This window comes from Apteryx mantelli, chromosome 2, assembly GCF_036417845.1.
Source record: "Apteryx mantelli isolate bAptMan1 chromosome 2, bAptMan1.hap1, whole genome shotgun sequence".
In the NCBI taxonomy this organism is placed as follows: domain Eukaryota; kingdom Metazoa; phylum Chordata; class Aves; order Apterygiformes; family Apterygidae; genus Apteryx; species Apteryx mantelli.
In genome coordinates, this window is record NC_089979.1 from 123,861,544 (window position 1) to 123,985,468 (window position 123,925).

Sequence of the window (123,925 nt, forward strand, 5' to 3'; positions counted from 1 at the left end):
CCTACTCACCTACAAAATGGTTGCTGGGTGGCAGGCTGACCACGCTCTGAGACTCTCGGTATCCCTGGGTACGAGTGCGAGAATACAAATCAGTATATTGTGTGAGCGTGAGATTGATGTGTATCAGGCACCCTTCAGCTTGCAGTCTGTATTTTTCCTAAGCCTGAACTCGTGTCGGTCCTTGTGTAGGTTTAAAGAATGATATGGTGGCACAACAGCTCAGAGGTTGGGACCAGCATGGAGAGACACTGGGGCCCAGTGTTCTGTTCTGCCTGGTGGGATTTAACTCACCTTTCTTAACGAAACTGCCCTGATCTGGGATGGGGAGAAGAGAAGGTACATTTTTCACACCCTCTCTGTCTGGTTTGTGTAGAATAATTAAAGATTTGAGGGGTGAAGATATGCTTTGTATTCATTGACTCCCCTGTGCGAGTCCTGGGACACTGTCCCTTCATCAATGTTGATTTCACTGTTTACTGTAACTCTTTATTGCAAAATGTGTAGTCACTTCTATATGACCTGGGAAAGAGACCTCCCTAGGGAGAATCCTTATGACTAGGGGCCAGAGTCAAGCTTCTCTCTCTCTCCTTCACCCAATAAGCTTTTAATTTTCTATGCACAGTGAATCAGGTTCAGCCAGAGAGGTGGAGAGGACTCCTGCTCCAATTTTCTGGAGCAATGTTCTGGAGAGGCAAGTTTGAACATGGTCAGGCAGAAGATGAATTTTAATGTGTGTTTTCTACACCTCATTTGTTAATTTTACCACTAGAATGTTGTACAAAAGGGTTAGCAGTAGTTTGTCTGTTATGTATGCTTCAAAAGGCAGGAGAGGTAACACCCTTCCTTTAGGTATGCTGATAGAGCATCACCTGGATCACCCGCCAACAGGAACACCAATTCATGGGACCCAGAAGGGCTTGGCATTTGGTTGCCAAGTGCTGTTAAGATTTATGTATCTGTGTGCATGTCCAGAAGTGCTTTAGATACTTGGGGAACACTGATGTTGACACTTGAGTCCATAAAGATTTACATGCTTACTGGAGATGGTGGCAGCCAGCAGAGATTTTATGTACCTCAGCTTCAGGGTTGGGTGGTAAATACAGAGACAAATGAAATGTAGATGCCTTAGCCTTTTTGTGCATCTGGTCCTTAGTAGCTTTATCACTCGAACAGCATGGTCTACTGTCATTGCAATCTCATGCCAAGAAAACCACAGCAGTGTATGTCTTGTGCCAGCTATAAAAGTTTCAGGAAGAAAACTAGTTGGGGGAAAGTTTAGAAGATCTGAACGATTTCTGCAGGGATTTTTTTTTTCATCTGCAAGACTTAATTAGTAGGACTCCAGATTGTAATAAGGCAGTGGATGAAAATGTGTTGGATTGCACTGAGAAATTTGCTTTATATGGGATGCTTTCATAAGCAAGTTTTGATGATACATGAGGCTGTTGAAAAATCCAGCAGTGCTTACTTAGACAGCCCCAGCACATTGCTTTGGATATTAGAACCCATTTTGTTGGGGGTCAGAGAATTCCACATTTGACTTATTTTTCTTTGTATAGTCCTTGCAATAGTTTTATTTTAGTATTTGCCACTACAGACGTCTACATGACCTTTTGTGTAATGTATATTCAAATGTACAAGGTACGTGAGAATATCACATGCAGTACAGAACATCTGTGTGCTTTACCTGGGGAGTTCTGAGCATACCATGCAAAAGAAAGCAGAACAGAGCCCAGTGCTCTTCACAGTGTATAGGGCTAGCTGAGTACTTGGTAATATTTTTCATTTTATATCAACACACCATAAAGCAAAAATGTTAGTATACATATTTCTAGGCAACAGTGCATTTTGCACATTGCTAAATACCATAATTCTCTTCTATTTGTCAAGATGTCCTCATAGGAGCATGGAGCTTCAAAGGAGGCCATGTGAAAACACAATTTATCAAAATGGATTGGCACTTACATGCCTCCCTAAAAACGAGTCATCGAAACTGTAATTCTGAAACCCTGCTAAAAAAAGGCAGTATCTCTCTCCTGACCTACCTGTGCACTTACTGCTGGAAACCAGTTAACCCAAGAGAATATTTATAGCACCAGTGAGAGAATAAACTTGGTCCCTTAACTGTGACAGAGCCCATTTCAGTCCTATCAACTGTCTCCTTTTTCAGTTGGACATCAGAAAGCAAGTTCCATTCAGTGGTGGCTTCACGCTGCTCTCTGCTGCTAGCTGAAGCTTCAGCAAATGTCACTTTGAGTTGGTTATTAGGCCCTTCCTCTGTCCGTACTGGTTCCAGCTCCTGCTCTTGATCCCTGATTCCTTATCTCTTGCGTCATACACCTGTTTGCCCTCTTGATTGTGTAATACTTCACAAAAGTTTTCTAGTCCATCAGCGTGTAAGAGATTTTAAGTACATGCTAATTTTATTGTAAATTATTGACAGGATGAATATGGAAAGTCCTGTTTGTATAATGCTTTTGATACTGGAGAAATCTGATCAGATGTTTTCCATTAAGGAAGCTTCTTGTCCTATTTTTTCCTCTTCGTATGCCTAAGTCTGAGTGTCTCCTGCTTGGCAAGTGGTCTGAGAAACTAAGAACTAATCCCCACAGTATTCATATCCGCAAACACATGAGGGGTACAATCAAGGCAGCTCAGGCTGTTTATATTGTTGTCTGCACAATTGGCTCTGTGGTGACTATCACCAATTTCCTCCCTGCAGGTTAGGATGGGGAGGTACAATGAACACTTTCTGAGATATGCTCAAGAAAGCCCAAAGTGTTTCAGGGAGTTGGATGTCATTAATTAAAACCCTAAATGAGCTTCCATAGCTAAACCTGGTAATAATTCTTTGACCTTCCAGTTTTTGTGTGTGGTTACTATGACTATTTTTAGGATGTTATTAGGATTATTGTTATTAGGATTAAGGGCCCCAATCTCTTTTCCTCCTAAAAGGATAACATGTTCCTTTTATTTGAGATTAAGGAAATCACAGACCTGCTAAATCTCATGATTGATCATGAGGTTTGTACCATGGAGTCCCATCTCATTCTACTCACCTGCCTGTCCTTTGTCTTAGCCATTCACAGTGTAACATCCTGCCCATTCTCCTGCTTTGTGAAACCTGATGATGGGTGCTCATGACCAACCTGATCTGCAATCTGTCAGTAGTCATGCCTGGTGCATGGGTTTGTGGAGGGGAGAGGCCATGGTGCTGCTATGAAGCACAGGTTATGACTGCTCATGAAATCCAGTATTTGAAAGAACTTCCAAAAGTTCTTCAGCAGGAGTCTTTTGCCAAGATTCCTCCTTGTCATAGGTTTACCAGATCCACTATCACACACTGAAGGTGTGGGGACTTGCATACTAGGAGAGAAGAAACTTGCAAAGACTCATATTAGGAAAAAAAAAAACAAAACCCACCAAACCAATCTCCTTCAGTGAAGGTACGTGAATACATTCTTTACTAGGCAGATGTTAAGGAGTCTGAAGGCACATTACACAGAAAACAAGTGCTTCAGCTGCAAAAAATCACAGAATTGAGAATATTGCCAATATCCCTGTGCATATCGCTGTTATTTATCTGTGCTGTAGAGAATATAACTTTTATTTCCCTCCAGCAAATTGATTTTGTACACACTTGTCTGACATATGAACTTTCAAAAAAATTTTTTTGATTCATTTTTTTTTGGGTCCAGAGGTTGTAGCTACGTTTGCTGACACCCTGAGTTCCTCCAGTTAGCTGCCAGAACTTAAATCCAGGCTCTTTGATTCATGACCCTGTCTCTTTTCCTTTATGCCTGAGCACTGATACCCTAAACTGAACTCTGGGAATTTGATTCTGAACTTCACAGGCTTGGCGTCTCCATTTAGGTGCACATAGCAGATGAGTACTATGTCCTTATATGCCCTCAACTGGTATCTCTGTTTAGGGATATTGCTTAGTATTGCTTGCTCTCCTGCTTGGTACTTCTGGAACTTGGAATTTGCTCTTTTGGATTCTCTTGGCAGACAGACCTCAACTTGGTCTTCTGCCTGTTTCTTTTGGCCTTTAGCCTTTACAGAGATATGTTCTTCTTTCCTGAGACCTGTCTTCAGCTCAACTGTCTGGGAGAACTGGCTGTGACTTTTCTCATCCTTTGCCCTTTGGTTTTGCAAAGACCCTGACCTGCACAGGTCACTGATATTGCAGAAAATGTGATTTCTGTGAAACCTTGCTCTTGATGTTCATTTTTTTCCATTTCCTTTTCCAAATATCCCTCTTAGCACCTTTGCTTCACTTGGCTTTGTTTTAATATTTCATGCAACTTTAAACTTTGCCCACTTCACAGCACTGCATTTACCTGGTGATGTTAAACCAATATAAAATGCTTTGCAGATCCCTGATTCAGTTATAACATTATGAAATCAATACAGGGAACAGTTCCTGAAGAATATTTTTGAGGAATCAAAACAAAAGTGTAGATGCTGTCTCATACTGTTTAAACAAAACAAAATGTTCACATACATTGCACTTGGTCATAGACTGCTAGAGCAGAAAATGTCCATGTTAGAGTAAACAATGTGGAAAAAATTGACCTGAGGTCACTGATGACTTCAAAATCACAACAGTTAATCTTCTTTACCTTCCTCTCCAAAAAAATGTCATTTTGGTGATCTGAACAGTGATATTATGAACTCTTTCAGCAGAACTTTTATAGATTTCCTGAGTAGTGTAGGATGACTTCCATCATAGGAAAAAAATCTGGTTCTATCACTCCTAAACATATGTCTATTCTCTTTCAGAGAACTTTTTAAAAATAACTCTTCTTGACCAATTTTAAATTACTAAAATTACTTGAGTTTCAAGGAGGTGGGACAGAGCATCAGAGCTCTTTGTCTGGTAGATAAATACACTTGTAAGTGTACTGTGAAGCCTGAGATGCATCCAAGGTTTGCTTCCCTCTCTGACTACCAATGGATTCAACACAACCCATTTTGAGGGCCTTCCAGCTGGTAATTAGTGTGGATGGGTGAATTTGTCCTTAAGTCAGGCTTTGATGTCTCTGCTGCACAGCACAGGAATGACTCTGTAGAGGCAGTGGCTACCTTTTTACTACTAAATAAAATGGGCCAGGCAGCATTCTCTGCCCTTTGGGCAAGTGATGTAGCCTAGCTCACATTCACATGTCTAAATTCTCTTTTCCTCTTAAAACATTATGGCTGTGCCCAAATGGGCTAGTAAGCAACTGCCAGGATTGTTCCATCCCCCAAACTGAGCCCAGGTAGCATCTAGGAGAGTGGGAGTTAGCGTGGGTGAGAACTGTATTGGGAGCATGCTAACACCTAAATGGCATTGATGATTGCAGTCCAGAACTCAGGTCAGTATCCTGGCCTTTTTTAGGTTACAGGACAGATATACTCATTAATTTCCACTATTACACATTATAGTGATCACTGTGATGGCAGAGTTATAGCGATGACAATTACCAACAATACTGAACAGCAAGGAAAAGAACTTTTGCTATTAATACCTAACAATTTCCAGCAATGGAAAAAGCGTAGCAAACAAATGGTGGGAATACACTCCCTCTCCACTTACTCCAGTGGCTTTTGGTTGGTTTCATATTCTGTGACTATGAATGTGTAAGTGGGGTAAGCTTGGAAAACCCTTGCTTCCTCAAGGAAAAATAATGGTGACCACATGGTGCCTTTGCCCCAGTTCCAATCCACAGTAATTTCTGTTTGGACCAAAATAGTTTTTTTCTGCATTTGCATGTTGCTGCTCTGAGTGAAGTACTTTTAGGCTATTGCCTTGAGGTACTCTGTCCTGTACAATTCTGATCATGTGGCAATAATCTGTGCTTTGGCACAAGGCTTCCTTTTCATTTCTAAAAATGCATGTTTTCCAGCTCAGTTATAAGATGACCTAAAAAATGCATCTCTTGTAACCCCATCCATTTGTTTAGTGGTCAGTGCAGCCCAACAACAAATGTCAGAGAAACTTCATTTTTTCAATTAGAAAGGAAAGAAGTGGAAGCTTAACACATGGCATGTCAGGGATGGACAGAGAAGTATAGGCCTAATTAGCATTCCCTAGGTGATTTTCATCCAGGTCATTTTTTATATCTTGACAGGACAGTACTGTTTTGATAGGTCTCTGAACTGCAAGTCATAAATGTCAAAGTGGATCAGCGTTCTCTTTCTCTGGGTAGTGACTGTTATTTTAATTTTTTCCCCTATTTTCAGGAGAATAATAATAATAATAATCTTCTCACTTATGTTAATAGATGAAGGCATCTGGGAATTCCAGGTTGTACTTTTTCCTGGAAAATTCCATGTAAGATTTTTTCTGATAAACAATGAAGTTGATAATATCCTTGAAGTCTAGTGGGTTTATTTTTAGTAATATTTGATCATTCCCAGGTAACTTGTATTTATCCAGAAAGGAGGAGACAATAGCTCACTGTGGATGTAGTTTTGTATATGAATGTCTTTTACCCTAATCCTGCAATGTGATCTTTGCAGAAGGACATCTCTGAATGCTGTACAGAGGTATTTGAGGTCATGGAGGATATATCTATATTATGTAATGAAACTCAACACACAGACCCCTGGAGTGTTATTGTCCTGAACTCATACATCCAGATGGTGCAGAGGTGCTAGCCCTGTGCTCTACAGAGTCCTCTGTTAACAATACTGCCTAAAAGCTACAGGTTATGATGAGCTGCAGAAGGCTTCTTGGTTGATTGAAGTGAGGCCTAGACTAAAGAGGCTGGGAATCAGTGGTCTACAATGTGCCAAGATAAAGACTTTTGTAACACTTTCAGTTCTCACCTGAGTTGTTCACAGGGATGGCCAAAGAGGGTTGTCAAATGCATGAGGAGAGTGCTGAAATTCATTTCTGGTTTTGCTTTGACCTGGGCCTCCTCAGCCAGATAACAAACGTCCCCTGTCTACTCTCCATCCATACACAGAGCCTATATAGCTTAGAAATAAGTCCTTCTGACAGGGGAGGGGGCTCCACAACAGCTGTGTTCAGAGACAAAAGTATCTGTCTACTTCGGCTGCCCCTGAAGAGAGAAGATGAAAGGAGGGTGCCCCAATGGGAAACCACAGCTGCAGTCCTGGCCAGAGACCTGGGCTGGGTGCTGTGGGCAGTACAGGCCAGGGAGTAAAGAGAGGCAGCCTTGCTTGTGTGTCGTCTTAATCTGGAGCTAGGCTGCTAATTTCCCTTCATCACTGGTAGCTTTACTTAGAGGATGGCCAGGCAAGAGAGTGTGACAAGTATTAAGAAGCTGTCACAAATCTGTTGAAGCTGATAAAACTATGTGTTTGTGATTAAGGCCAAGTAAGTCACTAAGAAAACAGCTGCACAGGTTTAATTCATTGTTGTTTGCTACCCTCCCTCTGCCAGCAATTATTTATTCCTGTAGGATACCCAGCAGAAAGAAATATGTACCCATGCCTCGGCCATTCCCATTCCCAGTCTGGCATCTTAGTGGAAACCCTCCTTCTTTGGTATTGCAAGCTATCAGGTGCATTGGGAGGTAAAGTGATTTTGTTTTAAACTCGGTGAGCAGGGTTTAAACTAACACACATTGTGTTTAAATTAATTTAAATTAACTTAAATTCTAAATGATTCTAAGTGAAATGAAAATCATGCTTTTACTTAAATGAATGTAACTTCATTGTGAAGCTAAATCCTCAGATTCATATCTGAATACTCAGAAAGGTGGGCTGTTGTGTGGAATTTTTCTTTAGCATGGAATTATGATTTTGTTTCAGACAGAAGTAACAGTTTTTGGTACTGCACTGTCATAAATGTATGTTACTTGAATCTTTAGCACCAGATCAAATGCTTCTATGCAAACTGTGAAAATGAAATTCAAGAAAATTGCCTTCATTAAAGTATAAATGAAACCATTTGCTGAACTTACAAAGACATTCCCAACCTGCTTTTGGCATAAAATGTATCTTTTACAGCCTATCTTGGCACACACGTCTCTTGCTTCCCAATTATGAATGCCTTGGGGTGACCAAGTAAGCAATAATTCCAGCTGCTCCTGACAGAAGAAGACGCTGCTGCACTGCATTATTTTTCTGATGAATGTATATTTCCACTAAGCCGAAATAGGCTCTGCATCAGCAACATCTATAACAACAGGGATTTAAAAAGTGGGTCAGGTATATTGATGGATTGGAGAAAGAGAATGGGTGAAGGAGAGTGTGTGTGAGTATGCGCATAGATGTGGATGTACTTATGTCTTCATATTTTCCTTCAAATACCGCACTAATTGATTCAGGTCCTCTAATGTCAGTCGTAGAAAGAGCCTTCAGTATAAAGTGCTTTACTCAGAGCTTTAGACACCATGGCTGAGAATCACACTCTGTTACAGTTAATAGCAGTTCATCCTCTTGACTTGTATGAGGACAGCATTTTACCTTGTAACTTCTAAACTAGTTCAGGGCAGGATCTAGATAACACAGTTATTAAACCATTTGTTCTCACTACCACTCTTTACTACTGTTACTGAAATTGCATAGCTGCCAATGACAAGAGGTTGTTTGTGATTAAAAAATGTCTAAAATGGGATGACAAATTTCAGGAGGCACAGACTAAAATCAGCAGACCAATGATTACAATCAGCAAGAGAAGTAGATGGAAAAACTTTTTTGTCTGGTGTTAATACATCAGGCATCTAGAGGGGAGGATGTATTGTGAAAACATCTGCAGTGCAAAGTTTGATTCCCTGGGGTGAGAAAGGAGATGGAGGAAACAGCAGCATCTGCACTTAGACTGAGAAATCTCTGCTTTTGTTGTTTATTTTAACAGCAATAGTGAGCTTTATGCTGTGCTGATGGCTCTGGAGGTTTTCCACTTTTCTTTTCACTGGCTGTCCAGGGGAGAGCCCTGTCAGAGCATGCTTCCTGGGAGCTGCCCATTGGCTAATGCATCAACTGGAAGGGAACAGAGATCTGGAAAGAAGCACCTAAGCCATCAAATTTAGTCCTTTGCAGTAGCAGGCAGCCCTGTGATAAATGTTTAGCACACACAAGTCAACAGATCTGCTACTCTGTGTACATTCCAGGAGCCACAGAATACTTTCCAAAAACTTGTAATAACTTAAAAGTCTGTAGTACAAAGGCCAGAACCACAAAAGCCCACCACACCACAAGAAGAGAGCAGAAGAGATCAGGGGCATTACCAGTGTGTTCGGACTCTAAGGTATCAGGAGAATTTGTCCCCTAAAGAAGTCTAGAAGACCCTACAAAGTAAACAATCCTTCAGTCTATTGATGGAGACCAAAACTTTCCAGTCAGTCCCTGCCAGTCTGCTCTGAAAAAATTTTCTGGCTCCAACCCTGGAGACCACCTTAACCCTCTATGTCTGAGCAAGACACACCATGATTTGGACAGCTGTTCATCCACCATACCCATTCAGTTCATCTCTATCTTCTGAGAGAGCAAATTAGGTTCTCCATTAATATTAAATACGGACATTGAAATAATGAGATGCATACTAGAAACTAACTGGACACAGAACATCAGATCCATTTTATGTTGACAATTCACCCACCATTACAAAAATCTTGTTAAAAAAAAAAAAAAGGATCATGAAAATAAGCTAACTTTATGTTTGTTTGCTTTCCAGTTAGTCCTTGCTGCAGCGGGAAGGAGAAAGGGCTCTTTACAGACTAGCACAGGAATCTTGGCTGTTGCTGTCCTGTGTTGGCACTATATTTGTCTATCTTCTTTTTCACTGTTGTTCTATACAGTAGCAAGGATCGGGTGGAAAATCTGTCCTTTCTTATGTATGTTTATAAATCATACCCCTCCAGGTGGGACTGCTATCAAACTAGGTTATCTTTCAGACTCTGTATCATAGACAATGTCTCTTAAAACTATCTCATGGGGTTTCCAGGCCTCTGTGGTCCATATGCTTCTAGCCTTTAAAGAACACAGAAGAAAGCAGATGGGCAGACATTGCAAAAGAGAAAACAAGTGAAAGCTTCAGTCCATTCCTTATACCAGGAGGTCATATGTAATATTCCAGAGCAGTGCACAGCGAAGAGGAGCCTGTGAAAGAGACCATTATTAGTTACATTGTCCTTGGGCAGAAACTATGGCATTTCAGCATACAAATCACCAAGTACTTTCTAAACAGAAGAACTGAACTCTGTGTTGCAAAACTTTGAAAATTTTGTCTATAAATAGATCACTTGTTCCAAATGGGTGGGAATGTATGAGTTTATAACTCCTTAAGGTAAAAATAGCTTTATATTTTTTGTAGTGCTGAGCAGATTCTTGAAAAACCCTGAATGCAGCCCTGTTATTTACCATTTTGTGGTAACCTTCATATTGAATTGTTTTTCGGGGGGGACTGGTAAGGCAGAAAATACTAATTAGCTCTCTCCTTTTTTGATAGCCTGTCTTATTACAAAACTAATTAGTATCTGACTTTTATTGTTGTGAGAATTAGAATACTGAAAAAAGCCTCAGAGTAACAGAATTAAAAATGTGAGATTTTCCTAATGATTCTGTGCTGGGTGAGAAACTTATTCATTTCTTCCAACAAACTTCCATTTTCTTTGAAAAAGAAAAGAGAGTACCATTTTGGATACCTGAAGTTCCATTACTGCACTGGATTCTTAAAACTAGCCTCTGAGAAAATGGGAGCAGTAAAGCGTGGAAGGTATTCAGGGCTAGACTTGTTAAGTAAAAAAATTGTGTTTGATATCAGTAAAGGTTTCTGCTTGAAAACTAGTGGCACAATATTTATGACTTTCAGTCTAGAACTGAGAATACTCAGGAATTTGTTTGCTTGGCATCTGAAAGGAAAACAAAGCATCCAGAAAGGAGAGAAAGCCTTATTGCCACCCTGTCACTGTAAATAAACTGAGTAACAAGGGACTAGGATTAAAAATATATTAATGGATTTATGGAGAAGGGTCAAAAATAACAGCAGTGATGTCTTTTGCTGTTGAAACACTTTAATAAAAGGCATCTGGCCTAAAAGCATGACCTTGAAAAATCAGAAGTAATCCAAGATACCTAATTTTCTGAAGTGGGTTGGTTTATGTTAGGGGACTTCATTAATTGAAAAGCTCTGAACTACAGTGTTTGACCTTTGAGGATGAATCAAATAGCTACATGATTGAGAAGAATTATCTGTATCAATATAAGTAGCCTCATTTTAAAAGGGAATAAAGCACACTGATTTGAGCTACTGATCTGAGCACTTTAAATACAGTGGGAACAGAATCTATTTCAGTGATTGTATTAGTTTTTCTATGTCTGAACTGGTAGACTGGCACTAATACTGTGTGTAGGCAAACCTGTAGAAATAGGTGACTTATGTGCAGGATGCAACACAGATGATGTAAACTTGCATATTTTGGTTTTATGTTGCTCCTGACGTTAATTGCTTTAAGTCAGTTATGATTCAGATGGAATGTAACTGGTCTTAATGGACCACAGCTGGTTGTGAAGTGTATAATTTTATGACATCTTATGTCTAAATTTGTTACATACCACTATGTATTGTTTTACATAAGTAGGTGCTAAAAGAACATGTTAAAATGATGCATTTGCGCTTTGTTTAATTTTTACCAGTGTGCATATTTATACATTTTAGTATTATATACCTGTCAGATCTTCTCTATACTTCAGTTTACTTGTAAAATGGTACTGGCATCTTTTCTAAAACAAGGGTGGAAGTTCATTTTGATTTATATCAGTTGCATTACTGGCCAGCCTTTTATTTAGTGAATTATTTGGCTCCTTTCTTCCTGATATGACTGTAGAATGAGCCTTTGTGTCTGTACTCTTCTGTACTCCCTTCCCCTCTCCGCCATGCAGCACTGTCATCTCTACTATTTTGAATATAGCTGGTTGAATGAGCAAACCCAGTCTGCATTTCTCTACCTGTGAAATCCAAAGAGACCTCAAGAGAAAGGATTTCTTGGCAAAGAATGTCTTAAAGGTCTGAATGGAGGGCATCCCAGGAGAAAATCCATCCTAAATGTTGAAGTAGAAACATATTCTTGGAAATAATGAATCTTTTTTCCTGCTTGGGCAGCCTGATTCTAGTACACCTTATCAAAAAGAATCTACATAACTGAAAGATGCAGGACTTTGAACCATTTCTTTCAGGCTGTAATTGTTAGTTTTCAACTGACTATAAGCTGTTCTCTGATGTTCTTTCTAAGAATTCTTAAAAATACTGTGTGAATTGCTGTTTGCCAAAGACCAATTCACATGGTCTAATATCTAATATAGCTTTTCCCAAACTGTTTGATGGGGAAAGGGAATAGCAGCATATAGGCTCCAGTTCAGCTATTCAGTTATGAATATCTTTGCCAAAGTAAAAATGTGGCTGAAAACAGGTGAAGACTCTGTTGTTTGAAAGTTCTCCCATTCTGTCATTTGTCTACACCCTGCCATGCCTACACCGGAAACTCTAATTTCTTTTTTCATTAATATACCAGTCATATTGCAGAAGTTCTGCAGGTATACATGTCAAAACTCTGCTTCAGAATAAAGGTTTTGCTATACTCATTAAGTACCACATCCTCTGAGAGCCTTTCGCAAGTAGTCCTGTCCTAGTGTTTCCTCAGCCCTACCAGCAGAAGTGACTGGTGCTTTTAATGTGTGTCTTCCTTGGAGGAAGCAGTCTTTCTAGTCCTTAAGAAGCAGAGGTTACAATGTTTCAGCAAGAAAGATGGACTTTTCTCCTTGCAAAAGGCTGGGACTTCCACTTGTTTTTCTGGTGTAACAATTTTCAATCATTGGCTTGTTCTCAATCTCAAAACATGAAATATGCTCCATGTGCATTGGATGTGAGAGACAGGAGTTCAGATCCTGGCTCTCTCATTAGTGTTCTAGGTAACTTTCAACAACACATTGGCAGTGACTTGACCTCTGCATACATTATATTGTCTAGATGCAAACTGTTTTGTTTAATCTAACAAGAAGGACTTTTGAAAGCTATGTAAAAGCTGAATATGCCAAGAGAAGTGAGCTACTTAGCATAATTCTTGCCTGAAGGTGCTTATATTTGTTTATCACCTTTGATCTCAAAAAAGATGCTTTGTCACAAACTAAACTTTTTCCTACTAGAAGTGAGTGGCTGGGGAAATAATTGAAAAAAAAGTTACAGATATTACAGATATAGACTGTACTGTGTCACTATCATCTCTGTTTCTTGGTCTTAAACTTGAATTTGTAAGACTAGCTTGTTGCATATGTTGCCTATTTGTAGCTGATGATCTAGTTCAGTGCTCTGAAAGCTGTATGAAACCCAGATGGATCGAGCCAGATTCTAACTGCAGTTAAATGTGTGTCCATTGGTAGTAACCGGCCACTTCGCTTACTGCATGGGGGCCTAAGGATTAAAACTATTTCCAGTTATCATAATAACACTGCTCAGCATAGTCTCATTTCTTAACCAACAGTGTACAGACAGACAAAGGGGCCTTAGGACTATTTCATTTCTGCCTCTGCGATCATGAGAGAGCTGACACAGGACAGAAGTGCCTTCTGGTTTTATATGGATAACACTCTCCTGAGGAATTTAGTTCACCCCTTACTGCTGCTTCATTTCTCCTCAAAGACAGATGAGTGGTAAGCCACCCCACTGAAACTGGCTCTCTGATCTGTATGTAGTATTTACATTATTTAAAACATGTAACCATTAAAAAAATACACTGTTCTGGGTGTGAGCTGGTGACAACAGTTTCCTTCTTGCCTGTGCCTAGTCTCTGCATCCCAGTCATGGCATCAACTATTACAGTCCCTGCATACAGCAGATTTCCTTTTACCTCAGACTTTGGCCATAACAGGTCTTGGCACAACTACGAGATAGCACTCACTGAAATAAAATTGCATCAAGTCACATCAGATCTGAAGGTGACTCAAAGAGGCATTTTTATTTCTGAATGCAGTTTTATGATGCTTTACGTGCACTGTTCACAGAATACTACATTTGTCATGAAAGTGAGTGTTAGGCTTATTTCATTTGCAGAACCCACAAGCTCCTTTTTCTGCTAAATGAATAAAATTGCTCAGTATGGTTCTAAAATTGCCCCTCACTTTGAATCCTTCTGAGTGTTACATGGTCTAGGACTCTTGCTTTGCAACAACAACAACAAAAAAAGAATTCATATAATATCGATCTTGAATTGATATAAATCTCATTCTTTTCTTAAAATTTACAGAAACAGGATACTCATGCATTAGTCCTCCTTACTTAATACAGTTACATGCTCTGGAAGATAATGCAGATGTGTTCCACTTAGCTCTGTGGTATCTGTATCTACTTCCAAGTGTTATCACACAACGCCCTGCACTGGATAGAGTGTTAGACCTGCTCAAGTGTATTCCTTGGGGTCATGTTACACTCTGGTGGCTGCAAGTTACAAAGGACATAAATCCTAATGCTAGGAACACTATTCATGTCTTCCATTTTATGGTTTGTGAATACGAAAATTATGGCTTTTGCCATGTATGTAGTCCAGGACAGGGTATACTAAGCCTGCTCAAAATCTCCTAGTTTTTATTTTTTCAGGAAATCATAGCAGATCCATTATTTTAGTTGGAATAACAAATATGCAAGCTACTTTATATGGCAAAAAACAAGTATATAGGCCTTTCTTAAGATTCCTGACTCTACAATATGTACGCATGGGAAGTTTGCCCCTTCTCTCTGTTGCTTCACCCCCTACTGTTGTGCACTACAGAGTTCTCTCAAGAGTGAAGCCTGATGCCATCATGGGAGAGTCTTTATGCTGCTGCAGCTGACTGATGAGTGAAACCCTGTCTTTTTATTAATTACATCTTTTTTTTTTTGTAAATTTCATACATGGATTTTGCATCCTAACTTTCCAGATAAACCAAGGACTGACCTTTGATCTGTTCTGCCAGCACATATGATCATCATAGCCCTGTACATGACAGCACTTTGGTTGTGGCAGTGTGGAGCTCAGTGTAGGCCAACTGTCAAATACGCACCCAGCTTTTAGGAATAGTTTGCAGCTTGCCTTGAGGATTGTGTTGCTTTCGCTCCTTCTCTAACAATATCTTAGCTTGGTAGTTTAAAGATAGTTCATACATGCCCACACTAGCTGCAGTGACCGCAGTAGAGCAGTATCTGGCGCATCTCTAATTTTTCGCTATCCCTCTTCTTTCTTCCTGTTTCTCTTTCTATACCTGAAGTAGAATGTTAAAATTTCTTGCATTTCAAAAAAAAAAAAAAAAAAAAAAAAGCTATGTAAGACCATTATGTGCACTTCTAGTATCTTTTTTGTTTATTAAAAAACATCAAATATAGACACGTAACCAGGATGGAAACACCTTCCTTTTATTAGCCATTTTTCCCTAGGCTTCTCTGTCTAGAACAAAATGAAACAGGCAATTGTGAATTATATGGCTATCAAAAGATTTTGGTAATGTCATAAACCATTAAAATGAAGCTTGTACAGTCTTCTTCTTTGTAATCAACAAGATCTTGAGATGAGAGCAAAGCCTGAAATTTAAAATATCCTTTTATTTGTTACAGTACTTGAATGTGATTTCTTCATTCCTTCTGCTCACTCCTTTGTCTGCTTGATTCAAATAGCACACAGAAGCCCTGCTCTAATCAGTTGATCGTCCTATTTTTAATTTGTGGGAGTGATTTAATCCCTTTGTATTACAGAAGGGGCAAGTGATTTCATAAACCTGAGTAATGAGATTTGTTAAGCATTATTTTGTCATGAGGATCTTTCCTAGAGAACATATCCACCCAGGAAAATATTTAATTAAAACATAATGGGTGAAACAGTATGCTGCTTCGTAGTAAAATTCTGCAAGGTTCCTCTTCCTATGAGGTTTTAAATTCTTTCGCCTCCCACCAAAGTCAGCATGAGAGAAGGGCTATGGGAAGACCTGGTTTGCCAGCACTGATTAAAGGAGAATGTACAAGACATAAATCAGTTATTCAGAAATAGTATTAGAATTTTGAGATCAGACACCTTAGGTAGTCTTCCCTTTAATAATGTATGTTGCAAGGCTTCTTTTATTAAATATGGGAATAACAACAGTCAGATCTGTAATTATCATTATTGACTTGAATTAACAAAAATCAGTCTTGAGAGGTTGTGTGTCCAAGGGTTAGAAATAGCCTTACCTGGATTTCCCTACATCTTTTACAAGAAAATACAGATGTGATTTGCTAGATTAATATACACGAGTATCTAAACTGGGTCTCTGAAATCACGGAAGACGTGCAGGCAGTTCAGATGAGCTTCCATGTGAGCAGCAAGTGGGGATAAAGCTGACAACATGAGGCTGCCATAAGCTGAGCTGGCTGCGCAGCCCCGTCCTGCAGTGGAACGGGGGAAATATCCTTTCCATGCCTCTGGCTCTTTTTGGCTGCTCTTGTTGCTTCCTGTTCCTCCTGCCCCTGGGATCAACAGCAGGGACAGCAGCAAGTTCAGGCATTCACTAGCTCCTTGCCTGGCCTCCTAAGGATGCAGAGGCTTTTGCCTATTGTGAACAGCTCCTGGTGCTTTTCTCCTCATGGACTCTTCATAGTATGTGTGACTTTTGGACATTGGAAAATGTGGTGTCCAAAAGAAGTTGTGGCCTATGTGTGTCTCAAAGGTATGGCATTTGATCACCTCTGATATGCACAATAACATCTCTGGGAAGTCTCTTATAGCCATAGTTTGCTGCTTGGATTAAGTATTCCTTCTGTTGGCTTTGTTGTCTTTGCTGATGCCTTTAGGGTCTGAGCCTCACCTACTGATGTTTTGTTGTTCTGAGCCTTGATGTTCTGAACAATGTGTTTTGCCAGCCAGCTAATGTAATACTGTTCCTTTGAAGGCATCAGATGCTGCAACTTGATAGCCTAACTACTTTTTCACTTTACTGTATAGAATGATCAGTCTTCATCTTTGGTTGGCCTCCAGTAGTGCAGCAACATTATTCCTCTAGGCATCAGAAAGGTAATGAATGCCCTTCAACCTGCTAATGCTTCTTCTTCTCTGTCTCAGTTACCGGCACTAGACTACTAATGTTTGAGTTCCACAGGTGATGTTGATACCAACAGAGGTAAGCATGACACTTCAATTATTAATGCCCCAAGATCTGATTTTTACAAGCACAGGGATCCTGCAGCTTTTGTTTACTCCATATGGAGTTGGGAATTCTTTGTATTTCTAAAAATGGAGCCCATAGCTTTTCTTGGGGAACAGACAGAGAAAGAGCCAAGATTTGCAAAAGTCTCTGGTGATTTTGAAAACTTCTGTCTTAAGACACTCTAAAGGGTCTAGCATTTTTCTAAATAATTTCTAACAGTCAGAACCATCCATAGGGTGTTGAGGTTTGTATACCAAAATTAGGCAATTCAGAATCTCTGAGTTCCATTTGGATAATCTTGTTTTCTTGTTTGGAAAATCCTTTTCAAATTTTGGGATAGTGGCACTGAAAAAAGGTTATAGGCTAAGTCCAAAACTCTCCCTCTCCTACTTTTTTCTCTCTTTTTTCCTTCAGTAAAAGATGCAGTTATTCTACCATTTTGTTCTAACTATTTGTTTAAGGCCATTGGTTTTTGCATAGTTTAGAGGTTCCTTATTTGATGAAAAGGTTGTGTCTTCATGTATCATACTTCAGGAAGCGGGACAGATAATGAGAATAGAGAGGACATTGATGTAAATATTACCATATCAAATTTGTGAGCCGAAGAGAGAAGATGCAGGTTTGCATCCTTCCAAATATGGCAATTTAAGAAGAATGTTGGTTCATTAATGTTTAAATGTAGTTCTCAATAGTTTATGTGCAACATAATTCACTTGTGTGGTCCTGGCTGCTTTCAGAGAGCTGGGTATTACTTGTCAGTGTCAAACCTTTTAGTCTTCCTTGCATACTGGAGCTCATTATGGGGGATCATAGCTTCAGGTGAGGTAACTTGATTCACTTATGCATGAGTTAAGCATGAAACATATAAATATTTAAAACTGATGTATATTGACTAGTGTAATATTGCATATAGAATTAGTTGTCCAGTTTGTCTGCCAGAGTTTCAAAGCTTGCAGTTTCATTATCACATTATCTAAGTCTGATGGGCTGGGTTTCTAATGGATTTGTGCTTCTGTCCTTTCCTTCAGCTGCTCCTTAAGCTCTTCTGAGCTCCTTTGTGACCCAGATGAATTGAAATCTTGTCAGCTTAGTGCACTGACAAATGAAAATAGGCGACTAATGTTGCTCATCTTTTGATGTTTCATTCTCTGCTCACCAAGAATGTCTCTTGTACTGTGATCACTTAAAATCCTACACACTCAGCATAGTCATGTTTTTCATAGAGACTGATTGCAATCTGTTGATAAAGAATATCATCTTGAGCAGATGCTCACCAGTAGCTACCTCTTCTTATATTTAGTATAACAATAAATAATGAAGTAAGACCGCAAAGGACAATTTAACCATGTGGTCTGACCTCCTCTGTATCTTAAGTCATTAATTTTCATACAGGTACCAGCATGGAGGGCAGCAACTTGCACTTGGCTAAAATGTGGCTTCCAAAAAGACACGTTGTTCTGGATGGAAGACATCAAACCATTAAAAATTTCTTTGTGCCCTTGTTAGTTTGTTTTGTGATGAATCATCACTTTAAGAAGAAATATCGTGCACTTCATCTGAATTTGTCTGACTTCAGTTTCCACCACAGCTTCTTGTTATGCCTTTCTCTGCTAGATTACAGAGCCCTTCAGAATTCAGTATTTTTTCTCCATAGAGGTACTTACATGCTGTAATCAAGTCAATCTTTTTGATATGATAAACAGATTGAGCTCTTTAAGTCTCACTTAGCAGCATTTTTCTTCAATTCTCAAATCACATTTTCAGCTCTTAATCTGCCCCCTCTCCAATTTTTCCGCAATTTTTTCAAAATATGGACAGGAACACAGTATACAGGATTGGTCTCATCAACAATATATCCATAGATAAAACAACCTTCCTACTTCCTACTCCCTGATGCAGATTAATTCTTCTTGTTACCAGTGTCACACTGAGAGGTTATGACGAGTTGTTGACTACAACCCCTAAATCCATTTCAGCAAGTGCTGTCTCCCTTTCTGTACGTAGTGTCTACATTCCTTCACACTAGTTATAGGGATTTAGTTATAGTAAACGTATTTTGTTTTACTAGGCCAATTTTGCTACTCATTTCAGATTATTCACCTGACTGCTTGGCCCTTATTACTCTTACCATTCCACCAATTTTTGTGTCATTTTCAGAAATGACTTCCCTTTCACAGAAACGTACCACTTTGACAAAGGTTACTGTCAGGCAGTTCTTTGTCAATTTAGCATGTGCCTTACTGATATTGTTGGGTACTACATTTTCTTTCACACTGTCCTGAAGAATTAAAATCATCAATATGCACTTCAATCAACCAAACACGCAGTCTTGTCAAAGAATGAATTTAGAGAAGTTTGATTAGACCTGGTCTTCATAAAAAAATTTTGATTGGAATTATTTTGATTTCTTTCACTGAAATCTTTCTTACTTAAAACCATTATTCCCACTATTATATAGGGTTCTGGTGTTGGCCTGTAGTTACCTGCCATTCCACTTACCCTTTTTGGAGTAATGGTATAACATGAGCACACCTTTGGAATTCTGCAAGTATTCCAAAGTTTATTAAAATGTCAGCAGGTGAAGGAGTTCAGATATCTGTTCTACAACTCAGAGTAAAAGTTATGCAAGTTTGCTGATAGGAGAATGGTCATGATTTCTATCTTTCTTAATTACTAACAGGCTGGAACAGTTCTCCATAGTCTTCACGAGATCTGTCTGTTTCTTTTGTAGTACAGAAGTACTTAATGAACATATTTACACTTTCTGCATCAGCACAAAAACACTTACGAACTCCATTTACTGATGGGCCAACATCACTGCTGGATTTTCTTTTATTCTTAACACACTTAACATGTCTCATTTGTCTTCAGCTCTTACAACCACCGGGTCTTCCTGCCTATTAACTTCCCTTATCAATTTTCCATATTGTGTAACTTGCAATTTATATCAACTGTAATTTATATCAATTTCTTTTTGTTTTCCATTTTATTTCTAACTACCACCTTTGAGTTTTTAAGGGAAAGTTACTGTTTTCTGTGATTGCAAAATCATAGTCTTTTGGCCATTTAATAAAGTCTTTAAGAATGCCCCCCTTTTAGTGTTTTCACTAAATGCTTTTTGTCTTGTCAGCTTCACTTACTGTTTTCTTCAGTTTGAGGAAATGAGCTTTTTTGAAGCACCAGAAATATATAGTTTTCACTGACACTCTCCCTCCTTTACCCATGGTGAATGTAATCAGGCTATGATCACTTGTTTCCAGGCAACTACTAACTTTTAATTTAACAATATCTGCCATTTTATCTAATGAGGTTCCAATACTTATCTCTGTTTCAGGGTAGGATATCTACTGGGCTACAAAATTACCTTCTGCAACTGGTAGAAGTCCTTAATAACAGCACAGCCTGTAACTGAAGTTAGACAAGGGCTACATTTGTTTTCTAACAAACAAGGAAAGTTAGGACACTACACATGAATAAATGTTTAATTTACCCCTGATGTTTTAGCAGTTTCCAAAAGTTTTCACCCAACTTTAACCAGGCCTGAATTTTAGTGGAAAACATGGGCTTTTGGGGGCTTTGGTAGTTAAATTTTGGACACTTCAGAGCTTCCTGCTACAACAACACTAACACCCTTTGTCAAAAAAGGAAAGCTTGTTTTCCTTTTTTAAAAAAGTAACACTTACGAGGAAATAAAGGGGTTGGAATTAAGAATGCATATGCAGCACTGAATGGGGCTGGTACCCTGGAATAAACCAGACTAATGAGGGCCGCCACAATTTGCAGAGACCTGAAGATCACCTGTACCGGCTGGCCATGCCCCGCTAGCTCCTTGCTTGGCCTGCAAGCACAGTTGGGCTGGCTGACAGTGAGCTCACCGCAGACAGTGCCGGCCGCCTCTGCACCTGCCACCAGCACCCACCTGCACAGCAGGCTGCCATTCTGGGGGTCAAACTGAGAAGAAACTCCATCACAAACAGGAGCACCACGACCAACCTCCCCACTTAAGGCAGCAGGACAACTCGCCGACATTAAAAACTCTCTCCTTATTTACTCGTAGCATCTGTGATGCCAACTGCCAGAGAGAAATGGCTTCACCCAAACCCCGAGCCTGGTATTAACAGATTTGAATCATCGTGCCGGTATTGTAACCCATAACCGAGCTGCCATGTTCTGCCCTCACCAGTAATGTGGTTGGTTCACCCAAACCACGCACTTGCCCTCCAGCGGGGCTCACGGACGCCTCTAACGGCCGTTACGGGTTCGAGGCATGACGCCGCCCGCGGTTAACGGTCACGCGGCCCCGCCCCGCTGCGCAGCTAAGGCACGAGGCGCCCACGCGCCGCGAGCTCCCTCCCGGCGCCTGCGCTGCGCGCTTCCCCCGGCAGCGGCGGTCTCCCGGCTGAGCAGGGGCCTCCTTCCTTGGGGGCTAATTTAAAAGGCAGCCTCTTTCCCTCCCGATGGGCTCTTCTGTCACGCTCCGCACTTTTAAAGTCCCCTCCGTGCACACTGGTCCGCCGTCCCGCGCGACCGTTGTTTTTCCACACGCGGCCAACGGCCCTGCGGGGAAATAACGGCGCCCGCAGGCGGCAACCGACACTGGCTGCCCCTCACCGCCGTCCCGCACCGGGGGCAGCAGGGCAGGAAACCCCCCCGCCCCCCTGCGCCCCGCTCCGGCCCCTCCTGCGGTGCCCGGCGGTGCCCGCCCCCCCGCCGCGCCGGGGCGCGGCTGGCGGCGGGCCAGCGCCGCTGAGGATATTAATAGGCGGCCTTGAGCAAGCGGCGCCTCGCGGGCAGGGCTGGGCGGTTGTGGGCGAAAGCTCCGGCTCCGCGCGGTGCCCGCTCCAGCGCAGGACGAGCTCGGCGCGGGAGCGGCCGCGGCGGGGAGGTGCTTCGCTTCCCTTCGCTTCCCTTCCCTTCCCCTCTGCTCCGGTCTGCACCGGGCGCCCTCTGCGAGCGGCGGCGGCTCCCACTGCGAAGGCGAGATGGAGGGTAACCGCTGCGGGCACAGCCGCCTGCTCGCTCTCTCCTCCTCGTTTGAGCGCCGGGAGGGGTGGGCACCCGGGCGACCACCGCGCCGCGGGCTCCCGCGGAGGGAGGCAGGGAGGGAGGAGGCGGTGTCTCGCCCGCTCCGTGCCCCGGCAGGGCCCCTCGCCTCTCCCCCCGCCGCCTCGGGGCTTGCGCTGGCCCTGCGGCCTGGCCCCAGCCACGGGCGCCTGCCGCGGCGCCGGGAGCAGCGGCGGCCTCGCGGCGGGGAAGGGAGGCCGGGCCGGCTCGCCGCTGCGGGCCGAGAGGGTGCGGGCTGCCTTCCCGAAGGGTCAGCGGCTCCCGCAGCAACGTACGGAGATGAGCGGACAGGCTGCCTGTTGAATCTCTTGCCCTATATCCTTATAGATCTTCCTTTCGTTGAAGTGCAGCAGTGTTGTATCCAGAATGCTTTAATACGGTATAGCGCTTGCAACAGTTACTGTAAAAAAGCATTGTGGTACAGTATTTTCGTTGAAATAAATGATCATTTATTGAGTGGTGCCTTTTTTTTCTTTTTTCCCCCTCAGGCACCAGAATAAAATGGGCATGGCAATACAGTGATTTGCTTTGGAGCAAAATGTCTTTGGAAGGGAGAAATTAATCCTACTTTATAAATGTACTATCAAATTAACTTACTAACCTGCATCAACAGGAAGATCTTGCATCATTACATAATGAAAAACAAAAGTTTACTATGTTTGTAAACCTTGGTGACATGAAAGACCTATAGCTAATAATGAGGCTTCTGGAGAAGCTTAGAAGATGGCAGAGAATAAATTGTGGCATGCTTAGGTTTCAAATATGCCATTAATTGCAAGGTTAGGAAATGAGGACTTCCCTGATCTTGTGAGAGGAAACCTATTGCTAGTCAAAAAATAGTAAGTGTTGGCAGATGGCAGTCCCCTCTCCCACAAGAACATTATTCTTGATAAGAGTTGCTCCACTTCTTCCAAAGCGAGATCTCCTCATCCATGCTTACTGTAAGACTAAAAGAAACATGTTTTATTAGACTTTTTTTAAAGTTGTTACTCCCAGGTTGAGAAAGTATTCTAGCTTATCTTGTTGTGTCTTACATTCTTGGGGTGGGGGGCAAAGCAGTTAGCACTCTAGTGGGGGGAAATCTCCAAATAAAATAATGTATTTGGGAGAAATTTCAGGCACTTAATGTTTAAGAATGATGGTTCCCTCTTGTTTGGTTTGCTATAAATTGAATGAGCATTAGTAAAGTTACATGACACTTCTAGTGTGCAGGAAAGTATGTTCTAGTGTGCACAGTCATTTAAGACATTTTAGCATGTGAATAGCAGCTCCAAAAGTATTTGATTTCATTTATAGTTCATCTTAATTTCCTCTGTCAAGACAACACCAAAGATGCTTTTAGCGGAGATCTTGGTGTTCTCTTTGACTGAGTATTAGTGTTCTTGCTCAAATGCTGCCCAAAGTATGCTGCCAAAAGTCTGATATGGATTTCCTTCCAAAACCGTTTGCTTGTGCTGGTGAGGGCTAGAATGTGCCTAGTGCAAATACATTCCCATGCCTGCTGCTGCAAGCCTCTCAGGCTCTCTGCCTTGCTCATGAGTAGCATCTATAACTTCTACATACTTTCTCATCAGAAATTCTTCAGTCTGTCTCCCCATCCTCTGTTGCCTTTAACTTTGTTGATTTGCTGTGTTTTACCATAGGCTTTGTCTGGTGAATGTGTTTCCCCTCAGCAGGGTGCTGAAGGAAGTTGAGCTGCACTGTAGCCTTTGCTAGTGGTGTTGGGTGTAGCCATTTCATGGATTCAGGTGACTGGGGACTTGGGGAAAGATTTTGCTAATGACATGCTGAGTAGTTGGAGAAATAGGACTGTTTAGTTCCTGAGGTGGTAAAGCCTTTGCTGCCTGCTGAAGGTTTTTTGCTTTTTCCAGCAAGCATGAATCTACCTTAAAAAAATAGATCTTTCTGGGCTGCTGTGTGCGGTAGTTCTCCTTTCTGTATGAATTTTACATGCTCTTAGCTGGATCCTGTTAAACCTGTGTGGAAAAACATCTGGGAGGCAGAGACTGAAGAGCAGCAGTAGCACTATCTTTGCTTTGCACAACTGGAACAGCTGGCAAAGTGGGTACAGTTGCAGTGGAGACATGGATGTGTTCCCCAGTGTATCGAATTATCCTTGCAGGGGCTACTGTGGTCAGGAAAGCAGTAGGAGCAGTCCTGGGGAATGACACTTTTTTTTTTTTTTTTTAACACTTTTTGCATGTGTGAAATTGTACATTTGTGAAGTTCATCTCGCTTGTTGCTAATTTAGCCTAATTTCTCTCCGAGATTATCACTGCTATCCACAAGGGTAGCCTTGCTGGCTGTGCAGGGATGAGCACAAGGATTCTTTAGGCTATGCCTCCACTGACAAAAGCGATAGCAAACCCTCCTATATGGATAGGGACCAAGCTGCAGATTCCCACTCCTAGCTGCAGAAGCCAGTTCAGACTGCATATGTCTTTCAATCATAGCTGTCATTTGGCATCAATGTAGCTTTCCAAGGCTGTTCTGGCAAGGAAAAAGCCTGGAGAGTTATGTGCTTAAAAAAAAGAGTGGAGATATTCCCTTGTGGGGCATAAAGGCTGAGTTTATTAAGCAGAGTCTCAAGCAAGTCCTTACTGGCTCATCAAGTACAACAAATAGAATCAGAGCTGGAAAAAGAGGAAGGGAGCAGGCAGCATTTATGCAGTATGCTGCCTTCTGGATCACATGCTGCTTTGTGCATATGCGGTATGTTTGGGGAGTTATGTGGGTTAAGTCTGCCAGCAGAATGGGGAGATGAATCGGCAAATGTTTACTTCATATATGACAGTGTCACCTCAGACAGGTGTAATGTTTAGCATGGTAAACGTACTGAAAATTAGAGTGACTTTGAGGCTCTGGTAGTGTGACACTGTGGTTAGTCTTCTGGTCTGGGCAGAGGAATAGTTTCTCTCCTGTATCTTAGAATCTTATAAAAAAATAATAAAATCAGTTCATTGGAAGAAGGGAAACACAGGTGTGCAAGAAATAAGTTTGCATCAAACAAAGCCATTCTATGTGATTACATTGATTATATTTAAAATGAATGAAATTTTATTGTTGGTTAATGAACATTTAGCAACAAAGCTTAATCTGACACTTAAGAAGTAAAACAAATAATTCTTCTTTTTTGATTAAGGCATCTTTTAAGTTGTCACTTATACAGCCAAGAATTGTTACTTTGTAATGCATTAGGGGATCTTGTTGAATGCTAATTCTGCTGGTTTTACCTATTAGATAGTTTAGTTTTCATATGCCTTAATTCCCCTGGCCTTAAGTATTTAAAGCTGCCTGCTTCTGTAAGGAGCATCTGTATTTCCATAAACACTTAGCACGTGTTCTAAGCACAAAATATGGGCACGTTAAAATACATGGATTTGTATTTTTCTGATCTCCCCCCCCCCATAGTCAGATCTGAGAGTTAGCCCCAGTGTTCAACCAGATGTTTACAGAACTACCTCTTCAGGCTTTGCAAAAAACAAAAGTTAGATTTCTTGCAGCCTTTTTTTTTTTTTTTTTTTAATCTTTTTGTCACAAACTCTAGAGGATGTTGGAGACAATTGTTTGTAAAGCATTAGCAGCTCAAGGGGACTCGAGACAGACATGGCTAACTTGAGGCTGTTCCCCTCCCCCTTTTTTTTATTCTTCAGTCTGTGCATGCAGGTTATTATATTTTAGCATTAATGGAGTTTATGCATGTGCAATGAGTTTATGCAATGTGCAATTATTTTAAATAAATTTAAAAGGTAGATAGTTGTTGTTTGTGGTATGTCGGTGGAGGTTATTTTTGTTGATGGGTATTGTCAAAAAACATACAGTGAATCAGGGTTAGTATAAGGGTAATAAGTGGTGACTTTGACCTGGTTCAAATGTACGTCCATCTGTATTACTGTTTGTTCAGTGTATGTGATCTTGATTTTCCTCAGTGAAAAACTTGCCAAATGTTGGTGACTGGAGGCATGTTTAAAGAAAAAAAAGTCACTGGACCAGGGGTCATCAATGCTGTCAATATGATGAGGAAAGTAGTTCTTAATGACCAAGGTCTTTTGTCAGTGAAACGGAAATAATTCTATAAAGGAGCTGGTCAAATCTAGATAATTGGAACAGCTTTTGGCTGTAAGGCTTGGGTGTCCCTGCCCTTTGTCATATCTCACCTTATGCAATCTGAAAAGCCTCAGAAATATGATCTTATCCATTGGCAAATGCCAGGGTCTCAACAAGAAAGGTGGTATCATAAGCTGCTTGGCTTCCTTCCCCTACTTACACTGGCAAGACAGCTTGTGTCTCATTGAGCTGCTTAAACTTTTTTTTCTCATGCAGACCTCCTCCATTGTTCAGGGATTATTGATCCCCCTTTGATGCAATTTAACACGTTAAAAAGCTGTGTAACTTGGTGAATAGGGAAAAGTGAGCAACAAATGCGATATATACCTGGTATTTGGTTGCGGTGTTGTTGCTGATCTGAAATGACTGATGGAAAGTGTTGGCATGGTCAGAATGAAAAAAGTTGTACACCTTCTGCCTGTAATCACTTAGAGAAAAATGAAAGATGGGTTACAGGTGCAGCCAGACTGCAGCTGGTGCAGTGACTGCAGCTGGGCCTGTTTCGGTTGCTGTAGCTGGCTGGGGCTCACATGGCGTCATTGGTGAGCTCTAGTGTGCATGGCATGGTTGGTCTCTGCTACTGCCAGGCATCATCCAGGCCACTGCCCTCAAAGAGGACTGCCAGCATCTCATGCTGGGGCTCGTTGGTGTGTGTTGTCACCCCTGCAGCTTGGCCTCCACCACCTCAGGAGTGGTTTTGCAAAACCCCCTCAGAAAAGCAGGACTGGCACAAATGCAAAGCAATATGTGCAGAGCCCTCCCGAGGTTCTCATCTGTGCAACTGGTCTCTGCTGATCAGACCAGCAATGTTACAATGGTCTGGGGGTCCATGGAGCCCTGGAGTGTGTACTAAGCCATACATGACAATATCCATCTTCCAGCTTTATTAGTTCAGACTAGTTTCTACTTCTGCTACTAACCTTCCAGGGAGCCCTTGAGCGACTCATACTGGCATGCTGTGCCTTTGCTTTTCCAAGAGAAAGCCAGAAATGACTATTGTGCTTTGTGGGTTTGTGTGTATGTGTGTGGGGTTTTTTTTTTTGTTTTTTTTTCTGCCTGTGCTCATCAGCCCAGTGTTAGGCACTGTATTTGGCTTCTGCCTTAGGAAATTGTCAATGTATATGTGCATACAATGGAAAATTAAAGAGAAAGTAATTTTATCACCATCTTGCATGAGCAGAACCAAGCTACAGAGGTTACATGATTTGCCCAGTGTCAAAGTAGGTCTTTGAGCTAGAATACTTTGGATTTAAAAAAAAATGGAAATTAGAGTGGTAAATTTAAAATGTGAATTTACAATCTAGTAACTGCATTGCACAAGAACAGGTCAGTGCAAGGCAGCTTACTCCATTTTTGAAAGTGGATTAAACTACCTTGCTGCATATAGTATGCTAATAGATTAAGAATACTTACATAGGAGCTAGTTCAGAGGACCTAGTGGGCTGGAAAGGTACATCCCAATTTACTATGCACTAACTTCCTCATATGAGTAAATAAGGGCGTATCTATCTCAGAGCAATGTACACATAAATTAGTGAAGAGTTAATTGGAAATGCTTTGTAGGGAAAAAAAAAGGAAGTGTTTATGATGTGGAAAAAAAAAAAGTTGTTTTGACTGTAACTTGAATGTACACGTAAAACTTCCTAAAAAGAAAATAAACTTTTCTCTTCATTTATTTTTACATTTGAACTCTTATTGAATCACAGAAAGCTCTATTTTATTAAATTACTGCTTTCTTAGTTGAACTTTCAAAGACTGGAGTTAAAAATTGTTTTTATGTTATGGCTAAAAATATAGTTCTTTCATGAAATTGCAGGCTGTCATGCGTTGCTTTTAAAATCAAGTTGCAGGACTTCCATTTGGAAGAAAACCTTGTATTTTCATGTCATTTTTTTCCAGTGGGAAGCATAGAAATTTGAGAGATTCTTTATATTTTATGTGGGTCACACATAGATTGGTCATTTCCATCACATCTCAACCCCCTGAAGTTGTTACAGACCTTGATATCCCAGGCACAGTGCCTGTGATTGACTTGTACATTGCAAATATACTCACTTTCTCACAGAAAAAGAAGGCACAAAGTGTTCAGTATTAATGTGGAAACTTTAAAAATAAAAGCCATTTTGTATCTGAGATGCTTTCTACGCTGTTGGCAAATGTTAAAAGTTAGAACATGTGAGCCAGCAGAATCTCATTGGGGTCAGGGAGTTAGGATTTCCATTTCATAGTTGGCAACTGCCATTTCTCAGCTTTGTATCAAGGTGAATTCCAATTTTCCACAGCCTGTTTTCATAATTGGAAATACTACAGCATGAATCACTCCTTCAGTTACTTGGTTGGGGCATCAAAATGTCATTATTAAATATTAACATCTATTCCTGAGGTTTGGCTGCATAAAGATTCCTGTTTCTTAACTTCTGTCTCTCTCTCTGTTTTTTTTTTTTCCTTAAAAAAGAAAGTCAGTCCTGCGTAGTACTGTTGTGTGTAGAAAGCACTCAGCAGGCTGTGACTGGGCACAACATGTTATGAGCATTTGACTGATACGGTGCCTGTTCAGGATTCTGGGAACATCACTGAAGGCAGGACCTTGGTCTGATGGGGAATCCAAGGTCCATGCTAAGATATTAATCATTGTGAATCTTGTTCAGGATCCTCTCTATCCTCCCAGCCTTTCCTTTCAGAATGGTAAATTCAGGTGTGGGACAGAGGAAAGGACTCATTTGTTGTACTGTTGCCCTTTAGTGCTACTGGTCTGCTGGAAGAGCCTGCTGAGGGGCTATTGAGGCCAGACACGTGCTTTTCTCTCCCTCAGGTCATGCTCCATGAAGGTCACTTTTGCATTTCTGCAGTCAGAGGATTCCTGTGTGCAGGGGGCTGTTGCAGACCTTTGGAAAGGAGGCCCCCAATTTGTTCGCTGTCCACAGGCCTTGTTCCTAAACCTAGGAAACAGGACCATATAGTATAGGAGCAATCGCATGAGCCCTACCATACCTGTGCATACTTTTTTCACTTGGGTGGCTTTACCAGGATGCCAGATCAACTTGAATACTGGATTCTAAAAAAGCTGCATCTGTTTTACTTGGCAACAGGCTTGGGAAATTGGTTTGCTAAGAAACCATGTATTTTATCGTAAAAGTAGAGTGACATACAGTATGGCACTGACAGTAATCCATTAAACATGACGGTGTGAAGAGTTTGAAGTTCACTCATTTTATTTTGCTCTACACACACAGATAGTATACTCTGGTTTTTGAAAGAAGAACCATGACTAGATCATACATGATGAGAAGTTTAAAATCTGTTTCTGGTTAAGGCTGGCAATTATTATTGCATTTGTTACAAAGCAGAAATCAAGCTTTGGTAAAAGTCAGCCTTTTTCATTCACTTGAATAGTTAGTGGTGCTAGTACAGTGTAAACTGAGCAGGATTTGGCTCTGACATTCAAGCACAAGCATTCTTTCACAACAACCCCCTTCTGTTTCTGTCCCTTCCTTGTAAGCAGTAAATCTGTCTGGGCATTTTATTATACTTTTCCAAATGTCGTCAGAATGTGCCAAGTACAAGGCTAGAGTTTCTTATTGCAGTGCAAGAATTTAACAGTGAAAGTTTCCATATATTTATGCAATCACAGATGCAGATTTTTAAATAGCTGGTAGTGCTTACATAAAGATATAGAAACATCTGAAAAATGTTTATTTTTCTGTATGTTGCTTCAGCTCTGATCAATTTATGTTTTCTTTTGGGAAAATAATATCGATCTTAAAATTGGAATGCTAGTTCAAAATCCTTCAGTTGCTGCAACAGAATATTTCACTCGGGATGAAGGGTCAGAATTATGGGTGTGATCCTGCTTCTGCTGAAGCCAGTGGTTAAATCCCTAATTACCTTCAACTGGAGCTAAGATCAAGCCTTCTCTTTTGGAGAAGTCTATCTTGAACAGTCAATAGTCCTTAATCTCTGATCTAAAGCACTCCCATTTAGTAAAGTTTTAGTTCCGTTTCAAGCCTGGAGCCATTTAGCTGAAACTGCATTTGATACACGTTCTGGATGCCTGTTTGCTGAGTCTGCTTAGGACTTTGCTTCTATATTCTTAAATGCAAAAGAATATATTTGTTGCTGCCGCACCTCTAGATTGTTTTCCCACCATGTTTTTGGAAAACAAGAGCTGCATGTGGAAAGATGCTCTTTCTACATGCAGATTACATGTGGATTGTAAAGAGGTCTCTTAATGCAATCAGGGGTGTTTGAGACAGATCTGTAAAAGGCCTAAAGTGCTTGAAAAATAATGTTTTTGAGCATTTGAGAGTTTGAGTTTTTTTTTTTAAGGGACAATACTTACAAATAATCAGATAGTGTGTATGTTTCATAGCTTAGATGTTGACCTCTGAGAAAGTGTTAAAAAGCATGCAATTTAACATGGGTAGTGTGACACTAAAAGTGAAACTTCAATGTTTCTGGAGATTCACCCATCTAAAACATAATTTGTCATAGGATTTGTTTAAAAAAGAGATTAAAAAAAGTAAACAATAGGTTCTGTTTTAAAAATTCATATTTTTATCATTTACTTGTTTTTTATCCCTACTCAAGGTTTTGCTGCAACAAAGTAACACATTTTTAAGTAAAGAAGAGTTTGGGACTCTCATAAGAACATCAGAAATCAGTTATAAGTAGAACATTAACTATTGTTAAGATTTGCAGTAAAATAATGAGTTGGGAATGGTGTATACATCTAGCAGTGGTTTGCAAAATCTGAAGACCTTTACCTCAGAGAGAGTACATGTTTAGTGCCAGGTTGAGCTGTTGACTGTGAACTAGTTGTTCCTCTCAGTTTACATTAATAGTTTTATGATATGTTCCTGGGCAGAGTTTAGCTGATCAAGTTCAGATTGAAATGGTAAGTGATAACCAAAAAGTTATGGAGCAAGTGATCAAATAATTGCAAGGCATATTATTTCATGAAATCTTTACTGGGGCCTTCAACAGGCAAATTGCTGTTGAAATGAAGGCTCTTTCCCCTCTCTTCCCTCTGACCCCTCTGCTTTGCCTTTCTTTCACAGACTTTGTCTGAGGTCCAAAACAGATGTGTGGGGTGTAGGGGTAGGCTATCAACCATTTTTCTGATGGTGTGTTCTTCCTCTGGCTCTGCAAAAAGTCTGCTGGAGACTGTAAAACTATTTAGAGGTGCTTCAAATATTGAACTGTTGTTGTGCCCATCACCCAGCCCCCCAAAGAAGTGGTAGAAAAAGTGATCCTTTCCACAGAATCCCTGAAGAGGTTATTGTAAAGTCAAGGAAGTACTAGTATCACATCTCTGTGCAACAGTATTAAAAATAGGACTGATGCAGTTACCCAGGGAAAGCTTTTGCGCAGCTCTGATTCTAGTAGAGATCCCAGGGTAGAGTAGAGCAAAGAGAGGAGTTTGGGGGGGGGGGTTCTTCCCCTCCACTGTTTCTTCTTTGGGATATTCCTGTAACTAAGGGAAGTATTAATGACTGTGTTCTGTGAGAGATACTCATTTTCCCCATACAGCTTTTTCAGATCCTGTCCTCTGTTCTGTAGAGACAAAACACCTTTGACGTACTTGGAGATACTGTTATCTCCAGGAGATGAGTATGTTGAGTTTTTTTGTGTTTATATTAAACTCTGGTTAGCACTCAAGGGAGCTATACATGCATCAAAGGGAAAAACTGACTCTTAATCCAAAAATAGTCCCTGTTCTGTCTGCCCAAAGAGCTAATTTTTTCCCATTCCTTGTTATTACCTGGTGCTTTAAGTCTCCTAAGGTCGACCTACTAGCTTGTGTTTTCAGAAAGAAACCTCTAAGACTTTTTCAAAGCTGCGATTTCTGTGTGATGCCCCTGCTGGGAAGCATGATGGGAACTGACCTCTCTGATACGCAGGATTTTCCTTCTGCTTGTTGAAGATGGAATGCTGCTTACCTGCCAGTTCTGTATATGTCCCACATGAACACATATGCCTCTTCTACAACAATGTGCAGAAGGCTGTTTTCTGTCCATCAAAACTTAGCATATTTGCCCTTTGGCTTAAAACTAGAAGTAGTTTTAGAAAGGCGGAGGCTGGGCATCATCTTTGTTGCCAAAATTATGGGAAGCCTGAGGTTCCATCTTATGTTAGAATTTGATCTTGTTATATTTGTCCTAATAAGTGGAAGCGAACTAAAGAACTACTGAATCATCTGTAAGTACAAGCTGATGGGTTTGACAGTGTTTCTTTAAGTCAGTGGACCCTCAAAAGTTATAAACCTTTCTAGGCAGTATTGTTTTCCTTATGTAGCCTCTTCCACATGGGGAACTGTAATTATGGTAAGCATTGTGAATGTGTTTCATGCTGTCCTGTAGTCTTTTGGAAATTCAGTTGTTTGTATAGACCCATGGCAAAAAAACCTACCTTTCTCCTGCACTCTGTAACTGGAGCAAAAAGCAAAGCAGATAAAGGTCAGATAAAGGTCATATGGTCATGGACTTTACCCCTTCAGACATACTTACCCTTTCACCATCCTCACTGTAGAGGCTGGAGAAAACTCTCCAAGACACCGCTGCCTGGCTTCTTATATTGTAGCTCTTCTAGGGAGAGATCAGTGGACAGATGCTCTCTGTAACCCAGTTAATATTGATATATAAGTTACTGCTTCTCCTTTCAGCACTATACTGTTTCAGATGTCTCAGCCTGTTCCCTTGATATCTTTGAATGTCTCACTTTCCTCTTTATCCTCAAGTTGATTAAAATTGGAGTCCTGATCTTGCCTTATGAAACCAATACATGAAATAGATACGTGGTTGCCGTAGTTGGCTAGTGTCTTATAGGCATCTTAGATGAAGTGTCCTTTCAGAAGTAATGTAAAGGAGGAAGTAGTAATGTGTTTAGGGAATACATCAGAAGAGTACATCCCATGGACGAAGGTGAGGGGGAAGAAAGACATCATCATGGGAGAAGTGATAATCTGCACGCTAAATTGCTGTAATAAGTGAATGAGGTCACTTAATAGGATAAAGTCGGAAAGGAGTGGAGTACAGGTACGTGATATTGACAGCAGTCTGGAGAGATTTTATCTTTGTGGAGTGAAAAAGGGGTCAGTGAAGCAATTCGAGAAGGATGCAGGCAGCTCAGAGCAATAGAACTGGCTGGTAGGAAGGAGCAGCATGAGGATATGGGAAAAGAAGCTGGGAATTATTTCATTGAAAAAAGGGGAATGGAAGGGATGATGTGTGAAAGGAAGCATTTTCAGCTAAGAAGAATGCCTCTTTTCTCATGCTCTCTCTGTTTATCTACCTGTACTGTGTTCTAGGCCAGAACTGTATTTTCCTCTGTGTTTGGAAGGTGCCTTGCATGCTTTTGTATGCTACAGAAAGTAGGTAGCATACAGTAGGCTATTATTGCCTATATAATAACAGTCTAGATTTAAAGTAATAGAAGTAGCTTTTCTGTCTGTAAAGATGCTTCCACCAAAACCTAGGATTCTTGTACGTGTGAAAAGTCCATGTGAATTCTTTCCTCTAGTAAATCATCAGCAGTGGGAGAATATTTTCTAGTTTATGATTTAGTTGGCCCGGCCTCACTCTAATGGAGAGTTATTTGTGTTACAGTTGGTATTTACAAACAGGAGATGCTCCAGAAGAAGAATGCTGTCTTGGTGGATGGAGTTGTCCTAAATGGTCCAATAATGGACTCGAAAGCAGGAGAGAAGTTTGTGGAAGAGGCCTGTAAGATTATAATGGAAGAAGTAATCCAGAAAGCTGAGGATGTAACAGAGAAGGTAAAGTCTTTGTTTTTGAAAATTTGTAACAGATATAATGAGCAATAAATCTGATTTTTCTAAGCTGTATTTTATTGCACTTTAAAAGGCATCATAATTGCTTTTAGTGTGTGTCTGGCTCTGAAATGAAAGAGATATCCTTCCAAATCAAAAAAGATCATATTATAGAACCATCTAATAACATAATTAGCATACATATTTGCAAGAAAACTGTTTCTTCATCTCGAAGTACGATGGTCACTTTGTTTGAGTTGACAAATGGATGCAGTTTTTTGTTTTGGGTGTGGGGGGGATGAGTTAGTTTCTTTATTCCTTAGGAGTAAACTGTATTAGAGAAGGAGGAACAGTGGATGTGGCACCACTGCGGAAAGGCAACACTATGAGCTTCCTCTGGGTTTCATGGAACCCCCTGCTTACGAGGGTGTATTTGGAGAGGCTCTGAAATGAAGCACGCTTGCCTGGGGGTGTGCACTGGTTGCTCCCACCCCTTGGCAGAACAACACCTGAAAATGCTGGGCCTTTAGCTAAGGACAGAATTCGACTGCAGGGCTCTTGCTGTTAGCTAGAATATACAGTCATGAGCATGGTAGCTTGGTTTTCAGGCTCCAAGCTGACTTTTTACATCCCAGCATGCCAGCAGGTACACCTTCTCCTCCCTGTCTTCTCCTTCCAGCCATCCATACCCCAGTCCTTATTCAAGGTCAGGGGATGCCTGAGATGCAATAAAACTTGAGATCCCAATTAGACCATTTTATCAGAGACATTTTCAGGTGGCATGCTACACTGCAACAAACAGTTTTTCTGAAACCAGTGCTGACTGTGGTGTTTATGTAGTACCTTTATAACTCTTCCTCTTGGCTAACCTGATCATTGCTGGTGTCTCCCCCCTCCCCATCATTAGGTTTGTGAATGGCGGGCCCCTGAAACACTGAAAATGATTCTTGATCTGGAAATGAGGGACACTGGAGAATCTCATCAGAAGCTCTTGCAACTCTGTCAAGATGTTATACAATACAGCGTCAAAACCAGTAGGAATTTGATTTCTAGTGATCTATTTTGTTGTACAGTAATGTAAGAAGGCAGGATAATTTATATGAAGTTTCGTTACCTTTCAGGAAACCAGAGGTATGAGTGTCTGTCTTCTGCCTGTGTATACATGTATGCAAACATTTGGTTGTGCTTCAGCTGTTTGACTGAATGCTCATCACCAGAGGCGTCTGTGGTTGACTGGAATGTGTAATCACGGCAAACCAATCAAAAACTAATTCCTGTAGTGCTTAAGCATTAACATTAATGGTAGATATAGCCGAAGTCTTGTGAAAGTTCTCTAGACAGGTACGATATAACAGTTCAGCAGAACAGACAGGAGAAGGACCACTGTGTGTGACTTTCTGCTGTCTGAGTAAGGAGGAGTGAAGTCACCATCACTGCCCTTACACAAATAAGGCTGCATTCTTAGCAGTGATTACTCTACATTTACTATTGCTCTCTATTGAGCAATAGTCTTAGAGGGTGTTAATTTGCTGATAGGCAGCAATTCCTGTTCCAGACAGTGTGAGAAGAGTATGCAGTGTTTCAGAGACTGTACATGACATCTTTGCAGGATTAGCACTCTACAGCTAACCTTCCTGCAGCATGTACTATATAATTAGATCTTAGCAAAAAGAGATGAATAACATCTGTTCAGGAAATAGTGTAGTATATCAGAAGCTCAGGATTTCAGATGCATAGCTTAGCCTGTATTTTGGAAAGTGTGAAGGACCTTTGATATAATTAGTTGCCCATTTCCTGGGTTTGTTCCCTGCCAGAGTCACTGTTGCTACAAAATAATAATTTCTCAAAAAAATAATTTTGAGAGTAAATTGACACCTTTGAAAACTACTGAAAAGTGACATTACTGATCTAAAGGATCAGTGCACTAATTTTATGCAGATAGCATTACTGAGGTACTGGAACATGTTCTGTTTCTTACTTTTGTAAATTGTCTTCAAATTTTCATTTGTTACGTTGTGTCACCTTAGAAAGGACATTAAAAATAGAAAAATATGCTTTGCACATGGTTTTTAATATAAGTAGAAACATTTATGAAAGCCTCAGGTATAATATGCATTAAGTCGTACAGCTTACCCTCTTCTGCACGTAAAAGTACCATGCTGTGGGTTAAAATTTAATTAGTGACCCTCTTGCTGAGCTGACTTGCTTTAATAGTCAGCAATAGACTAGAATTCTCTCATAGTGTAGTTATATTCCAGTGTTTCAAGGCAATTAGATGCTTTCTATGAACTTCTCATGTTAAGTCTACAGCAAGATTTTCCAAACTCCTGTACTGCCTCACTCTGTCAGTACTCAGATGTCTGTGGGGATCACAGGCAGAGCTGCCTGGAATTGGCAGGTTCCTGTGTTTTGAAGCTTAGCAAAATTTGGCTGAATGTCCATCGTGGCCCCCATAGACCACAGTTAGAATCCACTGTGTGTACTCAGTTGTCGATCACTTTCTTTTTTTAATTTGTAAAATTTACAAAAAAACCCCATTCATTCTGTGCACTAACAACATCTCTTCTTGTTTTGGGACCAGAAAATGCTTTTAAATTTTACTTTCAAAAGACTGTCTAACCTAAGAAAAGGAAAACAAGTCCAGAAAATACTGAGAGAATGGTAGGATGAATTGTTGTGCTTTGCAGAGATCTATGTTCAGCTGAGAGGGCTTGTGATATGTTCTCTTTTCATGTATATTCTATCAATGCTTGCTTTTCATGTTTGTATTTTCAGGTCATCCAAGATTTTTCAATCAGCTCTATGCCGGAATAGATTATTACTCTTTAGCGGCTCGTTTCATTACAGAAGCACTGAACCCAAGTGTGTAAGTGTACTTTTTTGTCGTCTTGGTGATGCATCAAACATGCTTTTTGGAATTGCAGCTTTTTTTTTTTTTTTTTTTCCTCCTGATTTGTTTTCAGTGTTATAGAGGAGGTAGGAATTATGCAGGAATTTGGGAAAGAGAATGGTCTGGGTTGGCCAAATAGCTCACCCGAAACTTGGCAAAGCAAATGAGGCCTTTTTTCTAGTTTGTGAGGTGGGGTTTAAGAGGAAAGATCTGTGGGTTTTTTTGTTGTTGTTTTGTTTTGTTTTGTTTTCCAACTCTTTTAAACCTAGACTTTTTTCTAACTTAGTGAATAAAAATGAATTTATCAGACTTAAGTGTTTATTTCTTTTGAAGCACTCTGCACAGAGTTGAATGCAAATGGTTACCTGTCTACAGTTTACTTGCAGATATAAAGCCTAAACAAAAATGTAACTGTTGCTTGCAGTAGGTTAAAAAAGCTGAAATTTAAGCATGTGACCTACATTAAAATCAAATTCTGACACTTCCACTGTCAAAGGAATACATCAATGTGATGCTGTCAGGAACTGAGCAATTGCTCTACTGCATCACATCCATAGTATATTTAGTTTAGAGTTTTACTGCTGATGGTTGTCAGTTTCTGATACATCAGAGAAAGGTGCAAGAAACCTCTTTATTTAATTTTAGCAGCATTCTGTGGCAGGGGTTCTATAGTCTTAATACCAATCACAATGCTTTTGTTTGTTCAGATATACATATGAAGTATCTCCTGTATTTCTGTTAGTGGAAGAAGCGGTCATCAAGAAAATGATTGAGTTCATAGGCTGGGAAGAGGGTGATGGCATATTTAATCCAGGTAAGAACAGTTCGGATTTTCAACCTGAGTTATAAACCAGCAGATACAGTAATTCTATGAACATTTGATTCACGTAGAATATTTGCAAATGCATGCAAAATCCAATGATGCACAGATAAAACTATTTCATCCGGGCTCTTCTAATGTGTTTCTAGTAATAATTCTATAAATCTGATCAGCAGCTGAATGAAAACACTTCTACACTGAAAAATAATGTGAAAATTAATTTTTTGTAACTGAAGCCCTTCCTGATCTTATTAACAACAATAGGAACAGTTTTACTGGACTGAGTCATCTATTGACAATCAAGGAGCTGATTTAAGTACCAGATGTCAACCAGTGGTGTGTGAGGACACTCTGTATCCTGCCTATCACTTGTGGGTGCCAAAGTTTATCTTAGTGGGAGCATCAGGAGCTTAACTCCTTTGAATGTACAGGCATACCTCAGAGATATTGTGGGTTCAGTTCCAGACCCCTGCAATAAAGTGAATATCACAATAAAGCAAGTCACACAAATTTTTTGGTTTCCCAGTGCATATAAAAGTTATGTTTACACTATACTGTAGTCTATTAAGTGTGCAATAGCATTATGTCTAAAAAAACCCAGTGTACGTACCTTAATTAAAAAATGCTTTATTGCTTAAAAAAAAAAAAGTTAACCATCATCTGAGCCTTCAGCGAGTCATAATCTTTTTGCTGATGGAGGGTCTTGCCTCGATGTTGATGGCTGCTGACTGATCAGGATGGTGGTTGCTGAAGGTTGGGGTGGCTGTGGCAATTTCTTAAAATAAGACAGCAATGAAGTTTGCCGCATCTATTGACTCTTGCTTTCACGAAAGATTTCCCTGTAGCATGCAATGCTGTTTGATAGCATTTTACCCACAATAGAACTTCTTTCAATATTGGAGTCAATCCTCTCAAACCCTGCCGCTGCTTTATCAACTAAGTTTATGTAATATTCTAAATCCTTTGTTGTCATTTCAACAATGATCACAGCATCTTCACCAGGAGTAGATTCCTTCTCAAGAAACCACTTTCTTTGCTCATCCATAAGAAGCAACTCCTCATCCGTTCAAGTTTGATCATGAGATTGCAGCAATTCAGTCACATCTTCAGGCTCCACTTCTAACTCTAGTTCTCTTGCTGTCAGTTCTAGTTCTCTTACTGTCAGCCTGGCCATGAAGCTTTGAAGCCAGGCATTGACTTCTCTCTAGCTGTGAAAGTCCTAGATGGCAGCATCTTCCAATAGAAGGCTGTTTCATCTACATTGAAAAGCTGATGTGTAGTGTAGCCACCTTCATCAATTATCTTAGCTAGATCTTCCGGATAACTTGCTGCAGCTTCTACATCAGCATTTGCTGCTTCGCCTTGCACTTTTATGTCATGGAGACGGCTTCTTTCCTTAAACCTCATGAACCAAGCTCTGCCAGCTTCCAGCTTTTCTTCTGCAGCTTCCTCACCTCTCTCAGCCCTTATAGAACTGAAGAAAGTTCAGGCCTTGCTCTGGATTAGGCTTTGGCTTAAGGGAATGTTGTGGCTGGTTTGATCTTCTATCCAGACCACTAAAACTTTCTCCATATCAGCAATAAGGCTGTTTCGCTTTCTTATTGTTCGTGTGTTCCCTGGAATAGCACTTTGCATTTCCTTCAAGAACTTTTCCTTTGCATTCACAACTGGACTAGCTGCTTGGCGTAAGAGGCCAAGCTTTCGGCCCGTCTTGGCTTTCGACATGCCTTCCTCACTAAGCTTCGTCATTTCTAGCTTTTGATTTCAAGTGAGAGACGTGCGACTCTTCCTTTCACTTGAACCCTTAGAGGCCATTGTAGGGTTATTAATTGGCCTAATTTCAATATTGTTTGTCTCAGGGAACAGGGAGGCCCAAGGAGAGGGAGAGAGATGGGAACGGCCGGTCGGTGGAACAGTCAGAACACACACAACATTTATCGATTAAGTTCGCTGTCTTATCTGGACACGGTTCGTGGTGCCCCAAAACAATTACAATAGTAACAAAGATCACTGATCACAGATCACCATAACAGATATAGTAATAATGAAAAAGTTTGAAATGTCGCGAGAATTACCAAAATGTGACACGGAGACATGAAGTGAGCACATGCTGTTGGAAAAATGGCGCCAACAGACTTGCTCGACACAGGGTTGCCACAAACCTTCAATTTGTAAAAAAAAAAAAATGCAATATCCCCAAAGCGCAATAAAGTGAAGCTCAATAAAACAAGGTATGCCTGGAACTGTGTTTTGAAATGTTATGAACAGGCAAACCAAACAATATTTCTTAAGCTTCTTGATAGGTCAGTTTTCAAACTTTCTGTAAAGGAGCATTCCAGCACAATGTGTGGTAATGAAGCATAATGATATTACTTTCCAGATTATTCCTATACCAAATTATTAGCTTAGATGTGAAGCTTTCCTATCTAATTTGGGGGAGAGCAAGGTAATTAAATGAGTAAATGGTTTTAACACCCTTTCCACCCCTTCCCTCAACAAAAAAAAAAACCCTCCAGTAATTCTATTCTACATGTAAGTAGTAGAAAAATAAATAAACTAGAATCCCCTGGAAAACTTGTGGGGTAAAATTTATTAAGACTATGAATTATTTTTTGACTCAGATTTTGATGTGTATTTTCAGTAGACTCGTTGGTTTTACTGCAGAATTGCTTAATTCAAACTTACCAGGATCCTGTCAAAAGATGTGCTTTTTTGTGCTAGTTCTATATGTTTTTTTATTATTATTTTCTTTTTGTTCTTTTAAGTGAAGAAACCCTGTCCAGGTCCTTGGGCTTCCCTTTACCCTGCAGAACTTCCAGTTCCCACTCACCATTTTTTTTTTTTTTGGTAGACTTTTTCTCCCCTTAATACTTTGAGACCTGGTTGCTCAAGAGATTTCTTCTGCTCTGTAAGGTACAACCACAGTTGAGCTCAGCACAGGTGGCTGAGCTGGCATTGCTTCAGTATAAATCAGAAGGAGCTGTGAAGGGTGTTCTCTGTCAGTGCAGACTGTTGGGTCACAGTTCTTACCTCTTTGGAAAGCACCCCCAAAGAGGCTTCAAACCCAGTCTGTTTTCATGCATGCTGCAGAGCCCAAAGTTTCTTTCTTATCTGTAGGCTTTTGTGGGGGAAGTAAACTATGATGGATGTGTCTCTAGGCTAATTCTATCATTTATTTTTATTTTATTGTTTTGCTGATCAGTCAGACACAGGATGGGTGCCAGGACTGTAACTAATATGATGTTTGTGTGTCTCTTTCTGCAGGTGGCTCTGTTTCTAATATGTATGCTATGAACTTAGCTAGATATAAATTTTGCCCTGAAATAAAGGAAAAAGGGCTTTCAGGCTTGCCAAGACTGGTCCTGTTCACTTCAGAAGAGGTAAAAACAAAACAAAAAAGCTTTTGTTTTCATTGTAGAACTTCAACAATGAATTTTGTTTTTCAGTGGATGCAAAATTATATAATTTGACTGTATATGTCATGGGGCTCTGGTACAATAAATTTGTCATCAGTGTATGATATGAAGCATGGGAGCTATGTGGGAAAGTTTGATGGTAAATTTACCTGCAGAAGCTCTCTTGCTGTCAGAAGGAAAACAGAGGTTCTTGCTCTTGAACTGAACTGAGCAAACTGCTGATACGAGAATAGGTTGTACATGAACCTGAAGTAGAATACATGTAGGATATTGTGGAGATCTGCTGTACTTGATTTCCCACAGCATAATATCTACCAGCAACCATATATAGGTTTTGTATGTCAAAGCTTTTTCTCACAGCTTTAATTCATTCTGAGCTGAGCAGTTGTGAACCTTTGAGATGGCTCTCTGCAGCTCCCACTTTCTTATATCTGAATGCAGATTGGCTGTGGTAGCAAACCAAACCCAGCATAAAGCATTTGGGCAAATCTGCTGGATCTTTAGACAGCTCTTCTTTAAATTAATTGAAAGTATCTGGCTAGTTTTAAAGTTTTTGAATAAAATCTATCCAAACTGCCTGAGCGGAAACAGTTATGTTCATGCATTTCTTCAAGTTAATCTTTTTAGAGGTTCTTTTCTTTCACCTGTCCCTCCAACTTTAAGAGTTTATGATTGGATTAGCACAGAGATGTTATTAGTTCTGACTTTGCTATCTAAAGGTCCCAATGGAGATCAGAATCTTATTGTACTAGGAAGTATATAGTTGCTAATGTAATCTTAGCTCTTAAATTTATGCCCTGAGCAGTTTGCAGTGTAAATAGAAAAGGGAGGCTTATTCTGATGGGGCCTGAGGGATATAAGCATTGTATGAGTTGTCCAGGACAGCCCATACATTTTTGGAACTGAATCCTGGTGTCCTAAATAGTGATTTTTTTCATACAAAACATACTTATTTTTTCTTTCTGAAAAGTACATATGTGTAATGACATGACAGTTCATGTTTAATCCATCACATTATTTCATCTTTAAAAAAGCTAAGCAGAAAAAATGAGGTTGAAACATTTTACTTTAATGCTTTTGAAATGAATAACATACAATTTTCATCATGAAGTACCAATACTTGATTTCACTGCAAGATTTAACTAGAAAGTACACTTTTACTGCAAAAAACACCAATTTATTTCAGGACAAAAATTTTATTTGACCCCCAGAATGAATTTATTCTGATATCTTTGCTTCACCAGAAAGACCAAAACTATAACATGCAGAACTGACGAGGAAAAATAAGTCAATAAATTACTTGTAAGGGCAATGCTCTTGATCTGCAATATTTTGCTTGGCTTGCAAAACCACATTGTCTTTGGTATTCAGTAATCACTTGCTGTATAGTTGCTTCTAGTACATAGGTATTGTGAATATTGTCTAGGAGTTCTAGGGTTTATTCCCAGTTATGAGGAAGGGGATGCACATCTTCATGCATCCTCATTTTAGATCCACTTGTATTGAGTCCAAATTATGTTACCTTTTGGAAGCTGAACTAGTTCAGATATGTTTTATTATTGAGAATATATTTTAAAAACAGCCTGCAGTAGAAATAAGCACATAAGTTCTCTTGTCACACTGTCTTCACTTATTTGCTTTTAACTGAGGCTTCTTTTATTTTGCATTTTACATTTCTTTGTACTGAAGAAGTACCTGGAGGACAGAGACCTGCTTTGCACTGGGCAAGCAACAGTAAAAAATGGTTCTGAAAAAGTTGCATCCTATGTTTAGCTTCAAAGTGAATAAGGCAAACCATGTTTGCATGAAGAAGCCATGAGGTTATAATCATCTGAGAGCATTGACAAGAAGGAATCAAAACACACTGGCTGCTCAAGGCCCTCATCTCGTTTTAGGACTTGGTTTCATCACTAGGTTCCACATGAAATTACTTTTGCCTTGAATTGCCAGGTCCCAAAATTTCAGTCTGGCACTTGACATAATACTGTCTCTTGTTCTGCAAGAGATGTTGCCTTGCTGTAAGGCAGAGGAATGTATGGACTGGTCAGTGACTTAACTTTGTGATCTGGGGCCATGTGGGGTTTTTTTTGTATGTTCTTGGGTAACACAAAGATGTATGTTTAATGTGACCAACCCAAGGTCTGCACATATTCTGTTTGGCCTTCAACAAGGAAAAGGCTCCTTGTTCCTGTGGTAATGAAATTGAAAGAAATTGTAAGTGGTGTCCCAATCTAATGCAAATAAAATGGTTAGCTACTTAAAATTACAGTGATATACATGAAAACTGTTTATGCTTCTACTCAGTAGTTTTCTTGCTGGACCATTCCTGTATGATTCCTCTTGAGATAGTGGCAGTAGTATTAGACAAATTGTTGTACTCTGCTTTCCTGAAGCGCGATTAGTATTTCTCTAACGCCTGAATACAGATGTAGTTGTAGATGTCAGCCTGCCTTATTATCACCTTTGACTATATGAGAGTACCATCTAAACTTTATCCTGACCCAAGAACATATCGCATTGATCTGAAAAGCAGGAATTACTCAGTTTGATATAACTGAGGGTAGAAAAGTATGTGTAAACAGTTGGACAGTACATGGTGGTGCTGAGCAGTTTTAGATGCAAAGAAATTAAATTCCTCCCCAGTGCAACTTGATCATGAAAGTAACAATGTGAAAGAACACAATATTAAGTCACCCTTGTCCCTATTGAAATTACAACAGGCAAAAAGGACTAATAAAGCAATCTCATGATAATATAATTGCTCTGTGCAATCAGGTTTCTAGGAAACTTTTCAAAATCAAGAAAACTTATCTTCTCTTTTAATGAGCACAGGGGAAGAGTACCGTGCCTTTGCAAGGCTGTTAGGAAAAGAAAACTGTCCAACTATAGTTAATACTACAGCAGTACACCTTAAATACACTGTTTCAATTTGATCTTGTGCATAAAGCCATTTGCAGTGAAAAATGAATGCCTACAGATTTAATAATGTGTCTAAATAAGCAAGCCCCCAAAAGACATGGCAAGAGTAACTTGACCTCTTAATGTTAAAAATTATTATTTAAAATTATTTATATAATCAAGATAATATTTTTTTCTGAAGATATTTCTTTCTCCTTTTTTTGGAAAGGGAACTATGAACAAGTGAATTAATTGAAACTGACTGGAGCTGCTATAAGTTCTCAGATATATTTTTGCTTAAAATGGTGTCCTGTAATTTAGCATAACAGGGCTTCCAGTAATGATAGCAAAACAGAGGAAATTCTTTTGTTTTCAATAAAATTGAGAGACCACCTTTTTCATCAGAATAGGCATGCTCCAAGTCGATGTTGTAGTATAACTCTTGTCCCTCTTCTGTCCTACTGAAGACCTGAAAATTTTTTCAAGGAGAGCAAATGTACTCATAAAGCCAAGGATTGATGTATCTTACAACCTGTTTTGTTTTGGTATTCTATTTATTCCTTTCCCTCCCTCTGCTTTTTGGTATCATCTCTTAAATGCTCAAGCCTCATTTGTCTTTCTCCCATTTTCCTCTACCATGTTTCATAATTAAAATGTATGATTTATTGATGGCTTGCCTACTAGTATACCGATTTTTGCAAGTCTACTGCCTTCTGAATTTGGAGCAATCTGATTATTCCTAGTGATTCAATATAATATCTTTCATCTGAACTTAATGGATAGAAATCAGTGCTAGAGGCTGCTTGCATTTTAAATTGTTCACAGATCAGCGGAAATCGTTTCCAAACTTCTATTGAACAACACACAGCCACTCTACAAAAAATATTACCACTTATTGATATAATTTGATGTAATATAAGACTAATTATTCATCTATATATATTATTATTCTTGTAACAGTCTAAATGAATGAGTCCTAAAGGCTTTGTGAATGTGTCATGTTAGAATACTAAGCATTCTTAAGACTACCTGATGCTATTGGGTAGTATCTTTCTATGCATTTATTTAAAAAGTGGGTGATGACGGGGAAAACCTTTTTGTCAAAAAGAAAGAGCCCTTTGAGATGATCCATCTAATCAAAATAAGCGTGACAGGCTTGAATACCTGTAATATATTCATACCCACGTGTTAAAATGTTGTACATGTTTCATAATTTTGTTCCTCAGTGACTGCATTTGTGTGAACTCTCTGGAAGAAAATGGAATTAATTAACCACCTGGCTTCACCTCCTGTATGAAAAGAAACAATTCTAGACGTCTTCATGGTTGCAGGAATATGAGTCATTTTAACTCTTCAGTAATGTGAAAAAATCTTTTTTTTTTTTTTTTTTCTTTTCAAAAAGAGCAGTGGTAACTCAGGCTTGGAAGAGCTTGGTTCTGAGGAAAACTCTGTAGTCCTGTGAGATGCTGAATACTCTCAAAACTGACTCCATTGCATTTGGCATTCTGTTGGTGGTTCATGGTGGCTTTAGTATGTAAAGATGAATCCAGATTAAGATGGTTATCATATCTTGAATTCCCAGGATAATCTTAAAGGTGGATTAAGCTGTGTGAGATCAGGATACTCTTATTCTGGAATAAGAATATTCATGAATTAAGGGGCAAATCCTAACTTACAAAGGTGAATGTTGGAAATATGGCAAGATACAAGACCTTGAATATCTCTTTAATGGAAAAAAGGTTGTACAAAGTACAGAGTGGACATGTGGGCTTGAGTGTCCTTCTTACAAGAGCTATTTTACTACAGTCCAGTTGAGTAAACACACACTTTTAACGTCCCTTTGGGCAGACAATGGGGTTTCTATGCTTTTACACCCACTTTACAGGCTTCTTCCACTAATGCCCTTTATTCAGTGTTAAGTGAAAAGTGGGCTGTGTGATGTATGTAATCATTCAATGATGTTTCTGTGATCAGAGCTAGCTAAAATTCTTTGCTGAAATAGTAACTATCTTCTGGAAAATGCAGGCCAGTCTAAACTGGAACTTTCTGCAAAATCAATATTGACTTAAAGCATTTCAAAGATGTGCTACTAAGTCTTGTCTCAAGTCTGCTTGCTTTCATAGTTGCTTCTAAGATCCAAATTCATGTGAGCAACCTTGGTATCTAAACGCTAAGATTTTCAGGTCCTTTTGCAGAGGCAGTAGTCTGAGAACTTTGGAGGTCCCCATTGTACCTCCTCTAAAGTTTGGGGCTTGAGTCTTGGGACTTGAGCTCCTTGATCTGTATGAACAGAGTTGCTGGATCAGACCAGGGGGTTGGTTTAGCATTGTGCCCTGTCTCAGCCAGTAGCCAGCAGCTGATATTTACAGAAAGCATACAGAAAAATTGCAAGTGTGAAGTAGTAGAGGCTTTAGATATATCATTAGATATATCCTAGTTAGGGTCAGTTTTCCAAGAAGTGATGCTTATGGACATTCAGAGCTAGAGGTTGCATCCAGGCTGTTAAGTTTAGTAACCTTTGGATCTTTCTTCTTGTGCATTTGCCTAATTTTTGCTGTCATTGATACTTTTAACTCAGTTCTATTAAAACATTTTCCTGCAATGCAGCATTTCAATTTTGAAACAATTAAAAATTCTTTCCAGATGACACTTCAGAATTTCTATTTTTCATTATAATCAGAATGAACTTAAATATTGCTACAGAATAGAGCTTTCTATTTTTAAAGCCCATATTTTACATATGGTGCGCACTTTTTTTTTCTTCCATATTTTCCCTGTTCTTTAGTATGTGTCATTAATTGTTAGATACAAGATATCTTGTTACTGCATAACTTTGTCAATTTGCTTTTTGTGTTAGGATATACTGTTGTTGTGACTTATCCTATATTAAATTAACTTTGATGTCACTGTATCCTACGCTAAGGATTTTCTTTCTTTTTAATTATGTACTCACTTTCTTTTTCATGTCTCTTCCATTTACAGTGTCATTACTCCATGAAGAAGGCAGCCTCTTTCCTGGGTATTGGTACAGAAAATGTTTACTTCATCAAAACAGATGAAAGGTAAGGAAGGAAAAGCCATGGCTGAGGTCTGAGGACTTTAAAATGCAGTAGTGCTGTACATGAATAACCTATTTGAATGTAACTGAAAAGTTTTAAATCTGTGTCCCTTAGAGGTAAGATGATACCTGAGGAACTGGAGAAACAAGTTCAACGGGCCAGGAAAGAGGTGAGAGGGAGAGAGAGAGCATGAAGGAGAGGAGGAGTGCATGCAGGCTGTGTGCTTGTTTCTGTGTGAAAGGAAAGAAAGCTAAGAATGAGTGAAAGCTTAAAAATAGGGCAGTTAATGTACCAGTGTTTTTATTAGAGTGCAGGTGCAGTCTGTTTGCCACAAAGTTGTGGAACAAGCCAAGACACTCAATGTTACTCTTCAGGGGAGTAAAATTCCACAGGGTGTTTGCTACTAAAAAAGTCCCAAGTACAGCAGTGCTCTAAAGTATTTAGCACACTTATGTATCTAGTATTTCTTTTGCCCTTAATCCTTTTTCAAATGGATGCAGTATGTGTTTTCCCTTTAAAAGTAAATGAAAATTGCAGGTTTTTTAGTTATTACAGCAAATATTGCTCTATCCTCTGCAGTGAGCAAGAGCTGTAAGATATGGCTTAGTCTCTAGAACTATTGTACATACTGTAAATGCTAAATTTGGTTCTATCTAGTGCTGTAAGAGTGCAGAGATTCTATTCTGTGCCTTTCTTCCCACAGAATTCTTTCTTCTTTGTTGAAAAGAAAGTCAAAGGGCAGTATTTGGAAATGTACTGATGTGTGTATTTGAGCAACAGTAATATACAATCCCACAATCTGTTAGATAGCAGTTATTACAGCCAACATAATTTATGCTAGAGAGCTTGGGGGACTGAATGTGACTGAGGCACAGAAGACCTTTTCTGACTTGGTCACCTTATCTCTTGCCGCTCCAGTCTGTGTTATCAGAGCAGTAGGGGTCAGACTGCAGTCCTTAGACCCTGATCCAGCAATACCAAGCAGCTAGTGCAATGTCCACGGTGTGGACAACGCCTTCGATACCCTGCCATTGTTGCTGATAGAGGAGGCAAGGCAATGCTATCCTGTCTTGCACTGGCATGGCTCAAATAGCTTTCACCAAGGCTTATTTTAGATATTTCTTCTGCCCAACAACCATCTGCCCTTGAGTTTCATGCTAAATAGAATAACTACTAATATATGATGGGCCTAATTATCTGGCAAACTCTTTTGCTTGCCCCTTTTTGTACCTTGCATTATCAGTGCAAGACAACGTGCACTTCACTGATTTTGAGCAAGCTAGGGGGGAAAAGGGACTGAATTACATTGGAGTGAGAGAAAGCAGGCTAACAGGGGAAATGAGCTCTTTGCTTTTGCAAAAACTGAAGTTTTGTTTCTTGGTCTGATAAATTTAGAGGTTATTTAAAAAAAAAATCTGGCTTTTGTGATCTAAAAAAACCAGCTTTAGTGCAGTGCTCTGCAATTTAAAAACAAGTGTTCTATCTTAAAATACTCTGCTTACAAAATTGTTACACTTGAGAAACACTATTTCACTTGCCTTTAAGTGGAAGTCACAGGCATATTGAAAGTTTTCATTTCATCGAAGCTTCAGTAAGTGGGTCTGTCCTTGGTAAACTTCTAACTTTATGGAAGGACACTTCAGTGAATTTCAGCAAATATTCTAATGACTCTTAGACAACAGAGGATGTAGTCTATAGTGATCGGAGCACAAAATATCATGGACTATGAGTATCAACATTCTTAGGCCTCTTTTTAGAGGATTTAGTCAAGAAGATTTATTTAACTATAATGGCAAGCAGAATAAAAATATAATTCCCTTCTTTGGGGAAAAATGTAATGGTAACATTAGTAATCTTTTGAATTTGTAGAAATCCTGGACTTGTCCCCTTATTTAGTCATGTTACCTGCTGGCTGCTGGGGGAGCTTTGTCTTTGTGATATAGCTGTGGGAGCACATTGGTGAGAAAGTTTATGGAAGCTGTTAAATGCAGCAGATAGCTTTGCCTCACTTGCAAGAGCGCTTTGCAGTTGAGCTTCAGGCTCTTTTGCAAGTGTTTGATTGACTTTTGTTCTAGGTTGTACTAAGAATGAATGACTGAGAAGGGAGTTACAGGCTGGTAATTATTGTGGATCTATGGGACTCATTTAAATTTATTCCAAGGTTACTTTTCACTGCTTTAGCAATTTGTAAAGAAATCTTAAAATTCAAGTAAATCTTATTTATGCGCCTTTCTAACAGTCCCTGCACTGTTAAAGAAGTATAAAACTGTCAGAGCGTAAATGTGAATTAAGCCTGTGTGTCCCTGCAGTAGATGTGGCAACACTTTTTAAAAAAAAAAAAAAAAAAAAAAAAAAAAAAAAGAGAGAGTGAAATCAGATTTCAGCTGAAGTGAAGCTACCTTTTTGAAACGACCTGCATGTAGAATTGGATCTTCAGCTGATGCCCAATTTCAGTGAAACTACACTGCATTACATCAGCATAGCCTTGCATCATATGAGAGGTTTAATAAACTCCAGGGATTCCAGATTATACAATTTAATAACAACTTTAATGCCTGTTCAGTAACTATATTGCCATGGTTGGGCCAGGTGCTGAAACACACAGAGAAGTTATTTCAGCATGTATTTACTGGCAAATGAAACTACACAGTCATTTCTGGGACTGAGACCCTCAATTTCATGAAGCTGCTACAGACTCTGCCGATTCTCTTCCAATTTCTGCTCTTAAATAGGCACAGGCACATGCATTCACAACAGTAGGTGCCAGCGAGCACATTTGACCCTATCTGCTATTGTAATTGCACTGCTGGTATTAGCAAAATGGAAAAGCAGTGAACAAAGTCACAAAATGGGTGGCTTGTGATGGTTGTCTGAAGCTGCAAACCTGACAAAAGCTTCCTTATCTTGCCAATCTAATCTTAAAGCTCTCTGAGATTTCCAGCTGTCTCCCTGCTAATGCTAAGTTACCACCTACAGCCCTTCCTATCTTTTTTAGAAAGGGGGAGGAGTAAGAGAATAGCACTTTGCTGCAGACCAGGCATTGGGGTCAGGTAGTGAGGACTGTCCCAGTTGTAGTATATGCTGGTGCTACATAAGGCAAATCATGTCCCCTAACTAAAGGTCCCTCTTCACTAAGCAGACAATGAGTACAGGCATTGTAGAGGTAATGCAGGTGGCATCCTGAGAGGGATGAGTCTTTTCCCTTGCAGGGGTAGCCTGCTGGCTGAACTAAGCTTTATTTGTATTAGGCAGAATGGCAGCAAATACGGTAGTAAGATTTAAAAAGATTGAGCAATGAAAATCAATGTATAAAGAGAAATGCCAAATATCCAACACACTTTCATCTTGACAAAACTAGCATCTGTCAAACAGTCTGAAGCTGGTGAAGTCTGCCCTGTGATAGTGCTAGCTGGAAATGCTTTTTCTGTAAGAGTCAGCACTTTTAAACACAGTACCTCCCGTGTGAGGCTCTTGGCACTGAGAAACTAAAATGTAGATTGTTACATCTCTGTCCTACTTTTCTAGACCTTGTTACACTTTAGCTTTCCAAATATATTGGAGGAAATGAGCGTGCAAATGACAGTTCTTTTGTTCTGAATCCTTTTGCAGGGGTCAGCACCATTTCTTGTCTGTGCTACAGCAGGCACAACAGTGCTGGGAGCGTTTGATCCTCTGGATAAAATAGCCAATATCTGTGAAAAGCATGGCCTCTGGCTTCATGTTGATGTGAGTTTGTATACTGTGTAGTTTATTCAGCATTGCTTTTGTATAACTACTATTTTTCTTTGACTGTCAATACTTCTATATAGTAGTAAGTTGGGCTTTAATAGTTCTTTGCATGGAGAACAGAGATGCATTCTGATTCCTCTCTGTTCCATGTGCTGAAAAACAGCAAATAACTTGGCTCTGACATGCAGTCAATGTTATTTTATTATTGTCTGGTTATATTTCAAAATGCATTTAAAATCAGTTTCTTATTTCTTCTTGCTACCTCCCAAAAACCACATCAAGGATAGTTACATGCAAATAAAACTTCAGATTCTTTCCACATCTTATTGGAGAATGGACACATTAGAATTGTAGTGTATGGTTCATATGGGTTAAAATAAAGGTACATCTCTGACTCAGCCATCCATAAATTATTCTGTTTCTTATTTACAGGTTTGACTGTCCTGTAGTTCCCCTTAAGTTTTCCTAAGTTGCTCCAAACTTTTTCTTCTCTCATTTCTTTATAGTTTTAGTTTTAGGTATTTGATTCCATTCAGGAACCTCTTTAGAATAATCATTGAGCCCTTGGAACTATCTGGAAGAGTTAGCTGAAAATGTTTTTTTCTAAAATTAGTTCTTGTAAACTGGATTCTCTTTGTAATTAAAGTAGCACAAATCCAGAATGCCTTGACTAAAGTCCGTGAAATTGGACCTAGATTTATATGGATAGAGCAATAAGAGAATCTGGAGCGGCATTAATGGAGATTTTTAGATCTGCTTTAAATTTTTAAAGTGTTTATTTAATATTGATTATTCAAAGAAAATGACATAGACAATGTGCCTTTCAAATAGAAATGTCTTACAGACATTAATAAATAAAATCTCTGTATGCAAATCAAAAGTTTTCTTATTGACTTGGAGAAAAAGCTGCAGAATTCAGCCCTAGTATTTAAAGTGTCTGTAAAGGCTGCTGATGGATGTTACTGTGGGTTAGAATGACCTAGCAGACTTTTCAGCAAATGTACAGCATTCATATTAGATGCTAGTCTCTAGCATGTCTGCTTATAGTTAGTGGAAAGATGGGTACATTGAGAGTCTGTGTTAGATCTTAGGTAAGTTGAATAGCCACAGCTGGAGCATATCTCCAGTGGCTGTAGGAGGACAATGAGTAGTTTACTAACCTACTTGCTGTAGCTGAATAACTAAAAACAGAGGGGCTGAGCCTGGGCCATATTCTGAACTATACTTCGTAGGCAATTGCTAGTGTTCTGCAAAGAGTTAGCTTGTCCAACTTCAGCCTCATGCTAAGCTAAGATAAAAGTGTCACTGACTCTCTTAAAGATAATTTTTTGTTTGAACAGTGACTGTAGCTATCAGATGTTAATTGATTTCCAGTAGGACAAATGTATCCCATAAACTGGATAGTTTGTGGTCTAGAAGACCAGTTTTTCTATTAAAATGTGATTTGTGTTATGAACCTTTCGATGATTTCTTAACCTGGGATGGTTCTTGGGAGTTCTATTAGTATTTTTGCTTCCTTCTTTTCGCCCTGTAGGAAGAGTTGAGTGGATGGTTGTTTCTTTTTTTGCTTGTTTTTGTTTAAAGCTTCTCACAAGTATTTATATGGGAATAGGGTGTTGGAAAGAGACTGAAAGCTTTCAGTGCCATTTTTGTACAACATGGGGCATGCAGGTATATACAAACCTTCTATGGTAAAATGAGCAGACTGTAATTCATAATGTGATAGAATGATGTGTGAAGAGGTACAGTGAGCCCAAGCATCTGCCATTGAGGAATAGTGTACAAGAAACAATGAAAAGTTGTTGCGGTGTTTTGTTTTTAAGCACCCTGTCTCCTTCCAGCCTCATAAATGAGAAATAATATTTGAAAGCTTTGAGAATCTGCATTCCTTTGAAAGGAAGCCAGGAATCCTTCTTGGCTTCATGTTGAATGATTTACACATTATGCAGTCTGATTTACAGCAAGTGAGTACTGCTTTTCTGGTCTGGTGTAACTTTGAAGGAAAAAAGATGCAGTAAAATTTTAAAAAAATTTACAAATGGGGGAAATTCAGTCTAATTTATGACTTTCTTGTATCATTGGTGTGGATCATGATTATCTACTGCAAATGGTCTCAAGAGCTGTTTATAAGGATGTCTTATATGAATGTCAGTGATGTTTTTTCCAGTTTTACACTAATGTAGCTAATTTCAGAATATTTTCCATTGCCAAAAATTGATATGTTTGCTTTAGGGAAACTCCTCATTAAATCTGGAACAATAAAGCTTATGATCCTTAGGAAGGGCAAAAGGGAGAACATCAACATAAAATCAGTAGGCTTCAGCAAGATAAACTCAGAAAAATAGCAGATAAGTTCTCATGTGGAGACCAACCTAAAGGGGGAGGAAAAGAAGTTAAGAAAAATAATTTTAAGAAGATAATACCAAGAGCATAAGTCCAAACTATCCTAGCAGTCAAGCCATTCAACAGTCAGGACCATATGCAGGGATAATAACCAGGCTCATTTTGTGAACATTACAGTACTATCACACATTCCTGTTGATTATTGTATTCTGTCATATATCTGTAATGCCTTTCTTGTTCTGCATATGCATCAATATGCACTCAAGCTCCAGCAATTATATATATTATGCACTGTGTTCATGTAGCTTTAAATACCCTGTATAGGTATTTCCTCCCTGCTGGGCCTCACTTTATGACACTTTTTCACATGGCTAGGCAAGAACAGAAAATCTGATTTGACCTATTAGCCTGGGCTTAGGTAGTTGGTTTAATCGCATTGCAAAACCCTGTCACTCACATCATTCAGCTGTAAGCAGTTTGTTACATATGAAACGCAATCATTTTCTCACACCTAGTTACCAATTACATTGCAGTAGGGCACAGCTGATAATATTAATCTTCATGTGTTTTGAGCTATCTAGCATAGCTCCCAGCTAGATTTTTCATGAACAAAATGCATCAATCAGGACTGATCAATCTACCTTCTTTCTCTAGCCTCCTGCATGGAGGAGAAGCAGTTAACTTTACTATGTCTTGGCAATATCTCATGGAAAATTCTCATCAGAAAGCCAGGGAAGCACTACCAAACTGCAAGTGTGAAGTGATAGTGAAAATCTGTCTGGAAAATCATACTCAGAGTGGTTATCAGTGGTTCATTGCTGAAAGAGGAATATACGTTGAGCAGGATTCCACAAAGGTCCATCCTAGGTTAGGTTCTATGCAATACTTTCACTAATAACTTGGATGAAAGAGTATGCTTATTAAATTTGAAGATGACATGAAGATGACATGAAACTGGAAGAGACAGTGGGAGAGCAGGATTAGAAATCAAAGTGATCTTGACAATTTGGAGAAAAGATTGGAAAAAATAAGCTGCAGTTCAATAAGGATAGTGCTTTAGGTTTAAGCTGTAATGATCAGCTGCACAAACACAGGCTGGGGAATGTTGGCTAGATAGCAGATCTGCAGAAAATGATTGTAGGGTTGTAATATATCACACGTCAGCAGCATTTGCAAAGAGGGGTAAACATCTTACAGGATTGAATAAAGAAGGTAAATAAATTAATTCTTTCCTTCTACTTTTAGCTCCATCTGCTTTATCAAGACTGTGTCCAAATAAAAACCTGTATTTCAAAAAGATTAAGGACCTCCAAGAGAAAGATTAGAGCAGGGCAGTGAGAATAGATAGAACCATGTCTAGAAATCATGACTAATGAGGAAAGACTGAAAGTACTGAAGTTATTTAGACTAGAAAAGACAAAGAGACAACATACTATAGTCTATAGATACTTAAAAAAAACTGCTGCAAAGAGATAAGGAATAATCTGTTTCCTGTGACCACTGCAGCTATTACAAGAGACAACAATGTTTAGGACTGACGTCTTAAATCCATAGGGTTGGTATTCTAAAACGTGAGTGAAATGGTCAAGTTGTGCGGCCTCCGTCATCAGAGGTCTTTACAAACACGATAAGCCGGTGAGTCCCAATCTTCTTAGGTGCCTTTTCATTTTTGTTCATCCTCAGCCCTGGGTCCTTAAGGACTGGGTCTGTGGACAGGGGAAAGAAGCACAGAGCATAAATTCATCTGATAGCCCTGTGGATCACGGGAGGATAGAAAGGTGGTGGAGGTGCCTGAACATGCAGTACTATCATTCCTTTCCTCCAGATCTCCAACAGTGGTTGTTTTTGTTGTTTCTTTTTGTTCTTTTTTGTTTTTTTTTTTAAAGGAAGGCAGTGCCAATAGTGCTGTGAGGGCAGTGTGCTGATGTGTCTTTGCACTTTATCTTTTACTTTGATGCTAGTCCCAAGCTGGGTGCATTCCCTGCTTGAGAATCTCTGCACTAGACGCCTGTCGGACATGAGATGGGTATGGTTGATACTGCCTTTGGAAGGGGCACACAGATGAGATGACCTCTTCATAGTCTTTCTAGTTCTGTTGTTCTGTGGCAGTGTGATAATGTCAATCTTTTCTAATACTGACCTTATACTTTTGAGTGCAAGTTTAAAAAGAAAAAAATTGTATTGCAGTGGGTTGCTTATGAATTGTGAAAAGCAGTGGCTGTTTTGACTTTACTGAATCATAGAACGAGAAGCACAAAATCTGGCTATAAATAGGAAGGCCAGTTTGATTGTCCTCCTGTAATGTGAATAACTGGGGAAACCCAGTTTCAAGTCATGGTCCTGCCACAGGCTAACTGTGCAGTTTGGGACAAATTTCTCCACCTCAGATCCCATCTATAGAATGAACAGCTCCTCTTTCCATGTCAAGAGTGTTGTGTGCATGACAAAATAAAATGATGGTATGTTTATGTACTGCATTAATGACAATTACATATGTTAAGACAAGTTATTAACCTTTCATTTCCCTTGTGAGCTTACACCATTCCAGTCTCCCAGAGATGACAGATCTTATTTCCAGTGTATGGCCTGTGAAGCAAATACTGGTGCTAAATTTATAGACCAGCTCTTGCAGCTGTTTCTCTGAAAAGAAAAAGTGAAAATCAAAAACCAAACAAACGTATGTTCTCCATACTGAGATCAAGAATCTTCACATCAGTGATTTCTTCTTCATTACACCAAAATAAATGCCTTCTTTTAAAAATAAGCTGAGTCCTGGTGTTATGTGGACTGATACCTCCTGTGCCTCTGTGAGGAGCTTTGCTTATTTCACAGGGAACTTGCTTAAGTAGATTCTGCCTGCATGGACATTAGAAATCCTTTTTTATGTATTTTATAATAACTTATTGATGTATTCTATGACATGTCCACTGTTTTTGTTGTTTTCCCCCCTGTGGACAAATGTTTTTGAGAACTGGAGATTCATTGCAGCTGGTGGGTAAAATCTGGTCCTTGTGAATTCATGGATAAGAATCACCTTACGTAACTTGAGTTGCCCAAAAAGTTAAACTTGTAATATATTCTTGTTGTCTGGGCTTCTTTGGTAGTACATGGAGAGAGACTGACATCTGCAAAAGGTATTATCCAAATATAGGTGTCTAGAATAGATAAGATGACTCTTGAAAAAATGTTTCTGTGGGGAGCAACTGACTACAGAGAAGGCCTAAATGACTATTAGACCACACACCTAGTTCTCACGCAACCCAAGGTAGATGTGGTGAGTCTTACTCCATTTTAGCTTCAGTTGGATCGCTGGTAGCAGAAAAACTGCTGTTGCCTGCTTACTGACTTCAATTTTCATATCAAAACTCCATGATATATTTGAGCCTGGACATTGAAATTGGCAGATGTTATCATTCTCTCCTCAATTTCCTGCATGAATTTCTCACAAAGGAAGCTGCCAGCAAGAGGACGGTTTGCAAAGCGGGGTTTTCTGCTCTCACTGCCTAGGTTTAGGCTGGAGCAATGGAAGCTCCTCTGATTCAGGATCAGGAATGGGATTATGCAGAATACCTTCAATTCATACCCTTGCTTTCACAGGGAGGACAACAGAGTTTCTGGCTCACTTAATGGCACACAACACCAGCTCCTCTGTTAGGCATAGCTCCAGGCAGCCTTCCTTATTTCAGAAGGACTGTACTGATGATACTATGGGCAAATTTAACCCACTGACCATGTAGTAAACTAACTTTAAATAGGATAAAACATCTTCAAAAGTCATTAAGTTAAGCCTTATGAAACAATGCAAAGAACTTCATACAAATAACATTGTCTTGGCTCTGCAATGTTCCAACAGGCATCTTGGGGTGGCTCAGCTTTGATATCAAAGAAGCATTGCAAGCTGCTTCATGGCATCCACAGGTGAGTCAGCTAAGTTAATGAGTACAGTTACCAGGGACTGAGATGGAGGAAACATATCCTAATGTCCTCCATGGGAGCTGCATTTTCACAAATATGTATTGTTTTTAATTGGAGAGATTTCTAAACTTAGGGGTATGTGGAAAACAATTGAAAAATCTGATATATCTGCTTGCAGTGTGTTTGGGGATTTTTGACCCTGTAGTACTCTTGATTACATGTACTGTCTCACCTCCCTGCCCCCCTTTCCTTCTCCTTTTATAAATTTCATAGAGCTGATTCTGTTGCCTGGAATCCCCATAAAATGCTGATGGCAGGAATCCAGTGCTGTGCTCTTCTGGTGAAAGACAACTCTGTAAGTCCTCCTCTGTGTGTGTGTGTGTGTGTGTGTGTGTGTGTGTTAACATAGTAGAGTTCATTACTCTAATGTGGTAGTGGAGGTGATTAGAAAACAATTGCTAGTCACTTTTGCTATACTGCAGTGCAAAGGCTGAATGGTATGTGTTTTGAATTTCACCAAGAAATTAATAAAGGATGAGTAAGGGAGCAGAGCCAAACTGATCCAAGTTACTAAACTCACCATTAGTCAAACTTTGCAGCTGGTGCCCCTGCTAGTTTAACTTTTGTGCACAATTTGCATTCAGAATTGAGTGTTTTGTCACCTGGATCTGCAGCACTTAAACACTGGGCTCATCAAGGTCCCCAGAACAGTTGTCATCCATTGGGACTGCAGCAGTCTGTCTTTTTTTGAAGAATGCCATCTAGTCAGAGCTTTATGTTGTGTCTCCTTGCATGGGTGCACCAGAGTGGGAGAGGAGAAGAAAAGGAGTCAGCACACATGGGAAGAGGCTGGGTGTGTGTCCTCTTACAGAGTATGGGGAGGGACAAGCCCTCTGTGCCATATTAATTTGTTAAGTTTTGGCTTTCACTGTAGAGATGCTGAGCCTTTTTCTCAGCACTCTGCTAGTTTTTCATCATCACCAGTGTTTTTAGGCTTTCCAAAAGCCATGACTAGTTAAAAGATCTAGAAAGCAAACAGCAGAGCTCTGATGTCTCAAGTGGCACAGTGAGATGAGTCTGTGATGTGGAAAAAGTCTCTGCTTATATCTTTGTGAAATTCTTCTATCTTAATAAAGAAACCAGTAAGAGCTTAATTATTTAAAGCACAGTATCAAACTCAGCCTTGCTGTAAGTTCATTGTATACCATCAGGGATGAGTTTTAGCTTATGCTTCATAGGTCATGAATGACTCTGAACATCGCTGGGATAGGAGCCCCTGAGGTTTGTACCACTGTTTTGTGGCCTTGGTTTGTAAGATGTTTTTCTAAATCTCTGTCAAAGCAGCTGATAGTTTCTATTCAGCTGCTAGTGGTTGGCTGTTCATGTAACTGGTTATAACTCCTGGCCCTGAGAACTGATGAGGACTCAATATCATAGATGTTAAATCAGCTTTCCTTTGGAGCTGATTGCTCCAAGTCATGGATGAGACAAGGCAGGGCAACAAGGGAAAGTGTGCCTCATTTCCTGGGTTGCAGACTCCAAGACTGCCCATGCATCATTTTACCTTTACTCCAGGATGAAAAATAAGCCAAAATAAGCAAAATTAGTCAGTTATTGACTAAGGTGAACGTTGTCTCTCAGTTGCAGGCTTGGGATGAATTCAGTGCTGTATTTTTAACTAATTAGGTCCAGTATATAGATACACCCCCGGTTAATGATTAGACCGCTTAAGCTGCATATTGCAATTTCCTCTTGAAGAAAGAGGACCATGAGATGGTGGAGTGGTGCAGTGACCATGAGATGGTGGAGTTCAGGATCCTGCGAGGAGGCAGCAGGGCACCAAGTAGGATCGCAACCCTGGACTTCAGGAGAGCAAACTTTGTCCTCTTCAGGGACCTACTTGGAGGAATCCCATGGGTGAGGGCCCTGGAAGGAAGGAGTGTTCAAGAGAGTTGGTTAATATTCAAACATCACTTCCTCCAGGCTCAAGAGCGGTGCATCCCTATGAGTAGGAAGTCAAGCAAAGGAGGTAGGAGACCTGCATGGATGAGCAAGGAGCTCCTGGCAAAACTCAACCAGAAGAAGGAAGTCTACAGAAAGTGGAAAGGGGGACAGGCCACTTGGGATGAATATAGGAATGTTGTCAGAGTATGCAGGGATGCGACGAGGAAGGCTAAGGCCCGTTTGGAATTAAATCTGGCTAGAGATGTCAAGGACAACAAGAAGGGCTTCTTCAAATACATCAGCAGCAAGAGGAAGACTAGGGAAAATGTGGGCCCTTTGCTGAATGGGGTGGGTGCCCTGGTGATGAAGGATGCAGAGAAGGCAGAGTTACTGAATGCCTTCTTTGCTTCAGTCTTTACTGGTCAGGCCAGCCCTCAGGAACCCCAGACCCTGGAGGCAAGAGAGAAAGTCTGGAGAGAGGAAGACTTTCCCTTGGTGGAGGAGGAGTGGGTTAGAGATCATTTAAGCAAACTTGACACCCACAAATCCATGGGCCCTGATGGGATGCACCCACGAGTGCTGAGGGAGCTGGCGGATATTATTGCTAAGCCACTCTCCATCATCTTTGAAAGGTCATGGAGAACAGGAGAGGTGCCCGAGGACTGGAAGAAAGCCAATGTCACCCCAGTCTTCAAAAAGGGCAAGAAGGAGGACCCAGGGAACTACAGGCCAGTCAGCCTCACCTCCATCCCTGGAAAGGTGATGGAGCAGCTCATCCTGGAAGCCATCTCCACGCATGTGGAGGAAAAGAAGGTGATCAGGAGTAGTCAGCATGGCTTCACCAAGGGGAAATCATGCCTAACCAATCTGATAGCCTTCTATGATGGAATGACTGGCTGGGTAGATGAGGGGAGAGCAGTGGATGTTGTCTACCTAGACTTCAGCAAGGCTTTTGACACTGTCTCCCATAGCATCCTCATAGACAAGCTCAGGAAGTGTGGGTTAGATGAGTGGACAGTGAGGTGGATTGAGAACTGGCTGAATGGCAGAGCTCAGAGAGTTGTGATCAGTGGCACAGAGTCTAGTTGGAGGCCTGTAGCTAGCGGTGTCCCCCAGGGGTCAGTCCTGGGTCCAGTCTTGTTCAACTTCTTCATCAATGACCTGGATGAAGGGACAGAGTGCACCCTCAGCAAGTTTGCTGACGATACAAAACTGGGAGGAGTGGCCGATACGCCAGAGGGCTGTGCTGCCATTCAAAGAGACTTGGACAGGCTGGAGAGGTGGGCAGAGAGGAACCTCATGAAATTCAACAAAGGGAAGTGCAGGGTCCTGCACCTGGGGAGGAATAACCCCATGCAGCAGTACAGGTTGGGGGTTGACCTGCTGGAAAGCAGCTCTGCTGAGAAGGACCTGGGAGTGCTGGTGGACACCAAGTTAACCATGAGGCAGCAATGTGCCCTTGTGGCCAAGAAGGCCAATGGTATCCTGGGGTGCATCAGGAAGAGTGTTGCCAGCAGGTCGAGGGAGGTGATTCTCCCCCTCTACTCAGCCCTGGTGAGGCCACATCTGGAGTACTGCGTCCAGTTCTGGGCTCCCCAGTACAAGAGGGATGTGGCACTACTGGAGCAAGTCCAGCGAAGGGCCACAAAGATGATTAGGGGACTGGAGCATCTCTCTTATGAGGAAAGGCTGAGAGAGCTGGGCCTGTTTAGCTTGGAGAAGAGAAGGCTGAGAGGAGATCTTATCAATGTGTACAAGTATCTGAAGGGAGGGTGTCGAGAGGATGGGGCCAGACTCTTTTCAGTGGTGCCGAGCGACAGGACGCGAGGCAATGGGCACAAACTGAAACACAGACACTTCCATCTGAACATGAGGAAAAACTTTTTCACTGTGAGGGTGACAGAGCACTGGAACAGGTTGCCCCGAGAGGTGGTGGAGTCTCCTTCTCTGGAGATATTCAAAATGCGCCTGGATGCAATCCTGTGCAATATGCTCTAGGTGACCCTGCTTGAGCAGGGGGGTTGGACTAGATGATCTCCAGAGGTCCCTTCCAACCTCAGTGATTCTGTGATTCTGTGAAAGAGGAAGGAGGTGGAGAGGGAAGAAATACTCCAGCTGCCTTGGCATTTAGAGTCACTTTACAAACACTGCTGCAACTTCAGGTCTCTGACAGCCTTTCTGTATTCTCCTTCCATGGAGTGCAATGTCTAGTAGAGCAATCCTATTCCACCTCTAAATCACTGTAATGCAGTGTTGTGCCAGAAGTGCATGTAAAGCCGAATCCTAGGCAGTTGAGTGGTGAAAGCACAAAAGTATTGCTGATTGTTAAAGTCAGATCCTGATGAACAATGAAATGTTTCAGAAAGTAGAAGACTTCTCTGCATGAGGAGGAGGGGGCATTTTACTCTTCAGTGTTTAATTCCTCGCAAATTGGTGTTGATGCATTTTGTGCTAGTGTAGGCTTTATGCAAACAGAAGCAAGTGCAATTTTGGGTACTTTCTTACCAGCTTTTTGAAAGTGCTAGAGTGTTATTCTTTCTGAAAAAAAAAATCAGTTGTGTATTCAAGACACTTTACCAGAAAGGCCTTGCTTCACTTTGATCCCCTCCATAGAAGATCTGGAGAAGGGAGCTGGACCTAGTCTCCCATTTCTGATTAAAGAATGCTATTCACACATCAGTAAGGGTAGAGGAAAGAGTATCTGTGCCAGCTTCTCGCTTTGGAGCTTGTTCCACTTCCCCTAAGTTACATAAATACTTGTGGTCACAGATGAAGCACACATGAATGTGAACATAATTCTTTCATACTGTGGTTAGGCTGCTGAGGTGGGAGCTGGATGCTGAGATGGGATCTGGAAGAGTTTGGCATGAATTCTTCTGCTGGTGAGTGTTAAAGGCACCTCAGGGGTAGTCCTTGAGGCTGTGAATTCTATTAGGAATCAGAGCAGCAAAACATTAAACACTGATGTTAAGTCCCACTTATGAATCAAGCCCTAGCTCCTTTTAAGGGTCTGATGGAAGAAGTTTTGTTAGCTTGTCTTCCTGTTTGCTCTGAGGTTGGTTTGGAAACTGTGGGCTGTCTGAGGATTAGGGTTAGATGGACAAATAACTCCCTTCAGTTTTTTTTTCTTAATTCTTTTAAGGTATAGACAGCTTAACAAGCCCAAACTTTGCATTTTACTTTATGTATGAAAAGGTAAGCTTGAGAAGGAATCACCATGTTTCTGGTGAAGTGGTAATTGCTTTCCATTAGCAAAAGTCATGGTGACAGGTTTTTGTTTGTTTTGTGTTATTTTACCACATAGCATCAGTAATGCTATGTGGCTTAGTAATGTTATGTTTTAAGACATTGCAGCTAGATTATTGGAATGAGATGTATTTAAATATTTTCCTATCGGATTTAAAAAACTAGATAAATTGTAGTGAAATGCTGATAAAAGAAAGTCTTCCAGCCTGAATGACACAAAATTGGAGTGATTTCCAGAGATGATAGAGATGGAAATAGGTGTTTGACCTTATGGAGAAGCATTCCCAGCAAAGGGAAAGGGAGATTGGTTAATCCTCTGTAAAAACTCAGATCAATGATAATAATTCTTCAGTGCTTAAAGTGCTTAAGAAATGTGCAGCTAACCATCTTTCACTGCCGTACACTGAGTAGCTTTCTGCCCTTCTGTAATAAAATCAGCTTCCTCAGAACACAGATGAGCCAACATTCTCAAAAGGTTAGTTAGTGAACTTTGTTCTCATATGTTCTTAAAACGCTGTGAACCAGGTCTTTAAGACCATAAAGCTACTCCAATTTGTGCTTGCTAGAATCTGTATAAACGTGGGTATTATCACCATATAAGTAGAGAACTAATGTTTATCACAAATACCAAAGTTCTGTGACTTTTTAGGTGTTTAGTTGTAGCACTAGGGCAAACAGTTCTAGATAATGAACAGAATTTTCACTTACTAGTTAAAAATTAAAAGAATGTAGTTAATGAAGTCCCACTTTAGTATAGAACATTATTGATTGAGATGATCGCGGTAGACAGATCTGCAGTGTAATTTCTTCCTCATCATTATTAGCATCACAAAGATACCTACTTCACTGATTTCTTTCCAGAGCAGCTGCAGGAAATAAAGTATTTGCCTTGCTTTCTGTCTGGGGTTAGTACAGCTGAGAGCTCCTTCTCACCTCTTGAAATGAATTGCAGGGATGGCCTTTTGTAGCACACTGCTTTTCAGAATTTTCAAGTACGCCATGCAAAAGATTGCCCTTATTGCTTCAGATGAAGCAAATCAGGAAGATGTTTGTCTTGGGGTGTGGGGGAGAACTGTTCATGTTTTGTTTAAAAAAAAAAAAACACTCTGAAATTTACTTATAACTAGCAATGGAAATGGAAAGAGATCAAAAGGCTTGCTGTGGATAAGTGTGTGTTCAATGAGAAAAATCTGTTTAAAGTTATGTACAATAAGAAATTGGAGTTCTTGTATATTGATATCAGTATCACTGATTTTTCATTTATTTGCCATTAATTATAGCTCACAGCAACTAACAATAGACTTAATCAAAGCCAAAGGCTGTTTGAAACTTCATGGTGGACCAGGGTCTGTATGAAAATAGTTTCAGTTTTTTGAAATTTGAGTCACAGTATAATGCAGAGTACTACCATGAGCCTGTAAACAAAGTATTGAAAGTGATAAAAGGGGCTGAAGAAAGAATCTCAAATTTGTCAAATTTTCTAATGAAATGTTTGGAATTCTTCTGAACAGATGGAACAGGTTAGTTACTTTATGGAAACCATGGGGTTCTTTTGGGGACTGTGAATACTCTGTTAGAAAGCATACTACCTCTTCATGATTTTTTTTTCTACTTTTCTTTCATTTGACTAGGAAAACTGAGGCTTCTTTGTAAGTCTTCACCATTTTTGAATTTATTACTTTTGAGACAGTGGCTGTCAAGGAGTAATGACTTTACTGAATATAAAATTTACCTTGGCTTTTTTTTCCCTCTGCTGTTACCTCCTCCACCCCAACACCCTACACTGCAACTTTTCCTTTCCCTTCCCTTGCTTCTCCAACTTGCTCCCTGCATTGTGCTACCATATTTCCTTTACATCTCACAAACTGTGATGTTTTGTTTTCTCTCCTGCCAGCCTTAGTGACGTGCTGGAGGATGTCACTGTACTTGCCTCTGCAGATTGACATAAGCAATAACTTTAGCAGGGTTTTTTGTATGTTGCATTATGAGCAAGTTAAGCAGATGGAAAAAGGGGGTCTAGTGAGCATGTCATGTCAGCTTTGGATGCACCGGGAGAGTAGGACAGTACCTGCCTTTTTCTGAAAACTTTTTTTATGAAAGATCTTCCCTGAAATTTAAATTCAGTCAAAAATACTGAACTGTGTTGAATATTTGTTGGGTTTTCACTTGAGAGCATTTGTTTTTAAACTATGAAGCTCTGCGGCTGCACTGTGCTCTTGAATGAACTTCTAAGTCTTTCTGTAGTGTTACCACCTGAGTTTAGGTTTCTTGTGACCAAAAAAAAAAGGAATTTCCCATAAGACAGTCATGAGCAGAACTAATATCCTGTGATGTCCTCTATTATGCAGTTACAATACATTCTGATAATGTAGACGATAATCTCACATTGATCAGCCTTGCTATATACTGACTGCAGAAACATTGTGCAAAATTTAATTGGTAAGAGACAAAGCAATTAAATTCAATTTGTCGATATTGCTGCCCCTTCTGCAAAATACTGTGTCTAGTAGACAGGGTATTCACCTGGAAAATCAAGCTATGGAGATATAAATGAATATGACACAATGGCTTAACAAACAGATTCCTGTTCCTGGCGTGCAGCCAGGAGAACAAAAAGCTGTAGAAACTGGAAAAGCTGGATGCTTCAGTGTTTGAGATATATATAATTTTTTTTTTCCCTCTGGTTTCTAATGTCATTGTCTGGCCTTTCTCACCACACTTTCCAGCTTTTTTCAGAAAGAGATCCCACAAAAAAAGGACCCAGCTTTGGCCTTTCAGCTACTGCTACAGTGTGCTGCTGCAGCAGCACATTACCATTCTGATGATTGCAGGGGGACATCAGCCACTGCCCCTCTTTTTCCCAATGTGTCACACAAATTGTGTGTTTACAAGGCTGAATGTCCTGGCCCTGTGGCTAGAGAGTTTGGACAGAATTTGCTGCCCTTTCTGCAGATCAGAGATATTACAATGGACTGCCAACCCCCTACATAAGTTGTGGATAAACCTTCTTCACGGCTTTGTTTTTCTCCTTTTGTGCTCTGCAAATAGGCACACAGTACTTCTTGTTTGGTTGTTATTGATGGATGGATTGAAGAGTGAGGGAGATTATATTCTGTGTATGCCAGGAGTTTGTGTCATTTTTGTGTTCTTTGGATTTCTTTCTTTTTTTCCCCCTCTTTATTTTATTGCCAAAGTTATCAGTAGTGTATTGTAATGTGGATTAAAACCTGCATCTCCTCTTATGGGTATATGAATGTGTTCAAGAGTGGTGTTAGGCACTGTCTGCCATTTCAAAATCAAACTTGCAGCAGATGCAGAGAAACTGATAAAATATGAAATGGTCTTTAAGATGGTTCAAACTGAAGAATGGAGTTAAATTAAAAAATGCATTGTGCTCTTTTAGATACTGTTTCGCGACTTACCGTGCTGTCCACTTCTGTTACTTGAACTACTCTGCATAGAATACTCCTTGTCACTTAAATACACATTTGCAAATCTGAATCTGATATTTTAGCCATGTTCTTTAGCCCATCCGAATTTGTATTCCAGTGTTATCTTACACATTTTTTTTTCCTCACTTGTTTTTAGCATCACTGACAAATCCACAACTCTTCTGTCTCCCAGGCTTCTTGTAGGGCCATCCTCATCTCTGCTCTTGTAACTTACTTTTTGCCAGCCCTTCTCTCTACTTCATAGTATTAGAATATACTTCAGTATTTCATTCTTCAGCCAGTGGGAGCTGGAGCCTGCAAATCACTGAATAGAAGTAACAAACCGTGATCAGGGTACACCACAGTACCCTTTCTAAGACTTATTTTCAAATGCTAAAAATTGTCAGAACTTAAAAATTGTCAGAACTTTGAAAAGAAACAATTGGGGTTGTACTAATAATCTCCTTGTGGTGTTTCCACTGAACCAGTCAGATAATCTATGCTAAATCTTCAGAGGCTGTCTTTTCTGGTAAGAGGAAACACTTATTTTGGGGGTGGAGTCTTCCCTGCCTGCAACTGTTTGGGTGTATATATATGTAAAGACCTTTGTCAGATGAAAGAAGGAATGGATTGAACCATTTGTGACCATGTAGGCAGCTCCTCCGAGCCTGTTCTTCCAATTTACAGACAGAAGCAGTGGAAGGAGGTTCCCCTTCTCCCTCTTTCCCACCCATTTTATGTCTAGAGACAACCCTTTCTGTGGTACCCACTCCCATGGCCTCTTGAGATCTGAGTCAGAATTCTTCAACCTGCAACTCTTTAGTGACATTATGAAGTAAATCTGGGTTTCATTGTAGTTAGTGCTAAAACTTTGCTGAGTTCATTGGATGCAGCTTCATCCAGGGTTCTTAAGCAAAGCCATAAGCTTTGAACAGTTTTCTGCACACCCAGTTCTATTTAATAGCTGGCACAGACAGGGGAAAAATGCTTTGGCTTGTGAAGTTGAAAAGGTTTGAAAATGCGTATTAGCAATCTAAGCCTTTATTGTGTTTCTAATAGGGCCTCCTGAAGAAGTGTTACTCTGCCCAGGCAGCATACCTGTTCCAGCAGGACAAGTTCTACGATGTCAACTATGACACGGGTGACAAGTCCATTCAGTGCAGCAGACGCCCGGATGCATTCAAGTTCTGGCTGATGTGGAAGGCACTGGGAACCACAGGCCTTGAGGAAAGAGTAAACAGGGCACTGGCCTTAGCTAGGTACCTCCTTGAAATTTTGAATGTCTATTCTGTTTAACTGACTATCTGAAACAACAACAGCAGTGACATTTCTTATCTTGGGACAGACCAAATTGTTACTTTTTTTTCCCCTTTTGTTTCTACAGTATAAAAGAAGGAACTAATTAGCAAAAGCAATAGTGTTATCAAATCTGCTATAATCCCTAATAGTAGTTATTATCTGTAGCAATAGGCATAGATGTTAGCACAAAATGAAGACTGAATTAGGCTGTCAATCTTTGTTACATTTAACATTTATGTTATCTGAAACAGAAATAGGATAGTGGTGACCAATACTCTCTTTTCTAATTCATAACTGTGTGTTCTAGCATTAATGTAGAAGCAGCTCTATGTGCCAGATTCTGAGCTGCTTCTAGCAAGAAGTGAATTTGCCATTCTTCTGTCCACTTCATCCCTTGTGACTGAGGAAATACAGAAGGCCAATGTTTTGGGGAAATTCCTATGAGGCCAGTCTGGCTGTCCTGATGGACTTCTATCTACTCTGTTAATGTTAGCATGTAGTAGAGGTACATGAAGGGATAAGGAGATTGTTTGAGGCACTATTGCTTTTTATTTTTTTCCTCAAATTTGTTTAAATTCTTAATGCTTACAATATGGTCAGTTATGGGCTGAAGCACTTTTCTGGTCTTTTTCCCCCCACTCTTCCCTTTTTCAATTTTACTAAGTTTTTGGTCTTGCAGCACTGAGTTTCACAAGTGAATTCTGCTAAATTCTTGCTGGAGGGTGTTTCCAAAGTGATGGTGATGGGATGGATGATCTTCTGGGAAGAAACTTCTTTTGAAAAGTTGTTTTGTTTTCTGATAGAAGAAATAATATTGAAATAACATAATGGACCATTAAAAAATAGTTCACTTAGAGTATCTTGTTTATGCAGCACTTATTCAACATGCACCATAATAAATCTTAACCCATGCCTGGAGTAGCTGCACACTACTGTAATTCAAGTAATTAATATTTTAAAATGGTCACCCATATCCTATTGCCATTTTATTTTTGATATGAAATACCAACCTGAAAAGAGCAGTAACTGAATGCTTACTCTGGTGAAAACTAAGGGGATAGTCTCACTTTAACAGAGTCAGTTAAAGAAAAGGTTTAAACATCCATGATGTAAAACCAATGTGGGTTAGAAAGGAATAAACAAAAAGAAGCAAAACCAGAAAAGCCCAAATGAGTTGCAGCTTGTTCTCTCTTATTTCTTCAAGCCCACTTGTTATTTGGCTGGTTTAAGTGTTCCTAAACATCTTCTAGGTAAATTGCACCTTGTTTTCATTCCAGACCGTTGTACTGTTTGGTGTCTATACAGAGTATGCAATTCATTTTGCTATCGGTAGGAGAATTCAGCCATATCAAGGTCACTGGTCAAGGTCATTTGACTGAGAGTATACTGATTAATGATCTTCTGGGACTGTTATTTTCTTTGAATGTTAGGATTAGCTGGTAGCACTTCTAAGAAGTAAGGACGTTGTCTTTTTTTTCTCTTTCCTTTAAGAAGAAAATTAATTCTCAGCCATTATCTGACGAAGTATATTCTTTACAGTAGCTGCATTGCTGTCTTGAGTTTGCATGGGCACAGGCACTTTGCAGCTGAGACATCAGGTTCACTGGGCACTATGCCAGGTTTCTTAACTATTCAGCAGCTGTGCAGCTTTTCTCCTGATCTGTTACAGTAGGTTTTACTTTGTTGCAAAGATAATATTTCAGTGTTCCTGAACAAACCTGGATTGTTTCTGGAACTAGTCCACTGACTTTGCTACTTGCTCTCAAGAATTCTTTCCATGGTCAGGCAGAGTTGCAAAAGTCTTAAGGTAATTGCAGTTGTGCATTTTTTTTGTATCAAACATTGCTTATTGGCTATTCCATTAATTTATTCTTGTTTTAAAGGTGAATCGTGTTTTCAGTTTATTAAGTTAGATTAGATAGCTCAGGAGTACTGTGATCCTATCTGTTTGGGAAGGCTTATTTTTAAACTACCTTCAGCAGAGCATTCTGCTGATCGCTTTGGAAAGGTTTATATATATATATATGTATTTTACTTTGATGTAAGGAAGTTGCTTTATGAAGCAGACTAAAAAGAAAATAGAAATAAACTGCTTTTAGAGTGTAACTATACCTAACTGCATATTATGCTTCAGCATCTTTGCAGTTTTTCTGCATGATTCCTCTTATGATGACGCCCACTCTTAACACAGACACCTGTCTACATTCACTGCAGATTCCCACCCCTCATTTTCTGCAAGCCTTAATCATTGCAAATACTACTACTTCTCTCCTCCAGTCCTTACCCAGCCCATTCTGACATTCTATGAACTTGACATGATAATAAAATTCCACTGTCAACTATGGAAAGATGCACAAAGAAAATTGCCTCACTGCTGTCAAATGGTCCTGCCAAGATAAATCATAGGTGATGGATTTTTCTAATGGCTGCCTTTTTAGGTCATTGGCAGTGTAGTTAAGAAAAAGATTAACAGTGTTGTGAGCCTGACCGACATTAGCTATCCTATGTCAGATGGTGTTTAAAAAAAACAACAAAAACCTGGGGTTAGAAGGCAAGATATTAATCATTCTAAAATAGCTCAATCCCTATTTAAGACCTTGAGGAAAAAAAGAGATGATTGTACTTAGGTCCCTAACAAGAATTTCTTTCTTATGATGTATTTAAAAAAAAAATTATTGAGGCACACTGTCTTATGAATAGCCTGCTGGTTGTGCTGGATATCATTTTTTGTGATGCAGACAAGTACTGTCTTATCAGCAGGGCAGAAGCACTAGCCTGTGTTACTTGGGACAATTCACCTATGAGAACAGTATCCCTCCCACTTGCCCGCCTCCCCCTCCACCCGAGATGTCTAGCATCTCTCTCTCTCTCTCTCTCTCTCTCTCTCGATACAGATATAGATATATCTGGCCTATATCTTATATCTAGCTTGTCTATACTTACCTTTCAGTCTGCCTTTCTTTCAACCTAAACATTAGTATGGGCCTTAGTGGCCAGACAACAAATGCACACAGTAGGAGCAAGTCGAAATGATCATGGCAGAAAAGAACCAGAACCTTGACTTGTTACAGTGAGCATTTGAAAAATCTTAACAGTGCACAGTTCAGTGTAACTCGTACAGCTGTGCGTTGTTGGAGCTAGCACTCCAGCACAGCAGTCTTTTTTTTACGGGGATGTGTGCTAAGAGGTAATGAGTCACATGCACAGTACTTGTTAATGATAAACAACGTGACAACTCCCCATGCTCTGTTTTGAAAAATGTATACCATCGAGGGTATTATTTACTGTCTCCCTAGACAACCCATTTTCGCAGCATGTCTGCTGAAATATCAGGCTTTGCTGATACAACTGTGCTAGTGGTTTCCCTGGGGGGACAGTTTTCAGGCATGTGGATAGGACTGAAGGGGGTTATTTTGATAATATTTTTCTTTCTCTGGTACTGAATAAAAGAATTATTTGTGTAATGACCAGTAAAGCAGCTGCAGGCAGCAAAATACCAAATTAATGCAATAAAAGAACAGATTTGTTCACAATCAGCAGTTTAACCAACTCTTATTAGTGTTGAACAGAAATCTTCATGGTACCATCTTGTGTGGAAGAGTAAAATTCTGATGAGAAATGGAAATGCTGTATGAATTTAAGATAACTCCTTTGGAGTTTTCCTTGGGAAGGCTTTGGGAGGGAGAATAAGGACAGAAGTCCTAGCTCTGTCAAAATGTCCTCTTTGCTCATAATTCCTGAGTTACGTTTGCCAGTGGCAAAGCTGAAGTCATGTTTTAAAAAATTCCTTTAACTTGAAGCTGTTTGGATCAAAAGTTTTGGTTCAAATCCATCCATTCATTAAAGGCTTTCATGTTTTTCATACTGGCAGGAGAAAGAAAAAGAGGAAAGAAATACTTATTTTAGAGCATTGTTAGCATAGCAATTATTGTACATCAGCAGTGAGTCACTGGGTGGAAATGTGCACTGTTGTGTAAAATGTGGAACAAGGGCAGTACTGGAAAAAACGATAGGCTGGAAGTACATGAGCAAGTTTTGAAGTCAAACTAGGGCCAAACTAGGGGAACCTGGTGGCAATGGTGGAAGTGCAAAAGATGTCAGGGTGGCCATGAAATAAGACAGCAGGCAGCACAACATCTACACTTGAAGAAAAAAGATTGAGGAATTAATTCTTAGAGAGCAACATCAATGGAAAACTGCATCAGGGAAGTTCACAGCCTGCTGCAAATAAGGTCAATTTGTACCACGTGGCTCCACTGAAAATCTGTGCCTGAGGACAGAATTTGGCCTCGCCTTAGTGCTCCTTGGCTGGCTGTAGTCTTTATTTGTTTTCAGAAGCTGATAGCTACTGCATTTTCACAGCAGGTAGAAATGAGGTTTAATTCTGGCACTTTTTTTTTAAAGTCTGTATAAGCATTCAAGAGCTGCTTTTGTTGTTGCTAGTAAGTATTGTGTTGTTCTGTGTTGTAAAAGCCTGCATCTTTAATTACAGATATCTAGTAGAGGAAATTAAGAAAAGAGAGGGATTTCAGCTTCTGTTGGAGGTAAGTGAAAATGGAACTTAAGTGGAATTAAGTTTATGGCCAAATTTGTGTGGTGTTTGTTTTTGTTTTTTGGTTTTTTTTTTTTTTTGAGAAATGTTAATTTTGTATTTCAAGTGTCTAATTTAATAAGCCTTGTATATTGCAGAGGCACAGATGTGCTTGAATACATAACATGCTCTGTATTCTGTCCATATAATCAGTCTACCTATTTCCTCAGCTTCAGGGCCCGTGTTGGCTCAGGATGTGTAGGTGGAGCGCTTTTCTGCAAAAATCAATAGTATGGTTAACAAAAAGCCTGTGCTTGCCAGACCTGTGGAAAAGACTATATGCTGGATTGAAAAATAGTGAGAATATCATCATTAAAATCCATGCTTTTTTTTCCTCTCCTTAATTCTGTTTCTATCTCCATCTTCCTAAAAACTACAAAATGATTGGATTTTTCATCCATATTTGCTGAATCTGTCAGCTTATTTCCTGATGACAGTCTTATTCAGAGGAGAGTGAGTAAAACAGGCAGGGCTATAACTCTCCATTGCTCCCCCTATCCCTAGCTCTTTGGTTAGCAAGACCAGTATGTGGGGGCATTGAAAAGACCTGTCATTTTAGAAAAGCTTTCAGCACTGTTGGAAGTGTATATGTGTGAAAGACAGCTGGGTGTGTAGCGCTGGGGGGGATGAGAGCACACAGAGGGAGGAGGAAGGGAGAGAGAAAGTGTGACACATGGAGAACAACACAGCACAAATACAGATTTGATTTGATTTATACTTGCTGATGCAATGAGATTTCCAGGTTAGGCTGGAAGACATGAAAAATAAAATTTTCTCTTTAACTTTGAAAACTGCTTATTTGAAAATGCATACTGGGAAGCTTTACAGGGAGTGAAGAATGCTGGGCAGCAATACATGTTGCTGCAGGAATGTTAAAGTTATCTCTTCTCCATTAATGTAGAGCTTAGCAGAGAGGCCAGGTCTACAGTAGATATGAAAGACGCTGGAGAAAGCCAAGGTTGCTGTTTAGTTCCTCCAGGAACAGGGCACCTGGATTAGGAATGGGGCTGGAGGCAGTGCTGTAGTATGGGCTATGGGAAGGAGGTTGCGCAAGGGTTAGAGAGGTTTTCAGGAGTGCAGGAGGACAAGGAGTGGGAATTTAAAGAAAGACTGCTGATAGGCAGTCTGATTTATGCAAGCACTTCCTGAAAAGCAAATGGACTTTGGACAACAAGCTCAGGAAGATGATTCTCTGATATATGCAGTGAGGAAAGTCTTATAATGAGAACCATTCTATGGCTTGGAAATGCTACTGGTGCATGAGTCAGCTTGAACTCCTCTGATATAATTGCTTACCTGCTTGGGTAAGAGCTATGACAAGAGGACCAGAAATAGTGAAGCATAGTTAGGGGTGGTTTTTTTTCTAGGAGGAATAGTGTGTTTTTGGAGGGGAATAATGTATCTGATGTGTAAAAGGAAACTGAGATAATCAAGGAGGCAATATAAGCAAAGACAATATAGTAATATTAGCCATCTGCCTAGCCCTGTCATCCAATTTTAAACTGTTTTAAGATAAACCATAACTGTCAGCTAGTGCTTGTGCTCATGAGGAAATTGCTGCCTTTTCAGGATCTGTGTTTATGTGTGCACTTGATGCATGCTCGTTGGTGAAAGAAATGGGACTTTAAGAGCTGAGCCTTATTTCATTCTGTGGCAGCAGGTGGCAGGTCTGCAGTTCTGTTCCTGCTGACAATGATATTCTCCTTGATGATTAAATTGTATTTAATGCATTCTTTGAAGTGAGGCAGAAAATGATACGAGCAGTTCCCAATGCCCTTTCATGAAAGAACATGTCTCAGCTGGTGGGCTCTCCTCATTCAGGAGACTGCCTTAGATTGCAATAGCAGCACATTCGCAGTAGGGCAAAGAGATGGTGTGAGCCAGCTATCAAGCTCCCTTTTAATTTCTTTTTTTTTCTTCCTTCAGCCAGTACTAATGAGGGTGGTGTGTGGGAGGGGAGAGGGGCGTGAGTGTTTATAGTCCATGTTATAATCTAGACTCCAGTTAAATACCGAGTTGCAAGCAATGTAGGTCAAGATTAAGTGAGCAGAGTGTTTTCATGGGTAGTATTGGGTGGGTTTAGAACACAAATCTATTCTTCATGCTATCTGTACTGGTAAAAATAAAACTTGTTCCAAATTAGCAGGAAATATTAGCAGGCTGTGCAGTGGTCTGCTGGGAACACTTTCTCAAGCATATATGAAACAAACCTCTTAAGCACAAAATCCTCCCCCTGCCTCCCCCCCTTTTTTTTTCCTTAATGCATGATGAACACCCATTCTTGTCAGGAGGCTTGCAGCTAACTCTCAGTTGAGTTTAAAGGCAAAATTTCTCCAGAGGGAAGCAGAGATGTCTCATCTGGCTTTGCTCAAAAGATCTGCTCAGATATGTGAACAAGGTGTATTGAAGATATGGCCACATATCATGCCAAGGGACTTGGGATCCTTATAAAATATAGGAATTGAAAAGGCCAGCATTAACTCCAGCACTATGTAGTGTATTGTACATTATATGATATAAAAGGAGATTAGCGTTATTGAGCAGAAAAAGGCCTAGGTGTGCATGTGTTAAATGGTGTCCAAATTTAGGAGTTCGTAAGGTGTGTTTTGTGGAAAAAGCGTCATAGGAAATCTCCATTAAAAAAAAATAGAAATTGCACTCTTCCCTTTAAAGCTGCTTCAGTTTTGAAATCCATCAGGAAAGTTCTCTATACCTCTCTTGCACTTTCTTTCCTAATCAAAATTTTTAGTGAGCAAAGCAGAGTTTAAGTGTGTGTATAGAAGAGAAAAGAAAAAGGAACCCCAACAGGTTTCCTTTTTCTGGCAGCAGGAAGAGAAGCGAACAGTGTGAAAACTATTTCTAGTTTCAGAAAAGGGAAGCAGAACATTCAGTGAGTTGTAAGAGGAGGTTTTGATGGGAAAAGATCTAAGCTCAAAGGCTTCTTTTCTTTTTCTTTTTTAATTTTTTTAACAAAATATAAGCTGGAACATTTTTGACCTGCTGTAATGTGTATTTCTATCCCATTTGTTACATTTCATAAGCAATCATTTGTTCTCTTGTTCAGCCGGAGTATGCAAATGTTTGCTTTTGGTACATTCCACCAAGCTTAAGAAAAATGGAGGAAGGACCTGAATTTTGGCAGAAGCTGCACCAGGTGAGTGTCACATGAAAAGTATTATCATAGGTTGCTGTTTCATCTATGTGCCAGATAAGAATGCAAAATAGCTCCTGGCTTTGCCTGTCTTTAACCCATCAGTAGAGTGCTGATTTAATCCTTAAATAGATGTTAGTAGGATTTTTAAGTTTGTTCTCTATTTAGACAAGGCTAATTAATTTTTTTCTTAATGTAAGAAATGCAGGCATTTACAAGTATTCAGCTTACTATGAAAGCTGTTAGCAGATGGTAGAACTGAGAGAAGATGAACAGTGTTGTCTGTATCTCTTGTCTAGACAGAGTATTCATTACCTATTTCAGACACTTAACATTGTCCTTGGGACTTGTTTTGCATTATCTCTAGATAATGCAAGTGAGGAAATGCTTAAGAATACATTTCTGATGTTAAATAACCCAAATGTGAAACCAGAAATGGGGAAAAAAATTAATGGTGAGCCTTTTGGTAAGTCTTTGCCATTCTGGTAGAAAATCATGAACTTCTTGAAAAAAGCATCAGTTAAATTTTGAAATAACTAGCAGGGAATCAGTAGTGAAGACTTAATTAAGAAAACAATAGAAACTGTAGTATTATGTATTACTGAATAAGCTGTTCTGTGAGGAATTAATTTAAGTTCATCATTTGCTCCTCTCTGAGCAGCTTCAGTGTTTTGCATTTATTTTTTTCCTAACATTAGTTACTAAAAACTTAAACTAGAACATGCGTGTGTGTACTATAGACAGAACATGTATTCTTCCAGTCAAGTCTGGCTCTTCTAGCAGCTTTTATTTCATAGGAATTGCTTTTAATTTAATGCTAGATACTGTTGTCTTCTGGGGTGAGGTCTTCCTTAACCCCAGTGTTTGTATTTTTTGCAGTAGAAAGCCGTGCATAGCCGCAGTGTGGACATGGAGGCTTTTCATATTTTCGCAGAGCATGGATGGTTTATGATCCTTTCATATGAGGATTTGCTTGTCTCGTTGCAGTGACAAGGCTATGCACAGCTGTATATCTGTTCCTGGGAAGGAGTGAGGCTTTGAAAAGGGGCAATGCGAAGGCGTAGAAGGCATAATGTTGCTGATGCCATCTTTGATTTATGTGTGCTGGGGAGATGATTGAGGAGGGAAGGGATGAAGCACAGCAGATTCCTTTGGCACATACATGGTGTGCGAGAGAGGTTTTTTGAGCATAACTTTCTTGTTCTTTGCGGCTTCACACTGCTTCCAGTCACGGTGGGAAATAAATGCTTAGCTTTAGTTTGTTTGCTGATACAGATGGGCGCACCCTGGAAATGCAGATTCCTAGCAAGTGTTTTCAGGGAGAGGACTTGGAAGGAAAGGAAAGTCTGCAGTTTTTCCCAACAACCGAGTACCACTCCCCAACTATCCTTTTCATGGGCAATGTGACTTCCCCCCCCCCATCTCGATTCATGTGCCTCCTCTGACAAAGCACTAAACCAAAACCTATTCCCTCCTTCTCCCCCAAACCCCAAACAAAACCCACAAAACAGAGCAAAACTTCTCTAGCAAAGCAAGACACTGGCACAGATTTTTCTCCTTTGGGGGGACAGAAAAGAGGAAACAACACATGATGACTCTTAGTTGCATTGCTGTAGGCACTGCTGGGGCGATTGTTGGACGCTAGAGATGAGCCTGCTCTAGAACTAGAGCACGGTGTTTCACTTCCCAGGTACTCTGCAGGGACAGATCTGGGGCTACTTCACTTCTTGGCTGCTGAGGGCCAATTTGGGGCACAATGTGTATCACCAAGCAGATGCGATGACAGCTGGATCACCCAAAATAAGGCTGTGGGGTTTTTTTTCAGCTAATGTGGATTTGTTCGGTAATCTAATGTTGCTGATGCAAACAATTTAGTCATTACATTAGTATTACATTAATCAGTACAAATATACAGCCGGGCAAGAAGGAATGTGTCCTTACCAGCAAGGTGTAAGTGATAGGAGGATGAAGACCGGAGAGGTTATTGCATCATGCCATTGGTAGGCAGGTAGGGATGTATACAGTTGTGTGTCTGCAAGTGCTTCCTGAATATTCCCATTACTTCACTAAAATGAGCATTAAAGTGCTTTAATTTACAATCTGTCTTTCCACACAACATTTTAACACCACAGTTATTCTGTTTATTCAGAGATCAATCATCTGTTTTGTTGGCCTGTGTATCTGACAATAATTAAGAAAAGATATGTCTTAAAAATCCCTCGAGCAAGTCATTGATTTTATTCAACTGCTTGTTCAGCAATATTGTTCAGAGTAATAAGCTGTCTTCTAAGGTTAGTTATGTGAGTTTTAGTGCTGGTGAAAGCTGTTAGCCAATAGCCCTAGTCTCAAGTTCTCAGCTTCACGAAGAATTTGTGTAGTTCTATGTGAAATAATCTTGCAGGTGTTCCGCTGTGCTGGCTCTTCTCCAGCTTTCATGGCCCACTTTATGTGGAAATGCGTCAGGGCTGGCTGGATCGCAGCGTAATAGCCTGTTACGATGTCAGTCTTCTAGATGTCCTGTATAAACTGTGACTTTTAGAGGGTTTTTGGTAGGTTTTTCATTTGTTTTTAAATTTTGGGGCCTTGGTTTTAGGTATAGCGTTTGCCCTCTTCATAGTCTCAAATATGCAAAATGGAAAGGTGATGGGAAAGAGTGGTCTGGAAGATTTGGGACAGCCTGTGGCTGGGCACTTGAGTCATCACTTGGACATTTTTGAGAACAACAAACAACACAGTGGGTGAGAGCAAAGGCCAACTGGGAATTCTGTGCACAACCATGAAGTCTTGCAACATTTTCAACCGTTTACTTCAGAAGTTAGCTGCATAGTGAAACTGGTTTTCTATACAGTACAGCAAGGTATTGCAGATGGTCGGAAGTAGTCCATGCCCTGAACATTTTGCACTACTCTGAGTGCCTAGCAAATGGCATAACTCATAAAGGAAACTGTGATTTAAGGTGTTTTTTTTGAATGACATTCTTCACCAAAAGTAAAGAGGGATTTCTTCTTGTAGAAACCATATAAATAGCACACTCTGGTAAATGGGGAGCAACTGTAACATTCATCTAGAAATATTTGTAAGTACTGTTGTTTTGTCATTGCAAAATTGGGGCAGTTGCTTCTAACCTCGAATTGATGTAATTCATGGGCTGAAGGAACAAGCCTTGGAATTGCTTTGCTAGTACTGTATGTGCCCCCTAGTGGTATCTTTACTTCTTTTTATGAAATGCCATAAAATTTACAATGAATTTACTTTGTTTACTGCTGAGGATAATCAATGTGTCACAGAGTTGCAATGAGGAAAGTGTAACTGGAAATTGTAAGCCAGATATGAAAGTGTGTGTTGGGGAATAGACATTTCAAATGCAGCCCATTCCAATTTTCACATTTTATCAGTAACAACAAATAGCCATGCATATTCTTATTCGTAAAAATCTTCTCTTTAGCAATTTAGAGGTGGAGGCTGGCTTTCTCAGGTTGTGCTGGTGTGTTCCCAGCTGATGCAGAACTAGGTGGTTAGTAATAATTTTGTCTCTGAAAAGCCTCCTGAAAGCGCAGGATATGCTAAAAAGCAAGGAAGGGTTTGGAGGGATGCATCTAGAACTATTGGCATCCTGTTGTTAGCCCAGCCAGCCAGCCACGCCTTGTATGTTCTGGATCAGCTTGTAGTCTGCTCAAACTCATTGTGGTCTAGAGGACTAGGAAGCAAACATGGAAGTAACTATCTTCAACAGCCCTCTTCTGCTGAGCCTAATGCAGCCTGGATTTGGCAAAAGATCTGGAGCATAACTGTAGGTAGACTGTTGCATATTGAATGTTGGTGCAGTGGAGAAGGCTAGTGGTATGTTGCTAAGTATCACTTCAGTCCTCAAAATGGGGTTAAATGATTTCAATAGGTTCCTGGTGGGTCTTTTATGCTTTACTAAACTTTGCCTGGTCTGTAGTTCTAAACAGCATATGCTGGGGTATGAGATTTCCAATGGTTCAGTAAAGCTTTTATGCAAAGCACTTAGTTTCAATTAGTCATAATTCTAGCGTATCAGTCTTAGAATTTTGTTTTTTTTTTTTTAGTTTGCTTTCTGACCTTTTGTGGATTTTTGGCCAAATAATGCGAAACGTATTGTTTATATTAGAAGGCTCAGGAGACGGAGCATTTCACAAGCATAAGGTGGTTATTCTCCACTGGCAAGTAATTTCATAATAAAGCCTATGTAAATAAAGCCTGGAATGTTATCCGCCCCCCTTAATAAAAGGTAACCTTATTCCTACCTTTCCCCCCACTTAAGAGAAGAATATAGCTGTCTGCTAACTGAAGGCATATTTGTAAAATAGCCTGTCATGCTGACTAGTGTTATGATACATTTATATAATGAGAGGCTCCATATCAAAGCAGAAATGTAAGGAGGTTGAAGCAGTGTTGCCTTAGCAACCTCTGATTCTTGTGGTCTTTGTGGTATAAATCAAACCTTAATCAAGGACCTGATTCAGTATTCCTCCTGTATCCAAAATACTTATTGACTGCAGTGACAAGTTTGAGTGGGAAAGGAGAACAGGACCTGCACAGAGTATATTAATAGTGTTTGTCCTCTATATTTATTTTGGAGCAGCTAGAGAAGAATGGCATAGATTACAACCACAGCACTAAATGCAGAGGGCCCAGGTCTTTGCACAAGAAAGGTCCCCAGAATGTCACTGCAAGTATATTTCCACTTGGCGTTTGTGTGCAAAACGCTGTCAGTTAAGTGTCTGACCTCCTTCTGTACTATACTTTGTATTTTTCTTACACGTTAAAATGTTATTTCATTTTTTGTTGTATGTTTAAAGAGTGATATTAGAGACTTGATTCTGTGACCTTTGAATTTTTCTTACAACAAATTAAACAATATTTTAATATGCATGTTTAAAGAGTAATATTAGAGACTTGATTCTGTGACCTTTGCTCACATGAGTAATTTTTATGATAACAAATAGCCTTACTGACTCTAGTATCTACCTCTGAAAAGAGTTTCTGTGGAGGGCTGCATCAAATGATATCAACATTCAGCAGTAAGATTTGCACCAACTTATTTGGCAGTTAGATTGGCCAAATCACTGTGACTGACAGATCTGGAGCTGTTCATCAGTCATTCGTAAATACTGATGTTGATTTGGTTAGTCTGATCTGGTGTGCTTCCTTGTTGTGTAGAACTAATGTAATGTGCCCCCCTCCTTTTTTTTTTTCCCCCAAAGACATGAAGTTTGTTAAGGGATGGTGCCATGGCTTTTATTGCATTCTCTCAAAACCTACAAATCTGTTGACTTCAAGAAACAAAAATCCACAAGCAGAAGAGATTTGGTAGGTCTGAGAAGAAACACCTTCCAGGGAATGGATCCTCATTTTAGGGAATTGGGTGAGAATGCAAGGCCCTTCAGAGGGGTTGTCTGAAGATATTTGGCTTGTCAGGGAAATCTTCATCATCAACTAAAGTTCCAGATTCTCCATATATAACTTGAGGCAGTTACCCAAGGGAGCTACTTGAGGAGTTGGCATGGGCTTCTCTCTGTCTTTAACATGGAGAAGGAAAGTGGGAAACTCTTTGATAGTGACTCAGGCAACTGAAAGTCTGAACCACCCTTTGGAAAGGCTTGTCTGTCTTCATTATTCAGGAGGGGAAGTTTAGCAGTGCCAGAATCCTAATTTAGTTGCTTTAGTTCATAAATACAAGTAAGCAGAATCTAGCACTAAATCCTGAGCATGATGTGTGCTATGTTAGGCCCCTATTTTACAGGCTTCTAAAGGGAAGAGCTGCAAAATGTCATCCTAATTCAATGGGCCTAGCCGAATTTTAAATTCTGTGTGAAGGGGACAGAACTATAATATTCTGGGAGAAGTGAGTGCAGGCGGCCCAAGGGAAGCAAGGCTGCAAACAAAGACCATAAGAGGGAGGGGGAGTTAACCCACAAACCACAAAATAGCTAATATAATAATAACCAGGACTTCTGTTGTGTGACTGTTTCTCAAAGAACGGTGCTCAGAAGTTCAGTAAGAAAGTAAGTAGTCACTTGTTAAAGTAACAACATCTATTATTTTGAAACTAATAGGATACAATATCCTGCAGTGGATGAATAAAATATTTGTAGTTTAGCTGCATATAAATTGTTATTGTTAAGCAGAGAGATCCGAGCTCCGATAAAATGAGAAGAAACAGTACAATGGCATATAATAAAGGGAAATTATAGCAGTGTTTTAGAACCTTGCTGATGAGGGATTTGCACACTTCCCTTTTAATATGTATTTTCTGCAGTTTTATATAACTCAGCAGTACAAAAGTGTTTGTGGCTGTTAATTAAAAAAAAGGTATTTAGTAAGACTTTTTTAAATGTCATATCAATTGATTTGAGTTGTAAGAACAAAAAACTAACATGCTTCTTTTTAATTTCAGTAATTCAAAATAGAATGCTTTGCTTTCTAACTGCATTCTTGCACATAATCTTAGAATTTATGGCCTTGGTCTCAGTTATTCATTCTTGCATGAGTATTAAAACAGTAGCACTAGACTAAGGCCAGACTGACTGTTTAAAGTCTCCATCAGTAGAAGCAGGGATTAATGCTTTCTTACGTTGACAAAGTCCGTCTCACCTTAGCATTAGATCTGGACACTAGCAGCACTTTAATAAATATTTTACATTGATGAGACTGTATGCCTGCTTGACTTTCAGCCTGCATATAATGGTTTGTGAGATTGTTGACCTGTTCTCAAGCTTGCACTTTATGGGAATTGCTGGCACATCAGGTGTGTGTGTCTGTGTGCATGTGGGGGAAATAGAAAGGAGGTTTATTTGTGTGACTGTACTGTAACCTGCAGTAGATGTAATAAGACAAGGCTGAGGTGTGAACTGGTTCCTGCCCTTGCTTTCCACAGTAGTCCTAAATGATATTTTAGTAATGTATGATGTGGCAGTCTTTGAGATTTCCATCCTAGTTCTCTGCTTTGCCTGTCTACCAGACTGGCTTTTCAGGAGTAGGTGGAATTGGTTGGGCTCCGGTTAATTGGTTTTAGGTTCATAATATGGTGAGGGTGTAGCTCAGTGTTTTTACCGGGGTGATGCTGGTCTGTTGAAGTTAGATCCAGAATAAGAGAGACATTTCTGCTTTTGTAGGTCAGGGGTACTGTTTCAATTGAGGTAAATAGGCAGGAATCAACATCAGCAGAAGAGCTGATAATTACCAGCCACCTAATTTTAACCATTTAGGTTCTCTACTCTGGATAGTTGACTTTTTTTTTTAATATCCCCTTTAGTGCCTTCCTAGACTTATAATAGCAGTCATAGCCTGAGCTGATGATATTTACATTCCATCCAGCGATAACATGTCTGGCAGCAAAACATTTCTATTGTAAGCACATAGTTACACGGCTTCTAAAGCTACCCCTCAATTCACAGAACAAAGAAAAGAAACCCAAATGGTTTAGCTGCTGTAGAGTTTACTAGGCAAGAGTGCAGGACAATGTCTGTAAGAGATTTAACGTTGAGCTGTGCGTGTTCAAGGCCCACTGGGGACTGATGTCTATTGATCCCAGTGCTCAGCCTGCAAAGACGGCTGAAGCTGTGGGGAGGGAGTCTGCTGCAGCTCCGCATGTTGTGTTCAGGCTGAACAAGGATTTCTGCTTCCCTAAGCCACCTGCAGTACAAGATTGCTCAGATCTCCAGAGGTGAAGTGGATTTCATGCTAGCTGTTTCTCGCTTGAAATTCATTCAACGATAATGGAGCAGTCAATCACTTCTTGGTGTGGTAATACACATAATGGCGTGAAGTGAGGTTGAGAGGATAGACAAAGTGGAGAAAATATTGGGAGGAAATAAAATCATGAGAGACTGGTAGACTCAAGGTAAAGGGCCAAACCCTCTAGGGACATCAGTGTAACATGTATTTTCATGGCAATATGTAATGCTGTATGAAGGGACCTTAGCTAGCTCAGGTGCTAGGAGCAGTATAGCCATGTAAGTATGACACTTCACTTGGGTTAAATACTACCTCACTACGCCTAGGTAGCTAACAGGACTGTTCTTCCTGGCCCAAGTGATCACAACGACGTAGCGCGATCTCTTTTGTGTAGATGCACTCCCTTACAGGGGAAGCATAGGCTCTGTTTGTCCAATGCCTTATAAATCTTGCATGCTGCCTCCCTATAACCTGCGGCTCATTCTACCTTTCAGTTTAGATATAGAAAACAAAACAGATCTTGAACTTTTGCATTGTGAAAAGCTTTACACATAATAAATCTTTCTGTTTACTGATAGGAAGCATATAAAAAGCCTTATTTTCAAATTGAAAAATCACAGAAGCAAAGGACATTAGGAGGCACTGGGACTGCATTCTCCACTCTGGTATATTGCCACAATCTCTATTGACTAAAGGATGTTTAAGCACTGTATAAGCTACTCTTGCTATTTCTGTATGAGCAAAGACAGTATTCTTTAATTAGATCACTTTCAAATAGATACAGCATGTTACCCAGAGCAGCGGATGTTTTCCATCCATTGTTAGTCTCCCTGATTATAGAAGGAGCAAGACTGGAAAACTAAACTCCATTTCTTTTCCAGAAAAGGGAATTTGTTTTAGGATTAAATGAAGGAATTTGTGGCACAGTTCAAATAAATTAAAAAATTGTTTTCCCTGTGTTTGTGAAGAATTGAAAAAGTACAACATAAGCACCTCTAAGTTGGAGATAATGGCCATCTTGATTAAATCTTGATGATGGTCATCTTGAAAGGCAGGTAAATTAATGATGGGTTATCAGTATTTTGCAGATAAAGAAAATGAGGCCAAAAAGGCATGGGTGTATGAGTTTCTAGCTCTTTTATTTTTGCATTAAGAGCACTCTAACACATCATCCTTATTTGTACCTCTTGTCATTTCAGACTAGCATAATAAAAATAAACACTTTTTATTTTAAGTCATCTTGCCACACAAAACAGTATTGGTTTTTGGTTCATTATTGCTGTAGAAATGAAAAATTACACATTTTGTAATGCAATTCTGTGAGACTTCTCAGAATTGCTCATATGCACTTTTTGAATATAAACGTGTGTGTAAACTCATGCACATACATGTATGTGGCTGTGTATATTTACAATTTAGGCTCACCTAAAATAAAATTATTCTTGAAAAGGGGGAGGATGGAATAAGGCATAGTAATACTGAATGAACTAGATTTTTAGAAAAACCCGTTGAATAGATCTATTGTCTGCATGTTCCAACTTCTGTTAAGCACAGTCAACACTTTGCTATTTTAATAGTCTTTGGCTACCTTTAGAGGAAGAAAAAAAAGCAACAAAGGCAAATGCCTCCTTATTTCTCACAGATATACACTTTCTAAGAACTGGGGACTTTTAAATCTACAGTTTATTCTTTGACAAAAATACTGTATGCATTCTTTGCCTATTTAGTCAGATACTTTCCATTCTAAAATTTGCTTATATGACCATGGCAAATTGATGTACTCTTGATGTTTTTTTGTTGGCTTTGGCTGCTACATCCAGATTCCTGACTACACAGTACTTGTTTGCCTAAACAACGTATATTTTCCTCTGCTTAAATAAGGCTAATTACTCTTCCTTTCCTTTGCTTCCTTCTGGAGTTAGAGCATATCAATTAATGCTTTAAATGGCCTTTTGTGCCTGCCTGTGAAGAGAACTACTCTTAATAAGAAAGCTGAGTTTGAAGACACTCAACACAGTTAAATTAGTTCTGGTTGATACCTATTGACTAGTGACTTTTTTACAAAGCAGCACTGTGCTCCTGCATATCTGTACACCTCTTCATTATGCTCTGTCTGTGCCATATGCACATTAATAACCAATGATGGAAGAAAAAAAAGTTTGAGTTATGGGCTGAACTTCAAACTACAGCTTTTTTGAAAGTGTCGTAGATCATGTTTAATAGCCTGTGGATCAAAATGAAACCCAATATACCCTCACAGGGTAACTCAATAATTGAAGCATCCCAGGAATGTCTAAGTACAGGAGTCCTGAGGTCACTAGAAGCTTCATTTTGTGCCCAGGTTTTACCTGAATAACAGCTGTCTCTTCTCACTCCCCATCATCATCTTTTGTTTCATTAACAAATGGTAATCAGATATTAATGCACTGACTTAAATGATTTTGTCTGGCCTTTTGCGGGAGAATGAACTCCCTCTTCTTCCCCTTCCCCCTCCCAGTTTTCTGTGGAATGAGACAGACAGTCATTCAGAGGCATTAGCATTTCAGAGCGTCTCCAGTATGCTTGAATCACAGCTCTGTGTGCTGGGCATCTGCAGAGCAGCCCCACAAGGGTTCCGAGAGTGCTCTCTTGGTCTGTGAAGCTGGTCCGCACACCAGCTCTGGATTTACTCCTTTCAGACATGAATCGCTGGGGGCTGTCTGAAGCATCCTAACAGGTCCTGTGGTGATGAGAATGCAGTGGTTTACCACCTGTACAGCCCCAGGGCTGCACTGTGTGGGTGGGGGAGGATGTACAGGCTTACATCAGGAAAACAGCAGTCACAGAAGGGTTTTGTGGACTCCCTGTTCTGTGGTTTGGTCTGGGAATAAATTTTGTTACTATGTGAAGGCGGTAGAAAGAAGGATGAATCTCACAGCATCCTATCAACAGAAGAAAACAAAATGATCCTCTGTAGGAAGCCTGGCCAAATGGAGGCCCCTGGGCCATTCTGGAGCTGCGATCACACGGCTCCTGTGCCGGATGTGTGCATCATGTGACTGCAGCAGAGCTGTGCTGGTGCAGGGTCTGCAGCTGGGTGCAGGGCCCTAGGTGTCAGAGGTAGGGAGGCAGCTGCGCAGCCTGGATCACTCCCGTCCCTCTGCGGGTGATGCTGCTCCCCAAGGAGCTGTTGTTTCGTGCCTGTTAGCTGCTCCCAGAGCTGCCCTTCCTGCAGCTCTCCAAGCTGTGGCCCCCCCTTCCCTGTGAGGATTTTGGTATGCAGTTCAGAGGATCAGGAATTCTGTCTTTTCTGCTCTACAGGGGGAGTTTGAACTGAATCAGGTTTATGGCCAAGGAATGCAAATGAGAGGATAACGGATGATTTGTAGGTGAACACTTGCAGTGAACATTTTGGGATGCGCTGGGGACTGATGAGGTGATTGCCCAGTGGAGCCTCTGGCTTGCTACCTGATGGTTGTGTGTGTTCCTTAACCTCTCTGATACTTGATATTTCAGCTCTGAAGGATATGTGCAAGATCAGCGTAATGCCTGCCCCTCCCATTGGTCCTATGCATAGGATTAATCTCTCAGAGAGGTAAACAAAGAATGTGACCAAACAAAAATTATTTTCAGCAGTTGCTTATTTAGTGAATAATATTTCTTGCTTTTTTGCATGCAGCAAAACTGCAATGTGGAATGGAAGTCGCGTTCTTGGTTTGCACCTTTTTAAATGCAGCCTCTCCCTCTGCAAGGGTGTGGTAATAGGAGATTCTTTGAATACTTTAAATATTTTATGAAGGTACTTGAATATCAGAAATTGCAGGTGGGCTAAATGACAATCTCATGAATGAATAATGAATGCTAGTGTGGTCTGTTGGTAGTGGCTTTTCAAACAAACCCGTTCTACAGTAAACAATAAAGTTTCCTCTAGTTGCAAATCTTTCTAGTGGTATTGCAACCATTCTGACCTGCCAGCTGGTACTTGCTTTGGTTTGTGAATGAAGCGAGACTTTCTAGCATTCTGTTGGTTTTGGCACATTTAATAAATAACAGCAATGAATTGGCTGTAGTGCAATAATAGTGATTACAAGATTAATAGCACAGTGATTTTTTTTTTCTGGTCACTTTATAGGATACTGGACAGAAGGAAAATTAAAATATTTGAATTCCACTTTTAATTAATGGACCCCCACAGAATGCGTTGCTATTTGATGAAAACTAAACAAGACATCTTTTTTCCCTAACCAGCCAGAAAGCAGTAGCTGTTTAACTGTACAAGCCTTCCTCAGAGGAAAGGTAAAATTCCACTGTAGTCTGAAATGTGGGTGACAACTTCCACAGCAGCTTAAATCATCTGAGGAAATATTTCATTACATTTGTTATATCTGGTATAAATGAGGAACCCCTTTCATGTGGAGTTGCAAAGGATTTGGACACTAGGCCATATGCAGCATTTCTAGAATGCCAGAATGTACCAGGATAGTGCCTGTGCTCTTGCTCTCTGAATGGACCGTGTGTGCCAGAAGAGTTGTGTCCGGACAGGGGATGCAATTCCTCTCCCCTTCCTCTCCTTTGGGCAGACCGGATGAGCCAGAGGCAGTCTGTCCAAAGATCTGTGCAAAGACATCAGTTATTTTTACCTTTTTCCCTTGAATGCACACTTCAACTGAGTTGTGCCTGCCAAGCAGGAATGCATTAGACATTGTTTTCCAAGCTTTCTGCTGCTGCATACCTATGAAAATAAATGAATAAGCTAATTTACATGTTTGCAACTGATTTGCATCTAGCCATAAAGCTACAATCAAAAGAGTTTAAGGACAGAAGGCACTACGTGGCCTCAGTATTATGGGGAATTTTTTCTGGGGAGCCCAGTGACTTATGTTTGTCTAAGCACATCTTCCAGAAAGGCATCTGGTCTTTGCTGGAAAACATCAAGCTGTGACAAAACTACCATTTTCTTTGGCAGCTTGTTTCAATGGTTAATTACCCTTCCCTATAAAAGGGATTGATTGGGAAGGGAGGAAAAAGGTGATGAAAAAATGCCTTTCCACAGGCTAAAATAGCCTTCCATACTTTATTTTTGCCTTCCTCACATACTCACAAGTTATCACCAGGTCACCTCTCATTCTTCTATTTATAAACTAAATAGATTCAGATCTTTAAGTCTTCATTAGCCATTGAATCATTTTTTGTGGCTGTCATCAGCATCCTTCCAGTTTTTCATTATCATTATTAAAAAAAAAAAAAAAAAGGGAACATCTGAACTGTGTACTGTACGCCAGCACCTGAGTTGCCAATACTGCATGTGGAAAGATAAAACTCACCTTCTTAAAGCCTATATGCTTGTTTATGACAATCATGGATCATATTAACTTTTCTACTGTATCTCTTTGGGAGCTGAAGCTGGCGAGGTTTTGTAAAATATGTATTGATGATATTGATGATGAATGATGAAACAAAAACTTTTTTTGTGTGTGTATAAATTACTATTTTGAGAAAAAAAGTTGTCAAGAGAGCTTTTTTCCCCAGGCCTGGGGAAGACAGACTGACATCCCAGAATAACCAGTGGTCCTATAGCTAGGGTGGTAGCCTGGAATCTGGAGATCCATGTTTAAGAGCAGCCCTGACTGATTTAAAGCATCCGTATAAATGACCTAATTACAAAGCTTTGTTTTCTCTGTCTCTTGTCAAATTTTTTTAAAGCTGATTTTGGTTCTGATGTAGAATAGAAACAATTGTTGAGAACTCAGTTTCCTGCCAGACAGGATTCCTGGTTTTTGATGTCTGACCTGGAAGCTCATCTGAATTTTGTTTCATTGTTGACTGCTACAATCTGTTCAGAGTCACCGTTTTTAGAATAGCCTTTTATTTCAAGCTGAGTCTCCACCTTTTTTTTTTTTCTTTTCTTTTTACTTCCTGCATGTCTGACTTAGCTTTTGGTTGTATTAGAAAGCCATTGTTTGAGTGGGTTCCAGCAGCCCAGATCTGTGTGATGGCCTGTCTTCCTCTGTTTATCCCTGTGCCAGTCTCTCACCTACAAATAGTATCAGCCATCATTTATTGACTTCCAGAAAATTAACAGTAGGGATTAGCATCAAGACTAATATGGTCTCTGTGGAACTTCACTAGCAACAACATTTGATTGACTCCCTATTTGCTTCCTGTGGAGATGTGCTGGTTATTCAGATGTTATTGGTTTAACTTTATTGCTAGTGTGCAGTCCTAATTTTTTAATGCTGTTGCTGTGTGAATTGTTCCTGCTGTTTTTCATCTGAATGGCTTCTGTAAGGCTTTCTTACTAATGCCCTAAGTGCGAGTAAATCATCAAGAAAACTTGCAAAATCAGCAAAAGAATAAAGGCAAGCTGCCCCAAGAAAATGGTGTTTGGTAAAGATACAAATGTAACTAAACTCAAAAGACTAAGTTTTAAATCCATTTATATCAGTTTCAAAATGACTATGTATTCTTACCCTTTAATTCATTATAAATTAAATCAAGTATGAGTGTTTCCATTATTTTACTTGGGATTCATATTGTGTTAAACATTCTTATTTCACTAGATTCATCTCTCTGCCATTTCTTACACTGGTGCTTCACTATAATTTTTCCTGTTTTCTGTAATTTCCCTACTATTCCAAAACATATGAAGATTCAGTCAGGCTTTTTTAATTCTTGGGTACAGGCCATTCAGGCCTATAGATCTAAATTTTTCCCCCCAGTAGATGTTTAACATCCCAATAGCCATTCTAATGGCTTTGAAAGTTCATCAGCATCATGGTAGGAATACTTCATCTTTCTCCCTCCCTGCAGAAATGAAAAGCTTATTGAACATTTCTGCCTTGTCTGCATTTTTAATGATTAACTATTGCTAGGGCTTCACTCATCCCTAATGAACATACTCATGTACTTAAACTCTTTCTTCTTTCCTTAGTCCTGTCAGTCATGGATTTCTTTTTCTTCTGATAAATTCTCTCCATGTCACATTTATATTGATTGTTGTCTGATCCATTTCCCCTTTTCAACTCATTAAATATGCTCTGCTATCTTTGCTTTGCCAATGAACCAGGATGAGCTTTTAGATAAAGCTGTCTTTTTCTGTCAATTATAGGATTGCAGCTTTTGGCCATCTAATCTCTTAAAGAGCTCTGCTTTCATCTCTGTTTTTCTACCTTAAGTTTTTGTAAACTGTCTTTTGAAACGCCCTTTGTGATTGGGACCATCCTTTTCTTTTGTCTGCATCCAATGTAGTCTGGTTGTGATCAGAGGTCCACAGAGGCAAGCGCTGATTTATAGAGCAGTCATTAATTTCTCTGTGCCATATGGTTGAAAATAAAGATGTATCATATTGGGTACAGTCTACCCCTGCCTGTGACTTGGGACAGGATACATTAGTGCGTAAAACCTGATAGTTGTCCAAGTTGGGTTAGGCTGGGGACTGGGACTGTCTGGATATGCAAAGTTAGCATGTGTGATAATGTGATGTGGTGGTTGGGGAGCAGAAGAAAGGCATAGTCATTGCTGGATATTCATTTATTTTGGCTGGTTGAATGATGCCTCAGTTTGGTTAAGGCCATGCAGTTTTCTTCAGGGACTCTGTCAGCAGGGTCTCTGCTTGTGAATCAGGTTCACTTTTGCAGTCAACAGTAGCTATGAGATAGTTGTGTAGAGCTGGAGGACTCACTACCCAAGCTGCCAAAGCACTCTCTGCTGAAATTGTTTTGGGGTGATGGTTAACACCCAGCTATAGGACTTGCGGAAACCACATATGGAAAATCGGTACTGCTGTAGCTGTACCTGGGCTTAGGGTGGAGGCATTCTGATACAGCTGAATGAGGAGCTGCACGTACGTTTTGGGATTAAATGTAGAACAGAATGTTTCCAATAGACATTTCTAAGTCATAGCTAGTAGTAAACCAAGGTGACCATTGGGGGGCACCAGAACAACATGTTTGAACTGCTGATTAGTGCACACGCTGTTAATGTCTATTTGGTGCAGTCAGGGGGAAAAAAACCCTATGTTTGAGGAGAGGAGGAAATTTCTTCCCATTCTTATATCGACATAATTTCCATAGTGATACTGCCTGCTCTGTTTTGAAAGCATGAGCTGTTAAAGATTAAGCTATAGCAAGCATGAATTATCTTCTACTTTCCAGGCAGCAGTAGCTTTTTTTCTTTTCTTTTTTTTTTTTGAAATGCTTTGTATAAAATTATATGTTGCTCACAAGGTTTCAACTAGAAAATATATATTTTGAATAGTTATCACTGAAAGGTCAGTTTCTAATAAAATATGAAACTGTGCTTGTAAAAATTTTGCAGTTCTCTCCTTCCTGAATTTTTGAATGTCCTAAGTGAGGCCTGAATTCAGTTTTGTTAAAGGAATTAATATATGTTTTTAACAGCAGTTGAGTGTTCTTCCTTTGAGTGACAGTTCAACTGATGGTCTAAACTTTAGACATGAAGGGATACATAAAGACATCCCTGCTGGCTGGTTGCTCTATGTGGATTTCGGCATGGATAGACACTGTCTAACAATGGCTGTAGGCTACTGGTAAGTCATGGTGTCAACCTATCTTTGCTTGCTCCTTGACCTGGCCCCCCAAGGGTTAGCAGGAGCATGTCTGCCTTTTAGAACTGGGAGGAGGGGGAGGGAAATACAGTACTTTTCCTTCTGAAAAAGAAGGGTCTTCTGCTGCCTACAGGCAAAGGCTTCTTCCAAGTTGTCTTCTGTAATCTTCCAGAATTCCTCCTCCTAACTTTTCTTAAAAAAATTAAACTGATATTTTATATCAAAGATATAACCCTGTTTCAGTAACTACCTGTTTTCTGTTTTATTTTGGCCTTTTTGTTTAAGTTCTTCAGTGAAGGCATTGGGTTTGCTGTGTACTGAGTCACAGCATGCTTTCTGAAAGACAAGGCTGCTAGCCAAGATCTGGCCTTGCATGGCCAGTGCAGCTGGAAAGCATTAGCCAAATTGTCCAGAGCCACCTACAGTAATCAAAACTTAAAGCCGCCAGGGACTTTCACTCCCTGTGGTACTGGTGGTCCTCCTCTGCCCATTTGTCTTACTGACCTACTGGCCATAAGATAGTGTCCCCCAGTGCATGGATCAGTGTTGAAGCACAATCAAGATGTGGATTTTAGTCATTACAGCACAATTTTTGTAAGTGAAAAATGTTGCGAATAATGCATATTTCTGATAATCTAGACAAAAGATTGGATAACAATAAAATGAATGCAACATGTGGACACATGGAAAAAACATAGATAGAGACTTGGTGAAAGGACACCTAGCCTGAAATTATGTTGCTTTCTCTATGTAATTTGGCCTAATAAAAGGTATTGCTTCACTATACAGACCTTGCTTTTCTTATATCCTCAGACCATCACAGTCACAGCACTAGTATTTAGAAAAGTGTCATTATGAAACACCTAGCTTTCATTAGGCAACTAGGGGCATCTGGAAATCCCTGCGTTTTCAAGCTTGCTAAGCCTATTTGAGGTCTTCTAAAAATGATGCTGAATTTCAAATCAGGAAGTTACTCTGTAAATTTGTGCAGTTCATTAATTCATGCACTAGATGGTGATCAAAAGCAGCCCAAGCTGTACTCTCTTCTGCTTTCCAAAGTCACAGTTGACAGTGGAAAATGAAAACGCATGAGACTGACCATTTTTCCTGCCAAGCTTTTAAACTTCTTTTTCTCTGTCCCAGAATGATTAATCTCTTTAGAAGAATCCTCTTAAAGATTAAAGTAGAAATGAAAGTGTTTAGTAGTGTTGCTAAACTCTTATATCCTATTGAAAGTGTGATTTTCAAATTATTTATTTGATAAACACATAGGAAGTATTTCTGTCTGTGTGATCACCAAATGTTCATGAAATACCCTGTAACTTCAAGCTGGGATTAGTGTTGCTTCCACAATGCAGAAATTCAAATATACAAGTTCTTAAAATAGTTGCTACAGACTGAAACCAAATCTCTGGATGTAGAAATTGATTACCAGTGGTTAGTACAAGGTGGTAAATAGGGAAGGGGGAGCACTGCTCTGAAAAAATGATTACAGACTTTTATATGATTAAAAACAAACCAAGGAGAAACCGTTTCTCTACTGCCTAGCCTGACATGATAAAAACTGTTCTAATCCTGTACCTTGGGAACATTACTGTGTTCAAAGGGAAAGAATGTAAGAGGTATTTTGGATTATAGTACTGGAAAAATGAATTCCACTGAAGAGAATCAGCCCAATATATTCCTTTTAGTAAAAAGTTGGAGGATAATTTTCAGATATGGAGGCTGGTAGAAGGACTTAGAAAGATTAGGGACGTGGACAACAATACTGTTAAGAATGATGATAGAAAATATCAAAGATGCAGCATTTAGATAGTAAAAGGACGATATGCAACACTGAACTTCAAGAAACAGAAGCTATGACTGTACTATAGCCATTAGGGGCCAACAGCACAGTTCAAATTGTTGGAGGAAGGAAGGTATCACAGAAACGGTAAGTCTCAAAAGCTGAGACCTTCTTTTTGTCCTCCGTGTGCTTCTGTATGTGAAGCAGCAGAAGCCTGGTTTAGGACTACAGTGCTCTGAGCCACTCTCATGCAAACATCCTTCCTTCTGGAAGGATTAAAAGCTGGTGGAGCCAGCCCTCCTTAACTCGGCAGCATGGGAGGTGGTCCAACAGGGGATAGGGCAAAAGATACAGTGCTGTCAAGCCACCTTCACTTGTGTAAAGAAAGAGATCTGATGGCACATGGAGCAATGGCATGGCTTAAAGTAGGCCTTAAGAATCCTCTTTTCTCTGTTACTGAGCAGAATACGGCCCCCTCATAATGGAGGCTTTATCCCAGAAACTGAATAAAGAGATCTTGGGTAATAACCTCAAGAGCTGTCTTTTTCATTGCCACGAGGCAAGCAGTCAAGGCACAGCAGGTCAGAAGTAGGACAGTGGGATAACAGCAAGTAAGTATGTACTCACAGGCAACTGTGGGGTTAAAAAGGAGTAAAAGGAAATTTGATGCAGCTATAACATGTTTTACACTAGTGATCTGTGTAGCAATGAGGAAATGCATGGAAAAGCAAGAATCCAGACAACTGAGTTGATGATATGATTCATATGCTTACTTTTTAACTCAGCCTGGGTGTAATGAGAATCATCTGAGGAAAGTAAAATAACAACAGTTTGGAGCTTGTGGGAGGGCAGTAGCCTGCAGCCTTACTAGATTCAGAGGGGCACTGTCAGTTGCTCTGTAGCACTTTGGAGAGATGAAGGTTATTCCATATACTAGATGGAGTTTTTTTCTGTGGCTTTTTTGTGTTTGGGCTTTTTGGAGGAGTCCACTGTAATTCTGACTTTTGTTTTAAATTGGGCCTACAAAACAGCATAGATACAATTGCATGCATGTAACATATGCATGCAAATTGTTTGTGTGCACATAAAATTGGATCCTTGTATGTATACATAGCCAGCTTGGCAGCTGTGCACTAAAGGGATTTGTATGCACCAAAAACTGGCTCTGAACTTATGAAGGGAAGTAGTGTCAAGAAAGCTGAGGCACACCCTTAGTGTGCTATTAACATGTATTCTCATAACTATTCTTGGTTAAAGATTTCTCTCCCTCAAACAAAATTAGAACTGCAAACCTGTGACTGTCTCATTCTGTGTATTTTAAGATTTTGAGTTCAGAGATGTTAACATAATAGGATAGGATAATGAGGTAAAAGCATATGTGAAGTTGGAAATTCTTCATATCAAGTTTGTGCCACATGAAACCCCTTCCACTCCCTTCCCCCAATTTGAAAGGCAGTTTTGGACCGCTGGGGCACTTCTATCAAATGCAAGTGAGTTTTTACTTATAGAAAATGATCCAAAGCATTATGTCCCCACAATTGCAGTGAAAATTGTCAATTGTCAACCACAGAAAAGGTTTCAGAGCAGTCAGTTTGGTGTATGCAGTGTTAGAAAGTGGCTGAATCCAGTGGCCCTAAGGACCTGGGGGATTCCTCCTGTCCTTGTGTGATAAATATGAGCCTGCTGTGGTTCCCTATCTCCAGGTCCAGTGAGTACCTGTATTCCAATAAATGCGTGTGCACACACATGCACACACTACACAATATACACACAGCTGGCCACACAGATCACCACAGAGAATAGTGCCTTTATTAGCACCCACATAAACACACACAGCTCTCAGAAAAACATGAACAACACGAATGACCCAATTGTGTCTCTCCTCTCCAGCTGATCAGGATTGAAGCCTGCTAGTGGAATAGATATATGCACATTATGGGTCTCTCTGGTAGCTGCTCTTAGACATCTAGTCTTATCCAGTAGCTGGGCCCTGGGCTCCTCCAGTTGCTGGCACCTGGACTTGCAAGTCTGTCAGGTCTGCATCCTCCCACTCCATTGCTGGAACTCAGACCTCTTAGCCTACTTGCTGGCTAGTCCATCTTGAAGTTCACTTGTGTTCACTAATCCACACACTTGGAATAGAGAGCACACCCACACAGAAGATAAAAACAGCTTTTAATAAGAATAAGGATAGTCTGAGGTGATCAAGTGCAGGGTTCATGCAGGCAAGCGTACTGACCAGTGCTCTTGTTTACATTTCACCAGACCCTTTTATCTCCTTTTTCCTCTATTTTCTGTCTCTTGTTCCTTCCCAATCCACCTTGACCCCTCCCTGCCCACACCTTCAGTCCTTCATCTAAGCATCCCATAATAAGTTTTGTACAATCCCCCAAATTTTCTGCCCTGTGCATCCCATATTAAGTCCTATCCCCTCTCCTGCCATTTCTGGGAAGGTTTCTTTCATTTATTCCTCTTGGCAGATTTCACACTGGGGCAATTGTTCTCTTGTGATAGTCGGAGGAGTAGCTAATACATGCTCCGTTTTCCCTGATGAGGTTAGTAGGATTCCTCCTGCCTGTCGTTGTTTCTCTGATGCTTGCTGGGTCTTTGTGTTTGCTGTGATTAGCCTTTGATCACATAATGTAGCATGCATCTACTGTGTTAGGTGCCTGAGCACATAGCTGTACTCGATTCTGTGCTCTGGATGTCCTCCCTCTGCCTTTTGACCCGTACAGCTCTTGGGCCTATCCAGCAGTTCTATAGCCTATGAACAGTGCAGGAATGTGGATTTTAAATATCTTTGATTTAAGATAAACTGTCTGCACAGGCTTCATCTTACCATACTTTAGCCAACTGAGACTTAGACGTGTTCCCGCTGAAGCCCGTGGAGAAGCAGAGAGGCTTTTTCAGACTGATTCCATCCATCTTAGATGCCTGCTCAAGGATGAGATGAATCACTCTTTGGAGGGCCCTTTTTCTCTCAATTAACTAAAGGCAAAGCCTGAATGGCTAGTTTAGGCTAGACATCTAACTTTTAGACTGCCAAAATGATGGGAGTTGAATCCTACTTTCTGCATTTTACCTTCAGTGCTGGAGGACCTGTCTTTGGGTAACATATGATGTACAGCTCAATGAACCTGACACTTTCTTTCAAGCTATTATTCCCCTTGTGCAAAAGGCTCTTATAGAAATAAGTAACTGCTATCTGCATACAGTGTAGGTCCTGATGGAAAGCTACTGTCAGGAGTCAATACAGGGGCTGAAACTTGGGAACTGAGGGTCCACATTGCTGATGTGTGTGGCATAAAGAGGGAAAGACCAGGACTGGACTTCCTGTGATCCATCATATTTCCAAGACCCTATGTCCACACTACATCTTCACAGCAGTGAAGTTCACACCAGTTGCTAACCCAAAGTGCGGACGGTGAGTGCATGGAGTACTAGCTCCTGGAGGAGCTGTCATCTGCACTGCACTGCACCTGATGCATGAGTTTAGCTGTGGTTCCTTCAGAGAGGAACCAGTGGTGAGCTTGTGCAAGGCTATTCACAGGCAAATTTGCACCAAACCCCCTCCCCCCCCCATCCTGCTCACTAAATCACTAATGTACTTGAATGATGCTGGTTCCATTCCTAGTTTTGGCATAGAGTTGTGGTTAAGATCTTGGTGAAGTTATTTCCTTTCTCTGTGCCTCAGTTCCTCCCCGGAGTTAAGATGAAAGTGATAATGCTGCCTTTTACCTATGAAGTGCACTGAAATCTGTGGATGAAAAGCACTGTAAAACTCCGAAATAAGAGGAATTTTTAACTTGTGCTTAGGAGTGTGATTCCTTTTTCTTTTTCCTTTTTCCTGACTGCAACTTCTTATTGATTTGTGTCCCTGCTTCCCACCTGCCTGGTACATGAATAGTGAATGGATGTAGCTTTAAGAATATCAGGTTTTAAGAATGAGAGAGCTTTAAAAACAAAACAAAACAAAAAAACAAACCAAAACAAAAAAAACGTGTAGCCCAAACAGAGCTTTTGAATCCATAGATATGCTGGTCCTGACTGAAGAATGGAAGGAAGATCTATAGCAGCATGAAGGAAGGACCTAATAAAATGTACAGTAATATAGTCATGGTAGAGAAAAATAAGTTTCCATTCCAAAGTATTTAGTTTTATTGGGTATTATTTGATTTAATTATCAAAAGCACAGTAATTATGACCTATGCGATACTAATGAATATTGGCAACAAGACTCGCAAGGACACATGATCTAATTAGCTTTAATGGGATGGATTTAATAATACATTGGATTAACATCTGTTGGAGCCAAGTATCAAGATTTATTGTTCTCTGAATAAATATTGACCTCTTGCTCTCAGGTTAATAAATCTTAAGCTTGCCTCCACTTAAATGACTATCTACTTATTACATTAGCACTCTCTTGTTTCCTATCATCAACTTCAGTATGAGCAGAGGGGAGCTGTACTTCCCTCATGCTGCATCAAGTACTTAAAGAAATTGTAAGGAAACATTGAATTTCCAAATAGAAACTAAAAAGGGTTGGGGCCTAAGCCCTTTGTCCTTTCTTCATGTAAAACTGCCCCTCCTTGCTGTTGCTTGACAAGTAGAAATTTCAGAAATATTCAGAAATGATCAACTAATAGTAATGCTACAGAAAAAGTGTGTAGCTTGCATCATCCACTTAATTAAGCAGTCTTTATATATTGTGTAATGTTGTGAGTGGTGTCAGAAATAGTCATGGGAGTGAGTGGGAGGAAATCTTGCTCCTTGATGTGTACTGAGATACAAAGTCTTCTCTAGAACTTCAGATTTCGCTTTGTTCTTAGGATATTTAAGCATAGATTCCTTTTTAACTGTAGGCAAGAGGATTGAAATGGAATACATTTCTTTTTTGTGCCTACAGGGTAGGAATTTCTTATTACTCTACAAAAGAATCAGTATGGTCGGAAATCTGTACAAGCCTTACAAAAGTTCCTATAGTTATAACCAAGAATTCTTCTAAAAACAGTAGAAAACATTCGAGATTGATATCCTTTCAGCAGAATATTTAGACCTTCCTTTCAAATTTAATAGAGTTACGAGGAAATGTGTCTTAGTCTAACTCTACTCCGAGTAGAGTCAGCTGTAAAACTCCCTGTGACTTCAGTGGCATACTTCTGTAGGTCAATGTTGATGAATGCATAGAATCTTTTCTTGAGCCACTGATCAGTTGGAGACTTTATAAATTTTGTAGGAAGTTTATTTGTATTCATTGAATTCTGTGGAACATTTTCGCTAAAGGAAGTGAAATTTAGCAGACTTTAATGGACAAGTTTTATATAGTAGATCATAACTGCTTTCAAAGATCAAAAGATTGTTCTTTTCCCCCTCTGTGCCTTTATCTCTCTCTGGTAAAAATATACATGTTGGTGAAGAAATGCAACAAAAACTGCTAAGTTTTTCACCTTTTTTTCCCTCCCTGCTGTTCTTTTGCTGAATGATTGCTTCTGATTATACTATCTTCACCTTTTGGGTGTGATTTAGAGGTTGCTGTGGCACTGAGGGAAATTGTGACATTTGGTATGGTCCAGAATGAATACCTAGTTCCCAGACCAGGCTGGAGAAAGAAAAAGATTCTCAGAGCAATTTGGTGTACAGCCTTAGAGGATTTAATCTGTCTCTCTGAATGTCGAGCCATACTTATAGGAGCCTGTACTTATAGGGCAGGCTCAAAGTCAGCCAACCTTTTATTCCATACACTCCTTTTGAGGTAAATAATCATTACAAATCTCTGCAGGATGGATGCTACATTTTGAGCCTGGTGTGCCTTTCCCCCTCCAACTGCCCTGAATTGCCTAGGGATTCACTGCAGTCTAGCTTCATTTAGCTAAAACTTCTATCCAGAATTATACATATTTTGATTTTTCACTTTGCAAAAAAATTGTGGGTGCAAACCATTATTTTCCCTTCACTTTCCACCCTTCCAGACTGTGAGAAAACTCACAAATTGTGAAACCTTAGGCATCTTGCTGTGTTCTTTCAGTTTCCTTGTTGCTCACTCATTTAAGCACAGAGACTTGTAACATATGTTGTATTTCAGCTGTGGAGGAGAGAAAAGCAAAAAAAAAAAAAAAAAAGTCACTGGAGATGGGGAGAGGAGGAATGAATGAACATTGTCTTGGGATAAAGTATATATGGGTAGAGTGCTGTTAACTTTAGTAAGACTCCATGCAGAAGGGTTTGGTAGCCTTTATTTCATGTCCAGAACAAACTTTGAATAACTGAGTAGGCAAAACAATTCTAATAAATGACAGTAATTGGTCCTGTATTTCACAAGATGGAGGGGGACAGGGGGTCCTTTTCTTTGTTAAGCTGGGTGATCAGATCAGGCAGCCTTGCTTTTATGGTAGCAGTCTGGATTGTGGTGTGTTGTGTCCCACCCCGAGAGATTAGGAGCAGCCTCTGTGAAGGTTGTTATGCTGTTCTTAAGGACAAAGGAAAAAAAAAACACATGCAAAAGGTATCTAGTTTTGTTGTAATACTCATACTAATACACCAGTAAAGCAACACAGAAATGTAAGAGAAATAAGGAATCCAAATGAATTGTCTCAAAAAGCACACGTTCTCAGGAGTAGACATGGGACTGTGCACCTGGAAGACTGCATTGTTCATCAACTAAGTTTCAGCTGTAAGGAAAGCACACACATAAACATCTGCAAGTGCTGATTCATGGGTGTTGTCTGTTCTGCCTCATTCTTCTCAGAGGCAAATGCCATCAGTGTAAAAGCCTTTATCTGAAGGCTATTTTTTATTGCATAAACGACTGGCTAAAAAAGTCATTCAGGGCAATCAAAATCTGAGCCAAGCTGCCATCTCCTATTAATCAAGTCATTTTCAGTGATTTGTGGGGTTCGTTAATGTGTCTTGTGGCAAAAAGTAACTGATGAGATGATGATGTGCAAAACGTGATACCGTAGATACAGCACACAACCGTGAGCCGAAGGTGAGCCAGGAATGTCAGTGGCAGGACAAAAATACAGCAGCATCTGTTCTCCTTTGATATGTTAGTTGTTCTGAAGAACATGGAAGTGGTTACTGCTATTTTGACAAATGCACTTATTTCTCCTTTTGTTGCCTGGTGTGGCACAAGGGGAACACTGCGCAATAGCGTACAGTAATAATTTATTAGTGGTTTAGGGATGTGGGCCCAGAACAAATTCTAGACAAAAGAAAAACATGTTTGGGTTTTACAGAGTGCCTTGGCTGCAGGAACAAAGCTGTGATTGGGTGTGCAAATATTTGGTATTTCAATTGTCCCAGTTGGGGTGACAGCTGACAAATGGTCTGAGTTTGTTTTTAATTATCACCGAAAGGAAAAAAGCCTGCTGTTTTAAAATCTGCAACTGATTTTGCAGCACAAGGGAAGAAAAGGTATTTAACAATAGAGGATATACTTTCTTAACGTTAGAATATGTTGAAAGCACTATTACTTCCAAATATTTATAGTATTTAGTTAGTTTTGTAATTACACCCAATCAAAAAAGTATTTTGTTCCAATTGTTGTGCATCTAATGATCATATTAGAAAGCCAGCTACTGTCCTCACTTAATACTAATGGGTGTCATTGATTTCAAAGTTATCTTCTGCATTCACACTAGGTAATACAGCCGATATACTGTGACAGGTGTTTGTGATATTTGGCAAAGAAGGTTTTTTAATGATATATCATGTTAGTGTTCAGAACACCCATGAGATATCAGGGCTGATTATGATAGATGTATGAACACAGAGAAGTCCCTGCCCAGAAAGATTATAGGCATCATGCAAGGGGAAAGAGAAACCTGTTACTTAATTATAGGCATCATGCAAGGGGAAAGAGAAACCTGTTACCTAAAAGAGATTGAGTGATTTGTCCAAGACAACCCAAACAGTCTCTGAGAGGGTTAGGGACCAGTCGTAGCTGTTAATAGTCTGTATCCAGTCCTTCAACCACTATGCTATCATTTAACCAAGGTAAGAAACAATATTGTGAAGACCCACTGGAATTAATAGCCCATATGTACAAATTTAAAATTGTGTCCAAATATTTACCTACTTGGGGTTTTGTTTATTTTTTGGTGGCAATTGCTGTATGTCAGTTAAACTGATTTAGTTAATAAAGTTTTGTTATGAATATACATGAATCTGAACCAGCCATTTTTTGCAGGAAGTATAACTTGTCAGACCTTAAATAGCCAGAATGTTGTCTTTTAAGTAAAAATCAATAACTTCCAAATGAAAATTTGCCCCTTCTGGGGTAGCTGAAGTGGATTCTTGTGGTCAAATGAGAGAGATTGTTCTGCATAAACTTGTCTTCCATTGCAAGAAATAATTGAGGCAAGAATACAAAATGTGTTTTCCATTTTTGTGAAGCCATGAGTATGTGATCTTTTCCTATTTTCAAAGAGGAGACTCTTTTTTTCATCTTCTAGCTACGTCTCTGGTGCCAAGTTCTAGTGCAATATTCAGTACCTTGGAAAGTTTCATAAAGGCAGTATCCAAGCAGGAGAAATAGTTTGATCTACTAATATACCATCGTCCTTCCAACAGTGTCTAGCCTGCTTTTGTGGATTCCTATAAAGGTTATAGATTTATGGCAAGTGTGACTTTCTCTAGTAAAAACTGAAGGCTGTTTGCAAACTGCCACCTGAAGTAGACACATAGGAGAAAATCTGGATAAGTGTATTCTCCTTCCATTGAAGTCCATGGCAATTTTGAAATGAATTTCAGTGGGAGCAGAATGAGGTCTGGTGACTAGGAGTCACTGCTGCCAGTAGCTGGAATAGCTTTTCAGTTTTACATTGCACAGGTGTTCGGTGAACTGGAAACTGTCCAAAAGATTTGGAAAAATGATTCTGATAGAAGTTGTCAGTATTAACAGTGGTTCTTACAGACATATTCTGACTTTGTAGTACTTGCTGGGCTAGCATGATTACAGTTATCTATACTACTACAAGCTGTCCACATGAGATCCCCAGCCAAATTTTGCTGACAGAACAGGCAATCCCATTAATTTTCTCATACTTTCTGTCTTTTCTGGGGGCCAGGAATTCTACAGGTGATTTAGTTAAGCAGTTTCAGCACTTTTGATCCCACATATTTATCGTTGTACAAGTAATGGATCTTTTGGTTTGGCCACTGGATTAAGAAACTGAAAGCAACTTTGGTTTAAGTTGACCAGAAAGCATTTTTGTTTTCAGACAAGCTTAAACAAAGACTTTCTTAGTTTCGGTTTTCTTAGTCCTTTTCTATTCTCTGTAATAAAAATGGGTCGGTTTCTAATTGAATTTAAATTTTAATTGGAAACATTGTTTTGAAAAAAAAATCAGAATACTTTTGGTTTAAAAATATTGAAAACCTTTAGGCTTTTCTGGTTTATTTTTTCTGGCTAATACTATCTTTTAACTTGTGCTATTTGCGAAATTCATACGTACTTTTTTCCCCGAAGCAATGTGTTTTTGTATGTTCTGTGCTTAGCAAAATAGTTTTTCCCAACACTGTTGTCAATGCATAAGTCATTCTTGTTGCTTCAGCATTTAATTAAAAAATACAAAATTTACAAAATGTTGGTTTTAAAAAGTACAACCTTAAAACCCCCCATTTGCTTTGGAAAAAGTGGTTGTCGGCATCTGATATGACTGGACTTATATGATTAGAGTCGGTAAGAACTACAGCAGTACAGGTAGCTTTCAGATAACACAGATACAGAGTTAGGGTATAAAAAAAAATCTGTGATGGGACAGTTTGAAAATACTGGTCGAAAGTTAGGTCGAAAAAGAGAATCCTTGGAGATTAAGGGAAGGCACAGAGAAAGAAATTAATAACCAAGACTGGACACAGTCTTCCATTATCAGCAGACTATTCTGCAGTTCTCCAACCTGAGCTTTCTTGCCCTTCCAGTGGATCTGTTAGTTGCAGTTGTCAGAGACTATACTAGAGCAGAAGACTAGGAATCTAAATCCAGTTGTTGCTTGTTACTTTACTTAAGCAAGATGAAAGGTACCGTACTTGTTGGGAAACTCTGATTCTCCTTAGGACAACTTATTCAGGTATTCATAACCAGCAGCATAATTCAGGTGGTGCTGGGGGCCCAGTGGATTTACCTGATATGAACAAAAGAGCTTCTCTTACTTTTTTTACTCTTCTCTTCCTTGTCATCAGAAGGTATCAGCTATTTTGGACTAAATGTATGAATTGAACCATATACTGGTAATAGTGGGCTATGTATTTTAGAAGTTGATGGAATTGAATGATTTGAACAAAGCTAGTAACCTGGCTATCTTATTGTGATTTTTTTTTATAGTTAAAATAGACTTTTACTAACCATTTTTAAATACAAACTTCCATACTGTTCAACAGGAGGCAGCTTACACTGAATGAATTCAAAAGCATAATACTGTGACAGTAGTAATGGGGTGGGAACATCACCCATTTAGCTGAGCTGCTCTGGAGATTTCACATTACACAATAAATCTATGTGCTAGGAAATTGTTCTTAGCTTAAGAACCATGTTTACATAGCATGACCACTGTGAGAATAGTTTCAGAGGTCTTTCTCATGAGCAGAAGAATAAATGATCTTAAATGGGCATTTTATGAAGTCCTCTGAAAGGATCTGAAGCATACAAACTTATGCACTAGCTCTTAGAGATACTAGGCATATGCTTTTTTTGCTGAGAAAGTGCTCAGCCCTTTGGCAAGTCAGCTTTTCATAGTAGTTGCTGAAGAACATTATTTAGGCAGTCACTGCCTGAGCTTGGAGGAAATTCTTGAAGTGTTGGAGAAACTTGAATTAAGTATCATTAAGCAGTCAACTGCAGTGAATGCAGTGGTTTTTAAGGTCTCTCTCTATAGGGCAATTGCACAAAACCACTTTTTTCAAGGATACTTTCAGGGAAATGTCTTGCTTTCCTGATCCTCCTGGTGTGCATACATACTCCAGCTGCAGTGTCCAAGGTATCCCTGGCTCCTCATCTTGCTGCTCTGTTAGCGTGCAGGTGCTGGGGAGGAACATTGGCATCTTCCACATGAGTGCAGGAATGAGGGTCAGCTGCAATTTGGACTCTGATAGAAACAACTCAGATTTTAGGGCTAAAGCTTTCTGTTGTTTGTAGTGTGGCTGAGTGCTGACAGGGAGTGGGGAAGGGATTATCCTGGCACCCAGGTAATGCTGAAGGAGCTTAACTACTTCATCATTGCTGCTCCAGTTTAATAACCTCTGCTGTTAAAAGTAAGGGAAGAATCCGGGTAGCATGAGATGTTACAGCATCTATGTGGGTCTGCTGAGATCAGTTCCCAGGCGAGGCAGATCCCCTGCACCTCTGGATGTGCAGCATAATGTGCACAGGTCTGCTGCACAAGGGCTTTCCACACAGTGCAGTCACTTCCTTGCCCATGGAGGAAGGACATGTCTCTGATAGCCAATATGCTGCTGAAGTGAGCTTCTGAAATAAAAATCTCCAGGCTGTTGGCATGGGAGGCCAACAGTGGGAAGGAAGAGGGTGAAGAAGAGCAAAAGAGAGACAAGAACTTAGATTTTAGGATGCCTTACACTTAAAATTCTGAGACTGTTCCACTGATGGGCAACATAAAGAATTAGATTTACAATTTGAAGTAAGTTCTGTAGTAAAATAATTGGATTGGTGAAGCAATTTCAATCTCACTGAATTGCTTTCCCAGGAGTCTATCCTGAACGGGGCTGTGCAGCTCTTTCTGATATCTGAGCATCCTCAGTTCTCATTGACTTCAGTGGGAATTGAACTCATTGAACTCCTCACTAGGTAATTAGTCCCTTATAGGTCTGATTTTTCTGCTGCAAACTGGAAGTTGCCTTTACTTTCAGTTAGCAGTCATAGCTAGTGCTCTTCAAGTCCAAGCTTTAGCATGCTTGCATCATTTGACGACTTTTTTGTGAAACTTGTACTTAAACATTTGTGAATATATTCTGTTCCTTGCTACTTCCTGTGGAGAGGATCCATGATAGTCTTGTTACACTGACTGCATTATGTCAGCAAATAAAGCATGCAAAATACCTGATGGTAACCCTTTCCAAAAATAATCCTGTCAAAAGCCCACAAGACAGTATTTTCTTTTTTAAAGTAGAAAGCATTTTGCCTTCAAAAAGGACAGGAGGCACTTCAAAACATATTGAGAGGACAACCTCATTAGAATAGAGGATAAATGAAATAACGAAAGGGAGATTTTCTACCTTTCCTTTCCAGGAGAGAAGACCTGCTGAAATGTGATATATTTACAGTCCTCATGTTGCTGAAGCTCTAAATGTTTTTGGTCTCATTCTCTCCATTTGTGCTACTGTACATTTTGGGGTGATGGATTGTGGAGCACTGGGTGTTGAGATGAAGAGAATCAATAGTATGGTACAAAAGATGAAATAATTCTGTTGGAACATCAATAAAGGCTAAAAGTTGCCGTAGGGATTTGAATCTTAAAGAAGAGCTTGCGAAAGTATATTAAGTAGGATTCACTACTACTCACCTTGCACTTATAGCCTTTATTCCATGAGCAGAGTTTGCTTGGGGGTTCTTGTCAAGTACAGGACTGGAGGAGTTGTTTCTTTTCAGTGTCTGCATAGTGCCCAATGCAATGCCCCCTGGGCTCAGGGTCTTTGAGCATTGTCACAGCGTCATTGCTATCTAATGCCATAGCTGGCGTGAACAAGAGTGGAAGAGTTGAGCACTGGTAGTCTGGTGTGATGTTAAAGGGGCTCAACACATGCAAACTGAAGGGGAGCAGGAGAACTTTTATCATGCCGAAGTTGTTCACTGTTTGTTTAAGAGAACTAGTGTACAGACCTGCAGCACGAGTGGGTGCATAACCAGGCGTGTTGCCAACCAACAGTGTTCCCATGTGACTCCCGTTTGCCCTAGTGTTAGCACAGTACAGTACCACGTTCAGTGATTGCACAGGATGCAGTCTGGAATATTTGATCCCAAATACAGAGGACCATTTGCTGAGTAACATACTTTTCAAGATGAAGAGGGATGTCTCATGCAAAATAGCTACTTCCACTGTCCAAGCAGAACTACAGTGGGTTTTTTTGCTCAGGTATGAACTAAATGAGGTTACTCTGGTGTAATTTTGAGCTATAAAACAACAAAATTGGAGAATCCTTGAATCATTTGCCATGCAGTTGGAAATCCAGGTGGGAGATATTTTTCTTCCCATAGTACGAGGATATATTTAGTGACTTCTATTACTAAATGATGTACACATTGCAGATACACAGTAGAATTGTGATTTCATTGCTAGCTTTCATAAGGATCTTTATGCAGGAGGCACACCTGAAGCACTACATTAGATTTCTGTGGTGAAAGGTGCTATTGAAAGTGAGTGAAGGTATCACAATATGCCTCCTACCACATCTGCTGTAAATTCTGAATGTTCCTGTCCTCATGGTTATCTTTGTGTTTCTCAAATGTTTATCAGCACTGCTACCACAACTTATTTCTTTGTTTTTGTTTATAGCATTAAGCAAAAAAACCCTTCTGGTTGCACATTGCATTGTGAAATTATATTCATGGCTCTCGTGCATAATTCGTACTGATGTCACACTCTGGGTTTTAATTAGAATTCTGACTCCATTGCTCTCATAGTTTAAAAAAAAAAATCACTAAATGAAACAAGTAGCTTTGTCACAAAGACAAACCAAAATCAGCTGAGGCAAATTAAGTTAGAGCCATAAACATTCCTCCTCTGAATTCAAAATAGATTTTGAAACAATGGTCTTTTAGGCAAGTACCACTAAACTAGTATGGGGAAGCTAGGCTATTAGTATTGAAAACCTCAGATGTTTCTATCTGAGCAAATTGTCTGGGAATTGCCTAGTAAAATATGCCATGTAAAAATAAAGCTATTAAAGCAAGGTTGGCATCATCATTTTTCTTTCTTTGCAGGTCAGGTGGTAATTTCCAGTACTAACTTTTAGAGTTGAAATAAATTAATGCAGAAACCAAGGTTAGTTTGTACATCTGTTTGCTTAGTTTTTAGCCAAGACTTTTCAAAAGGATGCAAAGGAGTGCACTGTTTTGAAGTGCATTAGCGTTATTAGTAAGACATTGAAACGTGACATGTTTTAAAAAATATTACTCTGCCAAAATATTTAGTTATGTTGGATTCTGTCTTCCAAGGGATAGTGTACTTGATCCAGCAATGCATTTAAGCTTATGACTAATTTCAAGCATGAGAACACAGAAGAACTACTCACATGCTTAAAGTTAAGCACAAGGTTAATTGCACAAGGTTAATTGCCTTGCTGTGAGGGGATCAAGTGTTCAGTCATAAGGACCTGACTGCCAATCTTACTGGTTTGTTCGGCAGTGAGGCACCTATGAGGTTTCACCCCATTTACACAAGAGTGATGGAATCAAACGCCACTTAAGCCTTAAATCTAAGAGATGGAATTTTAACCTCCATGATCAGGACTTCTCCCTTAATGTTGCATCTAACTTCTCTGTCAGCTTAAGGTTCACAGGAGTCTATGGAGAGAGTCCTCCAGGGACTGCCACTTTGCAGATGTGGCTGGGGTAGGGCCATCAAGTGCGAGTAGTGACACAGCCTAGTTTAGCACAAGGAGATAAACCATGCCCTTTACCAGCTGCAGTCAATGTTCTCCCTGAGTTCAAGCCTTTGATCTAAATCAGGAAGACTAGGGACCATAACCCAAGCTGTCCTATATCACAGATACATGTGCCAAGCAGCAGGCTTTTGAGGGATTTAGATCTTATACTGTTTCTTCCAGGTTCTCAATGCACAGTCTGCATCTAAACCTGCAGGTTTGAGTTATAATGTTTCTTGGGGCAGGCAAGGGAATGAGAAACTCAGACACTAAAAATGCTTCATCAGTCACAAAATCCAATTCCTTCCCAGATATGCTGATTTACTGAAGGAGACAAAAACCCTTCTCTGGCTTTACTTTCAGGTTGCTCCTATAATTAAAGAGAGGATGATGAAGAAGGGCAGCATGATGCTTGGGTACCAGCCTCACCGGGGCAAAGTCAACTTCTTCCGCCAGGTGATCATCAGCCCACAAGTGAGCCGAGAGGACATGGACTTCTTGCTGGATGAAATGGAACGGCTTGCCAAGGACTTGTAACGCTATTTCCACAGTACCAGGTGTTGTGCTCATGTGTGATATTTATGGAGAGAGAGTGGCAGCGGCATTCTGGTGCTATCTTGTGAAAGGTAGTAAAGAGCTTGACATATAGCTTGGAAATTGTCATTTTATGTAGTGATGTTAAGGATCTTGCAGGTAGAATACCCCTCCACAGGAAAGTATTTGCTGATGGGGTTTGAAGATGGCCAGGGGCAGGCCAGTGCTGGCAGCACCACTGCCATTCTGGGAAGTGTTTCCTGGACAAGGGAGCACTTCTGAAAATGGTATCTATGTCCCAGGGAGGGCAGCTTTTTACAGTGTGCCTGTGCACACTGTAGTTCAAACTGGTGTCTTACATATGCAGGCAATACTCCTCTAAAGTTACTGTTAGGAGTGGATTTAGCTCAGGGAGCTTTAAAATGCTAGCTAATACTCTGACTACTCTGTTGATAGTTTAGTTTGGTATGTGTTTAAGGATAGAGGCCTGGTTGGTAATCACACTGATAAGACTGGAAATTGTGGACATCCATGAAGATTTCCTCAAGGCCTCTAAGTAGGACAATTGCCCAAATTTTTCACCATGAGGACAGTCAGGCAGTGGAACAGGGGCTCGGAGGGGTTGTGCAGGCCCTGTCCTTAGAGACTTGCAGGACCTGGCTGGACAAAGGCCTGAGCAACCAATGTTGACCCTGCTTTGAGCAGGCTGAGCTAGTTGACCTCCTAAGGTCCCTTCCAACTTGAAGACATGATTGGACTCAAGTCAGTGTTTGCAAAGGTTTCCCACCCAAAATGTCACTGCAGTTTTAGTAGAGCTGAGAATGTTGGAACAGTGTCTTATAATTTAGTAACTCTTTGTTAACAGGAGATGCCTATCATTTCTGAACTACTGTTCACCCTCCTCTATTTTTAAATTTATTTAGCAGCTTTTGATGCACTTTAAAATGATAACATAGAAACAATAAAATATATTTATCTGAAAGATAAGTATTTTTATGCATCATGACTATTTATAAAGAATATAACAAAATAATATATTTGTCAGGGTCTGTTTGGATTTTCCTACAGATTTAAGATGGCTAAATCTCATGTAATCAATGTATAATTTATATTCTGGTACTGAGATTAAGATGGTGGTGATCAATGAAAATCTGCCTGTGATTTTAGGATGTGAACAGTCAGAGAATTTTTGGTCAACCTTAATTTGAAAAATTAAGTTCAAACTTTTTATTTATGTGTTAAGAATTATGGTATATGTTAAGAATTACAGTATACTTGATTTATTTTTCATTCTAGCTATAAAATGATTCATTTTATAAAGATAGAAATCATAAATGTATTTTTGGAGTGAAGTTCTTGCAGCAAACTCATGGAAATAACCATGTCTTTCATCTTGTAAATCAGCACACACTTACTTTGATGTTTTAGTGTTTGTACCCTACTCTATTTGAAGTAGCACTGACCAATATGAACTTTTCTACTGTAATGTTTTCTGTATCTGTTTCTAAAAGCTGTCTTCAAACGCAATGCTTTCTTGCTTTCATTTCCTACACTGTACTAGGATCCAACATTGCATGACATTCCCACTTTCAATCTCCAGGATGATGGTATGGAAAGTTTAACAAGGTCATAGTCACTATCAGAGCAGTACATAGGAGAAATAATCACTTCATAGCACTTGACAAATGTCTTTAGCAATGTACTGGAAATGAATATTCTTGTGCTGTTATAGTGAGCCACTGGATTTTAAGTCAAACCCCACATTGATATTAGTGGAGAGTTCTGCATAAAAATGAATAGCACAATATAGCCGCTGGATTCTGCCCTGTAATATCCACAGGATTATGTCATCATTTATTACCTTGTGCTTCTGGGTATACTGGCTATCATGATCTTGGGAAGCACTTATGGTTCAGGGCTATAAAGCTTATTTAGCCTCCCAGCCACTCTGGATGGAGTGCAGAGAATGCAAGGGATGCTGAATAGAGGGGATGATTTTGCTGTTGCCTTCTGAGATACACATAGACTGTTAACACTTCTCTTTTTCAACCTTAAAGGGAAAGACAGAATACAACATCAGGATTTTTTGATTATGGTCCAGATTCTTGGTGAGTTCTTGATTCAGCGGAAGATATGCCGCCTTCCATCAGCTAAGAATTTGTCCTGGGGTGTTTCGTGACACCACTACTAGCAAATGTGTTATTGTCTTGTTTCTGTTCATGTTAGTCATTTCCTCTGCTTCCAGATACTGTGACACTCGGGGTACTTGTCGGTCTGAAGCAGCACAGTTCCTTTCTGTGGTTGTAGTGTCTATAGTATTTTTAAATGAGAGCAAAAATCTAATATTTTCAGTGTTTGCAGAAAATGGATCTCAGATCAACATGTGCACTGTTGTCTTCAAAGGTAAAGGTTAACCTTCCAGCATGATGTGAGTAGCTTATCTGATATCCATATATTTTCTATTTCTGACTCCTTATCATGTCCAAAGCATGCAATGTGATGGTCTTATTTCAGGTCATTTTGTTATAGTTACTTATTTAGGACTGGTATGTACAAAAAGTCTATTTTGTACCTGATGATTTTAATAAAAAGTGAAGTAAATGACACTCCTCTAAATACAGACTGTGCTTGTCATTTCTTGTCATTTGTCAATCTAAAACTGCAGAGATATGTATAAAGAAGCTACAAATGAGCTCTCCAGATGGAGGAACATCAAGCTGCCTGCACAGCTTTAAAATGTGAAACCTAGTTTAACCCTACTTCAGGATGTGGTTTATCTGTGTGCTGTGCCTGTATCATTTTTAATAAACATCTTGGATGAAAATGTGTCACCGTTTATCTTGTGCTTGATTTCAAATGCAGAACTTATATTGTTTTTGCAGAAATGGCCATTTTATTTATTTTTTTAATATTCTAGCTAGATGAGATTGGCCCATGAGCTATCTCTTCTAGTTACTGAGAAGCACTGTCTTTCAGGGTGCTAAGCCAAGTTCTGGCAGCAGTCAGGTACAGGTATAAATCAGTGTGGAAACGGATCCAGTGGCTGTTTCTGTCTTAGCAATTTCTTGTGTCTCATTTTAATAATCTTTTTTCAATATGGAGCTTTATGAAATGAACAAGATACTTAGAAGGGACACCAAGGCAATTTTTGCTATTGGTTGGGTGGATGTCCCTTGCAAAACCTTTGAGCATGTGAGCATTTTGTATTGGATCCGTGTGCAACATCACTCATGCAAGTCATAACTCACATTGATTCAACCAGAAACCCTTGCTGGATGGGGCCCTGAGTTTTACCACTGAGATCTTTCATTTCAACACCAGTAGTTTGGCACTGAGAACATCTCAGTTTATCAACTTTAGGCTCATGCCTGAAGATTCAGATTTATCTTTATTTCTGTTAGCCTGAATTGAAATGTGTTTTCACTTATATCCTTTGATGATGCAAAATGCTTTCAAATAGCATGTGAGCCTTAAAGCATAGGAGTCCTTCTGAAAGCCTGGTAGAAAGGGAGAGTTTGCATGCCTAGCAGGTGAGGTAAGAGGGGGTAAAAGCCTCTTACGTGTCTGAGGCCTCCTCGTACACACAGACCACAGCACTATTTCATGCTCAAAAAGTGGGTATTTTTAAATCCCTTGGTAGCTTAGTAGGACTCACAAAACTGATAGGAAGTAGTGAAAGTAGAGTAGGAGAATAAATCAGAAATGCTAAATGCTACATCTGCCTCCCCTTACTATATCACATATGAGCTCTATGAAAAACCAATGGTAAGCTGAAAGACATAAGTCTAGTAGGAGCTATGTACAATAAATACTATATATATAGTTTTTAAGTGCGGTAACAATCTTAGAAATGGTATAATTTGCAGAAAAGTACTTCAGGAAAGAAAAAATGCATTAATTCAGGAATAAAATTAGAAATGCAAGTTCTGTGGAGTCCTTCGGGAACAGAGAGAAAACTAAAGCTGGAGAGTTGTGGCTAATATAACCCCGTCCAGTTAACCTTTCTTGAATACCCCACCTTTGTCTTGTACTCAAGCACCTATCCTTTTGCTAATGTTAATAAATTAAACCTTTTTTCTCTTTGTTAAACTTGTATAGCAATAAGAGTGCTTTTATTGTGATCTAGCAGACACTGGGCATTTTACCCCTTGAGAAATAGTAGTTCTAGCTCCAGCGTGTATTCATGGTGTCCCTCAGCCTTGGGGTGTGCTTTGGAGCTCTCGGCAGTTGGAAGTTGACTTTTTCTACATCAAAGCTACAAGGAGCAATTAAGGGACTGACGACCTTCAATGCAGGGGTGGCAAAGAGGAATCGCATTTAGCAGAGCTACTCAGCGCTCCTTTTGAAAGGAGATGGCAATGCAAGTGGTGGGAGTGACTTCCCACTTGGGAGGCCACTTTTCCTGTTGTGTTAAGGAGTCCATCTTGTCCCATTGTCAGCTAAATAGAAATCACATCAGGACATCTGCGGACAGTGGGGAGGAGATGTGAAATTGGTCGGTTTCTTGTCGTTTGCATGTGTACTTGCATCCTTCTGTTAGGAGGTGAAGTGGCCTGTTCTGGCCCACAGCCTTGTCATATGTTCAAAACTTCTGAGCAGTCAGGCCGTTTACAATGTTCATCTTTTGCTATAAACATACAGAGCCTTCTCACAGCTGCTTAGACTGCAGGAACTGAATGAGGAATGAGGTAATAAGACCTGGAAATAGAGAGAAAAACCTTCCTAATAGTACTGACTGGAGCAGAGAAGGTTGCTTAAGACATAATAGTATTCATTGGCATCAGAAGCTCTCCCATAGGCTCTGTTCAATCAGTAATTATCTGTCTGCAGACAAATTTGTATCATATTCATTACTGGCTTTTGAGTACCTATTTTGAACAGCTCCCAGATCCGCATAGCCTCCCTTCCCTGTTTGCTACTGGTGTGGGCCTTCAACAGGAGAGTGGAGCGTGTTCAGCCTGGAAATCGGTTGTAGGTGAGGCCCCCTCACATGCCTTCCCTGCTTCCTGTGGTTTAATTGGTAAATGTTGATAAACCATCTGAGCTTATAAGCACTATATGCGGTACAGTAACTGCTAAATATTGCCACTGTTACATCCTGAAATAATGCAATTGCAAACATTCATTATGCCTTAATTGCACATGCTAATTGCAGGTTAGATGCAATCAAAGCAGTGCTGCCTGGCAAATGCACTGTGCAACCCATGAGAAACCCTGGTGGAGGGGTTTTCTTTCTTTAAATTGAATCTAGTCTCCCACAATTACATGTTTTTGCTTCAGATGTACAATTAGATGTTATTACTCTAATTCTGTAACTACACAATAATCAGCCAAAAATTACATTGAGAAGCAAAACAAAACAAGGAAATTTGCACAGCAAGAGGTACAATAAAGAGAATGTCAAAGGTTTCAAGGCAAACCCACAAAAGGAAACAATGGTAGTATGAACAATTAACCTCTGCTAAATCGAAGGTTCGTGAATATGCTGTGTAGTGGGGCTACAGCAGTGGAATGGTGAAGTAGTAGCTGCTATAAAAGCATCAAAGGATTCACATATACACCAACACCTCTGCAGTCTGCCCCAGATTAGCATGGTCTATCCATTCATTCTAGAAAAGCCCTTAAAGAGGACATCATGCTTTGTAGTACAGTAATGATTTTGTATCTATTGGGGTAAAGTTTGTTTTAAAGCATTCTCAATAATAAAAGTGAAATCAAAAAGGCAGTCTTGAAAAAAATCCAGTGGAGATGACCACCTTAAACCAGAGTAGCTCATGTACAATTGATGTAAAATTGATCACATTTTTAAAATTCATTAAAAAAAAAGTCCTTACACGCTGCATTTTGCAAAGGTTAAAGTCAAACAACAGGGAGTGAAGGACAAGGGCCTTTAATAGCTCTGTCAAACACAGGCATTCTGTTTTGATGAAGGAATTTATTTCTTCTAAGTATCTTGGAGAGCAGTAATTTCTAAGCTATTTAAAATGGAAAGTATGACAAAAGCACTTGCTGTGAAATAGCGGAGGCCCATGGAAAACATCTGCCTTTGGGACTATGTGGTCTGTATCGTCCTCTGCACAAAGCTGTTCTTCCAAGAAAACTTCCTCCAGCTGGTCATTCTGGGAATTGGCCCCTCAAATCCAACAGGCACTGGCAGCTGCTGCTCTATCTAAGCTGCTCCCTTGTTCCAGGTGACAGGGATTTTTACTCTTGGTCTGATTTTGTGCCCTCTCTCATGCCTGAACATCGTACATATTTTCAGAGGGAGACTTTGAGTATTTGGCAGGAAAAGGTTTGAGAATAGCAGAAGGAGGAGGACTGAAAGCTGAAGTGAAAGCAACATTTAGGTTGGTATCTCAGAGTGGAGTATTGCCTTCTGTTCATCAGCAGCGAAGTTTTCTAGATCCTGGGGTGATTATAACTCACTGTTTCTGTTGGAAGTATTACAGTGCCAAGATCAGGGCTTCACTGAGCACCGTACGATGCTGGGGACCAGTTTGGCCTTGGGAAACTAAGTAAGACAAAGCGTGGCAGAAAGAAATGTTGGTTGTCCTGTTTTACAGATGATGCACAAGGAAGTTAAAGCTTCCATTTTAGTCAAAACATGCACTGTGGAGATAGAAAAATTTTTGAAGGAATCAGTAACAGGAGATATGATGGTGAGTGAAAAATGAGTTGTTATGTGATATGGGCTTACCAGAGGGAGATGGTGCCAGGCTAACCAGATAGCTTTCTGTGAAAAATTGGTCTTCTAGACCATGCAATGAAGAAGATGTCATTTGCCTGGATTTCATTATGGTATTTGATGTGGTATCATTTGGAGAAACCTAGATAAGATGGGGAGCAGGACAGAAAATGTAAGGTGGGTCGGAGCTTTCTGGGGAGAGATGAAAATGGGTAATGGAGAAAAGAAAGACACCACTGAAGTATTGGTATTGATTCTGGGCTAATTTGGTTTCAGACTTTCATCACTGACCCCTTCACAGAGATTAGTCATGTGCTCGTGAAACTTGTTGATGAAGCTAAGCTGGAAGCTTTAGTGTTTGACATATATGGGGAGCCTGGGGATTTTAAGAGCCAAGGTATTAGGAGAGGGGGCACTCAGTCAGGCAAAGTGCAAAGTCCTTGGGGACTTGCAAAAAGCTGCAAGAGCTGTTGGTGAGAAGTAGGATGTAGCAAACCCCTGGGAGACAGGAAATTGTGGGCATGAGTATAATGTTGGCATAAACAACAGCACAGGATCCCTGAATGCCACGTAAATACAGAAACTGAGCCAAGAAAGGAGGTGATAAACATCAAAGCAGAAATAGCCTCACACCTGGAGCACAGCAGCAAAGAAACCAGAGCTGGGGCAGGCAGCAGCTGTTGCAGACCTCTGTCACACAGCCCTGGTGTCGCAGGAAGCCCCAGCCGCGAGCCACCGCGCTGGGCATCGGGCTTGTGGTGATGGGCTTTGCTGTCGCATCTTGGCCATGTCACACCAGCTTCCCTGTGGCAGAGAGGAAATTAGGCCTTTGGGGCATTTTTCAGCTGACGCAGCTTTGTCAGAACATGCTGCTTTGCACTAGTCAGAATTTCCTGTGAAAATGTTATATTTTAATGGACTTTAAGGAAATACAGGCAGAGTTTCACTGCATACTGGGGGTAATTTCTGGCCAGCCTACCTTAAAAGTGATGGGGATGTGTTTCTGGCATGTGTAACCCCTGATCCTGCTGGTGCGTTTGGGGCAGCCGGGATTTTGGCAGAGCAGCGGGGAGCCCTGAGCACTGCAGCTCCCAGGCTCTGCGCCCCTCAGCCAAGCAGCGAGTCCTCGCCACTGCTCCATACCAAGGCTGCAAATGGGGCCAGGAGCATGCACACCACACGGAAGCTGTGTGGCCTCAGAGTGCTGGGTTTCCATGTTTAATTTTATTTAAAGCAAAAAGTCTGTTTTTTGAATATATTTTTCTTTCCATGAGAAATGCGAGTGCTCTGTGGCTAATTATGAAAGAGGATGTTGGCAGCCCCCCTGGCCCGTATAAATTTTGGAATTTCCCATCAAACAAAATTTCCAAATTTTTGGCCACTCTGAACTCAAATCTTTGGAAATAGAGACTGAACACAGAGTTGTAAACTGTGGGGCAGGAAAGGATCTCGCGATGTCATCTTGACTAAATGCCTTCTGTCCTGAGATAGCCCGGAGATCGCAGCTAGCTCATGGCTAGCCGGTGTTTAGTCTGCTCCTAATGACCTCAAACGCTGGCTGCCCTTTGGCCTGCCCGTGAAGGCTGTTACCATGTTTAACAATTCACAGAGGGTTTTTCTAGGGGCCAGCCTGAATTTTCCTTGATGCATTTGTAGTCTGTTGCTACTGGACCTATCACCCATGGTTACGGTCAAGAGAGATTTTTTCCTCTTTGCAGCTTCTCCATATTCCAAGATTCTCATCTGGTCTCCCCTTAATGGTCTTCCTCGCTAGTCCTGAACGACTGTCATTCTTCCCACGTTTCCTCATCGGCCGTGTTTGAAAGTCTTTGGCTTATGCTGTTGCCCAGAACAACAATCCTCAGAAACCGTAGCAGAGTTGAAAAGAAAGGCGGGGTTGCTCTGTGTGTCTCGCAGACCCCACTGCTTTTGTACAGCATGGGACGATGTTTGCCTCCTTCCGGCACAGCAAGACACTATTGACTCTTCTTAGGTTTGTGCTTCACTCTGACCACTCAAGCCACTTTGGCTAACTGCTCCACATGGCTCTTCCCCATTAGATATCTGTACACTTAATTACTCCTGTTTAAGTGTTCCCACAAAAGAGGATCCTTTTTTTTTTCAGGACATTTATTCAATCTGTCAAGAGCAGTTTGAATTCTAAGTCTGTCTGGCAGCACACTTGCAGCCTCGCATAGCATGGTAAATTTGCAGATTTAATAAGCATATATATTTTAGTCCATCATCTAGGCTATTATTTAAAATACTGAGTAGGACTAGATGTAGGTCCCTGTGGCATCCTGCTCAGCACCTCCTAGGGATCCACACAGTAACTGTTACGTCTTTCAAGCTAGTTTTGCACCAACTCTGTACTTAAATTTAGACAATCCCTACTTTGCTGATGTCATTTGAGGTGATGTCAAAAGCCTTACTAAATTCAAGACGTATGATTTTTACTGCATCTTCTCCATCTACAATGGCTACTGTAGGGGGGGGGGGGAAAAAAAAAGTCATTGTTTTGGCATAATTCAACCTTGACAAATATATGTTTACTCCTATCCTGTCCTCATTGTTTTCCAGTTTCCTTCAAATAGTTTGATTCCTCCCACCCCCTGGGAAGTAGGGAACAGCAGGGGTCACCCAGCTCCTCCTTCCTCCTTTTTAGTGGTAGGTGCCAGCTTTGCCGCTTTTGCAGTCTTTGACCCCATTGCCTGTCTGCCCAGGTTGCAGGATGGCATCTGGCCTTGCTGGGCACTCTGTGGTCCATGCTGAGGCCTTGGGCCTCCAACAACCAAACTCAGGGTTGGTTGAGGAAAGGGCTGAGGATGGAGGGTGCTGAGCTGCTGGTTGGGGCTGTGTCCCCGGCTGCTAACCCATGGGAAAGTCAGGATCCGGGAAGGGGAAGGATGGGTACTCACTGAAGTCTTGCCTCAGTATGGAGGGGGCCAGGATGGGCATTTGGGTTTGAAGTGGGGCAAGCGCTCCCATGCCACACCAGAGAGTCAGCGTAGTCAAAAACGAGCACAGCTGGAGCTGAGATGATTGCTTCTGGCAATCCTTTTGGATACTGAGGCTGAATTTCATCTGCATCAGACAGTCTGAAGCAATGTAACATAGCTGTGTGTTTTCCAGCCTGTTCTTCTCCCATGCCAGTTTGAGAAGGACTCCTTTGCCATCTGACTGTGGCTACAGAGAAGACTGAAACAACCAAGTACTGAATATTTTGGCCTTTTTCAGCCAGCATATGTTTTGCTGGGGTTGCTTTAGAACTAGAAGACAAAGACATTGTTCTATTCCTGGAGTATTCAGCCTGACAAGACAGTCATGAGGAGAGGGTATTTCATCAAGTATCAGCATAAGACGGTAAGTAAAGAAGAGCCCCTGCCTCATTTAAGAGGACTTACCCTGTAATTATGGTCTTAATGCACGCACTACATACAGCTCACAATGCTTATAAATTCTTTTTGATTACTGCAGGAAGACAATTAACTCAGTTATTTAAAAATACAATTCATACTATAGAGTATACAAGAATGGAGTTGCAAGTGTACACAAATTATTCATCAGAGCATTTAATACGCTCAAGTTAATAATTTAAGTATTGCCAAGATGTGTTGCTCAAGCAAGAACTGTGGTGGTAATGAGTGTTAGAGGAGTCATTCGCAATATAACATTCATACCTTCCTATTGCTAATGTACTGGAAGCACATATAGGAAAGGAAATGAAAAAAAGAAGGCCATCATAATTTGACCTGTCTGACCTGGTATCCACAGTTCATTTCATGCATTTGTCCATGAAATAAATTTCCGTCTCTTCTAGAACAGGACTAGTATTGCAAAGTAAAGATATAGGGATTAGCCAAACTACATAGCAATTAAGACTCAGTGAGGACTGTCAAAACTCTTACTGAAAATTTGAAAGGAAAAATTTCTTTGTAAAAATTCATTGTATTTCTCTCCAGGATTTTTGAACCAAATACTGTATAGCAGTAGCAACAATGTGAAGACATTTAAAGAAAAGAGCAACTACCCTTTAAACTGTTCTGTGACCAGGCTCCAGTTGTTGTTGTGAAACCCGTATTGTCTGTGCTAAAAAACTGCCTCTATTCCATAGATGTAGCAGATCAAATTGCTGAAGTCAACCCTATCGACTTCAACAGTGTTACAGTGGGATGAAGGACCGGTAGGTTGAGTCTTAATGAATGTCTCTCTTAATGCCAGTCCCTGGAAGCACATGGAGTGGGATTCATCTCACCAAGCTTTAGTTGTCTGAAAATTAGATGTCTGTGTTTAAGGCTCCTTTGTGGTTCCCTTTATAGTCATGGAGAGCAAAGTGCAGCTCCAGACGGAAGGACCTGCCCAAAATAGGGGCAGAAGCCAATTTTCAACCAATCTGCAAATCTGGTGTTGCTGGAGAGAATCTGCTGCACATCCCTCTTGGCAGGGTTTTCCTGAGGATTTTTACATTCAGAATAGATCTTCTTCTGCCAAAATGTTTTGCTCTAGAGCTAATAAAACCAAATTAGACTTTTCCCAGATCAGGAATGAATTTTGTCTGGTTATGTGTGTCATGGCTATAATAAACAGTTTATATGTGGGCAAAGGCTGTGTTTAAGTATGGCTGAATCCTGTTTGGTTTACTGTGATTAACCTAAACAATTTATAAATGGATGAAGTAAGTTAATTTAAATTCTTTCTTCCATTTCCTATGGCTTTGTTAAGATTAGTTACTTAAAAGCAACCATTCCAGAAATGGTCTCAAGACAAGCAAATTAATGAATGTTAACGTTGCTACATTAAAATGAAATCATCTTCCTCCCCCATTTAATAAGGCTTACATGTCCTTTCCAGAAGTACTCGGGCTAAACAGCCTGCTGCATAATGGGAGGTGCAGTTAATACCTTAAAACACATAAGCATTTCACTCTGCCAATGAAAGTATTACAAGAAAAATTTCAGCCTAATGCCCTGCAAGTTGCTTTTGCAAACTCCTCCACACACTAGCGACTCTGAAGTCTTGATGACGTTGTCCTGTTACAGCTGTGTCGCTTCTGCCCGTCACCTGGGGATTAGCTGAACAAAAGGAGCGCTGTCTTTGGACAGTATGAGTGAGTCCGTGTAAAAGTGTGCAAGACTTTTAACAACCGGAAAAGTAGACGTCCTGGTATGACATTTCTGTCCTGTTCGAAACCTTTTAGCAAGATAAAGGCCTGGCTTGCTTTCTTCTGCCTCCACAAATACACCCAGGATGATGGGGAGGGAATAGCTTAGCTGAAGAGAATTGATACCCCACCTTTAATTTCACCACAGGAGGAAAAATTGCCTTTTCAGAAATGAGGTTGGATTCAAATATCAGCCGCTCTCCTCTTTCCCTTGCTAAGTGCCTTTGCTGTGGATGGGCTGCTTGGGAACATGCTGGCTGTTAACCGGCTGCTGCAAGTTCCTTCGCCTGGGTGGCAGCACTGGGTAGCATTTCTTGGTGGCCTGAGCAGATGTCCCTTGTGTTTTCTTTTACTGACATCTTCTGAAAGCTTTTAGTTCAGTTTTGTTACGTATAGGGTGAAACACTGTTTTTGTCATTCCAGACATTCACGTATCCTGTACAACAGGCTTTGCTCTTTCAGAAAATGGTATTTTACTTTGATTCTCAAATGCAAGGATTCATGGAAGTAGTTCTGAGCAGGCCTTGTATTTCCATCTTAATCTTTGAAGTGGTGCTTGTTGCCACTCCCGAGTCTGGGGAGGCATTTCTGAAACATTGCCAAATGATGTAGCGCCAATTTAATAGCACTATTTTTCTAATCTTATAATACTGGGTAACCATAGTGTAGACAGCCTTGCTAGATTAGTATAGAAATCCTCTAAGCATTCGCATACATTTATAAGGAAGTTAGTTAGTTAGTACATAAAGACCAGCCTCTGTGCTTCATATATTTGCAGCCATTGACAGATGGACACATATTTATCTCAAAGGAAGTTTATACTATCATCTTCCACTAGAGAAATAGAAAGATAGTTTTCATCTTCAAGGAAAAGCATGCATTAGATGTAATCATTATCATTCATAAAACATTTTCTAACCTTAAATGGTCTCCTGAAAGGTTAAAGCATGAAGACTTTGGTGTATATATAAAAGAAGTCAGTTTTAGTAAGTCTATTTCTAGAGTCCTTGTATGAGATTGAAAGTGCTTGGTTTTGGCTTTGTAAGAAAGTGGGGTAAAGAGCTCCACTTCTGTGGCTCAGCCTATAGTGCTGCTAATAAATACATCTGATGACCCACAGCTGTTTAAGATTACCCTAAATAATGAACTGCCTTGAACACTTCACACAGCCGGACTGTGCCTGAGGTAATGCGCTCAAACCTGGACATTTTGGAGGTCATTTCATTAAGCTGACACTGAGCTGCTAGGTGCAATACAGCAAATGTGGTTGCATCCAGGCTGTATGCTACAGGCGCATTTACAGTCATGGCCTGATAGGTGGGATCCCTGGGGAGGCAAGCGCTAAGGGTGTGTGTGTGTGTGGGGGGGGGGGGGGGGGGGGGGATTAATGTGGGGTGGCAAAGCAGGCGACAGGTCTGCAGCAGTTTCATCCTGGGTAGTGCCGGGAAGGGCAGATTCGATTTTCTTCTTGTTCAGGAAAACAAAAGAGAGAGCTTTTGGCCCAAGTTTTGTTGTATTAAACAGGTATACAGTATATTAAACTGTTATATGGTCTATTGGCCGTGGTTTCTCCAGGAGGACCCAAACCCCAAGGCAATACCTCAGTTTTAGGCAGCTGGGCATGCATAGCCCAGATTTAGTCACCTGCATGGAGAAAGAGTGAGGGGTGAATTTGCTTTTGTTTCTTCCTCCCCAGCACTTCTTGCTGCGAAGGAAGAGCAAGAAATGGAGTGTTTCCAGCCAGAAGTGGCCCCTCCTGTGATATTCAGGAGATGGCTAAATCTGGGAAGAACTATCAGGGATCTTTGCTCTACATGGCTTAAAATGGCAGCATATCTGAGAAGCAGTGAGAGGTTAATTGTGCCTTCTTGATCAGATCATCATTTTATTTTTTTAAGAATTTAGCTAGGTAAATGCAACTGTCTGAAGAGATTGCTTTGTCACCATTATAACTGAGCAAAAATTCACAGCAGATATAATTCATGAGCTGCCTTTTGCCATTCCTTTTTCATGAAGTGATTAGCATGGTGCTCAAAGCATTCATTATTCAGGAGTTTTAAATGTATTTCCTGGGCCCAGGCCTCCCATGAGCCTCTCAATTTGTCCATATTTCAACAAACCACTGACTTTGTTCTCAGCATTATACACATGGGCAGGGATGGTCAGATCCCCGAGATGATAAAAAATACGTGAGAGCCACCAGTAGGTCAAGGCACAGCAACGGACCAGGCTCCAGGCAGCTGGACTGGAACACCTGCAGGCTCAGGCTGGCTGGGTCATGTGGGTCACTCAGGGAATTTCCCAGGAAGACGCAGGTGCCTGAAAAACACCAAAATGCTGCCGTGAGGTGCATCACTTGTGCCTAGGCTGTTTGCTGGGGTGAGGCCGGACTTTTTGGCACCCACCAGCATGAGCCAGCTGAACATGCATGCAAAGTGCACCCACTTGCATGAGCATTTGCCAAGTAATAAGCAGCATGAACCCAGCCAAACTGCATTCATGAACAGCAAGCAGGCAGTTTGGAACAGAATTTACTCTAGCTTGTTTGTGGCCAGAGGGGAAAACTGCCATAGGCAGCGTTTTATTAAATAAAAAATAAATAAATTAAAAAAAAAAAAAAAAAAAAAACAAGAAAGAGCGAGAAAGAGCTAGGGATCAGAGGGATCGGGAAATAAATTCATCAGTGTCCCCTGGAATGAAAACAAGCCATTGGGTCCCAGCACAGCTGGCTTGACAGGAGCACAATATTGCAGGTGCTCTACACGTGACCCGGTTTGTTTCCAGGAGTGTTCAGAATAGAGGTGTCCTAATGCCCCTGCCCTCCAGGAGCTGTGTCATTTTTTTTTTTTTTTTCCTTCTTCTTTCTTCTATTATTTGTGTCTATTCCAGGATCAGTTAGGAGTATCCTAGTAGAACTGTACGAGCTGGTAGCACAGAGACAGCTTGCACTGGGACATTTTGCCATCTAGTTTAGACTGCTGTGTGGTTCGGTAGTAAATGCACAGCTTGCCTTCTGCAGAATGAGGTTGGAGCCTCTTTGCTGTGCACCATCATGATAAAATAGTGAGAGACATGCTAATTAAGGGTTGCTTACAGAAAGGTTTTTTTGGTACTATATTTAGCCTACGAAAGGTGGGCAAAAGCCTTAATTGAAAAACAAATGTTAAAAAGATATTGTGTACTTCAGTTCAAGCCTGAAAGGTCTCTGGAGTTTACCTGACATTGTAAAAAGCTGTCAGGGCTTGAAGGGCATTGCCACAATGCAGCCAGCAGCATGATCTGGTGAAGGGTAGCTGGTGCTGACAGTGCATCAGCAAATGTGGGTGCTGGAAGCATGATCATGGGCTGCTGCCCCCCCCCCCCCCCCCAGGTGTGGGCAGTGAGGTTTTGTATGCCCAAAGAGACATTGTGAGCTCAGGGTTGTACCAGGCCTTCACTGAAGGAACAGCAGCGAATGCCAGGCCACACTGTTAAAGCTTGCTGGGGAAGAAGAAGAGCTGTTAACCTGCAGCTGTCTGCCTGGGGGTGCCCCTAGGCAGGCCTTTTTCAAAAAAGCCGTATTTTGCCAGTTTTGGAGTGGAGGTGGCCACTGTACTTTGGCCCACACTCAACACTGGCCATGTGTGCTGCACGGGTCTGAGCACTGAGTGCCCAGTGAGGGTGTGACATTCTTGGCATTGAAGATATTCAAAATTCAACAAAGTCTTGAGCAAGTTGATCTAAGCTGCCGATTTTGAGCTGGAGCCCAGCCCAGATAACCAGGGAGCCTGGCAGCTGAACCAGAGGTCCTCTCCACCCCGAGTTATTCTACTTGACTGGCCTCCTCACGAACCAAGGCACCTGGATGTCTGCTTGGGGAATTCCCACTTGGACATTCAAAAAGAGATATTCAGCTCAGCCAAGCATGAGTATTAGTGGAGTTTTTGGCACCAAAATAGACTGAGAAAAATGGTGCTGCTTGGAGAGTCTCAGATGCTTAAGTCAGGTGAGGACTGTAGCATGTGTGAAGGCTTAGATTCAGCCTAAGTTACACTTGAGGCAATCATTTTTTTTGTAGATGGAGGTATCTAGCTCTTTGTTCATGCGGTGCTTGTGCTCGCTGCATGTCTTCCATGGAAGAGGTATTAGTTTAAAAGGGGGAACG

General features: G+C 40.2%; 1 protein-coding gene across 3 annotated transcripts; it reads left to right on the forward strand.

Annotated features, from left to right (window-relative positions):
- The first annotated feature begins 21,905 nt into the window (after positions 1-21,905).
- GADL1 (glutamate decarboxylase like 1) lies at positions 21,906-107,983 on the forward strand. 3 transcript variants are annotated; one of them, XM_067292463.1, is made up of 15 exons: positions 21,906-21,985; positions 33,876-34,045; positions 34,947-35,073; positions 36,815-36,905; positions 37,637-37,743; positions 41,014-41,129; positions 47,046-47,125; positions 47,237-47,291; positions 50,732-50,848; positions 57,048-57,112; positions 57,383-57,464; positions 66,790-66,989; positions 71,522-71,573; positions 74,685-74,774; positions 107,765-107,983. In XM_067292463.1, the coding sequence occupies exons 2-15, from the start codon at positions 33,896-33,898 to the stop codon at positions 107,936-107,938; spliced, it is 1,506 nt and encodes a 501-aa protein (XP_067148564.1). In that variant the 5' UTR covers positions 21,906-21,985; positions 33,876-33,895; the 3' UTR covers positions 107,939-107,983. The 3 variants fall into 3 exon arrangements, with proteins under 3 accessions (XP_067148564.1, XP_067148565.1, XP_013806172.1); XM_067292464.1 differs by lacking the exon at positions 107,765-107,983 and adding an exon at positions 85,968-86,011; XM_013950718.1 differs by lacking the exon at positions 21,906-21,985 and adding an exon at positions 33,290-33,305.
- Positions 107,984-123,925: the final 15,942 nt, after the last annotated feature.

Coding starts and splice junctions, on each gene's coding strand:
- GADL1 (XM_067292463.1), top strand. CDS start 33,896: ATGCTCCAGAAGAAGAATGCTGTCTTGGTGGATGGAGTTGTCCTAAAT. Junction 47,292..50,731: donor TTCAACGGGCCAGGAAAGAG/GTGAGAGGGAGA, acceptor ATCCTTTTGCAG/GGGTCAGCACCATTTCTTGT. Junction 57,113..57,382: donor CTGCTTCATGGCATCCACAG/GTGAGTCAGCTA, acceptor TAAATTTCATAG/AGCTGATTCTGTTGCCTGGA.